The sequence below is a fragment of the Meriones unguiculatus genome, chromosome 9 (genome assembly GCF_030254825.1).
Source record: "Meriones unguiculatus strain TT.TT164.6M chromosome 9, Bangor_MerUng_6.1, whole genome shotgun sequence".
Taxonomy (NCBI): Eukaryota; Metazoa; Chordata; class Mammalia; order Rodentia; family Muridae; genus Meriones; species Meriones unguiculatus.
The window spans coordinates 74,545,728-74,689,906 of NC_083357.1; the positions used below are offsets into that span (position 1 = coordinate 74,545,728).

Consider the following 144,179-nt stretch of genomic DNA (forward strand, 5'->3'; position numbering starts at 1 on the left):
TTACAGCACTATAAAATCAGCCCGGCAATAACAGGCTGATAAGCCCAAATTTCAAAATGACACTAAGTGATTAAGTCAGGCCAGGACCAGAAACTGCAGGGCCAAAGTGACTATTTTTACTTCGAGCGAATGAAAAGAGGAAGAGGCATATGCCACTTTTCACTAACACTGTAACTCTTCCATAATCCATATTGACTGTGTGGGGTTGTGGATTTTCAGATGTGCAATGGGCAGCTTGCGGGCAATGGTCACCCAGGGATAGAGGTGCTGGCATTTGTTCCCTTCCACTGTTCTGCTAGATTTCTCTGGGAGACTGGAACTCACAAAAAGCTTTTACTTTGAAAGCTGTGACAGTCCCTTCATTTTACAGATTTTATGTGGTAAAAGCTTCCTTATTCTCTGCTCAATAGCTTTCAAAACTTCCTTCCAACTCATTCTCATTTAGACCATTTATGTGAAGGAGGGATGATTTATGGGTCTAGAGTTTGTATTAGTATTCTTTTATTCATTGTCATTCAACAAACACATTCCAAGCTTCCACTAAAAATGCCAAGAATACACAGATGAGCTGCCCATTTCAGAGAGGATGCTTAATCTTGGGTCTTGATGCTCTGTGTGCTGTGCAGGGGTCCCTGGGTCCAACTCCAAACCCTGGTTTTGCTTGTTGACTCTGTCTTTGAATGGCTGAAGACTTTGGGGGAATGGTCCTTCGAGGAGCTTCCATGCCTGAGGCTCGCATGGTTGAGTGTTTAAGAGCGGCAGCACAAGACAGGGCCTCCTGTTGAGTGATGTAACCTGGGGAGAGAGAGGAAAGGGATTTCAGTGTCAGCATTTATGTTTGAAAGCTCTATTTAGTGTTTTGCCTGAATGTGTGTATGTGTATCACACGTGTGCCCACTGTTCCCAGAAACCAGAGGAGGGTGACGGAACTCCTAGAGCTGCCGTTCTAGGTGGTTCTGAGCCAAGTGGGTGCTGGGAACTGAACTCAGGTCCTTTGCAAAAACAGCAAGTTGCTCTTAGCCATCAAGCCATCTCTTCATTGCAACAGTTTTACAGGAAAAGGATATTCACAGAAGTGTACAAAGTTCTACGGCGGCGAGCAGCATGCCCTGGTTATACTACCACCGAGGACAGGAAGCGTTTAGTTCTTGGTTCATGGTACTTTCCTTCAATGGACATGTTAGTTAATCCTCTCTCTCAACTTAAATGACCTTAGTGATGACCTAAAGATTGTTGAGGCACACTTTTTGGACACGTGTGTGAAGGTACTTCTAGAGAAGACTAGCTGGGGAAGACCTTTCCTGAGTGTGGGTTGGCGCTATCTCATGGGCTGCAGGAGCTAGAAGAAATGAAAAGAGAAACAGGAGAAAGCCAACTGAGTGCCCACACTCCCGCTTTCCTTTCTGCCTCCCAGATGTGAAAAGCTGTCCTTTACCACCCCTTTCCCTGACATGATGGAGTGACACCTCTAACTACCATGAGCCAAAATAAATCTTTCCTAACCAGAGTTGTTTCTGTCAGATATTCTGTCACATGAATGAGAAAGAGCTAACTAACAAAAGTTACTGTAGTCATCAACTAGCATGTCAAGATGTTTGGAAAGAAATGTGAGCTTTGAGTAGCCCTCCTATGTAACTTGTCTTTGATATCAAAACTTTCTCTAATCCAGAGGAAGAGACATCTGATTCAAAAGATGTGTGTTTTCTTCCAGTGTTCTCAAAGTACAGTCTTTATAGTACCTTCTAGATTTTCTGAATCTATGGATGTTTTAAAAAAATACCCATTATAATTCAGAGCTCTACTCTCTTCAAAGACCTTCTAAATCGGATCCCAGAGAGACAGGCCTGGGAATATGCATTTTAGTAAGGTGGCCATTAGCTTTTGTGAACACCAGTAAATGCCTCTGCATTTTAGTTTGTTGGCTTCTTTGGCATCGGGCTCTGAAAACAACCGCCAGATGGTGCTTCCACCACGTTCCAGGCAATCTTCGGTAATCCCCAAATCCTATGTCTTTGTTGACTAGTTGTACAGCCCTGGTCAAATTATTTAACTTGCCTAGGTTTCAGTTTTCTGCCTGATTTGGGCGGATTGTGCAGTAGAGGGGCCGAGCAGCTAGAGAGGCTCCTGTAAGCTAGAGGACTTAACAGCAAGGAAGCCTTCCAGCAGGCTGATGCTCATGATGCGTTTATATCTTTTGAAACCATGGTTTCATCTGTGCTTTATAAAATCTGAGTAGATTTGGTAGAAAAGGGGAAAAAGCAACTCATGAGTAGGTAGAAGCCACGGTCTTTGGAGAAGCCTCCTCTTGCATGAAGTTCTCACTGACAATGACTGGCTGAGTAGTCTTCACCAAAGTACATAATTTTTCTAGGATTTTGGTTCCATAACTGTAAAGTGAAAGAAAGTGGGATATTGTACATAATACCCTAGGCAGGAGGTATGGACTATGCCAAATGCTCAAACAGTGTAGTTCTTATTGTTGGGAGTAAACTATCTTTGATCTTACACAAACAGTAAGGAGAGGAGCCATTGTTTGAGCTTATGTTGGCTTTCCAAGTCCAGTGCTATTGATCTACCAGATCAAGTTCATATAAATCTCAGAGAGTTGTTAACATTTTATAAGAATCAATACTCTAATTTCTTTAAACCCTCTTAATTCACCTATAAAACTTCACTGTCTATTATCAGGGATAATCATTTTTAAGCTTGGCTTGCCAACCATGTTGATAAACTAGGTTGGCAGAGACCATTCTTCTGGAATTATTTATCTGGAGATGTGACTTCTGGGTGCAATGAGAAGCCCTGTACTGATGTGCCTGGTTCAAGTAAGGTAGATAAACTCACCCAGCTGCTGTTGGTACCCAAGGCTGTGAATATAGCGGGTCTGTAGGGCCTTCCACTGGGGCCTGGAGTCATAAATCCTCATGATGCTGTACAAGTAGCACCGCTGCCCTTGATTTAGGTCCTGTCAGAACAAAAACGTGACTTTGATAAATCCCTTCGTAATTAAAAGTGTGACACATTCAATACCAGTGTCCACAGGAGTAAGCCACTTCTCTTAAGGTGACACGTATTTTTAAAGCACCTGGGACATGAATAATCAAGAAATTTATCTTCACCATTTGTGTAAACCATCTTCTCCTTGTTTGGATGATGTTGAAAACAGGGAAGGAAAAGGTATAAGGTTATGTAGCTCATACTTTTATGCTGGGGGAGATGTAAAGGCTGCTGACTTACGACGATTTTATTGGTCCTTAGTTGAGAAAAACAAATTGTGGGAATCTACATAGGGCCTGAATTTATGGAGGCTTCCAGGCAGCTGGAATGTCCAGCGGAAAGTTCCAGTAAGGAATAGAGATAGACAGATCAAGTGGGCAACATGCTAAGAATCAGCGTTGGCAGTGAAAGAGTACAGACCTACACAGTGAGACCCTGTTTCAAAGAGAAGGGTGTGGAGGCAGAGATAGAAAGATCAGAAGTTCGAAGTCATCCTCACCTACATAGTAAGCCGAAGGCCAGCCTGGGCTATGTGACATCCTGTCTCAAAAATAAATGGGGATACTTTGATAATGGCACTAGCATTCTAGAAAAATCAGGTTAAAATAAGTTTGTCTTGAATATGAAATACCAAGACAACAGAAACTTCAGGTGGAAACCATGGAGGAAAACTGCACTTATGCTATTAGGTAAAACGGTAGGTTAAGGTGACTTTTACTTGTTAGGCATTCTGTGAGGGACTAAAATCAGAAATCTGTGAGACAAATTGTTTTTTTTGTCTGGAGCCCTTAAATTTGATATTAAAAGTATACTCAGAGTATGAGTAACAAGGCCAAGAGCCTCACAATGCAAGACATCAACTCACTCTCACTTTCTGTATTACATATGCTCGGGGATAATATATTTGAAGGAGAAAAAAGATTTCATTCCTGAGTAACTAATTAAGCCAGTCACACACTTACAGACAAGATAATAGAAGATTTTCTAGCCCATTTCAAGAGAAGAGCTCCCCAATAGAAAGAGAATTTCCCATAATTGGAAAAAAAAAGTCTTGAAAGTTATAGTTTCTATTTTATGAAGAAAAACTATGCCCACCTCCTCACCTGTGTAAAACTTTAAACATCCTAAATGAGAAGTAAATAGCAGGTTACATTTCTCATATTCTTACATTGTCCCCTACCTTTCTTGAAAGAGATGAAAGAAAAATGATATTTTTACAGAGTGTTTATGTGAGTGGCTATAATTAGCTCGGTGGGAAAGAAGCTGACAGATCACGCAGGAAGCCACGATGTTGATGCTGCCAGCTAGCGAGTTCCCATGGTGGTGGATGGGCAACAGGAGAAGACTTTCTCACACTCTGACCATTGGGAGCGCTCAGGGTTAGGCTGTGCCACTGCTGCCTTATTCCCTCCTTCAGCACTTACGTCAGCCAAACGACACCCCCCCTCCCACACAGACAGGAGAAAAAGGTCCTCAACCCTCCAAAGAAAGAAGGCAAGCCTTCCCTCCTTGAACAAGATGTCGCACCTTCAGTAATGAACTGCCCATGGCAGATGCAGGGACTCGAATGTGGGGAATCTGTGAAAAACTTTGAGGCTTGTACTGCTTCTTCAACTTTCTCCTCATTTTGTACCTCCAAGGGATAACAAATACAGAATCAGTTTTCATTTTGTTTAACCAGCTTTGGGGATGGGCCTAAGAGAGTAAGAAAATAAGTAAATATTTTTCTTTCTAAAGAAGAATATTTTCTCCTATTTCCAAGTAAGTAGATCTCTGCTTTTCTATAAGTTCCCCATCTTTTCCTAACCCTCCCTTCTTACAGCAGAAGGCATCATCCTTCTGCCCTTGTCTTTCTACTTCACTGTGTCCACAGTGGGTAGCTTGTAGAGACAATCCAGGTTACAGCAGTTACTTCTTCATAGTTTTAAATAGTGCTGTTATCTTGCCTGATTCTAAAAGAAATGTTTACGTCTTTGGGAATTTGAAAAATTCAAATTGGAGAAAAAAAAATAAGATTAAACAGGGCTGGAAAGATGGCTCAGAGTTAAGAGCAGTGGAAGCTATTCCAGATGTCCTGAGTTCAATTCCCAGCACCCACATACTGACTCACAACCACCTATAAGGGGATCTGATGCCCTCTTCTGCCATGCAGGCACACATGCAAATAGAGTGCTCCTATACAGAATAAACAAAGAAACAAACAAACAACTGTTTCTTAAAAACAGATTATCATCTTTAAATTTTGTTGGCATTTGATTAGTTGTCATTTATTTAGTTAGAAAGTGTTGTATTTGGTTTTAGGAAATAGTGATCACATACAGATGTTATGAACCTTCCTAGGTTGTTAAATATTTTCTAAAATACAACTACTAATAGCCACAAGGGATATCCATTTCTTGCACGTTTATATTTGTGATTTTATAGCACTCTGATAAAAAATAAACTGTTAGGCTCACTCTTGTTTCTCTCCCCTGTCTGACAAAGGTAAGAACAGAGGACTTCCCTAGAGTGGCGACATCTCATTTCTCAGTGCATTAGGGTTTAGAATCTCAGGTTTATCCAACAAGGAAAACCTAACAATCTGAGAGGAATGGGTGTATCGGTTAGGGTTTCAGAGGCAACTCTGAGCATTTTCCTCTCTGCTCATGCCTCTGCTCTTTCCAGCAGTACAAACTACAAATAACAGGAAGAAAGAAAAAGACAAATCAAGTGTAGCAACAAACTCTCTAGATATAACAAACTATTATCAATACCTATATCACAGGCTAACTAGAGAAGAGAATTTGGAATAGTGGCCACATGGATTTAGAATCATTAGACCTGAGTTTCTTCCCTTGCTAGCCTCCCTCCTCTCATCCACATGATGATAGTCATTATGCTTGCTTCATCATTTCTTTAATTCATTGAGGGCCCGAGTATAAAGCTCTGAGTTTGTGCCTGCTTCTTCTCTTTCTACAACCCCCCTAGCAAATGTTCATGCATGCACACACACAAGTGCCTAACATATACATTCTTAAAAAGATTTCAGTAGCTGGGCATGGTGGCACATGCCTTTAATTCTAGCATCTAGGAGGCAGAGGCAGGCAGATCTCTGTGAGTTTGAGAGCAGCCTGGTCTCCATAGAGAGTTCCATGACTATAGAGAGAGACCCTGTCTCAAAAAAAAAAAAAAAAGAAAATCTCAATACATTTGAGGATTTAGATATGAGATCTAACACTGGGGATCTTCTACAGCTGAAATTTATTATAGACACATCTCTCGGCATCTCTTTGTGTTCTATTTCCATGATATAAGCTTATAAATGAAGCAATGAATATTTTATTTAATACTGCTTTTTTTTTTAGTGGGTACCCAGGGATTCGTAATAATTAAGGCATACTCTTTGCTTGTTCTCTCTGACTGAAACTTACACTCTTTCCTTCACTCAAGTAATTTCAACATCCCTCCTCCCATTTTTCAGGTCTTTGGAGCAAAGAATAAATATTCTTCAAAGCTAGAAGGATTCCTTCTGTTTTCAAATAGTGCGAGGAAATGACTGATGATGTTTCTTGTGGTATGTGAGCACACAGTTCACGTATGCCCTTTCTTGGGCTATTGCTGAAGAAATCCATCTTCCCCATTCAAGTGGTCTACACAGGATAAAGTTTGATTAAAAATACTTGGAGAATGCACAGAGAAAACAACCTCTAAGTTAACTGAAATCTAAAACCAAAAGACAGATTTACTTAAGAGACACTTACCTTGTATTGTGGTTCCTTGTTTTAAAAGCTAACATCCATACCCAAAGTAGTTTTCTTGCAGTGTTCTCTGGTCACACAGCAGTAGCAAAGGCTCAGCATGTTGATAAACTAATATCCTAGCAACACCGGGAGATGTAACAAAGATCCGGGGAAACTTGGCTGCATGGGTTTCTGTTTCTGGGTGACATTCAAGAACACAGCTGAGAAGCTTTTGTGGTTGCTGTTGCCATCGTTGTTCTAAGTTTCATGTCTAATGAAAGGTCAACTCCTAAGCCTGTCCTATCTGCATTATACGGAGACATCGCAGAAAAGTTCATGCAGATAGATACTGAAGATTAAAGGCAAAGAAGTTTATTAGTGAACAGGCCACTCTGTGTATTCTCCAAATTTGAAGTCAGAAACATCCATTCCCCTAACTCAGAATGGTGAAGTAATGGCTCCTTCATGCATAAAGCAGGAATTTAACTGTGATAATATATAGAATTACATCATGGTTCAATGCAATGTCCCTCTTCACATTTCTTGGGGGAAGTAAAGCATTCTCTATACTTTAGTTGTAAGAAGCTACATATGTGGCAGAAGACATTGCCCACACCAACCTGCCTTCCTGTGATGAAATTATTTCTTTAATACTACTTTTTCTGGGGGCTATGTGAGGGGTGTGACAAGATGGAAGATTAAAAACAGTCTATGTGATGGCAGGATTGTGAAAAGTAAGATGAAAAATAAACCTTCCACAAAGAGGGAAAACATAGAAGGGCATGAGAAAGCACAAGGAATTTAGAGGCAGCAGCTGCAAAGCCTAGAGAGAATACAAATGCCAAGCAGCAAAAAAAAAAAAAAAAAAAAAAAAAAGAGGAGCCGGCTCACCATGCTCTCCAGTGGGAGGAAGGGAGCCAAAGACTTCCACGATGTAAGCCAGGCAACCAAGGAGCTGGGGAAATGGCTCACTGGGTAAAGATGGTTGCTGCCAAGTCTGACATCCTGTATCACTCAAGTCCCACACCAGAGAGAACCAACCCTCAGAAGTTTTCTTCTGACCTCCACATGCACACTGTACGGTGTGAGCCTACACACACATACACACACCACATTTATGTATGTGTCTCTTCACAGATGTATGAAGGGAGTCAGCCCTGCACACAGAGCAAGCTTACATTTTCCACAAGTTCTCAAACCTTCTGGGGATTTTGCATGACAGACTTGTGTGTGTCACAACTCAGCACTGGAGAAGTCCACTGTGGCAGTCTCCTCACTCAGGGCCTGTAACCGAATCATCATGACATATTGCTTAAGGCTGAGATAGTAAGGAGGCCTGAAAACATTGGGGGTGATGGCATGAAACAATGATGGATCCATGAGAGCTTTATATGGACATGATTAGAAAGCTCAGGGCACAGGAGGCTCAGATTAGGAAGACTGGTGGCCCTATTTTATTTTATTTTATTTTCCAGCTAGGAATAGGTAACTCAGTGGAGACTGATAGTCCCAAGCCAGAAGTCAGCAAGTCTCTGGAACGGAATAGTTTCCTCTTTGTTGTGCAGTTCTCAGGTCCGGTGGGACGTCATTGCATACTCCTTTGTCCTGTTGCATGTTTAATATTGAGCAAGACTGGAAAGCACTGGGGTGGGTCTTTTAGCAACAGACCTCAGTGCTCCAGCTGCCTCTCGTGCACCTCCACATCTTCAGAACATGTCCCTTGACTTAGACATTAGCAATCCAAAGATTGAGAACTCTCCTGAGGGGGAACCTGCCTGGCCTGCAGGCAGCATCGCTAATGGTGCCCAGAAGCAACTCCAGGTACACAAAGAAATGATTCGACCTTTGAGCAGCTGATCCTTGACCTTGCTAGGTGCAGCACCAGTTCAATAGAATAAAGCTTTTCATTAGTTTTGCTGTTTGCTTTCCTATTGGTGGTTTAACCATTGGATTTAAGTATACTTCTATATCTGACTTTGTCTGGTATCACTGCTTTTATGACAACTTATTGTCTTCATGTTGAATGGTACTGGATATTGGATAAGACTGCTCACTAAGAAGACTCACAAAGCCAGAAAAGATATCCATCCCAAAATATGCATAAACCATAACACAGAAAAGACAAAAAGCATGTAAAACCAAGGCAAATTTACTCTTCTAAAAGATCATAATTAGAAAAGGCACAGACACTGGGATGGGTGACACACTGGATAACAGATTCAGAACTTATATGAGCTATCAGTGACTGCAAAGTGAATGCAAACCATCAGATTAGTTATATGAGAAAAATCAATTCAAGGCTCATAGATGGGAACTGGCACCAGGAATGAGAAACTTGACACTGACTAAGAAACTCAGTAATGGTTAGCCAAAAGGCCAGTAGAAAACTTGGAAACGCATTTCATCCAAGTCAGAATAGCTAAGATTAAGAAAACAAATGACGAAGATGCTATTGGGAATATAAGGAAAGAGAGCCTCATGCATTGTTGTTGAGATCCACCAGTGGTACAACCTCTGTGAAAATCAGTGTGGTGGCATCTAAGCATCTAGCTAGAGATCCACTGTATAACCCAGCCACACCACTCCTGGCCATATAGCAAAGAATCCTACTTGCTACTACAGAGCTCGGTGCTCATTCATGTTCACCACTGCTCTACTCACAATAGCAAAGGTGTGGAAACAGCCTAGGTGTCCACCAACTGATGACTGGGCTAGTAAAAATGTGGAACCCATATCAGTTACGTCTCTGCTGCTGAGATGGAATATTCTTGACAAAAACAACTTAAGGAAGAAAGGGTTCCAGAAGGATAGAATCCATTGAGGTGGGGAGGCATAGCCACAGTAGCAAATGCCTCGATAGTCACATGTCTCACCCAAGAGTCAAAGAAAGACGAGGAAGAAGATCAAGACTATAAAGCTTCAAAGATGCCCTCCAGTGACACACTTTCTCCACCAATGCACCACTTCCTAAAAGTTCCATCATCTTCCCAAACTGCACCATCAACTGGGGAGCAAGTGTTCAAATAATGAGACTATGGGAGGACATTTCTCATGCAAATCATCGCAATGCCTATACATGAAGTTTTATTCAGTTATAAAGAAAATAAAATTAAGAAAGGTGTGTGTAAATTTAAGAAAAGTTGTAGGATAGAACTGGAAAACGTTGTGCTGAGTGAGGTAATCCAAACCCAGAAAGAAAAGCCCTATATCTTCTAATTTATATGTGGATCCTAGCATTGAATCCTTAGATGAGCATTTTTATTTTGAGTACCTTTAGAAGCCAGGAAACCAGACAAGAGACCAATTGGTGGGGAGTTAGTGTGGAGAGGGGTGTGTGTGGATACAGAATACAGTGATATGAAGGGGAAAAGGAGAATAGTGATGGGGAGTAAGTTTAAATGGGGAGAGGAATGAGCAAATAAGGGAGAGGAAGGTGTTGGAGAAAAATAGCTAACATTAAAAATTATTGAAAAAGCCATATGGAAACTACTATTATGTAGGCCATGTATGTTTGTACACACACACACATACACACACACACACACACACACAAATTGAAGCTACTTTACACAGAGGGTAACATGTAAAACATCCAGTGCTAGGTATGAGATACCCCTCTCAAGTTACTGGCTGGAGTGTCCTAAGTCTCCTGAAACAGTACAAGGAATTGACATTGCTGCTGGTTTCTCACAAGAGCTTTATGGTAAGACCCTTCAGCTATAGACATCACACAGTTTGGTCACAGGACATGGAGAAATCAAGTTTGTACTGACCATGAGCAACAACCTTGCCAAGCTGTGAACCTGGTTGTGGTTTTTCCTCCCTGCTCCAGTCTCACAGAACAATGATGCATGAGGCTCATAATAACTTTATAAATACTTAGGCCATTTATCTAGGCTCTTTTCTGACTAGCTCATAACTTAAAATAACCCATTACATTAATCTACATTTTGCCATGTGGCTGGTTACCTCTGCTCAGGTACCATGCATCTGTCCTCCTCACAACTTGTTGACTGAATCTCCTACACCTGGCTTGCTGAGTGTCCCATCTCCTACGTCCTGTCTCAGGTATAAGCCATTAGCTTCTTATTGATAGGTGATGCTTCCATACAGACACAAGAAATTCCTTCTACAGAACCCTGTGAGTTACAATAATGACTGACATGCAAGATATGGGTGTTATGGGAGTAGCCAATTACTTTCTAATTGGATTTAAGGCCAATCAGGAGGAGGAAATTCCACAAGGGGGAATTCATGTCTGATACAATAAATCTGGTCAAGGACACATGGCTAGGAAATTCATAGTCCCCAGAGGTGAGACTATTACTATTATTTTGTTAAATGAACACGGAATCAAACTAAATTCTAAATTCCCATTTTTATACCATAGACCAGGTTGTTCTCAGAATTCATTCATCAGAGAAGCTTCTTTGTGCAGTGGGTGGTAGTTAATGCAGAAACTCACAACTTACCAAAGTGTAGAGGGTAAGTGTCTGTGGCATGCTCAGACATAAATGGTACAGCTCTATTACACTTTGTCCCATAAGGCTCAGGGATGTCATGGAACAGGAGGCAGAAAGACTGCAAGAGCCAGAGGCCAGTGAGGACAGTGTCTTCTGGACATGACAGATCAGATCACTCCTGAACTCACAATAGCAAATACATGCATAAGATAAATACCTGCATAAGATAAAACTAGGTGATAAAGGGGGGGAAGGAGGTCATGAGCCCTCATCCCTAGCTGAGGGAGTACTGACAGTGGATGGTGTCTGAAGTTGGGGGACAGTTCATTTGTGTTAATGTATGGCCACTGATAACTCAACTAGGCTCCAATAGATGCCCTCACATGCAGGAGTGGACAGCACAAAGACTTGGAGGCCATTAAAAACAGAGCATGAAGTAGGGAGGAGGCTGGGAGTTAGAGAATACATCTCAAAGTAGATGTATTAGAGAAAGAAGGGTAAAGACAATCAAAATACATTGTATGTGTATATGAAATTCTCAGAGTTAATTTAAATATGTATTTTTAAAAGAAATGTTTGAAATGAAAACTTCAGTGACTCAAATATAAAACTCACAGTGGAAATAATCATCAAGTTGAAGGAAGAATGCCAGAAACAGAAAAAAAAAAGTCAAAGTAGCTCTATATTTATATAATTTTTTGTCTTTTTAAACTTTTGGAGATACTTAGTGTTATTTTAATTACTACAACTTTCAGTAACTCTGGTACACAATCTGGAGACCAAACCTAAGAATCCACAGGGTAGATAAAATATCTGAGGTGAAAACTAAAGGCACAGGAAGGAAATATATTTAGTAAAATTATAACAAAAATATCTCCAATCTAGAAATGAAAATGGACATTAAAATAAAAAAGTCATTGGTAACCCCAAATGTTCATGTCTAGAGAAGAACCTCTGTTGTACAATACAGTCAAGATGTGAAAACTACAAAGTAAATAAATGGTATTAAAACCTGGGAGGGGGAAAAATGCCAACTCACTTCCAAAAGCAGAAACCCAAGAATGAACAAGATCCCCACCAGAAATTCCAAGCTAGTGTGGCTCATAGCAAAGAATGGAATGCCAGATTTCAAGTACAAAAAGGAAATTACTGCCATTCAAGATTCAAATACTCAGTAAAATTAAGGCAGAAACAAAAAGATTCCGCTATAAGACTGTAGCTCCCCATCCATGTAGGGTTGAGGCCCCATGAGATTTTACCCTGCCACACTGGCATGCTGACTGCTGTGGTCAGAGTTAAAGTTTTGTTTAAGATTTCAGAAATGCAGCTTCAGTGTCATATCTAGAAGACACATTCTTGCAGCACACTTCCTGGTCCTCTGGCTCTCACTATCTTTCTGGGTCCCTCTTCTTTGATGCTAGCTGGGCCTTGGGAGTAGAGGTTGTATTTATCACCTGGTGCTGGGCACCCCAAGGCCAGTTGTTTTCTGCATTTTGACCAGTTGTGGATGTCTATAATGGTCTCCATCTATTACAAAAGGAGCTAAGAAGCTTTTTTAATCAATTATGAGAACTACACATATTATGTTTACAAGGATAAATATTTAGGATACTTACCAAGTATCAGATTTTTTAAATCTCTTTTTCATACATCAGATTTTACCGACTTCCATTCCCTGCCATGTCTCCCTGCAGTGCTATTTACAGAGCCACGTTGCAGAACCAACAGGCATATAGAGAACAGATGGATGGATTTTTAAAATGTCCATATGTCCAATGAATTGTTTTCAGCCATAAAGAAGACCAAAACATCTTGCAGGAAAACAGGTGAAACTAGAGAATATATTCAGCAAAATAAGACAGATTCAGGCCAGGCGTGGTGTTGCACGCCTTTAATCCCAGCACTCTGGGAGGCAGAGGCAGGTGGATCACCATGAGTTTGAGGCTAGCCTGGTCAACAAAGTGAATCCAGGACAGCCAAGGGTACACAGAGAAACCCTGTCTGAAAACAAGCAAGCAAGCAAACAAACAAACAAACAAAAAAAAACCAGATTCAGAAATGTAAACATTTTCTTTTCATACATAGAATATATATATGTGCATGTAGGTATGGTAAATAATGAATTTAGAAGAGGTGGGGAAGAAGAGAGGACAATGGAAAAGAATAAAGAAAAGCAAACATTCATGCTCTTTCTCACATGTAAAGCCTGTCTCTCTCTCTCTCTCTCTCTCTCTCTCTCTCTCTCTCTCTCTGTGTGTGTGTGTGTGTGTGTGTGTGATATAAAAATACAAAGGGGACCATTTCAGAAAGAGACAACACTGGTGAGAGAGGGGAGGGTGACAAGAAAGGGTGAGGGAAGCAAATGAATGAATTTCAATAATACTCATGTATGGCATGTCATAAATTTATTTTATACACCTCCTAAAATTAATTAAAAATTGTTACATGTGAAGGGAAGGATTGAAAAGTACAATTATCTGCAAAGAGAAAGAGCCTGAGAGAAGATGAAAGCAGAGATGCCAAAAGAAAACATGGCTTGAAAATTCTTTGGCTGAAGGGAAGAAAAGGCTCAGGGAGATAAGAGTGTTGAATCACACGCCTTAAAGAAGAAAGTGCTCAACAGACATAAAGGTTTGCAATTCTTGTCAATAATTTGAATACCTTCCTTCTGGAAATAAGCATGGTGCAGACAAGATCAGTAAATGCCAGTGGAGAATGCGAAGGCTCACACCGGATCTGAGGGCTTGGGCTTACCTCTTCTCTCCAGGGAGATAAAGAGCTGTGTGTGCAGAGCTGAGATTGCCCACTGGGTCTAGCTTGGATGTTTTCACAGAATGGGATGCTTGCCAGGACACAGTGCGTTAGCTGATGTTGCAGACACCAAGCCCGCTCAGGACATTGTGCTGTAGTGCCTGCCAGTCACGGAGATACTAACAGATGCAGTAAGTTACAGGAGCTGCGATAAAACAAGGCAAGATCGGGTTTTCCTGGCTGCTACCCAGCCATTACTGAGCTAGACACTAAACTACTTTGAATATAAGAGAGCATGGCTTTGTCCGGACTCTGTGGTCTTACAGTCACCCCATAACCTTGTTTCAATGTTCCTGCCCTAATTGCTGACATAACTGTTGTCATTGTTGGTGCTGCTCCTGATACAGTTAAAGCAGAAGTCAATAACAACCAGCTGTTTTCCCCAAACCTCGATGTCATGTCTCCCCTGGATGCCAGCTTGCAAGGAATTCTGGGACAAACATTTGCAGTTTTCCTACTGCTGTGGACAAAGTGGGGTAATGCCGAACCTGGAAGGCAGTGGAGGCTGTGTAACACACATCAGCAATAACATAAGAAGGCACTCTGGGGTGGGATCCAAGGGGTCAGACAGGAAGTTTAAGAACTTCAAACTGTGTCCAGCGTCTGCCTATGTCACTAAAGGCTGAAACTTTGGGAGAGAAAATGGGAGATAACTGACTGTGCAGATGGTTTCCAAGCAGGGGCTTTAAACTTATTAGACAGTGTCTTAAGATTTGAGAGTGTTGTGATGCCTTATAGCCTCAATTTAGGACAAAACAAGTAAACACAAAAAAAAACAAGAAAAACAAACAAACAGAAAGCAGAAAACAAAACAAAATAACAACCAGAGTGAGTTTCTAAGGGCCAGAACAAAACATTTCAAATGGAATGACACTAATTACAAGCAGAACTTTTATGGAGAATACAATATTGACTACCATGTGAAAGGGTATACTACACCCAAACTCCTGAGCGTAAATAAAAAGATTTATTGAGCTGTTACAGAGGTTAACCAGGAAAAGAAGGGCTGATCGCACAAGTTCTGCAATGCAAGACATGGCATCAGTCAGCAAATGACTGCTGCACCCAAAAGGTCGAAGTTTGCTGTCATGTAAATTTGAGGTGGTCAGCAGAAGCTGTTCATAAGGAAGCTACATTGGCCATAGATGATAGGTGGCTTACCGGAAGCAGGGACAGCTCTACGCTAACAGAGCAGTTTATAAAGAGGAACAGTGTTGCCTCTGGATTGGCTGGAGGGGTCGGGAGGGCTGTGTGCAGTGTCTCATGATAGGACTTGGCTTAAGGTGTGCTGCTTACTTTTTGGAAACTTGACACAAACCAGTTACCTGGGAAGCGGAAACTTCAGCTGAGGAATTCTCTTCATCAGATGAGCCTATGAGGTGTTGATGGGGCATTTTCTTGATTAAAGACTGATGTGCGAGGACCCGGCCCACTGCAGGCAGTCCGACTCCTGGGCAGGTTGTCCAAGAAAGCAAGCTGGACGCGCCACCACGTGGAGCAAGACAACAAGCAGCACCCTCCATGGCCTCCGCTTCAGTCCCCGCCTTGGCTTCCCTTCATGGAGGACTGTAACCCGTCTATCAAGGAAACCCTGTCTTCGCCAACTTTGCTTCTGGTTAGTTGTTTTATCGCAACAATAAAAAGCAAACTACGACATAGGGCTTTAACATCCATTTAAGAATGTCAAATGATCTTTTCTTTCTCCTCTTGCTGTTTTTTGGTTGGTTGGCTTGGATTGGTTTTACTTTGGAGACAGGGTCTCTTTTGTGGGAACTGCTTTTTCTGCAATACCTCTTGCCTTCAGAAACTGAATTTTTGCTGTACCTGATAACCATATTAATAACATACTTTGGACCGTCTAAAATTTTGTACTCAACCTGTTTACCCACAGTGTACTTAGTTTGTTTAAATTTAACCTGACTTTAAGAACACAATGTAACCAATCTTACTGTGCTTCAGACTACCCCCTTCACTTTTTTAATTTTAATTTTTATTAATTACAATTTATTTGCTTTGTATCCCCACTGTAGCTCTTTCCCTCCTCTCCTCCCAATCCCACCATCCCTCCCTTCCCCTTCTCCACCTATGTCCCTCCCCCAGTCCACTGATAGGGGAGGTCTTCCTCTCCTTCCTTCTGATCCTAGTCTATCAGGTATCATCAGGAGTGGCTACATTGTCTTCCTCTGTGTCCTGGTGAGGCTGCTCCCCCCTCAGGAGGAAGTGATCAAAGAGTAGGTCAATCAGTTCATGTCAGAGACAGTCCCTGTTCCCATTACTATGGAACCCACTTGGATACTGAACTGCCATGGGCTACATCTGTGCAGGGGTTCTAGGTTACCTCCATGAATGGTCCTTGGTTGGAGTATCAGTCTCAGAAAAGACCCCTGTGCCCAGATTTTTTGGTTCTGTTGCTCTCCTTGTGGAGCTCCTGTCCTCTCCAGGTCTTATTATTTCCCCCTTCTTTCATAAGATTCCCTGCACTCTGCCCAAAGTTTGCCCATAAGTCTCAGCATATACTTTGATTCCCTGCAGGATAGAGCCTTTCATAGGCCCTCTGTGGCAGGCACCTGTCTTGTTCCGTTTTCTCCTTCTTCTGATGTCCATCCTCTTTGCCTTTCTGAATGGGGATTGAGCATTTTAGCCAGAGTCCTCCTTCGTGATTAGTTTCTTTAGGTGTACAGATTTTAGTAGGGTTATCCTATATTATATGTCTAATATCTACTTATGAGGGAGTATATAGCATGTGTCTTTCTGCTTCTGGGATACCTCACTCAGGATGATCTTTTCCAGTTCCCACCACTTACCTGCAAAGTTCATGATTTCCTTGTTTTTCATTGCTGAGTAATACTCCATTGTGTAGATGTACCACAATTTCTGCATCTATTCTTCAGTTGAGGGTCATCTGGGCTGTTTCCAGCTTCTGGCTATTACAAGTAAAGTTGCTACAAACATGGTTGAGCAAATGTCTTTGTTGTATACTTGGGCATCTTTTGGATATATGCTTAGGAGTGGTATAGCTGGATCTTGAGGAAGTGCCATTCTTACCCCATTCACTTTTATAAGCTGAACTGAACATACAGGTTTGATTTTAAAGTGTGTTTCTCATCCATGTCCCTGATCCAGACAAGTGTGAGTGCTTATGCTTGTGAAAGTTAAGTCTTATACTTTATCCACTGAAATCAGCAACATTGGAAGCAACAATTTAAATATCCACAATAAATATTGGAAACCATATGATAGTTTAAGTTAATAAAATCTGTTTGCAGTTTGGAGTGCTGTTCTGGATCAGTATGGATCAACAAAGCATCTTTTTTCCTCTGGTAAAACTCTACTTAAAATGTCCGTAGAAAGAGGTTTCTTTTTTTTTCCCCCACACTATGTTTTATGGGTTGCTCAATATGCATCATGTCCTTTGTTAGACACAGACAAGACAATAGTCAAGGCCAGATGGAACACACAGATGACAGTGGCTATATCATGATTGGGCTCACTCTTGGTTGAAATGATCCCAGGGAAGTTTCTTTTTCTGGATGCTACACTTCCTTCATCTCTAGAACGGCACAGTTCATGACGATCTTGCCTCTGCCTCTTAAATTCTGGGATTCTAAGTGACTGTATAGCCTGTCCTCCTGCTTGTTACTGGTTATCCCCATTCACCTCTCCTTCCTTCCATCCTTTGTAAGGAAGCTGAGGTCATTGCAGACTTTTTGTTTGGGCAGATGTCTTCCTTCCCATGCTTAAAGCATTCATAAAGCAATAGCACACAGCCAAGCCCCTACAGCATTGCTCAGAACGTGGGCAATGGAGTATTTTTGTGGACTAGGAAGACAATGAGGCCTCATGGGAAATACTGATTGAGGAAGAAGAATTGGGACCCAAATTGAAGTTAAACTTTAATTTACAGAGCCACCAACTAGAACAAAAGAGTGTAATGGCATGCCATAAACATAATTGCTACCTGGACCAACCATGAGAATGCTTCCTATAAAGAAATTACCTGCTTACATCTGTCTTCCCTTTTTTCTCTTCCAATATGCCTTCAGCTACAGAAGTCTCATCGAAGATGGTGACCAGAAAACAGACATCCCCTCCCTTGGCCATGCATGCACTCAGTGCCACAGCACATCATAACAAAAGAAGAGCAGCACTCATGTGCTGCTCTCTGGCCCTGGATGTCGGCTCTGAGGCTGCCTTCTCTTCTAGATGCATTGTCGCTGAGAGTGCATAATTCCTCTACTGTATTCTCCCTCTGTCTTCTTCACAGAGCTCCTAGCTTTCTAAAACCCTGGACCAAAGCTCTTATTTATGCAGATGCCACAGGGCTTCCCAGTAAGGAAATTTAAAGAGGCATTATTAACCTTTGGGTTTTTTGTTTGTTGTTGTTTCTGCAATGATCATTTTTAGTGAGAGAAACAGTGCTTATCAAACAAAACCAGATATGCTCAGATACACACTAAATAGTTCGGTGCAATAGATTCCAAAGTTCAGGAACTACTTCTAAACTCAAAGAAAGAGACAATGTATCAGACAAAGCCAGAATATCTTTAGGCCTCAGCCAACCCTCAGCTACCTTCTAAAACAGTAAGAAAGGAGTGAGTCGTGACACTCACTTGTAACCCCAAGACTTGGAAAGCCTAGGTAGAAGGATCTAGATTTGGAGACCAGCCTGAGCTACATGGTAAGACCCTGTGCCCCCAAATTATTAATTAATTGATTGCATCAAATGAAAATAGAAAGTGTCTGTTTGCATATGCAGGTTTATATACACAGGTCTGCGTGTGTGTGTATGTGACTGTGTGTGTGTGTGTGCGTGCCGTGCGTGCGTGCGTGTGTGTGTGTGTGTGTGTGTGTGTGTGTATGTGACTGTATGTGTGTGTGTGTGTGTATGAACCTCAGATGTTGTTCCCTTCAAGGTATCCCTGTTGGTGTTTTGTTTTGTTTTTAAATAGTTTCTCACTGGCCCAGAACTTGCCAAGTAGATTAGGCTGTCTGGCCACCAAGCCCCAGGAATCTTGTCCCCACCTCCTCAGCACTGGGATCACAAAAGTGTGTCCCAATACTCAGCTTTTCTGTTTTTAATTTTTATTTTTATTAATTACAGTTTATTCGCTGTGTATCCCCACTGTAGCTTTCTCCCTCTTCCCCTCCCAATCCCACCCTCTGTCCCCCTTCTCCACCCCTGCCCTTCCCCCAGTCCACTGATAGGGAAGGTCCTTCTCTCCTTCCTTCTGATCCTAGTCTATCAGGTCTCATCAGGAGTGGCTGCATTGTCTTTCTCCGTGGCCTACTCAGCTTTTCTTTAACATGGATTCTGAAATAGAACTCAAACCCTCACACTTTCATGGCAAGCGCTTTGCTGACTAAGTCATTTCCCCAGCCCATATGATCATTTTTTTTTCTTGTTTCATTTTTCACGTGTGGGTTGTATGTGCATGTGGGTGTGTATGTATGTTTTGCATGAATGTGATCATGTATGTACGTGAGGGGTGTGCATCTGAAGGCCCAAGGCTGATGTCAAGAATCACCTTCCACTGCTCTTCTACATTATGCATTGAGGCTGGATGTCCCAGTCAAACCCAGACCTCACAGCAATGATTTCTCTTGCTGGCTAACTAGATTCTGGGATCCTCTACCTACTCTCCAAGGCTGGAATCATGGGCTGGCCACCACACCCACCTGGTGCTTCAGTGGGTTTCAATGAGTCTAAACTCTGTTCTTCAGGCTTACATGTCAAGCATTTTTACCAGTGAAAGAAGTTTCCATCATGGACTAAAAATGCTCCTCTGCAAACAAACTCAGTGGCACAGGTCTTCAATTGCAGTGCCAGGACTAAAATGCACAGCTGTCTGAAGTCTTTTATTTCTCCCCTTGGTCTCTGAAGCTAAAAAGAAATTCCAGTAACACAAATTCTGCTACAATAGAAAATTATCCCTCCTGTCCAGCCACTGTTCACTAACAAGATTCACTCATCTTGAATCTCTGTGTCCTTGGGATATGATCTGTGCAGACCTGAAATGGAGCTTGCTTGAATAAGAGAAAGTGTCAGTTCCATAATAACTCTCAGCTATAATTTTGGAGAAAGATGTTAGTCTTTCTGTTCCAAGCCACTGACCTTCTAATGAGGCTCTTGGGAAGTGACCCTACAAAGAAGTACTAGCTGGCTGGACCTACCTGCCCCCAACACACCCAGGCATATCCAAATCCACAGGGTTTCACAGAGTGGAGTCTGGAGCCATGAAAAAAACTCTCCAAGCATATCCTAAATTTCAAAGAAGCAAGCTGGATGAAAATATTGTCTAGTATATGACAATGGATTATCAACACAACTTGGAAAAAACTTTCAAAGAAAATGCTCAGTCTGTAATGTTACTTGTATGTATATTTTCAGGCCTATGTATTGTATAACCAACTGCTGTCCTCTTCCCTGGGGAAGACAACTTCTGTTCTCAGTATTTCTTCATTGCCTGTGGTTCCTTGCCTAGGGTTTAAGGCTCCTGATAGCTCTCCCTTCAGTGCCAGCATTTCTTTTGGTTTCATCCTTGTTCAGGTCATAGTTAGGCTGCATGTTGATGAGACTTCATGGGTCTAGCTTCTTTGACATGCCTGGGAGACACAATCTCACAGCAAACTTCCTGCTTCTCCAGCTCTTAAGATGTTTAGTCCTCTCTTCTGTAATTATCCCTGAACCTTGTTTAAATTTTACACCAAAGGTTCCTGAAGAATAAACAGAACAATGTCAACAGGTTTTGCTGGCATGGCCTGGTCTTTTCCAGTTTTCCCAAGGACCCAAATGAAGACTCCACAGACACGTTTATTATACATTTTGTACGACAGCTAGCTAGATGGGTTGGGAAATATAGTAGGTGACAACATAAGACAAAAGGAGACCTTGGCTGGTTATAACAATGACTGTATCAAATGGAGTAGAATTTAATGAATAAACAGGGAGCTATAAAAAGGCAGCATGGGAGTTAGCGGTTTACACACACACACACACACACACACACACACACACACACGGGAAGGAAATGCAGAATGACCTAGTGGGGCTGCTACAGGGATTTTAGTGAAAGTAGATTGCACCAGCAGAAGTGCGTTTTGTAAAAGACAGGAGAGACCAGGATTACCGTGGTATGCTTTATCTTGTAGTGTTGTGCTCACTCACAGGATGTAAGTGGGGCTAAAATGGAAGAGTCGGTCATAGAACAAGCAGGCATATGTGGGAGAACCAGCAATTTGGTAAAAGACCAACAGCCCAAGAGGTTCTTTACATGGGCAAAAATGCAGAAAAATGTTATTTAAAAGGGTTAGTACATTTAAGAGGCACTGGACTTATTCTACCTATTCCTTAATATTATTAGCAAGCAGAAGCTACAGAGCTAAAACTTCCTGATGGAATGAACAAACTCAGGAAGGACCATTTCACATTTTAAGAAGTCTTAAGGAAAACAGAGTCAATGATATCATTATTATACAGAATATTTAAGCCCTGTTTTGGAGCACTGGCCCTATAAATCTATTATTCTCTGAGCCACATTTTAACCGTTATGCCCTTAACTGCTCCAAAGACCTCTTCAGACATTGTTCATCTATCTCTCGATGTGCTTCAGTATCCTAAATGTTGGTACTCACTGTGAATCTGGTCATTTCATTTATGACTGTGCTTCACTATGCATCATCCTGGGTACGTCGTGTGCATGAGCTCATTGAAGCCTCCTGACAATACTAAGAGGTATACGATATTAATGTCTTCCTTTGCCTGTAACAAATAAAGGAATTAAAACATGCTCCTATGCCTTGTGGAAGTAATGCTTTATGCCCTCCTCAAATACGTGTGTTGAAATCCCGACTCTCAACAAAACAGTAGATTTAGATAAAAGTCGTGAGGGTGAGGCCATGTTGGGATCAATGTCCTTACAAGAAACCAAAGAAGGACCAATATCTACCCACAACAAATGAGGACTTATGAAAAAGGAAACTGCCCACAAGCAATGAAAAGAGCTTACCTGGGTCTTGACTCGCGGTACCTTGAACTTGTACTTTCTGGCTTCTTAGAACCATGAGAAATAAATGGTGTTGAGGCCACCTAGCCCGTGCTCTTCTGCTGTATACCCTGGTCTAAGACAAGGCCCTGTTCCACAGATTTAAGTGGTAGAGGCGAGACCTGAACGCTGGCAGTCTTATTCAGCATCTGTGACCTTTCCTAGTGGTAGTGGTTTCGTTCTAAAATGAGCATTCTAGAATGGTGCTTGTCTTGCTTCCTACCTATAGGGATCCCACCTTTACATTTTCTCGGCCCGGATGTGACAATAGAGGAATAGATACTCTTGAAAGTGGAGAAGCATCCCAGAAGGGAAGGAAGCTTTGCATCCATCGACACGGTCACAGACCTCCAGAAGAATATTCTGCTTAGGGTTTTTTGGTTTTGTTTTTTCTCTTTTCTTTTGAGACTCTCAGGATACGTTATTTGAGTCAGTAAAGTGAAATCACAATGATCACAGACCAAAAGTGGCTCTGGGAATGGGCTAATAAGTAAGCTTATGTGTTTTATTTCCACCACCACAACCAAGCTGACTTATAGGGAAGAAAAGTATATTTTGGCTCACAGCCTCAGAGGTTTGTTTGGCCCTACTGCTTTAGACCTGTTATTAGACAGTATGTTACACTGGGAACACGTCACAGAGGAAGTTTGTTCATTTCATGCCAGCTACGAATCAAGTAAGGAGACAGGAAGTGGTCACAGTCCCAACAACTCCTTTTAAGAGCATACGTGGAATGTCTCTGGTCCAAGCCACCAGGTCATAGCTCCTAAAGCAGTGGTCCTCAATCTGTGGGTTGTTATCCCTTTGGGGGATAATATTAGATTTCCTGCACATTGGGTATTTATTTACATTATAATTTATAGCAGTAGCAAAATTACAGTTATGAAGTAGCAACAAAATAATTGTATGGTTGGGGGTCACCACAGCATGAGGAACTGTATTAAGGGGTCGCAGCACTAGGAAGGTTGGAAACGCTGTTCCCAATAGTGGCAGGTGTTGCTAAACAAAGCCTGTAGCCCTTAGAAAGACAGTCAAGATGCAAAATGTAGTGGCTGGTGTCATGAAAACAGAAACACCTCAAGCTTAAGTGGGTTTCAATCAGTGTGTCTCAGTTATCAGTTAGCTGCAGGTGAGAAGCAATGCCAACAACTCATGGCTTAAACATACAGCTCGTTTATTCCTGTCACTTTGAAACAAATGAAGGAAGGTGATTGGTGGGGTTGGCTCCCTGACTTGGGGCTGCTGTCTGTGATTCCTTATGGTATTAAGAGGGGACCATTAAAACAGGATGTGGCACTGAGCAGAGAGTTATCTCCGGGTGCACTTTTCTTATCCCAGGGCGGGATTCCCCCAGCGTACTATATTCCAGAGGCTTCCTAACTAATTTTCTGCTATCTCATTGGCATGTCAGCCATTGTTGCCACCGCCGAACAAATAAACATAAGATGGTTTTGGAAACGTGACGATGGCGCTGCAGGGTTCGGCAGGGATGGCTACACTTTAGCCATTTAATCTATACACTTAAACATAGATCAGCCAGGACATCTCATTCCCTGGGAGACCGGGGTTAGCACAGGGCTTTGTATGACAGAGGTCAGAGATTCTCTGAGGAACAAGCCTGTGCATGTGCTTGGCACAATCTTCTGGTGCCATGCCAACTTCCAAGTCAGTGCAGCCGACAAGGACACTCTTCTCGCAGAGGCCATAAGGAGGTATGTATATTTGATGACGGGTAACCAAACACTCCACTAAAGGCCTGGATTTTGACCAGAGGACACGCTGACCTTTGTGGAAGCTGAAAGGTGTTTACCCAGCCTTAAGCAAACACAGAAGGCTGCTAACAGGCAAGAAGGCACTAAACGTCCTTCAGGCCAGAGCACCAACCAACAGCTGCTACAGGTGGCGAACTGATCTGTCCACACCTCAAAAATATAATCGCACTAAAATGTAGTGTGTTTTTTAGGAGATAATTGTCTTTTTTTTTTTTTTTTAATTTCTGTTTTGCACCTCAAGGAAGAAGAAAGAAAATGAGAAAAGAACTATCATTTATTATGTGTCTAGTATATGCCAGAAACTGTGCTGGGAGCCGAAGATAAACTATTTTATTTATTCATAACCTTTTGAGATAAATATTATTATTATAGTTCTATGAAAGAAAAAGATGAAGACTTTGGGAAATAAGTTGACAATTTATATATATCACGTACAGTGGAACTAGGATTTATGCCCAAGTTTGTATGGCACCAAGGCACTTATTCTTTATGCTATACCGTGTTGGCTTTATCACATTTTATTCAATTTGTTTAACAGTTATTTCTAGAATATTTTGTATAGAGTCTCATAGATGACTCTTAATTCCTCTCAAACAGGAACGTTCTTCATATGGGTAAGCTCAATCATTTTGTCTCTGTAAAACTACTGCCTCAACTGGTTAGAAATAATAGATCACTCAAATATTTGTGTGTCGTGTGGGTAACCCTGAGAGATTTCTGTTTCTCTGAAACTCCTCAGATACTCCACCATACAGTTACCCCATGACCAAAACAACCTGGACATGTAGCTCACTGGTGAGTCATGAAAAACAATGCAAGCTGAAACGTATGTTTTACCTCGAAAGTGGTGTCCAGATGTCTCACACGTATATGCATTATCTATATGTGTTACCATGTAAGTGACATTTTATTCAAAATATGTGACTAGAAAGTTAGTTTCTAATCTTTTGGTGCAAGGCCAAGGCCCCTTATTTGAATATAAACAATTAATTTCTGTAGGGGGTACCTGAATGATTGCATTTCTTACAAGGAGAATTTGGTAGTCATTAAGAAGGCCACTGTAGGGTCGTCTAGGATATCCCGGAGAGACTAAGTGTCTTAACATGGGGGCACTCCTGCTGAATGAATCATCACACCCGAGATGTCAATAAGACTCCCATTGAGAAAATGGATCACTAGCTGATGGTATTTCATGTTAACAAATATGAAATGCAGCCTCAACGCACTGCTTGAAAATTAATTACCGCTTCACTGCTTTCAAACAGAGACAAAATATGGAGGGAGCCTGCGAGACGAATGGGGGGCAAGGTTCTCCTTGTTTTAACTCTTTCCCCTCTTTTGCAATCATCCTAGGCACATGGAACTGAGCAGGACAGTTTTGAGTGACTCATAATTATTAATTACTCCTAGTCATTCAGCTTGGTTTGTGTAGAAATAACTCTTGATGAAAGCGCCTGATGAAAGTATCCAATAACAAACACAATGACATAGAAAGTTGAGGAGCGCATTCACCTTTCGAAGCACACAGTAAAACTAGAACTGTGATGGTTGGGGGAATTTGTGAATTGGTTCACAGGTTGGTTCAGAGAATGTTCACTAAAACACGCCTCCTGGAATCTACTGGTGAACAAAGAAAGCTTCTAATAGCCAAATCACAGATACAGTGGACTGAAACCCATTCTGTGGTTCAATTTCCCATCTGGCCTTGTCTTAGAGAGTTTTCTGTCGCTAATAACACAATATATCAGAATAGTTTAAATTTTTTATTTTTAACTACGTATATGCTCAATTAACTGCATGTACATGAGTTCAGGTGCCCACTGAGGCCAGAAGAGCATTTCAGATCTCCCCTGGAGCTGGATTTACAGAGTGTTGTAAGCCAACTGATAAGGGTGCTCCAAACTGAACTTGGACTCTCTGCAAGAGCAGAACCTACTCTTAACTACTGAGCCATCTCTCCAGCCCAGGCAGGCACGTTTCAAAGACTGGAAATTTAGTTAACAGTCTGGTGGTTTGGGGCTGAAGGGTCACATCTAGTGATAGCCTTCTTGCTGGCAAATCCCAAGAAGGTACATTGTGTGGCAAAAGCTAGGGAATGCACATGTAGGTTCTCTCTCTCTCTCTCTCTCTCTCTCTCTCTCTCTCTCTCTCACACACACACACACACACACACACACACACAATCTGCCAGGATTTAATTATGGAGACTTAATGAAGTTTACATTTTCTCTAATATTTCACAAGAGGAATTAAATTTCAACACATAACCCTTATAGGACACACTCAAACTAAATCTGAACTATAGTAAGAAGTTGTTTCTTTCCTGCTGTCTGTAAGGCTCCTTTTCTATTTGTTTTGGTCCATAGGAGACTGATTCAGTGTACAACATGAAACCCAAAGAGTGGCTTAATGAGCCATAGCTTTATGTTTCCCTCAAATACTGAGGCCAGGGTTTCCATCCTAGCTTATCTTTGTGTTATGGTTACATTAGGATGTGGCAGTTATTTCCTAACAGATCAGCCCGTCCAGCTTTATGGTAGCCTCTTTTGTAGCTGTTCCTGTATCTCTGTCCAGCGTCTGGAAGCTTAACTAATGTTGCTACTTCATCCTCCCATTCCTTCTAACTCTGGAGATCAGTCCTTGTGGCCACCCATGCCAGCCCCTCCAACTCAGGTAATAATGCTCATGGCTGACAGTCTGCACATAGTGGTCAGGTGGGCTCTCTAGTATTTTGTAGTATTTTGGCATCAACGTAAAGAAAGCAAAGCCCATAGTGTTAAGATCTCAGATACTTGAATCAGAAATCCCAGATTGGTTCGGGGGGTTAATATTATTTTACCAAAGTGGCTTTGAGCAGATTTCCTGGCCACTCAATATTTAGCAATCTGGTTTGTAAAATGATTTCGGTCATTGCTATGTATACTAAGTTGCTCTTAGCCTGGCAAAAGATAGTGTAAGGATACAGTATGCTTTCCCTCCATGGTAAGCATGTGTGACACAAAGCACAAGTCTAAGATGCTTTTCCAGTGCCTGGAACTGCACTCAGAGTATGCTGAGCCAGCGCTCTACCCTAAGATCTACTCCCGGTTCTCTGTATAATCCTGTTTAGCCTTCATACCAAGTCTGTGAGTCAAATATCATTAGTCCTATTTGATAGGTGGAAAAAATCTGAGGCCCAAGAGGTTTAACAGTGCAGGTATTAAGTGGCAGGTATTAAACACAGCCAGACAGGCCACAGAGTCTGACCTGGTGTCTGCTGTTGCTAGACTCCCTTTGTTGTTGTTGTTGTAACCTGGATAGAGGAAAAGGCAAGGTCTAGGGCTATCGATCTCCATCAGCGCTTTTTCCTGCTTTCTGGTATGGCCACCAACTTATTCTCATCTTTCCCCCTTTCCTATGAAGAAGAGAAATTTGTATTCACTCCCTCCACAAGCCCCTATGTTTCTCAACTGTCCAGCTCCCCACTTCATCCCTGCGTCCCTAAGAACTAATTGTATCAGTCTTACTCTCCAATTTAGATTTAGCGGCTGTCAAGACATAAACTGATGGATTTCTCAATTAAGGCTAATAAGAGCCAAACCCCTGTCATTTCTGTACTCCTCCTTCTCATGCTTGTGTAGACAGTCTCTGACTGTCACACTGTTTTACCCTGTGCATATCAAATGACCATGGAAGTCACAGAAGTCTGGTCATTTTCCAGGAGCTGGATACTATCCTTTTACTGCTACCTTCAAGTGTCTTGGTTTCCATGGGACGCACATTTAGAAAAGCTATGTTGATGCATATTAAATTTGCTATCAACTAACCATCACAATAAAGTCACCTAAAAATAATTCCCCCCCCCATCTGGTAATGGTAAAAATCAATATTTGGTCGCTTTCAGTCCTGCTAAAATTTATCCTACTAATTTTGTAATTGCATCTGTTAAGGTGCAGTTTTACAAATTGTAAATCCTGTTGTCTTGGTTACTCTTCTATTGCTGTGAAGAGACGCCATGACCAAGTCAACTTATAAAAGGAAGCACTTAACTGTGGACTTGCCTATAGTTTCGAAGGGTGAGTCCATGACCATCATGGTAGAAAGACTGGCAGGCATGGCACTAGAACATGAGAGTTTCAGGCAGAGAGGGGGAGAGAGACAGACAGACAGAGACAGGGCCTGGCATGGGCTTTTTGAAACCTCAAAGCCCACTCCCAGTGACATACCTTCTCCAACTAGATCAGATCTCCTAATCCTTCATAATCAGCCCTCGAACTGAGAACCAAACATTCAAATATATGAGCCTATGGAGGGCTATTCTTATTCAAACTGCCACACCTGTCAAGGAAATCTTGATTATGAATTATGCCATCCTCTGTGTAGTTACTTCCCAGTGTTTGTATAATCAGAGAAATCATACACTGTGGTTTGAATGTGAAATGTTCCCCATGGGCTCATGTATTTGAATATTTGGTCACCAGCAGTGGGTGCTGTTTGTGGAACCTTTAAGAGGTGGACCCTTGTCAAGGAAGCTGGCACAGAGATCAGGTTTTGAGGTTTTTGTAGCCCGTGTCCATTTCCTGTTCACTCTCTGCTTCTTGACTGAGGATGAACTAGGACCATCAGTCTCCAGCGCCTGTTGCCATGGTTGCCCCCTTCACGATGGATCACATCACCTTGAACTCAAGCCTCACTGAACTTGCTTCTTGTCAGGCATTTTGTCAGGACAATGAGAGAAGTATACATCTTACATGTATGATATTGATTCTTAGCAAAAATACAGCTTTCGTGGCAGTTTCTGAGATTTTAGGAGAGTACCAGTAGGAGCTTGTCCTGTCTGGGTTGGGTTTTGTACACTTCATTTCCTTTAGTTGAGTCATTACTCAGAGGAATGCCAAGAATTACACATGATTCTAAACAAAACTCACATTATGTTGCTGTGAATAAAGTGTGAACTGTGCCAGGTGGTAGGGGCAAATGACTTTAATCCCAGCACTTGGGAGGGAGAAGCAGGTGGATCTCTGTGAGTTCAAAGTCAGCCTAGTCTACAGAGTAAGTTCCAGGACAGCCAAGGTTATACAGAGAAACCCTGTCTCAAACAAAACAAAACAGAGTCTAAACTGCAGTCTTTAGGATGGAACCTGCTAGGGGGATATTTCACTTACTGAACATCTTTGTTTCTCTGTCCCCCAAATACTCAACCTAGCTGATACAAGTGCACATAACAACTTAGCAACACACAATGTTTGTGCCAGAGATTTACACTATATTGTAAACAAATCACAAAATTCTAATAAATTATATACATACATACATACATACACAGTATTGGTACTAGCACTGGAAATTAGAATCCTTTCTTGGAATCTCTCCCTCATTTGTTGTTATTCAAGACGTTGATTAAAAGTTCCTTTAGTCTGAGACGCCAGTCACCTGGGCCTGGAGCTGTGGGCACTTCAAAGTGTGTGCTCTGAATTGCAATTCCTTCTTCGTGTGACTGCCACTGCCCTGCACTTTCAAGCTTGCATTTTGTTTTTCTTATTGAAGAAGGCAGTGGCAAAACAGGAGTTGAATAATTTCCTCTGTCACCTGGTAAATTGTAGTCAGCTTCCCCCATCCCTCTGTGTGCTGTGTGCCTCTCCGTTTCTTAGTCTTTGTGCCCCACCTGCATTTTACATGTCCCTTCCTGTTGCTCTAACATTATTTGCAAGTTTTAGTTTATTCTGGAATTTTGGCTGTTCGAGATCATTTGGTAGGTCTAGGCCATCCATTCCACAAATTTATGGAGCACACATTCTAATAGAGGAAGAAAGACAATAAACACTGTGGACAGGTGAATTATGCCATATATTAGAAGGTAAGCACAGTGGGGGAAATAACAGCCACATGGAGATTTATAGTTCTGAGTTAGGAGGTTAGAGTTCTGGTCTTTTTGTTTCCGTTTGTTGGGTTTTGGTTGCTGATATTGTTAATTTTTGTTATTGTCTTGGTGAGGCAAGGCCTCGCTATGTAGCTTCCTGGAAATGCTTGCTTTGTAGACCAGACTAGTCTTAAACTCACAGAGACTGGTCTGCCTCTGCTCCCTGAGTACTGGGATTAGAAATGAGAGTTTGGATTCTTAAAAGTCCCTCAAAGGCCTTCCAGCGTACCAGGATGATGGTGCCTTCAGGACGTGAGGCCTAATGACAGGAAGTTAGCTAATTAGGCAGGAAGCCCTCGACAGATTAGTAGGATCCCAGGTGCCCTTGTTTTTAGTTATCCAGCTGTGAGTGATTTTCTCTGCTTTATGCTTTCCACCATGTTCTCTAAACACACCTGAGGCCCTGGAAAAATGGCACCAATGGACCAAGGCAGAAGCCTCTGAAACAGAGAGCCAAAGAAACTCTTCCCTCCTTTAAGTTGACTTTTGCAGGTACCTCGTTGCTGTGATGGAAGGTTGGCTCACAGGAAGGGCAGGCTGAGCTGTAATTTAAGTGGGGTAACCTCAGTGATCCCACATCCTACACAAATGAGCAGAGAGACTTGAGCAAGCGAGCATCTAACTAACCTTCTGGAAATGATGCTAATCACAAGTCTTTTTTCTGTTCTTCACGCACAGGCTCTGATGTCTGGGATCAATCACAGGTTTGTAAAAATGGATGTAATATTCCTGTCTGTCCCCCAGTTTCTTTCAGTTAGAGACTAAGATCCATAGGGTAAATTCGAATCCAGTTCTTAATTTCAGCCTTGGTCCTGTGCTTCCTTGGCACATAGCAGACAGTTAGAAATTATTTATTAAATGGATGGATAAGTGAACAGAGGCTACAAACTTAATAAGGTGAAAAAAAAAGTTAATAAAAGATTTTAAATCCCCTGAGGACATAGTCCTTTGATGGAGATCCATTAAAGAGCTACTCAGATAAACAGTAAATAGAAGAAATAGCCAAGGGTGGGCTCATTTTTTGGGGCCAGATCCCATCTGCCAGTGCTTTTAGGAACACCTCTAGCTAGGTGGGAATCGACATTTGCCTCCAGCAGTTGTTTCTGGGCTTGGGAACTGCACACCCACACACTGATTCCCTGAGAAAAGGAAGGAGGGCACTCACCCATGAGGCATTTTTTTCATTTAGCTTTTAATCTTCTGAGTGAGCTTGTCTGAAGGCTACCGCAAAACAAACAACAGCGTGCTGTTTTTCCCAGGGTCCCACAGCTTGGGCGGGCAGAATGGGAGAAGTCCTAGCCAAAACAGTCCCTGAACTCAGGCTGATGTGGGTAAGGAGAGAAAATAAAGATTTACAGAACAGGAGGCTCTGACAGTCTGTATAGGAGAAGAATCTGGAACACACTTTCTTTCCTGGCTTGAAAGATGCCAAGTGGGAAAGTAATGCCTTCTGTAGTCTGCAGTGATCAAAAGACATACAGAGGATGGCTGATAATATAATTTATTCTCCAACGTGGGACAGCTATGCAGCTCAGGAGAAAGAGCTATGAATCTAGGTTCAAGAAGGTTAGAAATCTTGATAGAGTTCTGCTTTCCATACCCAAAGTATGATCAGATTTCTCCTATATGGCCCTTCTGCTTCTGAACTGCAATAGTTCTCTTGTCTAGAATATCCAAAGTCCCGAGCTTAACAGCATAGACCTGAAATCTTGTCCTGGTCTCCACAGATTCAAGTGAATCATCACATCTGGCTTCCTCGTCAATAAATGAAGGAATGTTGACCATAGGGGCTACAGAGTATCCTATCAAGGTCTGTAAGCCCAGGAGCTGTCCATCCTCTGAGGATTTCAGAGCTAATGAGGAGAGTCACTCATGGACATTGCCTGATAGGACATGGTTCTTATCAACATCTCTTATGAAAGGCCCCTGTGATGAAGAGCAGGGAGGACTTCCAGGAAGTTGGAAGATAGAAACAACTAATTAAAGAAGGGAGAGCATGTGAAGGCAATAGAGAGAGAGAGAGAGAGGGTATGGAATATTACAAATGTGTAAAAAAAGGCAATTTAAGCCAAAGCATAACACAAATTCTTAGCACACTTTCCAGTTGGAGCTAACTTACAGTCTTTGCTTTGAGTCTTTTTCTTCCCAACCTTGAGTAGCCAGGGTTCATAGGCAACATTCTTGTTCTTTTATAAACTCATTTGACTGGACTTTTAGTACTTATTTGTGCAGCCCAACACTAGTCTAGCTGTTGTGGGAAAGTTGCTTTCAGATGTGGTTAATGTTTACAGTTAGTTGACTTAATACAAATTGCACTTCTTAAAGCAGGTAGGCCAACTCAGTTGAAAATCTTAATAGGCAAGGCCCAGCTTTCTGGGAGCAAAAAGATTTTGCCTCAAGACTACAGTTTAGAAACTCTGTCTGAGTTCCAGCCTGCTGGCTACGCTGTGCACTTGAGGTTTAAGACTTGAATATCAATTCTTGCCTGGATTTCCTGCCTCCTTCCTCCTGCCAGCCCTACAAAATTCACACTTACCACCCTTCACAATTATGTGACACATATTTTGAAAATCTTCTTTCAATGTATATAATATATTCTATATGTATACATAGAATATATATACATTATTATACATATAATATATATACTATATAGACTCATATAAAATAAGTATATTATAAATATATTGTATTTTCTACATTATATATTTTACACATTTATAAATTTTCACTAATTTTATATAATATAAAATACATTCTATATTTATATAATATATACACATAATACATATATACATGTATTTATTCTATTATACACATATGTGTATATCATATGTATATTATGTACATAGTATATATAATATATATGTGTGTGATCTGCATATATTATGTATATATAAAATATGGATCTTTGTGAGTTCAAAGCTAGATTTGTCTACATTGAGTTCCAGAACACCCAGAGCTACATAGTAAAAGATGGAAATAGAGACAGAGATAGAGATAGAGACAGAGATACAGATACAGATGATAGAGATGATAGAGACAGAGATAGAGATGACAGAGATAGGTAGGTGGATAGATAGATAGATAAGATAAGCTATATGTTCTGGCTGCCCTGGAACTCACTGTAGACCAGGCTAGCTTTGAACTCACAGAGATCCACCTGCCTCTGCCCAGGAGATATCGGTATCTTACATCTAATCTCTATATCCTAATAGTATTTAAGTTCTATTTCTCTGGAAAACTGTGTCTAAACAAGTTACATCAAAGACGTATTTTAACTTTTGTTTAACCAGGAGATAATTAGTAGACAGGTTTGGGGTGGTAAGAAGATACAATTCATGTCCAGTTCATCACTCCACTCTCAAACCTAAGATTGCGGCATAGGGGCTTTAGTGAATGTTTGCGATATTTGTTAGTGTTTAGGGTGTACTGTCAGTTGAACATTGACTATGGCAAATAAAAAAATAAAGTCCTATCAATTAGCTCAGAGAAAGCCTCTTTTCCATGGGCACAGTCATATGCTGAAGAGGAAAAAAGAAATGCTTGAGTTTCGTCTCAATATCAATATAAGTAACAGTTCAAAATCACAGACCTCATTACCAGAATGGCTAGATTCTAATCCCAGCTCTACCATCTGGTACCTGTGTGACCTCGATTCAGATTTCCCTTCTCAAAGTCCATCCATTTCAAGACCTGGCATAGTAACGTATGCAGCAAGTGTCCCATGGAGAAGCTAAGTGAGCTCACAGAAATGAAACAGTCAAAATGGTGTATTCAGTAGACAGGCACAATGAGCTGCTGGCTGTCATTGCTAGTGAACCATCTGACTCCTAGAGAACCCTCGCTGTCTGGTAACTGCTCCATAGTAAATCAATAACAAACAAACAAACAAAAACTAAAAGGCATGGTCCGGGTTTGTAAGCCGGGTAAACAGGAAACTAAGAGCTGGAAGATGATAGATTCCAGACTAGGCTAACCTACACATTGAGACCCTGTTTCAAAAACAAACAAGCAATGTAAGAGGAGAGTGTAACTTGAAAAAAAAATTGTGAAATCCAGTCGAAAATGCACAGAACCTTCTCTTCATGGTATGTCACAACACAGAGGAGCACTAGTCATTGAAAGGCCCACATGGTGTGTGAGGCTTCCTGCCGGAGGTGACATGTGAGCTAAATCTTCATAAATGAGTAAGAACTCGAAAGTTGAAGAAGCGTGGAACACATTTCTAACAGAGAGGGAACATCTTCAAAAAGCCTGAGTGGAACAGAAGGAGACGATGTATTCCGTGTTGAGTCTGTGAGGTGTCTAAGAAGAAATACTGTATGGGAAAACTATAGGCTCTGGAGGTCAGCCACAGCTGGGCTGGAGGAATATATATGCAAGCTGCACCTTCAGCCATAACTGCCACAAAGGCAGTTGTGAGCTGTGCACGGAGTGCCTAGTGTGAGGGAATGAGAGAGTCTCCATGGCCATGGTGTTCAAGGAGAGGTGGGTGCCCTAACTGAAGCAGAACTCACCAGAAGGGTAGTGAGGCTTCTGAAAGAAAAGCCCTGCAGAAAGCCAGGAAGAAGAGAGTCTCAGGAATGAAGAACCATAAGCCCACTCTCTGTGCATGTGGCTTTTCACCTTGTTGCTATGGGAACATAAAATGTGTGGCCTTTTGCATCTAGCTTCTTTCACTTAACATAGTGTTTCCCAGATTCATCCATGTCATTGCAAAGCACGGCACCTGACTTCTCGTCGTCACCAAGTAGGTTGCTTCATACAGATTGAGTTACCTACTCATCAGCTGATGGTCACCAATATTGCTTGCCTTTGGGGCTGTTAGGAACGATACTGCTGTGGGTATTCATGGACAAGTTTTTGTGTGAACACATGTTTTTAATTGAACTTGTAACTGAAGATTAGCTAAATCAGGCAATAAAATACTATGAGGTCTTTCAAGGGAACAATGTAGGGTTGTGCCTGTTGTTATGGGAAGAGTGTTTGATGAAAGTTCAAGAGGCATCACACGGTATGTTGAAAAGTCTTTGTAATTACAAACAAATGGATGTTGGGTGAGGGCAAAATGAAAGGATGTTTAGTAGGTAGATGATGGTTTCGTTTTATTACCTTCCCCCCCCCAAGTGCAATGTTTAATATGCAGTCTGCTGCACAGCACTGTAAGGGGACCCAGCAATGTGCCCGAGCTAAAATGAAAAGAAGGTAATAGTAAGGCAGCCAGCCGATTGCTTAGCTTCAAGGCATTCTTATTTCACCGCTTTGGTGAGCTTGTCATGAATAGGCAATTGAGGTAATTGCCAGTAACTCGGCAGATTCGGTCAAATTAGAAAACATACACAATTATAACTTGTGTGTGGGCACAATTAAGAGCTGAAACAGAAAAGCATTTGTTAACACTCCACAAATGCTTCTGGTATGTTACCTTCTCAGAAACCACCCCGAAAAGATCAGCCATTTTAGTTTTACCCCCTGTCCTCACTTCCCTCGGGGAGTAGCCTCTTTTTCCTTTTGTTTGGGGAAAACTTTTCCGGACAGGTGCCCGCCTTTCTGATCGGGTTCTGTAGCGGCTGCTAAGGAGCTTCCTCACTGGTGTCTGCACTGTGGGGTCTCCTGCCATGGCTGTCTGGCTTGCCTGTGTGCAGTCTTCCTGGGACTACATGTGCAGACTATATAGCATTGCAGCCCTTAAAAGATATGAAGCTTCTGCTGTGGGCTCCTGGGAGCCCTAAGCCACCGTGGGAAAAGTGTGGGCACCTTCTTGGAAAGACACATGGAAAGGCAGCCAGGGAAAGTGAGGCACAGTTAATGCAGGGCTACATCTTGACCGAGTGGCTACACACAGGCAACCACTAAGGAGACCAGTGGCTAAGCTTCTATGGACCCATCTCAGCTACCAAACCCTCAGAAAAGGAGTCAGTTCCTGAAGCTATAGCTTCCAAATTCCGGCACGCATCAGCGTGGAACGATGCTAGACCAAAACAAGGGACCGGTTCCTCTGTGTGAGGAAAAGTGAGATTTTTTTTTTCCCAAAGTTGAGTCAAGGGCTTGAAGAGAATTTGCCTTTTATCAGCACACAGGTTTCAATCACCAAAGCGTCCCCTTTCCACAATGCTCCCATATCTACAAATTTCCTCTCCATGGTGGCCTACAATCCCTGCTTCTCCAGCTCTGACCTTCTTCCGGAGCTCTGACCTTCTTCCGGAGCCTTGACCTTCTTCTGGAACCCATCCTCCCCAGGACTCCTGCTCATTTCCTTTCTCTCCATGCCCTCCCCATCCCAGGTCCTGTTTCTCTTGACCCTGGTTGTCCTCATGAGGACAGTGGTCTGGCAGCATCAGCATCACCAGGGAATTCATTAGAAAAGCAAATTTCAGGCACTTCTTTAGACCAGCTGACACTGCAGCTGGGGGCAGAGCTGGTGATCTGGTTTAACGGTCCCTCCAGGTGTTTTCTAATCCTCCAAAGTCTGGAAAATCACTGAGCTAGAACAAGAGCAATCCAAGGTTTTCTGTCCTGAAACACAGAGACCCATAGAAACTCTCCAACTCTGGGAACATGCAATCGCCTACAGAACACGTATCAAAATTAATAATTAAATTTCATATCATTTTTATATGTTAGCAAAAATAATATTCTTTTGGTTTTGTCCCCCTAACCATTAAAAAATATGAAACCTATTTTTAGCTTACTTTGGTCATGGGGCTCAATATACCAACCGCCACCCAGGACGTCTATGATTTGCCCTTCTTGAGGACACGCTGTGCTGGCAAACTGACCTTCAATTCAGCACTCTTTTCTATCTGAGCTCCCTGCTTCCCGCAATGCCACAAATGATCTCCTGGACTCCCCAGTCCACTGATTGTCGCCAAAGACCTGTAGAAGAAATATCGTCTAAGTAAAGGGTACCTGTGTAAAGCCCGTAGCCAGGACCACCTTCCTCAACGAGACGGCACTAACTCATTTTCAGGTCAGGCTGTTGGCATGGAGCTCCTAAAACTGATCCTCTGAGCCACGCCGTACCGGACCCCGAGCACTGGCCTCTATAAACCTATAGCTTGAACTGGGTGGCTCTTCAGGAATCATCCCAGGCAGGGATGATCTTGGACCGGGTCACATCCCCAAAGCACCACCCATCAGAGCTTCTCTTCCCGGAACTGGACAAGGTGCCATTCCAAGTTACACCTTCTGGGTGGTCCAAGAAACAACAAATATGTTTCTTGGCCCAGTTGGTAAGCGCGTGGGACAAAGGATGCAGCGCGGGAGAGGAGGCATTAGAGGCTTCCGATTTTAAAGGCAAACCTTCTCAGGCTTGATCTCCCTCGTTCCCTGCGCTCCCTCTCCCAGTGAACAAGCAGACACCTTGAGGGCTGTGGCAGTTCATTTTCTCAGGCTGCGCAGCCACAAACCTTGCAGCCACTAAACGGCCTCTTTCCTCTCTGCCACAGCTGCTCTGAGAACTGCAGCCTTTCTAGGCTCCCGAGGTAAATGGCAGAGAGTTGGATGTTGTTGCTAAGGTTTTTTTTTTTTTTTTTTTCCCATACTATGAAAAGAAGCAAACATTTGGGCTCTTGTACTGGCACAGGCCCTAACAAATCTGTTGTCGTAGGGCGAGGAGAAAACACTCAAGAGCTGGGGGAATGAGGAGCCTCCCTCACCTACCCACCCCTGCGTGAGCTCTAGAATCCAAAGAGCTCCCTCCATAGACACACACACACACACACACACACACACACACACACACACACACCTTGACTACCATGAAAAGACACCACCTGTCTCTTTGTTTAAGCTTCCCCAGGAAGCTGGTTCTCTGCAAGAGCCCTTTTTTGCAGCAGCCCCAGGGACAGGACCAGCCTGAGCACAGGACCAGCAAACTCTGTGTATGTGTGTGTGTGTGTGTGGGCGGGGGGTGGGGGTGGGGAATCAGGGACAGGCTCATGAGAGTGATTAGAGCAATTGTCACCCTGAGCAATTACCGTGCAGTGCTCACTTGACACCAAAGATAATGAAACGGATACAGGGAAATCGGGGAACTTGTTCAAGGTCTCTCAGTCAAGTGGCCAAAGATGACTGCGGCTCTGGATGGATTTGGCTCGAGCACCAAACAGGACAGTCTTTTATTCATTGACACTGGCCCTTTGAACACAACATGCCTCTTACATAATCGAATGCTCCTCAGTATATGGCAGACACCATTATTACCCAAATTGACATAAGAGGCAATTTCGGCACCGGAAGGAAGAGACACTTGGCTAGCCAGCCGGCAGCTCAGCCGCCGAAACCTCAGGCTCCAGAATCAGCTAGAGATGCTATGAGCCCTGTAGTCCCCACTGCTTACCCGCTGCAGCCTCTGTGACAAGCTGTGCAGGGCCTCAGGTCCTCTAACTAGTGGGCAGATAGCAGGCGCTTAAAAAACAAACAAACAAACAACAACAAAATAACAGAGCTCTAATGGAGGGTAACGCTGGCTTTCAAATCATTTTCCAAATTAAAAACAACACAAATCCATTACAGAAAATGAGAAAATGCAGATACGGACGAAGGCAATGGAGTCAGGGGCTTGACCTGGTGGCATTTCAGTTATATTCGTCTGGTCTCTTGTACACACGTGTGCACAATTCATAATGCTGAGATTACACTGTAAGTATAATCTGTTGCGTGAGCTCATTGTCACAAAATGATGTGAACCCTGCGTCGTTAAACATTCTTCCACAATGCCTGTGTGTGCACACTTCTGTGCAGGGAGCAGATGTCTGTCTGCCTGTCTCTACTCTCCCAAACCCCTCGCCCTTCCCAGCACTGGGACCACCGGTGTGACTGCCTCACTCAGCTTTTTGCTTGGGTGCCAAGGACCCTAATGCTTATGTGCTAAGCACTTTAGCAACTGAACCATCTCTCCAGATCCACAATGCTATTTCCAATGTGTATCTTTAACTGTGTTTATGTATTATAATTTTAAAACTTAACTCTCTAGTGATGGACATCTAGGTTGCTTCCTAGTTTTGTTTTTAAAGAGTTTTTGTTTTGTTTTGTTTGTTTTATTTTGTTTTTGTTCAACAGGATCTCCCTATGCACCTCAGCAAACTTGCTATCTATCTAGTTTAAACACAGGCTGCTTTAGAACTTGGGATCCTCCTGCCTCAGCCTCCCAAGTGGCTGGATTTGCAGAGGTGTGCTGTATGCCAGCTCTAAGAATAACTTTGTTGAAATAGTTTCCAGCAAGTATAACAATATAGTTCTAATATCAGCTAAAGTTTAAGCATTACGTTAGAGATTTGCATTCATGTCCATTTTTCCTCAGAACGGACTGTGCAACCCTCTACAAGTTATCCACCCTTTCTGAGTTCAATGTTCTTTTTCACTGTTGATTGAGCCTATAAATAGTAATGCAAACTCATGAGATCATCTCAAAAACTAAACTGAAGTTTGAGCACAGGCTCCCAGGGTATAACTGTCAAGTCAAATGACATGAATGTCTTCAAGATACGAGATAAAAATTGTTCTATTGCCCTCTATAAAGTTTGAGCAATTTATATCCTTGCTAGTAGTATATTACAGCACCCAATTTTGTAGAAACATGACAGCATTGGGTATTAATATTAAAAAAAAAAAACAAGATTTGCCGGCTTGATTGACAAAAAAATAATTTCACCGTTGTTTTGATTTGCATTTCTGATAGAGTGGCTGTTGAATAAATGTTCACCTCTGTGGGTGATGTGTTGCTGACAACTGAGGAAAGAAAAGATTGATGAGTGTACAAAAATAGCCAGAATAAAGGATGGCAAGGTTATAAAATATGCATCTAATGGGGAGAGATGGGACTTGGAAAAAATGACACTCAGTAAGTCTAGAAAGCACTCCCCAGGAGGCCTGCTCTCATCAGTGTCAGCAGCATTTTATGTGGGGTTGACTGGGAATTCCAGGCAGCCAAATGCACTGCCAGGAGGCAAAGAATAAGTCGGGTCGGTGGGTAAGTAAGACACGGGAGCCTGCTGCACACAGACTGGCTTGCCTCACACATCCTGCTCTTTGCATGGTAGGCATCAGTTTCCACAGGCCTGAACTCAGCCACTCTGCCTTCCGCTGTCACCGTGGTGGGAGGGGGAAGCTCAGGGTAGGTGAGCCTCAGCCTGAGGACTTCACGCCCCTGGCAGCTGCGAAAGAGAAAAAGGAGCGAATGAACTACTGCCAGTTACAGACCATCTTGGTCCTGGGAGTCATCCTTGGCTCTTCTTCAGCTTTATTCCAAGCCAGAGAAACATAAGTCAGCCAAATACAGGTGCAGGGTTGAAGTCAGATGCTTTTGGATCAGAATATCACCACTTCCTTCACACACAAACTGTGACGAAAGGTTTTTTGTTTTTGTTTTTTTTTTTCTCGTGTTTTACTAAGTTCATATGTGACTGACTTCCAGTCTGAGGTCTTCCACGATGTGCTTGCTTGAGACTCCCACCAACAATGAGGACATCATGCTTGGCCCTGTGAGTGAATTTATTATAGTCTTCTCTAGGGATGTTCTTTAGTGATGGGGAAATAAATAATCGTCCACTTGCAAGTGTTTCCAAAACTCCTTGCCTTAGAAAATCTGCCAACACAACTTTTTAAAAATTGTGACACTGTTACTAGTGTTACCACTCAAACCAGTGGTTTGAATAGGAAGGGCCCCCATTGACTCATTATATTTAAATGCTTTGTCACCAAGGAGTAGTGGCACTACTAGAAGGTGTGGCCTTGTTGAAGTAGATGTGGCCTTGCCAGGGGAAATGTGTCACTGGGGGTGGGCTTTGAGGTTTCGGATGCTCAAGCCAGACTCAGTCTCTCTCTCTTCCTGGTACCTTCTGATCCATATGTAAACTCTTCGATCCTTCTCCAGTACCATGTCTGCCTTCATACTGTCATTCTTCTTTCCATGATGAGAAAGACTAAACCTTTGGTCCTGTAAGCCAGCCCCAATTAAATGTTTCCCTTTATATAAGAGTTGCCCTGGTCCTAGAAACCCAAGCTAAGACAAATACATAAGGGGACAGACAATTTTCTTATATATTCCTAGCACAATTTTGATAGATTGTAGGTAATTGATAAATTACTTATTAAAAGAATGGATGAAGAAAAAAAATAATAGCACCAGTTACCTTCTCAAGAAACATTAAGCTAATTCAACATAAATAAAAGACATATGCCAGTATCTAATTCTTGCAATTTTTCTATGTTGTGGTACTTTGGGTAACAGGATCAAGACAGCCATTTATCTTTTGGGTTCTATAAATAGGAAGAAAAAAAAACCCCGATTTTTACCCTTTTGTGCCAGTGTCCTAGTTTAGTGTGGCAATTTAGTCTGTACCTGGAGTAAAGTGTTGAATGTCACTGGGTTTAAACTTGGACCTGGCTGACTCTGAGCTACATGCTTACTCTCTGTGCCTTGCTGTCATGCTCCTGCGAATATTTTTAGTTCATTCTCATTCTTACTAAAACCCTCCTCTGAGTTACCATAGCTCTTCTAAGGCTACAACATCATGCTTTCATCATGAGATCTCATCATGCTCGATGCTCACTTATTGGGGATTTATATAACCCTTCCCCCATTTTTTCAACTGACCTTGTATAGCAGGACAATAATGGCTGATACCTCTGCCTTTCTCGAATGGAATCTCAAGTGGACTACAGAGTATCAGTTCTGCATCAGACTAATCTTGTAGTTATTTAGGTGTATCCTGTGGCTTGGAATGATAGGGAAAAGCAGCAAGATCCATCAAGAGGTTCCCCTGTGATCTGCAGGGAAGAGGGGGTGAGGAATGCCCCAGGAGAACACTGAGTGAGTCAACCAAGCCTTCCTAACTGTTTGCTATTTTAATTGCACTCACTCATGTCCTCAGCAACCAACTGATCACAAAGGGAAGCATTGCTTTGTGGAAAAGCAGCAGCAGATCCCTCTGAAAGAAAACTATTCAGGTCTAAGCAAAGGACAGCATTATTTTGCAAAATAGAAGTCCCATGCTAACATGATGGTGAAGGTTAAAAGAACAAACCACAGCCAAGAGCCACCACCCCAGCAGCTTGTTTTCTGAACTGCAAGTTGCTGTGACTTTTTCTTACTCAACTGTTAGCCCCGAGCCTAATTGTGTATTCACCTGTATTCACGTCATTAAACACATATTGTCCTCCTAACTGCTTGTTCTTACACAAACTGGGGTTTAACAGATTTAGCATTTTTTAAATGGTATGTTTCACAGCTTAACTACCTTTTCCTTGTATTCAACCCAAACTTCTACCTCTTTTCTGCTCTTGGCGAATTCCTCTCCTAGGACCTAGGGGTTGCCATAACCACGGAACTGACTTTCTCATCCAGTCATTTCAAATGAGACTCCTCTGAGTCCATTTTCAAAGAAGTAGGCCAGAGTTGTAAAGAACAGACTTCCTGAGTGGTGATTTTCCAGTTCGTCATTAATCACTTCCTTGTGAACAACTGGGAAAATGAATTTCATGTGACTGTAGGCAGATATCAGGCAAAATCCTCTGCTGGGTCCTGTGAGGATGTAAGTAATTTCACGGAATGAAGGAAAAAAGAAGTTTTCCATTTTTCTAACCTGAGGTTTCTCTTTCCATTTTAAAGTCTCAATGGTTTTCAATTTTATCATTTCAATCAATCATGGGAAATGATTCCGAGTTTATTTGTATAGCTGGTAGAGAGCAAGAGTGTTCCAGTGAGCAAGGCCAGTGTTGCCAGTCCAATGGGGTCACAGTCTTCAGTGAGAAATAATTCCTACCCTGCAAGTTAGATTTATTAAACCAGGGGTCTATGGCAGAGGGAAAAGTAATGAGCCATGTGGACCCCTGAGTTCTAAATTGCCTCCACTTACATGTGACCCAGCTCCACATGACGAATTTATTATAGACTACAGCCTATAACAAAGAGCTATTCATACCACAAAAGCAAAGTCTTCAGAGGGTGACCCTGGACTTGACATGCAATTACTACCCAAGATGCTTGGATGTTCTGGCAGAGATTTTGACTGGTCTACAGTCATTCCTCGGTAGACTAGTCAATTGTCCTGAATCTTTTAGTAGCAATGAACTCAGAAACAAGACAGAATTATACAGCTCTTGCTTTGGCAGGTGAGGTTTCAAGCTGAGCTGAGATGGACATAGGGAAACATGGATTCTATAGGAACTCGTATCTATGAACTAATGGAGACCAAGCTTAACCTTACAGATCTCCATCAGAAGCTAACAACCAACAGAAAGAGTCCCCAAGGAAGCCAGCACAGCAAGTGAACACAAACAACAACCTGGATTATTGCTGTGGAGATACTCTGGATTGCAACATGGTCTTTCCATCTTCAGACAGAAAACAGAGCTGCTCAGTTCAGGGGTGGGATGCCCTAGACAAAGGATTGTACTTGCTGTACTTGAGAGTTCACTTCAGGACAGTTTATCATCATCATCATCATCATCATCATCATCATCATCATCATCATCATCTTCCTCTTCTTCATTATCAGCAACATCATAATGATTATTAAATAATTTGTGAGTAAGCATATAAAATAATGGATTTCATCATGGCATGTTCATACATATCAATACTTTCTTCTTTTTTTAAACTTTTAACTTTTTGTTCTCTTTATATCCCAATCATAGTCTCCATCCTCCTCTCTTCCTGGTCCCACCCTCCCTTCCTCTTTCCTCCTTCCACCTCCCTTCCCCCTCAGGAAAGGGGTAAGCCCACTAACCCACCCCAACCCTTCCGGCTGCCTTAGGACTGAGCACATCCTCTTCCAAGGTATCCTGGCAAGGCAGCCCCACCATGAAAAAGTGATTGACATACAACAGAGTCCATGTCAGAAACAGCTCCTTACTAGGGAACCCACAAGAAGAACAAGTTGCTCATAGGATATATATATTTAGGGGGCTTAGATTCAATCCATGCACAGTTCTTGGTTGGTGATTCAGTCTCCACAGGCCCTTGGGCCCAGGTTAGTTGGCTCTGTTGGTCTTCTTATGAAGCTCCTGTCTACTGTGGGTCCTTCTATCCCTCCCCAAGGCTCCCTGTACTCTACCCAATCTTTGACTGTGAGTCCCAGAATTTGTTTTGATCCTTTGCTGGGTGGAACCTTTCAATAGGCAACTTTGCTAGGCTCCCATCTGCAAGCATAGCAGTGTCATTATTAGTGTCAGGGGTTGTATTTCTCCCATGGAGAGAGTTTCAGGTTTGGCCAGGGATTGGTTGGACATTCCCTCCATCTCTGTTCTATCTTTATCTCTGCACATCTTGTTGGCAGGGTAAATTTTTGATTCAAAGTTTTTTGCGGATGGGTTGGTGTTTCACCTTCTTCTACTAAAAGTTGTGTCCAGTTAGAGGGTGGCCTTCTCAGTCTCCATGACAATCATTTCCCTCTCCCACACCCCTCCCCCATCTTTCCCCCTTCTACCTATTGTTCAACCTTTTTATTTTCATGCCCAGTTGTCACCCACTTCTGCCCTTGTACCATGTATATTCCGTTACTAACCTAAGCTGTCATGATTTCTATACCAATAAGCACAGATGTGCAGGTATCTCTGTGGGGATATCATCAGGAGCACTACAGCTTGGCACACATGGCAGTTTCAGCCCTAGGTTTTTTGAGTAACATCTATGTTGGTAATTATAGTGGCTGCACAAATTTGCATTCCAATCAGCAGTCTTTCTTTTGCCCAGTACTCACCATCACTTGTCTGTGTGTTCTTGGTGTCAGTTTGATTGGGATAAGAGGAAATCTGAAGTTCTTTCAGTTTGCATTTCTTGAGTGGGTAATGATGTTAGACACTTTTTCAAATAACTGTTGGATATTTGTGTTTCTTCTTTAGAGAGCTGTGTATCATTTATTGTGTAGATTAGTTGTTTTGTGCGCTTTAATTTTTTGTAGTTCTTTATATACCCTAGATATTAACCCATGGTGTGTAGCTGCTAAATTATTTCCACCACTCTGTAGACATTCTCCTCACTCTGCTGATAGTTTCCCTTGCTGTGTAAGAAGCTTTTAATTTCATGTAACTCCATTGTTCAAATCTTGGGTTGTTTTCTGTGTTATCAGAGTCATTTCCAGAAACTCCTTGCCCTTGCATTTTGTTTAAGTGTTTCCTCTACATTTTCCTCTGGCGGTTTCAGCATCCCAGGTTTACATTGAAGTCTTTGATCCATTTTAATTGAATTTTATATATGGTGAGAGATGTGGATCTAGTTTCATTCCTCTATAGGTAGATATCTAATTTCTGTAGTTGTTAAAGATGCTATCTTCGGAAATGTTTGTCAAAAAGGAGGTGAGTGCATTTTTGTGGGTTTATTTCTGGGTTCTCTATTGTACTCCATTGGGTAACATGTCTGATTGTGTAGCAGTGCCAACAGTTTTTGTTACCAGCTTTTTAGTGTGATTTGGGAGCAGCTGTTGATGATCTTTTTAGTACTGTTCTTTCTACTTATGATCACTTTGCTTTTAGGATCTTTTGTATTTTCATACAAATTTTAGGGTTCCGTTTTTTTAGTTCTGTGAATCACTGACATTTTGGCAGGGTTTTATCAAATCCATAGATCACTTCTAGTAAGACAACTGACTTCACTATTTTCAATCAATCCATGAATGTGGGGGATCTTTCTACCTTCTAGTGTCTTCTTCAATTTATTTCTTTGGAAGTTTTTGCTTGGGTAATATTTAAAATATCCAGGATCAACATTGCTTAAATATGACCCAAGCAAAAACCCAGGGATAGAGGTAGCAATAGAAAAGAATCTATTTCAGTACTTGTTGGCTTTGTTTGGCTTTGAGACAGGATCTCATGTATGCTAGCCACACCATAAACTTTCTGTGTAACCAGGGTATAACTTTAAATTTATTCTAATACTGGGATTATAGGCATGTTCCAACCTATAGTTGTATGTTCATATATATACATGTTCCAGCTGTAGCTAGCTTACTTTATACAACTTCTCATCTTAAAAATGTTGCCTTATTTTCAGTTGTTTCCAGCTTAGGATTTTCATAGTTTATTCACCATGGGCCAGAACCTGTGTAAGACATTGGTGATATAAAGATGAACAATGCACAAGATTCTCACAGGCTCAAGAGCAGTTGAATGATAGTGACATGCAGATAGATAGATAGATAGATAGATAGATAGATAGATAGATAGATATAGAGATATAGGTATTCTACATCTTTCTGAGTGTTTCCTGAGAAATATCATCCTTGCAGTGCTATGATTTTTTTGAAAGTAACTGGCTTACAGATGGAAGAAATGTTATGGTTACTCTAAAGACTCAAATTTAATAAAGACATGCTCTGGTAAATGTGTCTTGTCAAGCATTTGACCAGAGTTGGGAGGAAATACTCAAAGGAGGACAACTGCTCTCAGCTGAGAGTCCTCATGGAAGTCACCACAAAGATGGCCCCTGGCATCAACCATGAGGTCTATCTGGCCAACATTTTTTCCAAAACAAAACCTAAAGAAAATTCCCTACAGGCCTCTGAACCCACTGCTTTGTCTTAATTTCTAGTAAATAAGCATTAAATTAGTATTAAATAAAGTTTGCTTTATAAATACTGCCCTCGAAAATGCACAGCTACTGGCCAGGTCCATACCCAGGATTCCCAGGGAATGGCTATGGGCTATGTTGGTGGGGTGTCTATAAAGACCAAACCCACAGGGCTATGTACTTCTGGCCGTGGTCTAATTTGGGAAAAGCATACATTCTGCCGTGCTTCCTGCCTTCATGCCTCTGGCCTATGTGTAAGCCAGCACATTTAGTTCATTTGGGTCACCCAAACTTGTTGAGGGAAGTGGAAATATGTGACTTATTATATGAACAGCCTGTGGCATCTCAGGATATCTCTGTCCTTAGGCAAATAGAGCTAGCAGATTAACTTTAGCCTTACATCCTATAGCTGAGAACCAAACACTCAAATATATGAGCCTATGGGGGCCATTTTCATTCAAATCACCACATGGTTAGATGAAAAGTAAAAAGAAATTAGTAAGAATATAAATATTCTTTTAAACCAAGCAGTAGAGGACTTTCTTTAAATGCTTACTTGCTCTAAGTAATATCTACATAGGGAAGAAACAGCAAGTGAGAAGGTGCTCATTTGCTCTGTGTGACAATGATGTAGGCAGCCATCTTGGATGAAAGAGCGCAGAGAGCTGGAGAGAAGGGAGCAGCTGTCCCTGACTTTAATATCGTAAAATGAATATTTCCATAATTAGGTCACTCGGTGAAAGTGATTTAGCAAATTAGATCTGCAAGAGAAGACACTCAGGAATGTGATAAAACCAAGAAAAATGATAGCAAAAAGCACAAAAGGACTTTTGTGATAAGTCCTCTTCAAAATGCCATACTCACCCAAACATATGGCAAAAGACAAAATCTTTGCCAACAATTTTGGCTCGAAGTGAGAATGGGAGTTAGGGAAAAATACATATAGAAATATGGTTTCCACAGTTGTAGTCATTGGTTAAAATATTGACTTAAAGTCTAGCAGGTCCTCCTGCTTGCTTTACAGTGGTTGGAAAAGCCTGAAAATCCATAGCTATGTTGTCACACAAGTTTCTAGAAGGTTACTGGTGACCATGTACCTTACAGTCTGGGGAATTGTGATTAAAGGGCTGTGTGAGCCTCCCCTGTCTGAGAGAGCTGTGCGCCCCATTGCTATCAGCCCTGGCCTGCATGACTGCCCTGTGAACTGTGTGATAATCACCCGCCTCTTCTCCAAGAGGCACAGACAGAAAAGCTGCTGCTTACTATGGGATTTGTTGTACATTGTGTGGCTTGTATAATTCTGAGACAGAAAATGCTGGAAACCCCATTTTCTGGCAATGTCACATTGCCTCCCACCCCCACCCCCACCCCCACCCCTGGCCAGAGGTGATTCTTCTCTCATAGAAGACAACCTCCTTGGTTCATATTGCAGAGGTCACACCTCGACATTGGCCCCTCAAAATTTCACCATGGGTAGCTGGTGGTCCCTGCTTTTCCAATTTCCCCTAGCTGTAGGTGCACACACATTCCAGCATCACTGCTGCCCCTCAGTCTTCAGCATCTGTCTCCAAAGACCATATTGACCCAAGTTCTACCCTTGGAGACTCCTGGGGTCCTGGGGTAGCCTTGGTAGAGCTCTGACCACATTTACTTTGGAAATCCTTGACCTTTCCTTCTGGTCTGTGAAGAAATAGAGATTTACCAGGCTGAGAAAATTAACTTCATTCAAATTTTTCTCTGCATTCTGGCATTTATTCCTTCCATGGTCTGAAAATATGGGGCCAACAGAAGCTTCAAAGTCTATCAGTAGCTACTGGAGCAAGCTGGGTGGTCAGAACCCAGAACATCTCTACTCCCGTTGCAGCCAGGGTACACTTGACCTATTCTCTTTTCAATAATGTGCCTCCATGATAGTTTCCCCCAAAGCAAAGGCTTCCATAGCTGCAGCACACTTGAAAACCTCTAGGCTAAATTATCTATGAAGTTCTAAGACTCAGGATGCTAATTCCACAATCCAAACCACACCGTTTTACACAGCAGCAACCAAACATCGTCTCTCTGGCATGGCGAGAAATCAGCCCACATGCTTTGCCTGACATGTGGGAAGATGCTGTTGGGGCTAAGACATCACTTAACCTGCAGGGCATTCTTTGACCGGCTAACATCTTCATTGATGTCTACTTAGCAACTGCACCAAGAGCTACAGGAACCAAATGTTACCTCCTTACGACATGGGACTATTTAAATCTAAACTAATTAAACATAAGTACAATTTAAATTCCAGTTTTATAGCTGTGTTTCCACAAGTTGTACTGTGTGATGTCTACATCAAGTTGTGACCAGGAAGAAACAAACCGCGTATGTTCAGCCTGTGAGGTAAATGAATGGCACAGTTGTTGAACCTTTCCACCATGGCAGAAAGTTCTGCTGGGTGAAAATGTCCACTCAACACTGTTCTTATAAAACATAGGCTATCCTAACAGACCTGATCCTTTTTAGAGCACCAGGAAAGATGGGAACACATGGATCTCATTTAAAAAGGGATCTCAATAAAAAAGATCTCAATAAAAAGAAAAATCTGCCAGTCACCAGACTGTACCTCAGGTTCTACACTCCACCAGACTCCATCTGTGCCCACATTCCCTGACATCCCTACTGCCTTAAAGAGAGAGAACCCAGGACCAGGCAGCTCTGAAGCTTGAAAGGAGGCATTAAGTTTTATACACATTCAGTCAGCTTCACACATTTAAATAGAGACATTTAAACTCACATCAGGCACAAGCAGATGTGGTGGGAAATACTGTCAATTAGTGAGCACCTAATTAATCTTTCTTTGCCACATACGCTCTGGCAGGATCCAGAAAGTGCTGTTTTGCTCCGAGCTCTGGGAGTGTTTGCTATGGAAACAATGCATGATTATAATGTTGATTTCTTGACTCTGTGCTGAAGCTGGCGGGGAAGGGCAGCTCTTGTCAGGGGCCACCCCGCAGATTGACCGGAAATGGATTAAAAGCTGGAAAGATACTTAATTAGTATCTTAGGGTATTTTTGATTCTCTATTTTTCATAACATAAGATATTTTTGTCCTCATAGCATCTTCTGATCCACATATTCCTTACTGTCTATTGTTATCCGTTTGTTGTATTCTGTAACATATGATTCAGATTCATAAGGGGACTATTACCCTCCAGAACTTGGTACCTGGTTACATTTAGTCCAAGAGCACAGAATTTGCCAAGTTCTCAGATCGTTTCTTCCGTCCTGTTACTATCACACTTTAGCTGCCTCTGAGATGTCTATTTACAGCGAGATGCCCTGGAAATGGCCAAACAAAAATTAGCATCTCTATGTGTCAGTCCAGCCAGTAGTCTCAGTAGCCACCTAAACAGCCCTAAGTTCGGAGCATGAACCCTGTGCAGGCATGATGTAGGCATGGGACAGTTACATCAAAGAGAACACTATTTCACCCCAGAAACAGACTCCCAAAACGCAGCCATAGGATGGCAGATTAAGCATTTGTGTTAGAAACGTTTCAAGTAATGGGAACAGTTCAATGGCTTTGGCTCCCATCACCCCTTTGGAGTTGTTCTCTTTCATTTTATGCTCTGGAACTTCTGAATCTGTGCTTCTCTTAGCTTTTTAGCTTGTCTGGATGATTTCCATGGATTCATCAAAATTCACTTGGAGTCTCTTTTACCTGAATCCTTTCTGACCACACTATTTTCCCAAGCAGTGGGGAGAAGTGAATGCTCTCATCCCACTGTTAGGTGCTCCCGTTCACTTTGGTAACTCATACATTAGGTGGTGGTTTATGCTGACTATTGATGTGTTTCTTGCCTCCTCTTTAGAATATGAACTTAACCTTTCTGAGGTGTAGTTTTTTTCATCTACATAGTGGAACAACATGGGAGGTAACGTGGCTTCCCTGTCACCAAGCTGTGCCTCAGCTCCCACAGTCTGGCAGACTCTATCTATACACACACCCTGATTTCATTGCTAGTATGAATAAATGGATGGATGGAGATTGAATGTACGCCACTATCTATGGAATAATGTGAGCACCACTGGGCCACGGAAAATTGACAGATATTTACCAGGTACATAGTGCTATTCTGTTTAGTCATAACCTTTTCAAAGTTTAGTATAAATCTAAAGCTGAGATTAAGTTCGTTGAAAGTCCAGTGTTCAAATCATTAGGCTACATTTTAATTTCGTCCTTTTATTCATTTGTTCATTAAGCATTTTCATAAGTATACATATTCAAAGAAAGATGCAAGACTTTCTTTGAAACAGTTTAAGATAATAATACAGGGAACACTTAAGCTATGGATAAGTAATTAGAAAGTACAAAATTAATAACAGATATAAAGTAAATACATATGCAAATATATTTGTGTGTGTATATGATCTATGATGTTCAAAGGTTATAATTATGCTCTGATTTTAACTGTGAAAGTTCATGAAATAAATGGAACTTGAATGGGCCTGGAGAGTGTTCTATTAGGAGAGAGTAGAAATCTAATACTAGATACAATGACATTTGCTTTCCTGGAGCTTACATTCTTCTAGGCAAGACAGGCAATAAAAACAGAAACAAGTAAATACATAATGTCAGGAAATGGTGGATACAATTCAGAAAAATAAAGTAGGAAAAGAAAAAAGAGCATGAGAAGTAACAGAACTGCCGTTTGGGTTACAAGGCCAAGGATGTCTCTTTTCTAAACTGTTGTGTCGTTTGAACAGAGACCCGGATACAGTGAAGAAAGAGCCAGAAGAATATGTTGAGAAAGTGATGTCATGTAGAGATAATATCAAGTGCTAAGTCTGAGGAAAGAAGGAAGGCCGTCCAGGCATTACGAACTCAGAGAAGAGTAGTAGAATATGCTCTCAGAGAGGGTAAGCAGAGGCTAGCTCCAACAAAGCCAGATGCACCATGATAATGACTTTGAGTTTCTTTATAGCTATGCTACAGGCCATTCAGGACTTTGGAAAACGAGGGACATGATTTTGTTTTAAAGGTTCCTTTGACTAGTGCATGAAGAACTAATCTTATCAAATCTGGGCAAGTAAGCTGAGATAATAAGTACTCAGCATTGATGATGATGATGATGATGATGATGACGATGACAACAGCCAGGCAATGATAAAAAGCCAGAAGCTATTTTAAATGTTTCTCATATAACGGTGTATTTAATGCTACCAGAACTCTGTGAGTAACTTACTGTGCTAATCCCCGTCTTGCAGGTGAGGGAGGTGAAGCTCGTAGAGTCAAAGAGTAAGTGGTAAGGATGGGATGTGGGCTCATAGTCTGGTCATGTCCCTAATGAACTCTCAGTTACTGGGACACTGGGTGAATAAGAGTCAGACTGTGGCTATGTGTTGAAGGCAAAGTCATTAGGATATACTTATGGGTCAGACTTAGTGTCAGAAAATGAATAGCTGGGGAGAGGGAATAAAAAACCAAAATGCATACTCACACACATATCCTATGATTTGAACATTTGTGTCTCTTCACAATTCATGTTGAAATTTAATCCACAATGTAACTGGTTTAAGAGGAGAAACTTAGACAGTTGTAAGCTCATGAGGAAATTAGTGCTTTTATAAAATGTCCTTTGTCATGGCATCAAGAATGTGCCATCTTGTTGTGGAGTGGGGCAAGAAATGTCCATATTAGGCACCAAATCATGATTTTAGAATTCCCAGTCTTGGAATGGTAATACACAAGCTTTTCTGTTCATACTTTCCACAGTCTTGGTTATTTTGTTTCAGCATCTGGAGTAAATAGAAAAACAAAACAAAACTGCATCCTTCGCAATGACAATCCCAGTATGTAATAGTATGGAAAAAAAAAAAAACAAAAAACAAAAAAAGTCTCTCCTTCATTCTTTAATTGTTTTTTATGCAACCATTACATAGTCAATATGAATATTTTAAGCCAAAGCACAAGTATTAAATATTACCAATTTATCACCAATAAAGCTACAGTGTTATTTCAATAACAAATAAATGTTAAGAAATGAGTTCCCCACTGTGCCTGTTAAACAAAGATAGCAGGACATTTGGGAGACCATAAAACACTCTCCATTGCTTTTTGATGTTTCCTTAGTGAAACATACGCGGTCCCTAGAGTATAGTAGTAAAACAGCCTGAAGATTGAAAGACAAAGGGAGAAAAATCTTTCTTATGGATGACATTTTTCTGGTAATTTTTGCTTGCTAGTAATCCAATCACTTAGCAGTATTCTGAATGCCCATCATGTATGAGAACTGTGATAGCAAGTGGAGGGGAGCCACCTCTAAAGGTAAAGCCATGCTCCTTGCCCTCCACTAACTTCCTATCATGGGAGAAAGAGAAATCTAGTACACAAAAATACTGTTTTTCATATCTGTAAGATGATTCAATTTATTCCTGTGACCCATGGTCATCTTCAGGGATGTTTTCTAACTGCAACCAGCAAACAGCACATGCCTTTATGTGACTTTATGATTCTGAGAAGGCTGCAGTAAAGGTGTTGGTGTTTGATCACAGGAAAATCATGGATGATAGCAAGGTTCTGTTATAGCAGTAAAAGCTGATGTGGACAGACAGTAGGATTGGTGAACTGTCCTATGTAATTCTCTCTCTCTCTTCCTCGCTCTTTATATATCTCTACATCTCTCTCTTTCCTCACTCCCTCTTTTCTTCCCACACTCCATCATTTCCTCCCTCCCTTACCCTTTTCTCTTTCAACATGGCAGATTTTATTTATTAGTTTTAGCATTTTATTTTCATATATTGATTGTCAACACAATGGATTTTGCTGTAACATTTTCATGCATGCCCCTCTTGCCATGAAAATGCTTTTCCATCTTTGCACGATAGGGGATGCATCTTTTCCTCTCCATTAGGCATGATGGCTACTGCCTTCTTCCGTCCTTCAGCTCAGAACATTAGTAGGTTAACCATGGCAGGTGTTGTCAAAGCTGGAGAGTACCAGCAAGTATAAATAAACATGGAGGTGAGGCTGGTGGCATTTTATGCTTGTTTTAGAGTTCTGGGGAAAAGGTCTACATGGATCTTTTTTCCACTTAGTACAATAAGGGGGAAATTATGCCTGTAGAATAGATAACTCTGGATTAACTGTGATTACCTCTTCCCCCAAGTGTAGAGTCCTGAAACTCACCTACCAATTAAAAATTGGCAAGTAAGCATTTTGTAAGGTTAGTTGAAGATTAAATAAGATGAACGTAAAGGTCATCCATAAGACATCTATTACCCTGGAGCTGCCCATTGTTATTGGAGTCTGACTCTCAACTCTGACTCCAGGAACACTCAGGACTTGGGAGATTCTCCTCTACAGGCCATCACTGCATGTCTCTAAAGGACCGGCTGTTTCACAATAGTCTTCAGTTCCCTCAAACTTTTTTTCCACCTTGCCAGTCACCAGGCTCTGAACTGCTTTTATCTCCTCTAGGATAATGGTATAGAACTTCTGTTTTCCCCATGAGGATCTCCTCATGTCTACATCTGTACATGGCACTAGACCTCACTATAAATCCTTAAGGCTGATCCCAGCATTTTAAATTTACACTGATAATAATGATACATAACCCATATTTATGGATCGCCAACTATCTGTCAGGGGCTATATGCTGATCAGTCTACATAAATCAATATAGTGGAGTGCTCTATGACATAAGGACGTTTCTTTCAAATATTTTATTCATAATTACTTATGCTTTTGTCGTAAACAGTAAAACAGAAAAGTTCAATAACTTCCTGCAAGTCATTAAATCAAAATGATTTAAATCAAAACATATATCCAAAGTTACTGTATTTGTCTAGGCATGTGCTAGACATTGTGCAAAAGAAATTGACAGAAGATCACTCTTGTCAGTAAGAATTTACTACTCGGAGAAGGCAAATCAATATCCTGTATCACTGAGGATAGGTCCATAATTATATTCTGCAGCAGCAGGAGTCAATCTTGCAGAGATGTCAAAAAGATAAGAAAAAGAGGAACTACATAAAACCTCCATTAGCAGGAATCCAGCTAATTGTAACAGTCAAAACCCCCCTCTTCCTTATCTTCCCCTGCCTTCATTTTCTGTTTCCTATTTTTAGGACACAGCAACAAATGACAGCATTTCTCATCTGGGAGGTAAATGATGTGGCTGATGTTTGTAATTCCGTGGGTGTGCGGGTAGGTGGTTGTCTCAGAGGGAGAATGAGTGACAAGGAGCTGTCAGCAGACACAAGAAAAGAATACAAATGATTTTCCTTGAAGGGAGGCAAGCAAGAGCTTTTCTGCAAGAAGACTGGGGTACAGGGGATGGGGTCTTGCAGAAAGATTGTGGTTAGGGGTACAGCTTTTCTTCACCCAATACATGTTTTAACCTAGAACACAAACTGCTGATGCTAAGCTGTAACTATATGTACCCTGAGTCCTCAAGGATTGGAGTGGGGAGTGGTAAGTGTACAGGAAGAATTCTCTCACTCCTGTTTGTTTTTTTTTTTTTTGTTTTGTTTTGTTTTGTTTTTTGTTTGTTTGTTTTTTATAGTTTTGGGAGTGGAATGTAGGCTTTTTCTGGTCGTCTATCTACTGCTCCCAGTGCCGTCCAGAGCAAATTATATTTTAGTTGCATCAAGGCAGAAATGCATTTTGCCCCAGGGATGTTTACCTCCACCTTTCATCTCCACAGGAGCTAGTGCGAGTCAGTCTTGCACATTGCCGGGTAAGAGATGTAGGCCGGACTGAAGTGCTCAGTGCAGGAGTCTGTGAGATCTGGGCGTCCCAAGGAGACCCAGATTCCATTCTGCTTGAAGTCTGGTTCGCACCACGAAGCAACACCCAGACTTGAAAGCTATGCTTGTACAGGTTAGCGCTGTACAGCTCTAGGGAATGAGCTGTTTCATGATGGTCCTGAATTCGCCGCAGACTCCCATTCTGTCTTCCCAGGGCCCACTTACAATCACAGATCCTTTTAATAATCAAAAATCCCCAACTTCTCAGTAATCAAGCAAGAGGAAGACCTACCCTCTTTCCTACTGTCACATTCTAGGACTTCAAAACAGGATGTGAAAGACAATTATCTGTGTCTTAAATTTGATTTCACGGATCCATTTATGTGGGGTTTTGTACTATAGAGGTTACATGGCCGATCATAATCCTCGCACAACGAATCAGAGTTTGGCTACCTACTCACTCTCACCCTTCCATGTCAAAAATGATCTTATGAGCTTTCCTTTTAAGTAAGAGTTCTAAACACTCAGCCTAGGAATGAAAACCCTATTAGTTGAAAGTGAGCAGTGGTTTGGGAGGTTAATTTGTAATTCACAGCTCCCCTGGTAACACGGACAAATAGAGGTAAAGATCAGGTGGGATAAGCAGACTATTAACATATTTTAAGGTGAATGAAGACTGGACAAATTAAGCCAGGCTCACAGACACGAGTGATAATCCATGCCCGTAATGTGAGTTTTCTCACTCCAGAGGTGAAAGCAGGAACAGTGGGAATTTAAATACCAGCCTGAGCTGCTTAGTAAAGCCATGTCTTTAAAAGGGGTGGGGTAGGGGGAAGGACCCAGGATGCCATTCTCAGTCTAGGATTGCTACGACTTTGATTCCAAATTAGAAGTGGTAATTGTCTCATCTCCGTTTCTTGAGTGTACAGCAGAAACAGAGGTTAAATCTATATGCAATTCATGAAAGATTATCACCCAATTGGAATTACATTATTTGATATGAGCAGCAAAATTTCCACACTGGAGCTACTGTTCTCTCTGATTGCTCAAGTTCAGATAATACCAGCCATTTTGTGTCAGTCTCTCTCAGCACACTCCCCCCCACCCCCCACTGAGAGGCCTCTGCCGAACAGACTCCTCATCCAGGCAAGAGAAAGGTTCAAGGACCGAACGAACACCTTGAGTGGGAGGAAACGACAATTAAACCAATTAGCCATTTTATAACCTCCATCTAGTGTGAAGACAGGTTTTGTTCTAGCTTCTTTATGCTCGGGATGCTCAGAGTGGTTTTCACATGCGGTAATCATTATTCTATAATTACATTAAATGCTATCTTCTGTGATCCCTCTTGAACCCTCTGATGCAGTAAAGCAATCCACCTTGGCTATGATGAACTTTCCAAATTAGACACAATATACTGATTTAATGTGGATACAGCTAAAGCCCAGTGGGGATAGCTGATTATTTGTGGCGGTAAATGTTAACAAATGAGCCAGGAAGTATGCAGTCATTCTGCTTTCAGTCTTTCACACACACACACACACACACACACACACACACTTCACAATACGTACACACACCTTTCATTAAATTACTGCTCAAGGAAAATTTGTAAAATGATTTTTAAAAAAATCACTAGTCCTGTACGAATTGAACTCTTTTTCTACAGGGAAACCATTAAGTTGTTGTTAGTGAATTTGAGAAATTTGAAGATCAGACAATGAAAGATGTTGAAATTTGTTAGCAATTGCAGACTATCGTACCAGATAATAAATATAATCTTTGGAGTGATCTTTCCACAGGTACGAAATACTGTACATAGCAGATAAAATTCATGTTCTAGACTCTTGGACTTCTGTAACTTCCCTCTGCCTCTACAGATCACTAGACTAGCCTGGTGAGTGGACACCCAGTGAGGATGCAGCCTCTACAGAACTCGGTAGTCCTCTGAAGATCCACTGGCACTGGCCACCATAGCTAGGACTGAGATATTTTGGCAAGGGCGCACCTTCCTGTCTCTTTTGCCAGTGTCTAAGCATTTGACCTTTTTTTTTTTTTTCTGTTAGAGAAAACCATCTACTCACATTGGTGTTTTCAAAGAAGAAAAAGACAAGCTGGAGAGAAATCAAGGAATTCAAGCCTACGTTAGCAAGAGATAAATAAAGCAAAGACTAGAAGTGGGGAATGTTTAGCCTCTTTGGAACTGAAAGTTGAAAGGGACTCCAGGAATCACCTAAAAAGTCTGAGGCTGCCTTCTTGGTAGTGGAAAGATGGTAAATGTAGCTCAGGTGTCTCATACTCTATGAAGTCAGTCTCCACTCTTGGTGCAAAGATCCCCCCCTCTACCCACAAACACATACACCATTCACATAACAGGCTAAGAATGAGATGTTTGTTCTTGTATCCGGAAGTAATCAAACTTAAACGTATAGGAGAAAATATGTATCATGAATGCATGCTTTAATTTTTCTCTACTGGAGATATGGGAACATTGAAAATGAGCTTTATTTCTTTTATTTTTTTGGTTTGTTTGTGTGTGCATGTATGTTTGACAGTGCACAATTGTGCAAATGTATGGGGAGGACAGAGTGGCTTCAGGCATCTTCCTCAATGGCTCTTTGTATATCTGAGCAGGATCTTTCACTTGAACCTAGCACTCAGTCAGCTGGTCTGTCTAGTCAGCTTGCCCCTGTGTCTGCCTCCTGTGTCTTGAGATAATCAATGAGGGCCGCCGCACCCACTAGAAATTCACATGAGTGCCAGGATCCAAACTCAGGTCTTCAGGTTTGCTTAGCGCCTTACCAACTAAACCAGCCTCCCTCCCCCAAAATAAGCTTTAAAACAGACATTTTATATTTCAAATAAGTTTGTGGGGGGTTGAATAGGAATGGCTCCCATGGTCTCATAGATTTCAATGCTTGGTCACCAGAGAGTGGAACTATTTGAAAAGATTAAGAGGCGTGGCCTTGTGGGAGGAAGTGCGTCACTGGGGGTGGGCTTTGAGGTTCTAAAAGCCCATGCCAAGCCCGTAGTTTTTTTCTGCTGTCTGTGGATCCAGCTGTAGAACTCTCAGCTCCTTCTCTAGCGCCATGCCTGCCTGCGTGCATCATTCATCCTGCCATGGTAATAAAGGAATAAAACTCTGAAACAGTAAGCCAGCCCCAATTAAGTGCTTTTCTTTCTAAGAGTTGCGTTGGTCATGGTGTCTCTTCGCAGCAACAGAACACTGACTAAGACAGAGGGTTATGAAGTAGTATGGGGGACAACTCTATAGGTGGAAATGGGATACAAATGTGAAACTCTTCTGGTGGGAGGTTAAACCCCTTATGCCCCAAGTAGAGATAAAAGATGCTAACCTCATTGCTCTGAACTCTGGATCCCCCTGTGGAAGCTTCTGTTAAGTTGGCAATCTTGCCTTTCTGTGCATCTTAAGGGCCTCAAACTCCCAAGACATTAAAGGATTGTGAAGAAGAAAGGTAAAATAAAATATGCTGTTTAATTCATCTTTTACCTCTCAAAGATAATCTTCTAAAGCTGTCCTTTCCTGTGGCTTTTTATGCATAACCCACTCAGATCTGTGTTGACTACATTATCAATTCCTGAACATCAAAATTAATTAAATACAGGAAAGCATGGATCTGGATCATTATCTATATGCTATTTAATTGGTGGATTGAAGATACTCATTAGATAAAATTATATTGATGCCTAGACAACTTTCCTAATTTATAGCTTATAAAAGTCAAATTCTGATTACTGTAATTATTTCTTTCAATATGTAAAAATATGTGAATGTAAGTCTGTAAATGAGCAAAAATCAGAAAATGATTCTCATTCATCACCTTCTCTCTGTCTTCAAGACAAATTAAATTGCTATTATTTCATTTTCTTAATAATATGTTTGACTTAATAAATATTTGACTCTTTTCTGTTAATGCTTTAGAGACTATGATAATGAACAAAGCTTAACAATCTCCCCAAATTCAATTTGGAAACTTCACACACACACACACGCACACAAATGCTGATGTAAATGTGAAATTCTAAAAGATCTAGGTGAGCCATTTTGTTTCTTGGGCATTTTGACTCTTTCTTTCTCAACACAACGCTACCATCTTCTATTATTAGAAACAAAGAACAAAGAAAGCCTTCTTGTCACAGAGTTCACCATGCTAATCCTTTGTTCAGAAAGAAGACTTCCATTTGCAGGGCATCTTGCACTGTCTTCCCTTTGCGATTCAAGCAGCCTGCCTGGGAATGAGGCCAGAATCAACAGCTTTCTACAAGAGGTGGAGATGGAGCCATTCAGATACTACCTAAGGCCTCATTTCTAGGAAATAGAAGGGTTGGGAGCTCAGCCTCTGTCTTCTCATTTCAAATTTTGTATTCTCTTTTCTGAACAATTCCACTTAGTAAAAATTGTCATTAACACTGATTAAATTATGAATAAGTGATTTTAAACTTATTTATTTATATTTTATGTACATTGGTGTTTTGCCTGTATGTATGTCTATGTGAGGATGTCAGATCTTGGAGTTACCGTTTTGAGCTGTCATGTGGGTGCTGGTATTTGAACCCAAGTCCTCTGGAAGAGCACTCAGTGCTCTTAACTGCTGAGACATCTCTCCAGTCCCATAAATTAGTACTATAAGTTATTAACAGAAATTGCTTCCCTCGGTTTTTATGATCACTTCTGCGGACCAGTTCATCCTAGCTTTGTGCTCACCTTGAAAAACAATATAGAGTAGATGTCACACTCCCAAAATGTAATGAGGCACATGAGCAATGGAATTCTTCCTAATAGAGAAGATACTTTGTCCCAGTAGGAATAGATGAACCATTTATTGCCACTGAAGTATGAAATTTGTTTCTAATGTAGTTAATAAATGCAAATAATTTCCTTCAACTGCTAAGAGAAGTTCAACTAAGCAAGACAATGGAGCACTGTTTTTTTTAAACTGAGTGTGACTCAAAGACTATGGTGCATGAAGGGAAATGCAAACTGTGACACTTTGTTGTTTAAATAACAGAACCACAGGAGTCAGGGCATGGAATGGAACCAGAGAAGAAGCCGAAGGCTTATCTGGCATACTATTAAATCAATATGACCATTTCCTTACCGCCATCAACTGAGGCAGTCAGAAACACAGATCGTAAGACAGCAGCCTGGTCGTCATGTACAAACTGTTCTTGACTGATTCGTAGGGACAAAGAGCAATGTAAAGTTTATCACCTGGGACAGAAAGATCTTGGGACACAAAATGAGGTTGTTGAGGAACCTTTTCTCATTGCTTTAACTTCCAAAATGACACTAGTGTTTATCCAAAAGTTCCCTAGACCACAATCTAATTACATTCTGGATAGTTCAGCCCCATGCCCAGAGGAAAGCAGGCTTTCTGGCTTTCGGTACTTGTAAAACCTTCCAAAGGTCCTTTGTCCTTATAAGAGACATAAAAACACTTTGCCTGGCATATGACCCTTGAAGAAAACTCAAGCTTTGAATTCCAAGGGAGAGTACAAAGTTCTTCCAAAAGGGAGAACTCTGAATTCTGTCTAAAAGAGCACAGGGCTGGAACATATGAAGAACCGGGACACCATTTACTGCATGCAGCATGCAACACCTTCTCTGATGGTTTAATAATAGCTTGAGAGCAGGAACAGAACATTTACATTTTAGCTCCTGCATCAGCTTTTCCTTCAGCTGCTCCTTCTTGCTACTTTGACGCCTACCGTCGCTACCCCTTCCCCTTTTCTCTCGCATTTTGCTGACTTTCAAAACTTCCTGTTTGCTCATGGCCACAGCTTCTGTGCCAGACTGCCTCCATACCAGTCTCCATGCCTGTATCCCTTTGAGCTCTGCTTGCTTTCTAGGCCTTTGATTCAAAGTTCCCTGGGAGGTGGAGGGATCTTACAGAAAACCTTACAGAAACCCAGCAGTTACGCACATGCAGGCCCTTGCATGGAGCTCTTGTGCTAGGTACCCGGAAAGTTCATCCAGACCACAGATGGTGAAGATCCATGCCTGGTCTGGTCTGCTAAAGCCAGGTGGCAGGTACGTACAGGATAAACAGGAAGGCCTTTATAAAATCACACAGCAGAGGCTGGCATGAGACTGCTACTTGAAAACCTCAGAAGAGACCAGTGAGACCCAAGGGTTAGGCTACCTTCTGAGAAGTCCTTTTTCTATCCCAAGTTCTATGACAAACATTTAGAAAAATAGTGTTTTCGTATGGCCAAGCCGCCAGTGTGATAATTCTCAATCTTGCACATATCTGACGTTTTACCTAAATATAATCTAATCCGTGAGGGAGAAAAGAAACAGCGGGCGGTGACTCCCTATAATAAAAGAGCACATAGTCTATGCAAAGGGAAACCAGGGTGATTATGTTTTTGATTTACTAAAATATCCATTACAGCAATTACTCAGATTGCCACTAACCCACCATGGTGGTTCAGCTCTCCTACAAAGCAGGACCACGATGCTTGTAAAAAGAACTGTAGAGCCCAAGACTTGAATTCATCACCAACAGAGATCCATTCATTTGTGCTTCTACTCTCTTCCACAAGGTTATGAGTTTCCATATTTTATTAATAAAAATTGGCATCTAACGATATACAATATTGGGTTTATACTTCAATCCCTGTAATATAAACTCTAATGCATATACTACATTGGATTGTATAGTGTTTCATTACTTCAAATGTTTCCCCACATGCATCTTTTAATTTAAAAAAAAAAAAAAGAAGTGTACATTTCTTAAAAAATGTCACATCACACAGGATCTTTACTCTTTCTGTTTTTTTTTTTTTTTTTTTTTTTGATCACAGATTGCCTATGACACTATTTTCCTAACTGGCCTTTAATGTGGACTTTGAAACAAAATATTGACCTGCCTCATGAAAGTTCGTAGTCACAGTTTCTTTATTGAATTAAAAATAAATAAAAAATTGTTCCTAACAAGAGCTATTGTTTCCTCACAGGAAGTAAAACGTCATGTCCACCACATGGGTTTTCTCATAAAAAACAAAAGTGAAGAAAATTCTGCATTCCCAGTGACAACACCCAGAGTGGATATTTCCCAGTCCTCAGAGTTAATATACTGACTTAGCACAGGGAGATCTTATCTCTATGTCTCTGCAGACCCTTCAGTCAATACGTCAAGAAGCAATTACATTGAGCCTAGCATGATGGCCCAGGCCTGAAACTTGGGAAAGGGATCCCCAGGAATCCAAGTTCTTGATCCAGACTGACCTGTAATAGTGAGCTCAAGTCCAAACCTTGTCTACAAATGAGACTGTATCTCTGAAAACCAATGATAGTAATTAATAACATTATTATTATTATTTCAATTTTATTATTCAATTGTTGTTGTTATTGCGCACTTCCTCACTGCATAACTTTTTAGAAGGTGCTGAAATACTTAGGAGATGCAAGTCAAACAAAGTAGTATTTAAATCACGGGTTTAGAGAAAGATGTTTCAATATTGTGTGCTCTTGAGCACTGTCGCTTTGCCGGGATGATAGACAATGCTCCTTGAAATCGGCTGACTGGAGTTAGCTGGAGGGTTCCCCCAAAGGTATGTCCACATCCTCTTCCCTCAAACTTAAAATGTTCGGAACGTTGCATTTCCTTGCATTTTGCGGCATCTTTGTCGATGTAATTAAGGATTTTAACATGAGACCTCTTTTGGTCATGCAGGTAGGTGAATGACAAACACTACGTCATTTTCTCTACCTCTTTTGTCTCCTCCTACGCCTCCCCCACTTTCTTTGAGACAAAGCCTTGCTGCAAATGTAGCCTAGCACGTTAGGTTCTGATCTCATGGTCTTCCCTAGTCAGCCTTTGAGTGCTACGATTATAGTTTCATGCCATCATGCTTAGCCCCTGTGAGGAAGAACACAGGAACAACCATGGAGAGCGATATGAAGATTGTGTCAGCTATGGAAGGGGCTGAGGTTCTAGCCAAAGAATTCCAAGACTAGAAGTTGAAAGACACGAGACTCTCTGGAGAATGTGTGTGACTCTTGCTACCTTGATGGTGGATTTGTACCAGAACTGAGAGAATGCAAATGTGGTGCTGTTTGTCCTATTTCCTACTCTAGCTCTGTGAGGAGAAATCATTGCCAAGGTAACTTATGAGAGGAAGCATTTTAATTGGAGGCTTGCTTATGGCTTCAGAAGGTTAGACCTTGAGCATCGTGGCAGGAGGCAGACAAGCATGGCACTAGAGCAGTAGCTGAGAACTTTACATTCTAACCCACAGGTAGCAGGCAGAGAAAAGGAGAGAGAGGAAAAGGGTGGAGAGAGAGAAAGAAAGAGAGACTGGGCCTGCCTTGACCTTTTGAACCTTCAAAGCTCATGCTCAGTGGCATACCTTCATCAATAAAACCATACGGATTCCAGTAAGGCCACACCTCCTAATTCTTCCCAAATAGTCCCACTCTCCTTGGTGGCTAAGCATTCAAATTTATTGCTTGTGGGGCCATTCTCATCCACACAGCCACACAATTTAAGTCACTTAGCGTGTAGCCATTTGTTACAGCAGGCGTGGGAAGCTAATGCACTAACCTTTTGTATCTACGATGGCTGTGTTGAGTCGTTAGGGACTCTAGGACGTAGTAGCCAGAGGGCAAAGTTTCCAACGCTGCATTGCACAGGATTAGAGTAATGGAAAGCATCACATGTTCCTCCTATCACAAGAGCAAAACATAAAATCTGCAGAATGAGGAAGAAGCCTCAACCAGGTTAGAAGCATAAATGGCAGACTCAGAGGAGCGAGCAATACAAGTAACAGTATTAGAGACAAACAAATAACAATAAGGTTTGAACTCAGATGCTTCAGGCTAGACAAATACTCTACCTGCAAGCTACACAACTAGCGATAAAGGGGGCAGTTTAAAAGAAAGGTTTCTGCAAGCATACTACCATGAAGCATAAATTCGGGGCTTCTCAGTACAGCAGATGCTCAAATCCATTCATTCCATAATTCAAGAAACCTTTTGTGTATGGCTAGTTTGTTCCTGGCACAGTGCCGGGTGCCGTAAACACGACATTGATGATAACACTGCGGGCCCTAGGAGTATAGAGTCTAGTGGCATAGACACGGAGGTGCATTGTAATAGAATTTCAGCACAATGTAGTAAGAAGTTAGGTTGTTCTAGAAGCGTATGGCAGAACAACTCACGCTGGTTTAGGGAAAGAAGTTTTCTGAGAAGAGATATTGGAGTGGAGTTTTTAAGGAAAATCGGATTCATGACTTAAACGTAGATGACAGCAGGTACAAGCAGTCAGTCCCATCATGGGATGTGCTGACCCTCTCCAAAAGGGGCTCTGTGAAGAACTGACAGATGGTTTGTATCACCATGCTCACAACTCAGGAAGACCTAAATCTTCCTGAGATGTTGTGGAAGCTTTCCCCAAGTGGCTGTAAGGCTTCCTGTACAGAACAGAAGAAGCTGGAAACATTATAAAGAGACTTCTACAATAAATGATTTCCAGACCCAGTTTACTCCAATCCATCCAAAGTGACAGTAGGCCTACGTTTATTCCAAACATTCTGGGCAGGATTTTCTACACCAAGAGTATGAGGGAAGTTACATGCAGCAAAGGACTCCTAACCATGCTGCAAAACTTCGAAGCCAACCATAAATCAAAGGGCACCTTGGGCAAACTATCCAAAGGCCCATGACAATGGCTTTAAAGCTCTGCCTGTTGCTCTGACCCACATCAGAGCTGCCTCTGGAGGGAAAGTTAAACCCAGCCACGTAAAATGCTATTTAGAAGGTCCATCCCAGCAGGAGCTGTCTCTAAAGTAGATCACAAGGCAGAGGCTGAACTAGAAATAAACCGTAATCAATATATGAGGCAGGTAACGTTGACAGCAGGGAAGAAAAACCTAAACCTTCACGGAATTGGGTATCTTTAAAAACCCGGAGAGCCGCATCCCCTTAGAATGAGCCTAACTCATTTTTTGCAGGGCTTTATTTAATCTGATTAGACTGTAATTTGGATTTGCTAAATTTGCCCTATCAGAGTAAGGTGCGTGACTCAAAGGAGTCACAAAGACCTTCTAATGCCTGTTCCTATGACATGAGACCCAAACTCACTCACTCAAAAAAAAAAAAATAATAATAATAATAAGCAGAAACAAGAAGTAATTGTCTCTCTTTGCTGCTCATTCTTGGTTAGTCTGTTTACATATGTATCTTTAGTCATCTGAACATTGACTCCATTTTTGTGTCTTAGCCAGAAGCTTAGAAATACTTCTAACACAATTGTCTTACAAGATACAACACTAAACATCCATTTTTCTGGTGCTTTAATTTGTCTTATCAGCCTCTCTGTGTTTTGGTTGGAATGTGAGAGGGACAGGATGTTAACTCTATGTGTTGTAGGTTACTGAAAATAGGAATGTCAATTTTACTGTTACTATTCATGGTTTCCATGACAACTAGATGTTCCTCACAAGAAGTTAGGCATCTAGGAGTGGTGCCACACATCTATACTCTTAGCCACTAAAAGGTTGAGTCAGGCTGATCAGAAGTTCAAGGCCAGCCTGGGCCACACAGTGACTCCCTAGGTAGTCTAGATTAATATGTCAAAACCCTATCTCAAAGAGAAGACAAAGTTAGAGCAAAATGATTATGAAAGGTCTTCAGGCTGTAGTGTCACTGCTCCCCGGATGGTACTAAGATCTGTCTCATGTTAGCAACAAAAGGATTTCACTCTCTAGTTTGGACTATGCTGTGCATCTCCATCCTCCCCATCCCCTAAAATACCCTCCATCTGTAAGTATTTCAAGGAGAATTAGGATATTAAATCTCTGCTGAATGAATACAGTGAAACGTCTCTGGGACAATAACTGGGTTAGACATCTTTGCTTAACGCCTGTGTTAATGAACATCCACACGTTCTTTCCTTTGCTGTAGGTAAGTTTTTATGGTACAAACTGAAGACCCGAAGGCGCCCCCCTTCTGCCATTTTAACTTTTCAATCATGTGCTCCTTCCCGGAAGTAGAACCAAAAATACATCTACTGTGTTTCCTTCTTGGGTTGTGTCTGTAATCTGGACATGCTCAAGAACATATTCTTTAAATGGGCATGCTCGCAAATGTGATCCCTACACAAAATGGATATGTACAGGCTCCTCAGATAAAATCCCTGTGTTTTCTTTGTCTAGGAAGGGTGTGGCTTTGGTATTCATTCCAAATGGGTTAGGGGGTGGGGAGGGAAGGATAATAAACCTTTCTTGATTGTTTACAGAAAGGGCAGCTCTCTAAGCTGGTACGTGTTCATGACTGTAAGTGCTATATAGACTTGAGGCCAGAGAGCATTTGATATGACTTTTGGCTTTCTTTGTATAGAGTATAATAAACCATATTTTAGAGTCTGCTCTTCTCACATGACTATCTTATTCCAAGATTACTGAAATCCTTGGAAAAGATGTAGCTCTGATTAATTTTACTGAGTTGGTTTCTTTGAGTATATTGACTACCTATCAAGTGCCATTTGGCCTGCAATCAATCATTAACAGTCTGCATGCTATTAGCAGAATTACTTAGCTGAATAAGACAGCCCATTTTTATAATAAGGCTTGCTAGAAACATGAAGGTGAACATGCAGCTTATGACTCAAAGGTATGCACAAATCCCGTGTGTGTTCACAGGAGGGAAAGGCCGTTTGCAGTAGGAAAGGACCAAAGGAAACAGCTTGAAGGAGGTGCCCCTGAAGACAGCCTTGGAGAGTGGCTTGGGGTTTTTCCAGACACCGAAATAAGCTTTTATTATGGACCCATGCTTCATGTTCATGAACCTTTCTGGAGAATTGATTCTACACACTTCTCAACTTTAGCCATTTTCATATAATTACATTTTAATCTAATGATATTGGCTGGGAAGTGAGACATGAAGTAAGAGCTTCTAGGCAGAAAGAAACACTTTATGATCTAAACAGCACTGGCTATTGCTCCCACTTACCTCAGCTGTGTCTCCTTTTTTTTCTTTCTTTCTTTTCTTTTCTTTTTCTGTTTTTTAAGATTTTGGTTTGTTTGTTTTTTTAGCTAGCTTACCAGGTTGCTGATGTCCTCATGTTATTTTCTCAATAGCTGTATTTGTGACATCTTTGATTTCTTTTTTTATTACTTAACAAGAAATTCACCTTCATTCTAATTTTCCTAGAGACTGAGTCCCTCTTCCTCATCTTCACCCACACATTCTTGTAGAATATTTTCTGCTTATTTAAAATTTTAATTTCTATTTTTCTGCATTTGGTTTTGTTATTTCTCAAATGTACCTTCTTGCTCTGAGCACTTACTTCACTTATTATCTGCTTTTCCTTTTTTATAGGGACAATGTACACACACACACAAAAACACACACTAACATTAACATTCACACATACACACACACTCACACATACATATACAAGCACATAAACAAAACACTCAAAAAATATTCACACACAAACACACACGTGCTTTTAAATATTATCTTTTGATTTGTCAAAAAATGTTATAGTGTAACTGTTCTGATCTTATTATCTAATAATTTGCTTGTTTGTTTTTCTTTAAAAGCATGCACTGAGAAGAGTGAAGGCTCTGAGATCTTATACTATAATTTATCTTTTCCAGAACGCTACATGCTGGCAAAAGCCGTGAGGCATCTGGGCCTGGCTCAGAGGACTCCCTACTGCTTATGACAACTGTTATTTCCAGAGTATGTGCTTTTTGCCAGTTTCCTGAACGTCAATCCTCTTAGGATGCTAAGGAGCCAGGCAATGTTTTCTAAGGTTCAATGCTTTCCTCTGAGTAAAAGGAGGGCTCTCTTGCCTGCCTTCCCCCCTTCCTCCTCACTGGGATACTGGGAAGGCAGTGAGCCCCTTTGACCACATGCAAACATACCCAGATTGGAGCCTGGGTTCCTGACAGCTGAGCAGAGAGAAAATTCTACTTGGCTAGCTATGACTTTAAAAATCACTGTTGGGTATGCAATATGGCTCAGATGGTAAAAAAAAAAATAAAAATAAAAAAAAATTTGCTCTGATCCTGAGTTTGACTGCCTCCCCCTAAAACAGCAGGATATGGTAGCATAGCATCTATAATTCCAGTACACCTACAGACTTCAGAATAACAAAAATGGAAGTGGATACAGGAGACTTGCCTGCTAGCTGGAGTACTCAGAATGAGGAAAAGAAGAGATCTGACCTCACGACCTCAGCAAGGTGGAAGCTGAAAACCTACTCCTGAAAGTTGTCTTCTTTCCCCCACACATGCACTGTGACACGTGTTCACTCTTCCCCTGCCTCCCCACACAAATAAAAACACGTCACTGTATTAACAATTAGCATTATTTAATAACACAGAAGGTTTCACACAGAGAAGGCGAAAGAACACAAGAAATGTGTAGTGAACATGAGTGGGTGTCTAGAAAGAAGATTCTCAAGAACGTTCATAAAGTTCTCTAGCTATTTCAGTTTCCTTCAAAGGATAGCACTGCTGTTTGCAGCATCTCTGTCTCTGTCTCTCTCCCTCTTGGTGTGTGTGTGTAAAATAGAAGGCACTAATATGACATTTGGGCTCCTTTATATTCTTACCTTGGCAAGCTATTTTATCTTTGTAAATATTCACACTTAATTAGCTACCCCAGAAGAAACTGTGCAGTCCCAATTACTGCCAAACAGTGTAGGTGACAGAGGCTTGACATTAAAAGGTTTTCTCCAGAAGGTAAACTTTTTCCTCAAAATTAAATATTTTTACAAATGACACATACACGTTACTAAATACCAGTATGCATTTATAAGTAAAAATCAAAGGCTGTTAGAAGGAAATGCAAATGCACACACATGCCAGTTCTAAGGACCATACACACACATACATATCTCAAGACACTGATATAAGAGAGAGAGAGAGAGAGAGAGAACCGAGAAAATGGAGATGGGCTACAAAAAAACATAATAAATGTTTTTATTCACCATACAACACTCAACTGATATATCCTAGAAAGATAACAAAAACTTATAAGATATAATCTCTGTCAAAATACGTATACCCCAGTATAACTACTAAAGCATGCCCTGAAATAAATATCACATAGATAGAAAACGACAAGCGTCAATCAGGGCTGTGAGTGAGAGCCCCAGGAGGCCCCTGGGGAGCTGTCAGACTCACTGATGTTCACAGCCCCTGTTCCCGTTGTCCTTTTTACCCAGATTTAGAGTTCTTGGTACCTGTTCAGCTTCCTGGGTCTTGTCTTAACACTGCACTGGGAAAGCCTTCACTTTATTTCAGAAGCAATCATTGGAACAGTATAAGCCATCATTTACGGTGGCCTTTGGAACGAATAAGCCACAAAGACATCTCTTGAGCTACCATAACCATTAGGAACTATACACAAACAGAACCCCAAATCAATAGTTAAAGTCACGGTGAAATAATGCCGTTGTTTCTCCTTTCTAGGAGAGACAGCATGAAACACTCCATTGTCTTTAATCTATTTTCTCCCATCATACACCATTGTTTATGATGCTAGCAATTATTGCAGTACGGCCACGCACTCAATGAGTCATCAGTGGCCATCTTCCAGAGGCATTCAGTTGTCACATACACGGAGAATAATGGCTCACTGAGACGTTGCTTAATATCTGTAATCAGTTTTCGTCTGATGCAATTCTCCAAATGCATTCTTCTTCCTCAATAAATGATAAATTACAATGCTATTGCCTAGCCAAGAGAGAGTCATTTTTCCCCAGCCCAAGATTTATTTCCCAACCAAGCTGTTTTTGAATACACGAATGTCACTTTTACTTGTTTCCAATACTCTAAACAAGTTATCTGCCAATCAGCCAGACATGTGAGGGCCAACCGAAGAGTGTGTAGCTGCTTAAGAGGAAATGCTCTTCAAAATGGATATTCGAGCAGTAGGAGAGGACAGGTGGGGCGAGAGAGAAGCCACACCAGCATATGGAAGCAGAAAAAAAATGGCATAATAGCAAAATGGCAGGAACTTGGGCCACACAATAAGAAGTTACAGTTCTTCAAATGAGTCTTTTCAAAAAGGGGTTCTGCTAGGTAAAGAGATGGCGTAAGCAATTATTACCAAGTGGCTAATTTAATCTACATTTTTAAATTCTTTGTATTTTTACTGGTGTCTACCTACTGAAGCAGTAGCGTCTGGAGTTTTATCCCCAAGGGCACCCTCACTGCACTGCACTGGCCAACGATTTTTCTCAGCAGGTTGCATAAAAGAACAGAGTTCAGAACGATTCATTATTCCAACTTCTCACAACAAAGTTGCTCGGGACTGGGGGCGTGTCTGTTTACCTGAGGAGGACGGACAGACTGTGGGCTCTTGTTCTGTGTTTCTCAGATCCTATTCCCACCAGGCTGCTCTAACTGGGCACAGAAAACTTGATATAGTCAAAATACACACATCAGTTCCTCCTGCTCTTAACCTGCTCTTAAAACCTGGTTTTAAGTAGGTTAGGTCATCAGAATCTTTTCCTTTCTCTCCATTTGATCACTAACTGGTTTTGCATCCCAAAGCTTCCAACTTCTCCATACTCTGCTGTTTTAATTTGCACTAAGAGCAGTGGTTCTCAGCCGGTGGGTCGTGACCCCCTTGGGTCAAGAGATCCTTTTACAGGGGGTCTCCCCTGAGACCAGTGGAAGTATCAGATATTCGTATAACAATTCATAACAGTAGCAAAATTACAGTTATGAGGTAACAACAAAAACATAATGGTTGAGCATCACCATAACATGAGACACTGTATTAAAGGGTCACAGCGTTAGGGACATTGAAAACCACTGCTCTACATGCTTTTTACCATGTCATGCAACACTTTTGCCACCCAGATCCTAGGCAGTCATTTCAGCTCTGTAGCCGTGCATTGTAAGACTCTGTTCCGCTGAAACTCGCGAGAACTCACCATTTTGCAAATGTCTTTCCAAGTAGCTGCATTTATCTTAGTCTTTCCCTGCTATGGGGAAGGTTCTTCTGACATGTTTATTTATGATACCTTTTTGTCACATGTTTGTTTGTTTGTTTCACTCCTCTCTGAGTTAGGGCTCCACTCTGTGGTCCAGGTTGTCAGGTTAGCCTCAAACTCAGTTACCTCTTTCCTCAGCTTCCCTAATGCTGAGATTATAGGCATGAGCCACCATGCCAGCTCTACAGAGACTAAAAACACGAGCTTTAGAACCAGAGCTGGCTGGTTGCTTTCCCTTATTAACTGGCCTTATGGTATTTCACAAATTGCTCTAGTCTGTGACTCTGTGCTAGCTATAAAATGAATAAAGTGTTTACAGTGGCCAAATAATGGAATGTATATTAATGGTCTACATCACAGTGCCTGGTAAAGGTTTAGTAAATAGCAGCTGAAGGATTTGAGTGGGGGGAGGGGGGAGTGTTACATCGATTTTACAGCTGCTCAAATGTGACTTAAGACCTGCTTCCTAATTTTCACAGGTAAGATGAACCTCTCTCTTTACTCTATTCCTTACAAAAGTTCCTTTATCTTTTCCCAAGAATTTTCTGGGGGATTTTTAGATGCCTATGTGTTTAGTTATGAGATGCTTGAAGTCTAGGATCCCTCAAGTTTCTTCACTTTGATGAACTTGAACACTCAGTCACATCTGAGGCATTTTGCATTTTAAGAAGTATCTGTTTTGAAAAAGGTTAAGTCATAATTTTAATTCATTGGAAACTGACAGATGAGTTGAAGACATTATGCTTAACACAAAGGAAAAAAGTGACAAACACACAATCATGTGGAATCCTGTGATTTGAACCGTAATTTAATTGACAAGGCGATCAACGTAGATTGGCGAAGCTGAGAACAATTCTTAAACTGACAGGAGCCGGATTGTCATAATTTCAATGAAAACATAACTTTGCTTGGCCCCAGTCTGGTTTGTCGTGTTGCGTGAAAGGTTTTAGACTCTAGAGGGCTTCTCTGCCCTAACTAGTTCCAAATAATAGAGACAGAGACCTTTTAGATTAATATAAACTTTAAGGCATCATAAGTGGGCATAAGCTATTTTGCTTTTTTTTTTTTTCTAGCTACACGCACCAAGTCACTTGCCATAACTGTCCTTGCCTGGGCTGCTTCTGTTCCATCAAGCCAGCCCTCATGGCCACATCCTTATGTTCCAGAGTGCCCCATGATGACTTCCTTCTCTCCAGCTTTCTCTCTTTCCTCGTGGTTCCTATCTGACCCCAAGGCTGGGAACCTAAGTTCTGCCTACTTTTCTTCTGCCAAGCTCTAGGCTGTCAGCTACTGTTATTAACCAACCAACTTTAAACTGGGGAGCAGGGTTTACACAACATCACTTGGTATACATGAGAATGTGCTCTTCTGGATAGCGACAAGGTCTCAGGGGTCAGCATTTAGTGTTAGAATACATAACACTAGGCCGACCTCCAAAATTGTCCTTGTTGAGTTTAATAGCTAGACGTTGATTTTTTAGAAAATCAATGATTATTGCTCACTCCGAAAATTATATGTCCATTTTTGTTTGTTTCTTTGCATTTTTTCTTTTTCTATAACCTAGGTTGTTCCGGGGTTCTCTATTCTAGTTTGACCTCAAACTCTTATGTAACCTCTTTCCTTTGACTCTATGCTGATTGGGTTTTGTCAACTTGACACCTAGGAGGAAAGAATTGAGGATTTCCCTCTTCTTTTGTTGAATCTTCTTCATCAGATTGCTTGGAGACATGTCTGTGGGTCATTTCCTTAATTTAATGATGTGGAAGGGGAGGGCCCAGCACACTGGTAGTGGTGCCATCTTGGGCAGGTGGTCCTGACTGGTATAAGAAAACAAGTTAGCCAGTAAACAGCGTTCCCGCATGGTCTCTGCATTAATTCCTGCTTCTGGGTTCCTGCCTCAAGTTCCTAGGCGGTTCCTGCCTTAGCTTCCCACATGAGAACTATAACTAATAAGCTAAAATAAGCCTTTTCCTCCTCAAGTTGCTTTTGGTCAATGTTTTATCACAGAGACAGAAAGAAAACTCAGAGAGCTTATCTAGCACTGAGGTTGTAGCCAGGAGCCACCATGCCTGGCTAGGTAATGATTAGGAGCTATGTCTGGTACATATTGAGTTTTAAGGTCTATCTCTATCTCCTTAGGGGAAAAGATTAAGTCAGGATTTTAATGCATTAGACACTGACAGGTGAGTCAGGACAATAAGTCTATAACAAGGGAAATAATGATGAAAACAAACTAAGAGCATACAGTTATTTATTACTAACAACTAAGCAAAATATTCAGCTTGAAAATGCAACTAAATTAGATTAAGTCTAAGACTACAACTAAGCTAAAGTTATAGCATCTGTGTTTAAAGCTGCTGCTTTATAATAATACATATAAAAAATTTTCAGCACAAAACCTGACCCAAACGAAGCATTTATATTTTCATCTTTTCCTTCCCCTCTTCCTCTTACTCTGTCTAAATACGTAAACCCTGCCATCTGTCAACTTAATGTCACTGCTTCGGCATATATATAGATTAAAAGAAAAGTTTATCATTTGTGAAGACATTCACTCCTTTATATTGAATCTGCGGACCATGTTCCTGGTTTCTAGCTCACATACACTGACAGTACTGCAGAATTCACAATTATGGCTACTTTTGGACAACATATAATGGCCAACAGACCTTGGGTTGTGTAGTAGATGCACTATCCTCCCCTCTCTACTCACCCTCCAACACGTTAGGAGTTTCCATATAACTTAGTAGAGTCCCGCTTTGTCATATAAGACCATAAGGGCAGAAGGGTCAGAATACTGCTCTTAGAGGACTCCGAGTGTCATTAAAAAATATATAAGAACAGGCAAGTTTCTCCTTTTATCAAAATTCATCATACCATGAATTTTGATGGTAGTGGTGCTAACAAAGGCAAGTTTAGTGGAAAAAGCATGGGAACCCCAAAACAGATGTTTGCGCATCAAGAGGTGGTGCTGCATTCTCTTCTAAGATGTGTGGGTAGTTGACCTTTGTAGAGAAGTCTCTTGTTTTTCTGAATGGAGAATGCAAGTTTGTGGCCAGAGCTTAACAGCTTAATAGCTCTCAAACGCTAGGATGCAGAATCCCTTACGGAGCATGGCAAAACCCATCTTCTGGCCTCACTTCCCAGAGTTCCCGACTCAGTAGGTCTGGGATGAAGTTTAGTAACTGCTCTGTTATGGGTTCTCATGTGATATTGCCCTGGGACCATAGTTTAAGAAAACACCACTCTAACCAGAGTGAAAACAACTGTCTCAGTCAGCCATCACTCTACTTCTCCTCTGTGAATTACCCAGCCCAGCAATCCCATGCAGAAGGTGGAGGAATGAAAACCTATGCATACAGAAAATAACAAACGCACCTTCTTCCAGTAGCTTTATTCATAATCTTGAAAAAAAAAAAGCCCGAAAAAGGAACCCACTGCCCACAAACTGATGGATAAACAATTTTTGGTATGATATAAAAGGAAATACTCCTTGTGGTGAAGATGGATAAATTACTAACACGTGCAACCACATGAGTGACATTTAACAGCAACTGATAAGTAGGAGAGGCCAAACTTAAATGGTTCCCTAAAATAAGATTTCGTCAATGGGACAATCCAAAGAGATAGAATTACTGGTCGTTTTCCAGAGTCTGGACGTGAGAAGAAGCATTTGATCTGAAAAAAAGACTACAGTGATGGAAATTTCAGTGTCTTTGAGGCAGTAGAAATGGCTTTTGTTGAAATTCATCCAGCTATTCAAAATAAAGGGTAATTTGTATACTATTTAAATTATACCTCTTCAAACTTGCTTAATATGACTTGTTCTTCCAATTAGTCAATGTCTAATGCTTCTCATTAATAATGTCTTCAGCACCCTTCCAGCCAAATGAGTGAAACACGGTTGTGTGCTACGTGATGGCCTTTCGATCAAGGACCTACAACCTACATCAGTGGTTCTCAATGTACCGGTTACCACCCCTTTGGGGGTCGTACATCAGATATGCTCCATATCAGATATGTACATTACAATTCATAATAGTAGCAACGTTACATTTATGAAGTGCCAAGGAAATAATTTTATGGTCAGCGGTCACCACAACATGAGGAGCTGTATTAAAGAGTCTCAGCATTAGGAAGGTTGAGATCCCCTGACTTAGATGGTGCTGACCCCATGAGGCTCTGTCAATTCCCTACTGATGCAGCAGTCTTTCCTCGGTAAGCCACTGTACCATGATGATATAATGACAACTCACCATAGTCACCTAACAATGTACATCTTAGCACTTGGCCCATTGTTAAAAGAACATGGCCACATGGAGCACCATTATATCTAAATGTGCTGGGGTTCTGCTTTTCTCAAAATCAAGCAGTTCAGGGGCCAGAGAGACAGCCCAGTGGTTTAAGAGCGCTTGTTGCTCTTGCAGAGGACCGGAGTTCGATTCCCAGCATCCACATGATGACTCAAAAAAGTCTCCAGTCCCAGGAGACCCATCGCTCTCCTTTGATCTCCAAGAGCATCAAGTACACACATGTTACACATACATACATGCAGGCAAAACACTAATACACATAAAAAAAATTTAAACTAAAAACTGCAAAATTGTACAGTTTGTGCTGCAGAATCACTGAAGGCTGACAGGATGTTTTCTCTTTTCTTGCCACCTCTAGTTCAATCTGTTTCCCTTTGCCATTTCAGGCTAGTCGTAGTGAAAATCCAGAGCCTCCCTCTCAGACTGCTCACCAGAGATTAAGTAAATTCAAGGGTTAGCATAAAAACATTCTCAATGGTTTGAGTCTATTTAACATTCTGCAGAATAGTATTTTTGCTCATACATCTTATCAATTAAGGGGTAGTTTTAGATAAGTGAGCATCATTAGAGGAAGAAGTATTAAGTGGAGGATATTTAAGCACTTATATTGGCCAGGGCAAGAATAATTTGATTAGATAATTTGGACAGATTCCCTCTCTTTGTAATTCTATGAGAAACAAAAGGGGCGAACATCAGTTCCCTGGGGGACTGAATGGAACAGATGATCCTGTGGTCAAACAAGCAAAGAGAAGCACGCTGCTGAAGATGGGCCTTTCTGTCTTCCTGGAGGATGCTTGGCAGAACTCCATTAAGATAATGGTGTCTCCTGAAAGAACTGTGTGCTTCATGGTGCAGGTACTTGATTAAATGGTAATTCACCCTCTGCTTATCTAATTGATCTTGTTTTCCCCTCCTCTGTCCTGCCCTTGAGATATCCTGAAGTAAATGATATGTAACCAATAGCAATTTCTCTGCTTTAGTCATCAAGCAGTGTCAAACTCCATCCACTGCTACCTCGGGTCGTCTCTGAACCCAAAAGATGATGAAATTAATCTGGGGAGGGAGAACTTAATTTTCTTGTGGGGGCAGCACCTAACTTCTCTGATGATGGAAAGCCATTTTTTAATATAATTTTTTTATTTATTACAGTTTATTCATTTTGTATTCCAACTGTAGCCCTACCCTCGTTCCCTCCCAATCCCACTCTCCCTCCCTCCCTCATCTCCTTCCATGCCCCTTCCCCAGGCCTCTGACAATGAAGGACTTCCTCCCCTTCTATCTGATCCTAGCCTATCAGGTCTCATCAGGATTGTCTTTCATAGTCTTCCTCTATGGCCTGGTCAGGCTACTCCCCTGTCAGGGTGAGGTGATCAAAGAGCCAGCCACTGAGTTCCTGTCAGAGACAGCCCCTGCTCCCCTTACTAGGGAGCCCATTTGGAGACTGAGCTACTGTGGGCTACCTCTGCACAGAGGGTCCAGGTTATCTCCATGAATGGTTCTTCGTTGGAGTATCATTCTCAGAAAAGACCCCCAGGCCCAATTTGGTTCTGTTGTTCTCCCTGTAGAGCTCCAGACCCTTCCAGGTCTTTCTATCTCCCCCCTTTTTCATAAGATTCCCTGCACTCTTCCCAAAGTATAGCTATGGGTCTCGGCATCCACTCTAATAAGATAGTTTTTAATAAGTCTTTAGTAAGACTCTACCTCCTGGGTAGAGTCTGTCAGAGGCCCTCTGTGGTAGGCTCCTCTCTTGTTCTTTATTTTCACCTTCTTCTGACGTCTATCCCATTTGCCTTTCTGAATGAAGATTGAACATCTTACACTCAAGTGACAACACATGCTGGAGAGGATGTGGAGAAAGGGGAACCATCTTCCATTGCTGGTGGGAACGTAAACTTGTACAGTTACTTTGGAAATCAATTTGGCGCTTTCTCAGACAATTGGGAATAGTGTTACCTCAAGATCCAGCTATACCACTCCTAGGCATATATCCAAAAGATGCTCAAGTATACAACAAGGACATTTGCTCAACCATGTTTGTAACAGCTTTATTCATAATAGCCAGAATCTGGAAACAACCCAGATGTCTCTCAACAAAGAAATGGATACAGAAATTGTGGTACATTTACAGAATGGAACACTACTCAGCAATATTAAAAACAAGGAAATCGTGAAATTTTTAGGCAAATGGTGAAAACTAGAAGAGATCACCCTGAGTGAGTTATCCCAGAAGCAGAAAGACACACATGGCACATACTCACTTATAAGTGGATATTAGACATAATATAGGATAATCATACCAAAATCTGTACACCTAAAGAAGCTAAGCAAGAAGGAAAGCCATTTTAATGTGTTTTCAGAGAAAGGGGCATTTGCTAGGATGGGCAAAACTTGTCCGCTAACCCACTAATCTGTGTTCACTACAGAGCTCAGTAAGATACCCCCATCGTAGGAGGAAGATGGCAGCTGACAGGCAGCTCCAAAGAAAGCAAATTAATGTCTGTGTTTGCTCCTCCTAAAACGTGGGGTACCCAGTGCTTTGCTATCATGTATATGCATTTACACTACTGGCATAGTCATTCATTCATTCTAGACAAATCTCCTGAGCACCCCTCACGGTGCTCTTCTAGACCTTAGAAACCTAACAGTGAACAAAGAGAAATTATCAGTCCCTCAGGCAGTCTAGATTTACGAGAAACAAAGAAGAAAAATACAGAAGCTAGAGGGTAAATCATAAAAAAAAGGAAGGTTTAAAGTTTCCAAGCACAGTCATAATTTTGGATGTAAGAAGATGAACGGAAGACCACCTCGTGAAGACACTGACATAGATAAGGGCGATGCAGCCACAAACTGAGGAATCCGCACATGCGTACAACCAATGGTGGGGATGAGGCAATAAAGATGCTTTCCTTGATCCAATCAAAGGGAGCACATGGTCTCTTTATCAGCTTCTGCCTCCAAGATCCTGCCATGCTTGAATTCCTGTCCTGACTTCCTTTGATGACGAATAGTGATGTGGAAGTTCACAGAAGATGAGGCAGAAAATCAGATTAGCCTGTATGTTCCCATCCCTGACCACAGAGGGATCAACCAGTTAGAATTCAGCGCTAGAAAGAGGTGATGGAACCTGCGCACGTTGCCACCTCCTGGCCTGCATCTCCCAGAACTCTCACTCTGGCGCAGTGGAAGAGAGCAGCCTGCTTCTCTCACCTCAGGACAAACAGAAGGTACGTGCAGGTGGTCACTGAAGCCACTTGGCTTGTTACAAACAGAACTGCTTGGCTGTCTGCGCTGTTAGAGCGGAGAGATTCCACAGGAGAGATGGCTCTACCTGGATCAGCCTTGGGTTTGTCAGGGTAAAGAATGCATGAATATGAGATAATCTTTGTTGTTGTTCAAAACAAATTGAAGACACCATTTTTCTCCCTAAAGAACAACAGAAGGAAACACTAAAAGAACCCAGGAAGGAATGACAAGACGTTAGAACATGAAAGGTAAGCTGGGAGTATTTAGGAAAAAAAAAGTGAAAATGGTTTTAAGAATAAAATACATTTAAAAACACATAACCAAAAAAAGCATTTCACTGAAAAAAAAAAAAAGCAAGGTTTAAAATTCAGAGAAGGCATTAAACGTAAGATTATAGATAATGAAAATAAAAGCTTTACTATGTTATAGTTCATATGTCCCAAAATAATGACAGATAAGAACAGTACACAAAATTCACTGTACCACTGAAAAAAACTTTTAAAAATAGAACCCTGAGTCTTTGAAAAATTAGTGAACTTAAGTGATAAACAAAGACCTTACAAAAATCTCTATGGAAAATAAAAATTGCAACACTGTTTTTAAAAAACCAGACTACATTTAAGGTATGTTTAAAACCCCCAAATTTATATAAAATGTTGTTAGCAAATCTTAAAGGCCCAAGAATTTCATATCCAGAAAAGACGTCTTCTGAATTAAACTTAGAAGTGATAGACAATGTAAGCCATGGGAGAAACTACATACCATATGAGACTTGGTAAAAATAGTAATAATAAAATAAAAAATAAAACTTCCCGAAACAAAAAATAAACATTTGAGTACAGCATCTTTGTCAACCAGAAATAAAATTGTTAAAGAGCCCAATGGTCGGCATAGACCCTTACTTTCTGAGAGAATTATATAAATTATATAAAGAGAGAATTATATAAAGATGGCAGAGAAATTTCAGGTTAAATAAAAATGAGAAGCCGAGAGAAGAGGACACATAAGAGGATTAATTTCTTGTGTTTATGATGAGGATTTAATTGAGATTGAAACCAGCTAAAAACACACTCATGCCCTGACTTTAATCTCATTCTGTTTTCATTATCTTTCTCAGACTTAGATAATATTTTAGAAACTAAAAAAATACTCATGATGAAGAAATACATTATAATCTTATTTTAGACAATTATGCCTCATTATCTTGCTGTCTGTATAAGTGAAAAGAGAAACAGGCCAGTCAGTGCTTCCCAGAGCTAGATCGTAATTATTTCTGTATCATACAATCGAAAAAAAAAATAGAGATTTCTTCTATTTCTATTTTTCTATATTGCATGAGAAGTAATAATGAGGATATGGTCCTTTTGTTAAAACACTTTATACAAATCTGGCTATGATCTTTAATGCAAAAAGACTTAGGACCAGACGTGTTTCAAAATCAGAATTTTTCAATTTTTAGACGGACATAGTGGTATGGTACATACGGCCTTGAGTCCAGCACCCTGTAATCAAACTTATTAATATCACCACAGGTGAAGTCAGAATATCTATGCAAAGGGTGAAGTTATTTCTATAATTAGTTTTTTAAGTGTTCATTCAGGTCAGGGACAGCAAATCATAAGTGACAGTGATTTTTTTCTGCTAACCAACTAAAAAATTCCATTTTCACAGCTCTTCGGATTGCAGTTTTGTGAGTAAAGGCACATGGACCGTTCTGTGTGAATGTTGCTGCCGTGAGCAGTTGGTAACTTAACCCTGTGTAAAGGCGTCGCTGTTTTAAGGGGGAGATCGCGCACAGCCCTCACATGCTGTGTGGGGGGCAGAGCATCTCTGAGAACCCACTCACCCACCACAACCCGCTCTCCAAGCCTTTCCTCTCACACGCCTTTATTTCTCGCTCTTTTGGGTTTATCAACACAGAAAGGCACCACGATGGAGTAGAAAAAAAGACTAAAGTGAGAATTATTTGGGCTCTGACATCTATTCCGTGTGTGACTTTGGACAAGCCAGATCCCCAAATAAAACTGTTTTTTGCGTGACAGAGTATTTGTAGCGCCTTTTAAATCTAATCACAATTATGCATAAATCACATCTTATATCTAACTGTTAAGGCAGTTAGGAAGTCTTGAATGGAAAGGAAGGGAGGGGTGTGTTAAATAAGAGCAAAGGGGGAAAGGGGTGGCCATTAGGATGCCAGGCTTAGTATCTAGTGGGCTAGGAGGCTCAAACCTACCTTAGAATGAACATGCAAGCTCTGTGAGTGTACGAATCAAAAGAACCCCCCCCCCACTGCCATCTTTCTCAAATTGTCAGGCCCTTATATTTTCTCAGTTGCTTTGAGGTCAGAATATCTGGAGTAGCCTTCCAATTTCCTTCCCTTCCCTTCATGAGGTAAGTGACTTCCCCGTCAGCTAGCCAGGATTGAGCTTAAGAGCCTACAGAGTTCAGCTGGACTCTAACCCAAACCCTACAGATCCACACGTGTGCAAGAGCCCAGTGAAGAAAAGCAAATAGAATCGAAGTCTTTGCTCCTCCATTGCTATGAATCATTCAAATATGTTTTAGAAATAATGGAAGTATGCCTTACCCTGCTAAAATCCGTCCCATAATGCGCATGTAAGCATATTCATCAGACATGGACTTGGGTAAAAGAGAGCTCCATTCCGAGCAGCTTTTGGCTATGAAAGCAATGAAGCTGTGCTAAAAGATCACTTAGAGTCATAAAAAGCAATTGGATTGCTCAAGTTCTATCAGCACAAGTTCTGGAAAGATTGTATGAAAGGAATTTCCAGCTTAACAAGCTTTGTGCCCATTAATAAGCTGCAGCAGGAAGCCAGGCGCTCCGGCTGCTGACTGACAGGGCAAAACCTTTTTACACTGCGTGTCCATTTGGTGGTGACTGATCCTGAAGGGAAATTCTGCTCTCGTGTCTGGCCAGCTCGCCTTCCACTGGGGCTGCCTATTGTAGGGGAGGCAGGATTCATTCATTGTTGTGCCATAGCCCTCTGCATCAAAAGGAAAGGAAAGAGGAGGAAGTCCGTGGCTTCTTTCCTCTGACTGGTGTCCAAATTGCTGCAATGGGTTCTGTCCCAAAAGTTCTGCAGTGCTGGGTTAGAACCAAGAAAATCTGTGCTTCTGGCCATGGGCTCAAACCAGTGAAAGCTTCCATTTCTTGGCCACATAACTTGAATGGCTTCTGTGACAGGAGAGGCTCTGAGCGTTAGAAGTCCTGGGGACTGGACTCATGGACTCGATCATCCTCTAGCCTAGGGCTTAGTATACAGATGCATAAAATAGGAATACAATTCAACCATTTTTTTTTCTGATGATAAATCATAAGGAAATATATCTTAAAATAATCCTTTGGCATACTATAGTTTTATTAAAGTATGAAAGTAAATTTTGTATTCATGATGAGATGGTTGTGCTTGTTTTTTATATAAAGAATTAATTCTTGACTGAATAACTAACGCCGCAGGGTATGTGGTGTCTTCAGTGTTTTCCCGTGGAGTGATAGTTTGATTTTATAATCATCAGTGCTGAGAATGATAACAGCTTTCTCTTATAGGACTCTCAAATAGCAATTCAAATAGCAATTTTTAAAAATCAAGCTTTCTAACACAATGTAATTCAAAAATATACTAGTTTGATACTTATATGTGGAGTATGAGAGGAAAAAGTATTACCAGTTTGTTTTTCTAAAATCGGAGCATTACGATTCTAGGGCGACAGACAATTTTGTACATATAGTAAAGTCTGAAGCACAGGGAGGTTTCAAATTTGGACCGAGGTGTTGCATGCACCGTTCATTGCTGTTGCTTGCTATGGCGACACACACAATGCAAGTACTCATTGCTACTGTTCATAACCAAAACAGTAGGGAAGCCACATGACACAACAGGCAGGAGGTGGGCCGCTCCCAGAAACTCCTCAGGTTCATCGCAGGTTTGATTTCCAGTTATCTTTGGGTTTTGTGTATTCAGAAACCTTTGGTTGTTGCCAAGTTTTTCACGACCTCCCACAAGCAGATACACAAATGCGGAGTCGTGACCCACAGTTTAAGAAGCAGAGTCCTAAGCCATCCATTTAGTTGGCCTGTTTGCATCTTTACAGAACTGTAGTTGGGATCAAATCAAGCCCATGTACCCCAAAGCAAGTGTGTATACATACACACATACACACACACAGAGGGAGGGGAAGGAGGGAAGACAGAGAGACAGACAGACAAGGGGATTATGGGGTTTGGGGAGGGCAAACAAAATTCATATTTCTTAGACACACAACATCACACCAGCGTGTGCCTCAGGCTGCAGAGTAGCTGTGCACAAGCTGGCAATACAAAGATTTGCATTTTACTTAGCTACTTGAAGAATCTGTTTCTTCTACGAAATTAGATTCTGGTCTCTGAACACCTTCTCAAAAGCACTGTGACGTCCAGATGAATCTGGATATCAGAACCTTCAAACCCTACAACAGAGTTGCCAGTGCCCCAGAACAGAAGCCCCTGAAGACAGTCCTGGGTATTTGACAGAGATAAAATAAATAAGTACAATTTCCAGCTCAAATTAAATTGGAGAAGTTTTAAGTTAAGCCAAATGTCCTTACTAAAGAATTTTTCCAGAGCTTTTAAGCCCCTAATGGGCAGCAGGGTCCCCAAGGGAGCTGATATGTGTGGCAGTACTATCCAGTGTACCTCACCTTAGAATCACTTCTCAGTAGGAATCTCCGGGGATATTTTCTGGGACATATTTAATTTTAAGATTCAAGTCACATTGCTGTGAGTATAAACGAGCTGAGCAGTCTGGCCAGGCCCTTAATGGAATTAACCAGAAGGCATAGCAGCGCCCGTGTTTCTGCTCAGAAGGGAGCCTATTTCTCAGTTTGGAGCCTCAATCAGAAAAGTATTTCTCATGCTGGAAAGGAGGCAAGAACTTTATCACTTCATCACCGTTTAGACAGGATATGTAGGCAGAAGGCGGATCACAGAGCTGCTGGGGCACGCAGCGGGGCCCCACATTCCTGGGCTGATTAATAAGTGACTACAGCTGCTTCCAGACTGGCAGTAGCGTTAGGCCTTCATCAGTTGGAAAAGTATTTAGCATTTACATGCCGCACATCAGAACATCACGGCTTAGCAACACAGAATCCTGGACTCGCCGTGGGTTCCTCATACGATCATGTGGATGACTGAACGCTATGGCTCACCAGCATCTTGAGAGGGCATCCTATTGTTATTGCTAAGCCAGGGTGGGACAATCAAATTTCAAAGTCCAACTTGCACTGCATAAGCGGATCTTTCACCCTCTTGTAAAGTAAAAAAAAAAAAAAAAAAAAAAAAAAAAAAAAAAAAAAAATGGCAGGTCCGAATTGTCATAAGCTACAGACCATGTATAAGGAGAGCAGTTTGTATAGCATGTGGAAAGATGCAAACCTCTTTATAGGTAACATTGAGAACCATTATTTACAAATTCTACTGAAGAGAAGTTCTATGGCTACATCGACCGTGTAAAAAATCGTTCCCACACATACAGAATTACCACAATACAGTTGATTCAAGAGACCAGCCAAATAAAAAATCAGAAAAATTTCTAAACACAGACTCCAGCTCGCAGAATGGGAAATTGAAAACTGACAACAGAATACAATCGTTTGCATGTTATTAATTGTATGGTAGAACATATGAAATATACGTTTCACAGCTTAACTTCTCTAATGATGTTTCAAGTAGCTCATATAAAGACACAGTTCTTCTAAACATCCTTAGAGACAAAGAGATACGCATAGATCTCTGAAGCCCGGGCACCTTATAGGCTGTATTTCCCTATGGAAAATTTTATACCATGATTACTTACGCAAGCCCAGGGACATATCCAGGCTTGCTAGTCTGAGAACAATTTTTAGTTTTGTTTTGTAAAGCACTACTGAGCTAATTGAAGATTACTTGAACATAATGTATACTCTCTGGGTAATATCCCACTTTGAGAAGTTGATCATTCCAATTTAAATTACAAGATCACATGATGCTCTATAAATGGCCTAGGTGTTAATTAGAGAAAAATAGTGGCAGTCAGTAGTAAGTAGCCACAATATGACACAGCCAAGTGGTCAGGCTAGGTCCGAACCAATTTGCGTTCCCACACTTACTATCTTATCTTGAGACATACAAACACTTATTCCTCAAACCTTTGAACAAAATTAATGGAAACGTTATGCAACGGTTGGCCAAACCTACAACCTTCACTACCGAGGATTCCAGTGCTCAGAGAGCTATGACTCATACTTAGGGAGGAGAATTTAGATGGCAGGAGTGCCCAAGTAGTCACTTTATTTCTTCACAAGCACCTACGTAGACGACTAGCAAGCAGTGGGGTCACTAAGAACTCAGTGACAAGGCTGTAGGCATCTAGACGGAGGGTACAGATCTGACGCTTCAGCTTTTCTGAAGGAGTAAATGAGCAAGGGGTGGTGTCCAGCCTGTGTGGCTCACTCCACCAGAGAAAGAAGACTGAGAACTTTCAACCACAAAAGCAACTGGAGAGAGTCACAGCTGATTGATAGCAGTGGTGTTTTGGAGAGAGCTGGACTTAGAGAGAGAAGCTGAGGGAATGAAATGTTGATTGTGAATTGTAAAGATGGAGCTTGTCAGGTTTGGAAATGTGTGCCCATCTATTTCAGTTTATTCATAATCTGCCCACATGTGTGACCTCAGTGAGACATCACTGCCACAGCCCATAGATTAGAGTCTTCCTAGTGGCATGTTTCACAGGGCAAACACGAAGTGGGGTGAAGTTTATGAAGATTACAGAGGCTGGGTATACGAAAGGAAAGGTGGCATGTGAGCTGATAATCAAGGCTTCTCGGGAAGAGTCTAACAGCCTCTATGCTTCTTGGGGATATTAGTGAACCTGTTCTATAGCAAAACACTATAAGAACAGGCATTATCACGTGCTTAGAAATGAGAAATGCTAGTGAGCGCAGTTAGGTGACCAAAAGAGAGACCAATGTGGAAGGCGTGATATTGTTGGGTTAACAAACATTCGAAGCCGGAAGCCTGTGTAAATGTGTCCTTCTAGGATTCATTAATCTAAGACGTATTTCTGGCTAAGTGTGTGACTGGGCTAAGTATTTTTTTTAATAGTTTAGTATGTATTATCTATAAGGAGTTGATAAGGAAGCTGAAATATTTTACACAAATATTTGCTTAAGACACTGTCTCTAGGGGATGGAGAGATGGCTCATTGGTTAACAGCCCTGATTGTTCTTCCAGAGGACCACGGTTCAAGTCCCAACATCCACAGGTGGCTCACAACTGTCTGTCACACAAGTTCCAAGGGATCTCACACCATTTTTTCTGGCCTCCTCAGGCACCAGGCATGCAAATGATGCACAGACATACACACAAAAACACCTATACATATCAAATAAAAAATCAAGAAATAATAAAATAAGTTGGCATCTAATCACTGTATTTTGTTTTTGTTTTTTTTAAGTCCTGAGTGGGGTCATCTTCCAACACTGACCTCAGACAGGGATTCTTTTTTTTTTTTTTTTTACTTTGCTTTTTTATTAACAAGTAAATAGTCTTGACTTAAGAAGAACACGTCGTTTTTGTAAAGCTTGTTTAATTGAACTCTGCTTAATATACAGGCTTCAAATCTCACCTGTTGTACATAATTGGATATGAAATACAAAAGGGAACTTTTAGACTGAAATTTTTGTCATCCTGCTTGCCATAAAGCACACTTATAACTTTCTCTATCACTTCTTGCAGTATTGAAACATCTCAGTTCCAAGAGAGAGTAATAGTAGCAATCAGAAAGGCAAACCTTATACAGTAGAAGCCTTCTTAACGTTTTCTGTCTTCTGTCCCTCTACACATGACTCATAGAATGGAGATAATAGTGGAGCAATGTACTTTTAGGTAAATCTCTTTTGTTTATATTTTTCCTGTGTCATATAGCTATTTCCAACACAATATGGCAAATGGGGAACATTTCTTAGATTAGCATTAAAAATATGTTTCGAAAGCATTGAAATATCTAATTCATTGTCTGAGTTCTGGAATGTTAATGGCTGGAAATGCCACAGTTTTCCACCATCTGCCTCCCTTGTCTCCCTCTCTCTCTACTCTGTCTCACATATGATGTGAATATCAGTTTTAATAAAAGGCAGATGATCCACATACTAGCTGGTGTTGTTCCTTGGTTTTTGATGGCACAGAAAAACTAAATCTAGCTAAAGTAAATGTCCGGAGTCATTTCTATAAACTGGTAGTCTTTGGATAAGTAGGAATTATTTTTCACCAATACAGACATGTTAGATTGCTCAAAATCCATCAACTTCATTAGCACCAGGTAAACTGAAAACTGCAACTCCAGGGCTCACAAATATAACACTTCTTTCTCACTGTTCTTAATGGAATAGTTCTTTGATCTCATGACAATGATATGGTTTCATTTATTCAGAAACTTTAATAATATTTCTAAGGCCTTTAAATATTGTCCATGTGACTGTAGCATATCTGTTGTAGGTATTTATTTCATTATCCAATTACTATAGAGAAATTTTGAAGTTGTTTCTTCATGGCCAGGAAGATGACTCATAGACAAATCAACATCACTAGCACACACACAAATGCTAGGTGTCTCAGACAGGGATTCTTATTTGCCAGCAAATTCTAGGAGAAGGTGAAGATGTATTAGGTGCGTAATGCTTCATTATTGTTGTGTTTGCATGAAAGGTAAGGCCTAAGGGGCAAGGTGACGGATGAGCAGCTGCCTCTGTGCCATGGCTTGGGTGGGAGGAGTCATGATAACAAAGGGTAAATTTTCTCTCAGAAAGGAAGAGAGGAAGGGTGTTGGAAATCACTGAAAGCGCTAATAGAACAGCTGAAGAGCCTGGTGAAACAGAAGAGACGGCCACAAGGGAGAAAGTGGGAGAGAAGGCATGCCTCCCCTTTTTTCCTCCAGTATAACAGTGACGCAGACTGGCTGTGTGAAAGACAGCCCAACCAACATGGGAGAAGAAACCTGCCATCATTTGTCATGTCCTTGAGGATTATAGCCAAGTGGCTGCTCGACATGTGGATTGTTATTTGAAGCTGAGCTACTGTGAGGGTCTGAAAACCAAGGAGCAGTATAAATCAAGGAGCCGGGGGGACCCACACTCTTCAGAAGGAGGGGTGCTGAGTTCGCACACACGGAGAAGTTTAGGTGTCAGGAGATACAGGCTTGATAGACAAGGACCTGTAGCAGCACCTTCTTTGGCAAAGAATAGGCCAGAACCCGAGGACAGAATAAGACGGATAATCCTGCGGGAGGTTCAGCCTCACAAGTCACCAGAGTGTCCCCTGTGTCGCTCACTGCCGCTGGGTCTGAGAATGCTGGGGTTCAGGGCCAGCAGAGCCCTTTGCTGTAGTGCCTTCTCCCTATTGCAGAGTGTTTGCTGTGGGTGGGATCTGAAAGCACTGAGGTGGGTTCTCCTCCAGTATCCGGTGAGTTCAAGAAACAGACTCAGCAGATTGCATTTGTGTATTCATTCCTGTGTGTGTGTGTGTGTGTGTAACAATAATGATTAAGGAATTTGAAAGGAAGTGGCATGGGGGAGGCATGGGAAGGAAATGATGTAATTATATCATTATGCAGTCTAGCATGGAAAAGGAGACTCTTCCCGGGCCTTACCATGGACAGAGAACTACAAGCATCTGAGAAACGCTGACAGAGAAGACAAATAGTCTTCCCTGGGGATTATCCTCCTAAGTGTTTATCCAGCACCAAGTGGTCATATACCAGTCTAAGATGTATATATACTCAAGTAACACTGAACAGATTGAGCTGTTTGTACTTAAATATCAGGTAGGTAGGTGGTGTGTGTGTGTGTGTGTGTGTGTGTGTGTGTACATTTGTGTGTTAGTGTGTGTGTGTAATAATAATGAAAAAATGATTTCAAATGGAAGACAGGGGGAGTTCATTGGTGGGATTGGAGGGGGGAAAAGGGAAAGGGAATTATATAATTATATTTTAATTAAAATAAGAGTAAGAAATTTAATAAATATTTAAAAAGAAACATTCTTTGGCTGAGACATTAACAGCCCCAGGGTATACATATGACAAGCTGTCTAGCTCACAAGTTACAAAACTAAGTGTTGACAACAGACGTTCTAGAGACACCAGCAGACACAGAGTGGGCTTCTTAAGGCAGATGTAATACAATTTTGTGGATTTTGAAGATTCCTTGTTCAAAGTATACAGTTTACAAGATCCAAAGAAGAAAGTCATAACATTAAGGGAGAAAAAGGCAAATGTAGCCCTTTTCTACAATTGTCCCTTGACTGTCAGGCTCAGCATAGGTGTGAAATGAAAAGACTCCACTTTAGCTGAGACCCCTCACATGCTCGAGTCAGTGTTGGACACGGGGAGAGAAGCCAGTCAGCGTTAGCTCTCTAAAGCATTGTTCGCTCCCTGTGTTTTCCCTTCTATCCCCTTTTACTTCATTATTGGTATCATTTTAACTTTATTTTATTATTTTCAGTCGTTACATTTTCCACCTTGCTTCCTTCCCTTGCATAGTCTAACTCTGTATTCTTTCTTTGCTGTGAAAGCACATACTCTTCTTGCCTTTTCCCCCATCCCATTTGCTAACCTTGCTTCTCCTTCTTCCTTTACCTCTTTTACTTAACTTTGTCTACCACCATTTTCTTTCTCCCTTTTTTCTTTTATACTGTTGTTATTTTTACTTTTACCTAGGTTGATTTTTTCAACTCATGGCTATCATAGCACTGTTTTTGCTATTCTTGTTTCAGCTGTATGAGTTGGGGACTAGTTGGCCTTAATCGGTTTTTAACTGTTTCCATATCTGGCTTGGCTTCGGGCTGTTACTGTTACGATGGTTTCTCTTTCTCTCTTCACACTGGGTATTGCGCATCTCACTAAGAAGAGTTCCAAGTGCACCAGAAGAGATAGTCATATCAACTGGTGTGTAAACACCAGCAGAGACACACAGAAAACATGAAGAGGCCAAAGAACAGAAGTCTTACAAAACAATTATAATGATTGAACAACCAAAGACCCTGAATGGTTAAGGTACTGGACAAAGAATTCAAAAGTCTCATTAGAAAATGGACCAGTATTTATATCTTTCACATTAATAGGTGAAAAGTTTGGTGTTTTACATCCATAAAGCTTTCTCTTTCCTATATTGTCTCCTTCTGCTCTCTTTAGTATCTTCAGTATCTGCTACCTACCCCATTCTCAAGGCCTGAACAAAGTAATAGGTCCCTGTCTTCATTATGTGTCTCATCTAACAGGAGAAAAGAGCGTGCTGGTAAATAATCCGTTCTATCACAGTTACAATGAGAGAGAGAGAGTCTAGAAACAACCTTCACAGACAAGATGGTTAGGAAAGGTCTTCCTGAGCAGATGGCCAAACAGAGAGTTTGACCCCAGCGTGTGGCCTGACCTCCGTCCCTGCACATTTTCCTACACAGGGCACCCAAGGCTGTTTAAAACATTTGGATTTTACTCTGTGATGAGCTTGTGAGTAATCATCCATAAACAAGACCGACAGCTTGCTTATTCAGATTGCTCTCTCTGCAGCCAGGAGAGTAGAAAGCCAGAAATGAATTGTGGGTGGGGTGGCTTATTCCTCAGCACTTGGAAAGCTGAGGCAGGAGCATCAGGGGTTCAAAGCCAGCTTGGGGTACACAGTGAGACCCTGTCTCAAGCATAAAATAATTCTGGGAAGTTTTGTTCCTCGATAGAAGTATTTTATTTTCATACATGCTATTTTATTTATCGATTTTTTCCCATTTCTTGGAAATTGAATATTTCAGATAACAGATTTTTCAAATTTTGGAATATTAGTATATGCATAATGAGATCTCTTAGAGACAGGAACTCAGGCTCAAAGACACAATTCAATAATGGTCTATATGCATCTTATGCACATGGCCCTAAAGTAATTTTCTGCATCATTTTGCATCATGTTAAATTTTATTTTTATTTGTGTGTGTGTGTGTGTGTGTGTGTGTGTACATGGTCAGGGGAGTATTCTGCAGAGGCCAGAAGAAGGCATTTGTTCTTTCAGAGCTAAGGTTACAAGCCACTGTGAGCCATCTAGTGTGAGTGCGAGGAACCGTCGGTGCTCTGCGCTCTTGCTTGCGGAACCACCTCCCAAACCCCTATGAAGCATCTTTCAGAATCGTGACCATGAAACCTGGTTTTATGATGTGGAGCCTCCCACTCGTGGTGTCCGGCCAACCATCTGCGAGGAAACAGCACGTTTGAAAATGACACTGTGTTGCAGGGGCTTTTCGTGTCTGTGGAGCTGAAGTTCTATGAGTTCCAGGCATTTGGGCCTTCAGCCTCACAGTTTAAAAATGATCAGCCTGGATCTGCGTGTTGTTTTGTTATCACTGTTGTTATTCTTTTCATAAGTGGCTGAGATTAGCTCATATATCTGAAATAAATGTGGCTTGCACTTTAAAGATATGCCTCCTGTTTAGAAATCCTCAAGCACATTTTTATTTCTACCGCATAGTCGTACTATGCAAAGGTAATGGATTATTATTATCTCTGTTCTGATAAGGTCACAGTACACTTTTTTTTTGATCGGTGGATTAGCTCCATTTATTTCTCTATTGCTAAGCATAGTCAATTTGTTTCAGACTTACTCTAGTCTAGCCAGCGAATCTGTGTATCCTTCTGTTCCTCACTTGCCTTTGAAGCATTACCTAAACTAAAGCAGCATGAAACCAAAGAAAGAAGCCGCGCTCCACAGTGGGTCTGGTTTCTCTTGCTCATTTCCAAGAAATCGTCGCGTCTTTTGCTTAAAGGGCACACCACATCGTCTCCTAACCATCTGGACAGCTGAAGTGACGCATTACATTCCCAGAGAGCACTGCCGGGCCACATTTGTACTATCCTTCTCCTTCTGCCTGTCCTCTCCTGAGTCCCCTCCTCATCCTCCTCTTCATCACTTTCATTCATTCCTGCAGCTTAGTGCTCCTAGGAGCAAACTGAAAGTCCCTCTCATATCAGCACCACACGCTCAGATCTGATTTATTGAAACCGTCTCGCTAGTCATCTGATTCCAAATATTACTTACTTCATAGTCCCCAAGTCCAGATACTCATTCACAAAGCCAAAATAAGTAAGATCCCAACTCCCCTGTCTTTGTTTTGCAACCTTCCTGGTCTTCATGGCCTCCATATTTATACTTTGTGTCTGCAGAGAATCTGAAAGTCATTCTTGACTTTGTTTCTTCATTTTTTTTCACATTCACTCCGCCAAGAAGATATTGAAGACTCTACCATCAATGCGTGTGAGTATTTATGTGTGTGTATGTGTATGTCTGTGTTATGTGTATGTGTGAATGTGTGTGCATATGTATGTGCATGTTCGTGTGAATATGCATGTGTGCATGTGTGTACTAGAAGATACGCAAGCACTTGTATGTTTGTGTGTGCATGTGTGTGTACACACAACTTCCATTGCTACCTCGTAAGGACCATCACTCCTTGAATAATAGCAGCTATTCCCTTTTACCCTGACTTTTGTCATCATTATCCACCCTCCACTGACTTAAAACCTAAGTCAGTGTTATTCTTCTTCTCAAACTCCTGAAACATCTTTATTTTTTACTTGATTAAAAGCCAAGCACTCTAGAGTGAATGGCCCTTTCCCCTCACCCGCTTGATTCCAGCACCATCTCCTGCTGCTTCTTTTTACACCTCACTGGTCAGGTCTTCATGGATGCACTAGACATAGACCTGCCTCGGGGCCTTTGCATCTGCTCTTCTCTCTACCTGGGACATTTCCCTCCTGGATGGGACACAGATAATCCCTTCACCTTCAAGTCCAAACTTCAACACTATTTTTCCAGGGAAGCCTAGATCTTTAGAGACTGGCTTCATTGTGCTGTACTAATAAGCAGTGCCCAAAACTCAATGTCTTAGCACAGAGCGCCTTGGCCCACTTTGCTGAGGAGTTTCTGCTTGTTTTGCTCACTTGGGGACCCTTTATCATATCCTAACACCATCATTACTTGAACGAATGATGAGCTGCCTTGTCTTACAAGGCTTAGCCACCTGTTTAGGTGACTACACAGGTCCACTCTAGAAACCCCCTTACTAAGTCTGCTCATGTTTTACTTTTTTGTAATGTGACACATGACTATGCTCAGGTTCAAGAGATTTAGGGAAAATAATTCTACTGGGTACCTAAAAAGGAGGAAAATTAGAACAGGTGAGAACATGCTGTATGTGTATGCCAGATTTGTCACCATTGTGCTATATAACAAGCAGAAATACCCCAGTGGCATGCAGGATTGGCAGTAGTTGCTTGTTATGCTTCTGAAACCTAGTTCATCCTCCATACCCAGAGGATCTACATCTTCAGAGTTGATCAACCATGAGCTAAACACTATTCGAAAGAGTTAGGGCCACACTGCTCAAGGGGGGTGTCAGAGAAACACACACCAGTGAATGCATTTATAAAAGGATCCGTGAGGCCAGGGCTTGAAACTGGCTGAAAATAATGTACCAAAGCTTCAAGTTCTGAGCAGAAGGTCATAATGTTTCTATTGGGCCTTATAACTACTGAGTATCCCATACTCTTTTTAAATTATGATTCTAAATACACAAATGAATAATAGGGCTAGAAGCATAGCTCAGCTAGTAAATCGCTTGCTGCTGTTTCAATACCCAGAACTCAAGTAAAGAATAACCAAGTTAGCAAGGAACACTTGTAATCCCAGCACTGACAGAATGGAGACAAATTCCTGAGGCTCTGGCCAGCTAGACGGCCTAGGATACCTGAAAAGTTCCAGTCTAGAAAGTAACCCTGTCTCAAAAAATATAACAATGTGCTCAGCACAGAAGGAACAATAGCCTTGGTGGTCCTCTGGCTTTTACATGTGAAGCTGCACACACGTGTACATTTTTGAACAAAGTAAGTGAATATGTAAACAAATAAAATATCATTGAAAACATTATAACATCAGCTTTTTCATTCGATCATCACGGGCTACAGGTATTAGAATATCTCATGCTAACAGTAACAGAAGAGCCAGGCATACCGGTGGGTGCACACCTTTAATGCCAGCACTCGGGAGGCAGAAGCTCTCTATGACTTTGATGCCAACCTGGTCTACACAGTGAGTTCTAGGACAGCCAGAGCTACTTAGTGAGAACCTGTCTTGAAACAAACCAACAAACAAGGTCCACGGAGCAAGGGTGTCACCTCAGCTCAGCCCTTACCAAATCTCTAACCTAAAGTGACCTGATGCCAACGTTTTGTCTATGCCCTATTCCTTTGTTCCCGCCTTACAGAACCCCCTTTTCTACCATTGTGCAACAGGAGCTTTCACTCTGTTCAAAAGGGCTGCTTAGATTCATGAATTTCAAATAAAAACCAATTAGATCTATAACTAAATGTTTTGTAATTTCATCTTTTGACACTGGCTGAAAGTTCCTTACACAATAAACGGTTTATTATTTCACATAATAAGTAGGCTCTGTTAGTTATTTCGAATCTAAAGACTGCTTAGCCTTTGGGCATAATTTTCTGTAATTCTCATGGCTTTCTCCTTACAGTTGTAACCCAACTATTGGAGTTCCAGAAACCATGCTTTATGTAACAGCACGCAAGGACAGAGAGGAACGGGGATTGCCTGTGTCACGTTTACAGAGTGAGGACATTTTTTTTTCCTGGAAGTTCTCTTAGGAAGATTTCTCCTTGGTCCTCACTAGCCAGGACTGCAGTCTGCCATTGTCCTTTGGGGATTCCTGTCTCTTATCGTTCTGATGTTTGTACGCAATCCTTCTTTAAGAACACTGAAGTTTGATTGATCTCTTCTGCTTAGCAAGGTTTCCTAGACTTCTGACTGTCTGGCGCCAGTGGAAGTAGAACATAAAGCATTGGCTTTGGAAACAAGAAGCCTAGCTCCATTAAAAAAAAAAAAAAAAAGTTCTGTCACCTCACCCCTCCCTCTTCCCTTTATGCCCACCTTTGAACTGGGTGAAGAAAACCCCAGGCACCCCATCCTTTGGTACCATTGGGTGAGTCAAGCAATATACACAAATCCTCACTGGAGCCCCCATCTCCTAGTTGCAATGAAACTCAAGCCTGTTAGCTTCCCTCATCTACCATCCCTACCCAGTGAAATCTGATTTCCCCAGCATTTCAGTTCTGTGAAAAGTACAACTTTCTACTTCCTCCTTAGGCATGTGTAACATCACCAGTCTTGAGGTTTAAGCCACGCTTTGGGTGGGGTCTCCCTGTCCCTACAGATGAATGACAGCACCTTGTCTAATGTTGTTATTTACCTATAAATAACGCTGCAACCTGCAACAAGAAGGAACAACTCTGAGAAGGCCTGTCTTTTCCCTGTGCTCTGCATTTACCCTGGATGAGCATCAGTCTGTAGTCAAGCCTTTCCTTTTTCTTTTGACAAACTTAACAGTCTCCAGGAAGACTTTTAATTTTTCCTATTATTTCTTAACATTTGAGTCTCTTCAGCAGATAATGCGAATCTGAGATAGGAGGGCCACAGTCTGGCAGCCTGCCATTCTTAATAAGCAGGCTCCATTGACTGCCCCACCCAGAAAGTCGGCACCTTTGTATCTTCTTTAATACTGTCTCAGCAAATTCCAGAGTTTAGCACCTGCTACAAGCAAATGCTATAGTAAACAGAAGGTCTGCTGCTGAATTTCTAAAAATACTGAGGAGAGGACTAAGCCAAAGTCAAAAGGTCCCCTGAGTAGGCTAAATCTGTGACTTAAAAGAATCAGCTCTCTGTATTAGTCAGAAACAGAACTGATTGTGTGTGTGTGTGTAGTATGCAGTGTATTTACATGTATGTATGTATATGTATGTATGTATGTATGTATGTAAGTATGTATGTATATAGACATGGGATTTAATGGGCTTACAGGATACATTCTGCTAGTCCAACAATGGCTCTCTCACACTGGAGAGTTGGAAAAGCTGGTAGCTGTTCAGTCCATGAGACAGGATGTATTAGCAGTCTCAACCTGGACCTGGAGTCCTGGAGGATTCCTGCAGAGCTGTTGGTCTTCAGACTATGCTGAGTTCCCACTTCCCCCGCCCCCCCCAAAAAAAAGAAAAAAAAACATTGTTTCTAATATTAGTGAAGGAATTCTGTAGTGATAGGATAAATGAACTTGCAAGCGAGAGTGAGGACAAGCAGGCAAAGAACAAGGTTTTCTTTTTCTGTGTCCTTTAATCTGTACTGCCACCAGAAAGTGCAACACACATATATGTTGGGTCTTCATGCTTCCAGTCATCTGATTTAAAAAAAAAAAAATTCCTCACAGGCATACCCAGCAGCTTTATTTTTGCTGGTTCCAAGTGTAGTCAAGTTGACAGCCAACATTAGCCACCACATGCTCTGATCTGACTTTCAAAAACTGTGTAGTAGGTGCAATCTACATTGTGTAAGAAATGCCAACTGCTGCAATCAGTCAGTCTGACTGTAGCTACTGAGTTTCTGAGAGGCCAAATGCCGACCTAACATTATAGAGACACAAGAAAGACCCTATTCTAACCTTTTACTGCACTGTGTAAGAAATTCTTCCATGTTAGAATGATGGGCTGTGTTTGGATTAATTAAGAAGGAAATACCACGCTTACACTTTTCCAAAGAGAATCTACAAACCACCAAGGTAATGTTACATTTCTTTTCTTATACTGTGTATGTCCGCAGTCATGCTATTCTTTTTAAGCCGGTATTATTTGGCTTTACACTAGGTCCCTGGGCTACCTAGCCTCAGGCTCTTGGTCACCCAAACGTCAGGTAGTGGGCTTTAACTCAAACCAGATGTTGGTTGGTTATCTCAACAAGCTTTGTGCCATCATTGCCCCATCATATCTTGTAGGTATGATACCACTGCAGATGAAAGGGTTTGTGGCTGGCTTGGTGTTTACATTTCTCTTTTGGTAGTATGCAGAGTGCCTTCCTGTACCAAAGATGCTGGAACATCTGGGTAGAGGCTGTATGTAGGCACCAGCTTTACACCTCCATGTTCAGTGAGTGGTGTAAGTGTTGTCTTCAACAGTGGGATCTTGCTTTCAGTTTGTGGAGAGCAAAACTGAGTCTTGACAACAGCCTGGGTGTAGGCTTAGATTTTTTTTTTTTAAAAACCTACTTTATGTAAACGCCTTTACTTGCCTTCCAACTGCTCTCCCCTCCCCACCCCCACATTAGTTAGGAGAAAGAGCAGGTTAGTAGGGACAAGAGATGCAGAGCTCTCTCTAGTTTGTTAGGGGCGTTGGGTTTTTCAGGGCAATACAGTCTCAGTTGTCGTATTCCAGAAGACCAGCTAAATAGCAAACCAGTAGTCCAGCAAATACAACAGCAACCTCAGCAGCAACCTCGAAGCATTTTCTGGATCATTTCTCTCTAGGATCATCTTCAAATCGATGTAAAGCGAAGAAGCCAAAACAATGCAAAGTGATGCGAAGCGATCTCTCTTTGTTTTGGGACTATTTTATACCCTCCCAAAGTCTATACAAAATGTTTTTTTAGCTGACAAAAAGCATGCCCCCACATGAGGCACTTCCCAGCTCCTTTTCACCTGTGTGGGGGGGCTGTTTTCAGCAGAGGATATACCAAAAACATTTCCATATCCCACACTTGGGATCAAAACAATGTTTACATCCACTACACCTGGGTTGTTTGGGCATTCCCATGGGGGTCCTTTGGTACAACTCTATTAGATGTACCCCAATCCTGGTACTGGAAGCTTTGTTTGGTGACAAGAGATGACTGGTGGGGACTCTGTCTCACTCATTATTTGGTGATTTCATTTAGATGGCCTTCATACGTGTATGTATCTTAGGAAGTTTCTACTGTGTTAGATTTCCATACTACCCCTCAAATGACCCTTAATTTTAGCTGTCTCTCCCTGTATTCCCTCCCACAACCACTCTCTTACTCTCCCTGCTTGGTCCTCCCATCCACTCCCCATCCATCCATCCATAGTATCTGGTCTATTCCCCTTTCCTAATGAGGTCTTTCTGTTCCCTCTAGTCCTTTACTCTATACCTATTCTTTGTGATTCTATGGATTATAGCTTAGTTACCATTTACTTAACAGCTAATATCCACATATAAGTGAGTATGTATTTGTTTTTCAGGGTCTGAATTACTTTACTTAGCTTTTTTTTTTCTAGTTTCATCTATTTTTTCATGTCATTTTTATGTAAATTACCACATTTTTGTAATTTATGTAAATTACCACATTTTTCTTTATCCATTCTTCTGTTGAGGAGCATCTAGGTTGTTTCCAATTTTTGGCTTTTATGAATAGAGTAGAATGTCCTTGAGCAAATGTCCTTGTGGTTAGATGAAGTGTCCTTTGGGTATATGTCCAAGAGTGGTATAGTTGGATCTTGAGGTAGATTGATTTCCATTTTCCAGAGGAACCACCACACCGATTTCCATAGTGGCTGTAATTTGCAGTCCCACTAGCAAAGAAAAAGTGTTTCCTTGGTCCACATTCTCACCCCCATGACTGTCACTTATGCTATTGATATTAGCCAATGTGACAGGGAGAAGATGGAATCTCAAAGTAGTTTTGATTTGCATTTCCCTGACAGCTAAGGATGTTGAACATTTAAGTGTTTTTCAGCCATTTGAGTTTCCTCTTGAGAATTCTCTTTTTAATCTGCACCTCATTTTTAATTGGGTTATTTGTGGTTTTGATACCCATTTTACTACTGTTAATTTATAAATCTTGACGTTCTTCTCTGCCTTTTCTTCTTGTTAAAAATAGATATATATGTTTTCCCCTGGCTATTGAAAACACCTGTATTTTGTATGCTGTTGCCTTTTTTTCTTGGAGACCATCAGCCCAGTGCCACAACGAACTCTTTGGACTTCCTCCTTTCTGTAGCTGCTGTGTAGAGTTTGTGCTGGCATTTCTTTTAGTTAACTTCTAATTACCCTCCCCCCTCCTTTTGTCTACAATTCTGAATACACTGCCCCTCATTTCTCAGTTTCCTTCCTGGCTTTCCTGAACTGTTTCCTTAAGAAATCTTTTCATAAGGGAGAAATATTGGCAGATTCCTTGGCTATATGAGAACACTCTCAGTTTTATATCTGTTAGCTACTATGTCATAAAGCTTGGTTGTGTCTTCCAGAAATTCAGTATTTCTGATTTTCTCACTTTTTCTTTGCTGTTATTACTAATACTATTTGTATTTAGTGCCACCGTGGTTTGAGGAAGAGGTAAGGGAAAGAGGGAAAAGGTATACACAGTCTTCATTCTTCCCTTAGTACTTCCTAACTCTCTAGAAAACTATGTATTTCAGGCCAGCCTCTCAGTTTTGTTCCTTTATTCCGTTCTTAGAATTTGATATCATTTTTAATACATATAAATGAGCCACCAGATGATATTGTGGGATATCTCTAAACTTATTCATAAATTCTTGGGTTTGGGTAGATTGTCCTATGGCAATAGTCTTGCTTGTAAAATATTCAATTAAAAATGGAAAGTTGTTCCAGTTTTTTAAAAAAGAAAACCTAGGCTATCATTCTTTTAATTCTAGGAAAGTGAATCACCCAAATTCCATGTATGTCTAAAAGTTTAAAATTTTTATTTCCCAATTTTTCTTGGGAAAAATGTTTCTGGTTTGCTGACCCACTGTATATCATATATATTATATAGTATATGTATATCCATTTGATAAACATCATATTAAATATATACTTTCACATTCATCTCTCAAGAACATTCTTTGAAATGTTGGTGATATTTCTGTATTTTCCTCAGATTTGCTAGACACATTTAATTACACAAGTGTATGCTGCCTCCATTTTAGTAAAAGTAATAACTTTTTAATACAACAGAAGTTAAATCTCTTTCTACCCTGTGAGAAGGGATGATTTTTCTATCTTATACCACGTTTCTGCAGTTCAAATTTCCAAACACACTCTGCTTTCTCAAGGGAACATCGCTGAAACTTTGGCCTCCGGTATTAAATTTCCTCCAGACAGCATAAGTCCATTCCATAGAGGTAGCATTAATCTCATCTTCTGAGACAAGATGTTCCCATTATTTACCAAGATAACCAGTCCCAGGATTTTGCTGACAAGATCCTTTTTCAAATGCTCAGCCCAGAGAAGTTGGCAAGAGCTCACTTAAGGGAAGGGGACAGCAAGGGTAGAGATCTCCCTTCCTGATGCTCAGAGCATGAATAATTCCTATAACACCACTGACGGACATTGAAGTCACTCCATGGTGCATGCTGTATCAGTAAGAGATGAGGATTGTTTTCCTACAAACATGCCTGTATACCTCATAAAATATAAAACAAAAACAAAACAAACAACAACAAAAAACCTTCTTCTAATCCTATGCTTTGACTTCAAGTTTGAAGTATTACTTTCCAGGCTCTACTTACTGTTAAACCTCTCCTAATCCTATGCTTTGACTTCCAGTTTGAAGTATTAGTTTTCAGGCTCTACTTACTGTTATAGACACCTGGTTATTTGCACATAATGAAGAACCCAGACAGTGGACACACTGTAAAAACATGCATGAGCTATCTGCAATGACTTGAAGTTTAAGTACTCACTGATGCTCACAAGAGAAAAGTGAATAGCTTTATGTTGAAAACCTGAGTTTTAATCAAAATCATTAACACAAGCAAGTAGACTCTTGTCTCGGTCCTTCATGTTTTTAAAAAAATTTCGAAAGTTGTTTTTTGTATTTAAAAAGAATTCAAGGTGTTGTTGTTGGTTTTTTAGAAGATTTAATCAATAAATGCCTAGATATTTGGTTTTGAACTATCCTAAGGAGATATGTGTGTTAGTAAGAGTATAATGAAACACCTAAAGCATGGGGTTTTATATAAAGAAGTGGATTATTTGAATCGCGGTTAGGGGGGCAGTTCATGGACATGTTGTTGGTATTGGTAGACAGCGGTGGACAAGCAAATGACACCTCAAACTAGAAGAGGGCCGAAGGGGCCAAGTTTGTTCCTTTCAAAACATTTCTCTCACACGATGGCATGAACTCTACCTCATTCCCTGGTGACACAAAGAGCTACCTCTAATTTCCACCTCCCAAAGGTTTCAGGACATCCTGACAGCATCACTATGGCCTATGATCACTAGGGACCTTTAAGGACATTCCGCAACACTCTGTAAGATCATCTCTGTGTACTCCAGTTTTTTACTCTGCAAAGGCAGGGTGGGCCTTAGTAACCACCTCAAAGAATGAAGTAATGCTAGAATATCTGTTGCGCTGCAAAATTCCCACTCGCCATTAGCCACGGACAGCAAATCTGATAAAGCTCTTCCACTTTGGCTAAAATGACAATTGCAGAAAGTAAAGCAATTGATCCTTGGAATTAAAGCAGCTCATTTTTCTGGATTCCTGCCTTCCTCTGCTCCATGGACTCCCAGTAATGGCCCAGTAGTGAGACTTGTGTCCATTACCCGACATTCTTTGACTGAGAACTCACTGGTCCTTCCAAGCAATGGCCAACTGTGGACCCAAGATGGAAATGTTTCCACCCTCTTCCCTGACACACTTTCTGCCCTGTAACTACCATGAGTTGTAAGCAGAGGGTAAACGGATTGAGCAGAGATGGCCTCTGCGGTCCCCTTACCAAAAATAAAAATAAAAAATAAAAAATAATGCCTGCACTGTCAACATTCAGCCTCTGCCTTGTCTCTTGCGTCTTCACTGATCTTACAAGTTGGATAAATGGTGAGCTAAGAGCAACCTACATGGGTGAGGCCATCAGGCATGTCTGCACTCTGGTTCCATAGTGAGAATCTTGAATAAATACTGTGTAATTAAAATATGAACAAAAATTCATATGAACTGGTTGACCCTCTCAAAGACTGTAAACTGATCCCTTGGTAATAATCAAAGAATGATAGCTGCTGTGTTGTGACTATGTGGGGAACTAAACTTGTGATTTTCAAGGACGATATTGATGTAGACATGATGAAAAAGTATATTTCCCTAAAAGGAATACTGTATCTGGCCTCTTTTGGCAATGTTGATGGAATGTGACAGTTTTATAAAAGGTTGTGATTTGGTTCAAACATAGCAATTTGAGATTATTCTCTTCCCTCTTCCAGGGTAACAACACAAGCAAGGTGCCCATTGATCTGTCATACATCCGACTGAAAATGTCTGAGTTAATGAAGTGTTCGGGCTCAGAGAGATTTGGAAGTTGAGCAGCGGCACGTTAAGGAGCCTCTCTTTTTGGAACCTGACAACATGAGGAGTTATTTCATTGTCAGATAAAGTTGCTGCCATTACTCTCTTTATTTTCTGTAGGAGTCACTGGGTGCTATGTTTTTGTTTCAAAATAGCTTATAGAACAGCAGATTTGTGTATGTGGTTTTCATACATATTTCCTTTGGGTTGATTCTTCCTCTCCACATGCCCTCATCTCTCTACCCTCCTTTTCTCCACCGGATCCTTTCATTCCTGGCATCCTCTCTTTCCACTTGGTTCTGCTGTCTTCCCGAATCTTCTTCCTCCCTTAAAGCCTCTTTGTTTCTACTCTCATTGGCCTCTTTCCAGTTTCATGGTCTTTGCTCATTTTCACTCCCACCTGGCTATACATTTTTAACAGTTAGAAGCAAGGATCTGCACTTGAGAGAGAAGTCAGAGTAACAAGTAGTGTTTCTAAGATCTAATACAAACAAACAAACAAACAAAAACCCACAAGAAAAACGACTCAACAGGCAAGCAGTTAACAATAATGCCAGCACATTTTGGGGTGAGGGGGATTATAATATTCCAACAGAAGAAATTATCTTCTGGAACAAGGTTTGGAGATTTACAGCCACGGGCCAAATCTGGCCTTGCTCCTTCACTCGCGAATTATCTCCTTACCTGCTGGAATGGCAGAGCTAGTTACCACGGAGACCGTGAGTCCCATAGCCTAAACAGTGAGTGAGCTAACCTTCTCCAGGCAAAGTTGACGAAGCTCTGAGCTAAACCAGAGGTGTTTAGGTGTTCCTGCTGCTGATCCCTTCCGAGTACAAGCGGCACACCAGCCCTTCCACAAAACAGAAATAATTAAATCGCTATGGTTTTCCCAGGTGGTAAATCTGTCCCCATCCTTTTCATTAGATCAGGAACCATTTTTGCAGCTATAATTACTATTGCATGTTGGGTCAGACCAGGTAGGTTCACATAGAACTTAGAAGATGTTGGAGCTGCAGGATGTCCCTGCCATCACGGTCCAGTCCTTCTGCTGGAACAGGAGCTATGAAGATGGAAGGTTTCTCCCTCCTGTACCACAGACATGACAGTGTTTCTTAAACTCTGCTGCTGTGGGATGGCTTTCTGATCTCCTCCCTTGCTGGTGAGAGCGGAGATAATCAGGGTCCCAGATAACACTGGGAGTGAGTCACGCCAGAGTCTCTGCCCTCAGCCTGCTTCTTTACTGTTAGCGATTGGTGAGCACTTGAATGACTTAGTTTGTTTATTCAAATACCTCAAGTTGTTTTAATTTCTCTTCACACATGAGTCTGCTTTGAGCTTCTCTTTGCTCTTTCTGCCTCCCTGTTTCCTTCAACTCCTCGTTCATACCACTGAATCACTACCTTTAAAAGAAGCAGCCATCTGAGAAGAAAATAGTCTTATAACGTTTCTAAAGGGGAGGGCCATTATTGATAATTAAAGTCTTAAAAATGGAAAAATTTCCCAAACCTCCCTGTATCTTCCAGCACACATACACACATACACACACACAGTTCACATGGACAGTTGATATGTTTTAAGAGATTGAAAGGAAACCTATAGCCAGGTTGTGGTGGTGCACACTTTTAGTCCTAGCACTCAGGAGGCAGAGGAGAAGGGTCTCTGTAAGTTTGAGGCCACTCTGCTCAGCAGAGCAAGACCCAGGACAGCTAAGGCTACACAAAGAAATCTTGTCTTAAAAAACAAAACGAAACAACAGAAAGTAAATTTATAAATTACTTGTAGTATGTAGGAATGTTTTATAATAGTGGGTCTTTTTATTAAACAATGTTTTCCTCTGTGTATGTTCTCTTGCTTTTGTTTTTGTTTTTTATGCTTTATTCCAGAACATATTAACTTCTAGGAGAAAAAGAAGAAAGAAATTTTAAAGAAAAAACCACCCAGATTTCATGCATTGTTATAGTTGTGTAGATCGATATCAGTATAATACCATATGTGTGGTAAAAAAACATTATCTGTATGTGCTTGGATGTGGGAGAAAACAGAGTGCTTACTGTCTCTAAGTCTTATATTTGGGGTTCATAAAGACTGGAGCACCCCTTTGGATAATCCTGTGAAAACTAATTCAGACCAACCATCCTCACCTGCCAGAAACTTTTGAATTGCATTTCTAATTAATCATTGTATGAAGTAAATTTATTAGTTAGTGAGGTTTCTGTTTCATTTATGGCAAAAATCTAATGGGAAAAAAATTGCTTCTCACATAGCATCCAGTTTACCTATAATCTTACCCTCTCATACAGTGGTGCTCTTCCTTCCGAGTTCTGCCACCCTTTAATACAGTTCCTCATGTTGGGGTGAACTCTAACCATATTTAATACAGTTCCTCATGTTGGGGTGAACTCATAACCACCTTTATTGCTATTTCATAACTTTAATTTTGCTACTGTTACGAATTGTAATATAAAGATCTGGGGTATTTGCTGGTCTTAGGTCACCCCTGTAAAAGGGTTGTTTGATCCCCTAAAGGGGTCAATGACCCACGGATCAAAAACCACTGCTCTAGAGCTAAACCCATGAATAAATGTTACTGTGTTAGCTACATTTCTATCCTTGTGAGGAGTCACCCTGACTAAAGCAACTTATGAAAGAAAGGCTTTTACTTGAGGGCTCCTTTAGAGTTTCAGGTGGTTAGTGCATTGCTGTCATGATGCTGTCATGGCCTCAGGAAGCCAGGCAGGCAAGCAGGCATGGTGATGGAACAGTAGCTGAGAGCTTACGTCTTATCACCATGTTGGAAAGCCCAGAAAGAATCTTTAAACTTTAAAGCCCTCCTCCAGTGCGACACCTCCTCCTCATGTAAGAACATACCTCCTAATCCTTCCTACACAGTCCAATAACTAGCCACCAAGCTTTCAAATATATGAGTCTATGAGAACCATTCACAGTCAAATCACCACTGTTACCTTTGGAATATCCAGTCTTTCAAATACCTGAAAATAACTTTCATCTCGCCATGCACACCTCAGCGGGCCCCTTTAGTTTCCTGAGCATCCTTTTACAACTTGTGGCTACCGCTTTCTCTGCCCTGCCACCCTTCTGCAAACATATCTCTGTGTCTTACAGCCCTGTTAATGAGCAACACTCAGCAGGACCTTACTCTCTCTCCTACTCATGACGTTCCATTTAAAGGAATGTTTTCATACACATTGACCTGTTTGATCTATAGTGTACTCTTTTTCACCCAGGTGTCTTGTTTTTCTTACCTGAACTTTAAGGCCAAGGAGTTCTGAGGCTGCACATTCTACAGATGTGAGCATCTTCTCTCTCTCTCTCTCTCTCTCTCTCTCTCTCTCTCTCTCTCTCTTTCTTTCTGAAAATAATTTCAGGTCTTTGAGATTAATAGTACCAAGAGCAGCCACATAATTCTTTACCCATTCTTACATCCTTCTCTGCCTGCTTTATCACTTTAGTCCCTGACCCTCTCTCTGCCAGTGACAGCACTTCAAGCTGGCTCTGGCATCCTTTTCCAAGGTACATTGTGATCTGAATACTCCTTCAGTCTGGGGGTTGTGCATGGCAGTCCATGTTTACCTATACTGCACTAGCCCTGGAAGCAGTGACAATCCAATGATCCCTAGTTCCTTACATCCATAAAACATCAGTTGATATTTTAAAAGCCTAGGAGTTTCTTAGATTACGAATTACTCATACTTGAGTAGCTATTTGGAAACAGAGTCATGACAAAGGCATTTCCAACTTCCAAATATCTGTTCTTTCTATTTCCTAACTCTTTGTCCTTTAGGTCTGTGCAAATTTCATTGCATTGACTTTGGCCCACCATTTTCTGAATCCCATGCACTCTTTATTACAGGCGTTCTCCCTGGATATTGAATCCCCTCTGAAATACTTTAAATGTAAGTTTCAAAACTGAAATCAGATCTGTTTACAACTTCAAAAGAGATTTCTTGGGCTGAGTTATAAATCTTTGAATAATGAGGTTTTTAATGAAACCAGGCCCAACACATCGTTAACTGTGGAGAGAAAATGGTGTTCTTATAATCACTATTTTTTGGAGCTTAATGGAAAAATACAGAATATTGAAAATGTTTTCTTATTATTACTTAATTTGTCAAAACCACATCACTTATGCCACATTTTAAATGAGGTGGAATAGTTTTTAAAGATGCAACAGAGATCATTAGAAAAGCACTGGGAGGCCAAATATGGAGGAGAATCACGGGAAGGAAAATGGCATTGCTAAGCTCAGTGTGCATTCAGGAGCCTGCAGCACATATCAGCTTAGTTTCTTGCCAGCAGTCCACAGGGGGACATAACGTGCACGTTAAAATGGGCTGGAGATAGGTATGTTGACAGCTTTGCCTCTGTAACATCCATCCATCCTGAGGCGCCATCTGCTACATCTTCAGTCTTTTTGTGAGTATCAGCAACGGGGGTAATTAAGCAAACAAGCAAGCAGCTAAAAATCGAAGTTCTCAGAGAGGAGAAAGAGTTTGCAAAGGCATGACAGTGGGGTGTCATTGTAGGAGCGGAGACTGAACACCTGCAGGCTCTTGCAGGGAAAGGCAAAGTATACAGCGACCAATGTGGGCGAAGCATGTTGGAAGGAGTTAAGCCCACAGCATCATGGTAGTTGTAGTAGCAAGGAGCCGCTGAGGACAAAGGGAAAAGCTTCTTTAAGGGGAAACAAGGTTGCACTCTGGGAAGACAAAAGGCCAGCTTACTACTTTGTTGGGACACAGTCTGTGAGTCTTCAGCTCACAAATCTCCTAAGACTGGTGCTCCTTTTAGCACAGTTGGCTGAGCTGTCAATGGGGACCCCAGCAGGATCCTTCATGTCTGGAGTGGCAGCAAGAGCTGAGCATTGGCCTCGGGACATGAAAGGCCCTGGCACAGTCTCATTGAAAGGGAGGCTGAACTACCAGGCTTCACAGAACCAAGTTAGCTGCAGAGGAACACCAGCCATGAGTTCTCTCTGTGCACATTAGCCTCCATGTTCCCTGTGCCGGAACCATCTCTAAATATGCTCAGAGGGCTAGGAAGTGGAAAGAAGGAAACCCATATTCTAAGTGACATTTTTGATGGTGAGGTGTTGGGAGCCGTAAAGGCATTGGGCTCCTTAGCTGGGGCACTTGATTGTTTTTTTAGTGGCAATGTCAATCAATGTTTTGCTTATAGCCCAGCCTCTTGAATATTTTTAGTTCTTTCTTTAACCCCTTCATAAACACCCCCCCAAACCCCAGGGCCCATGTCATTCAATAGACCTAAGGAATTTGCCACTCCAATAACCCTGTCGTTCCACATTGATCTGCTCTCCCTTCTCGAGAGGATGAGCTGGGTTTCCGTGAATACTGTCACGACCACTCAGGCCTCAGAACGCACCTCCACTACATGGCCTTCAGTCTTGCTTTTCAGCCAGTCTTCTGTTGGCAGCTAGCTTCCTTGTCCTGCTGTCCCCGCTGTTCTTCTCTGCTCGTGCCCTTCCTTTTAGGGAGCGGCATTGCTCTGGGCAGACTCCTGAGAGAAACAACTAGAGTTTGACCTGGCTCATGGTTTCAGAGATTCTGTCCATGGTTGCCTGGTCGGTCCCACATGCTTGGTCCCACGTGGTGGTAGGACCGCATAACCAGGGGTGGGAGGTCATTCATGTTATGGCTAACCTAGTCAGCCATAACCTACCTCCCACTGTTTCCACAACCTCCTAGAACAGCATCCCCAACAGGCGACCAAGTATTCATGAGCCAGGAAGTGGGGTGGGCATTTCAGGTCAAATACTAATTAAAGCCACAATGTCAGCCTTTGTAAGTTTGGGTTCCATTGTGCTTAGACTTTGCCTATTTTCCATCTGCCAGGACCCTGTGCCTACATGCTGAGCTGTTGGCCCTTTGTGCCCCTGTTGCCTGTGGTCTGCCTTGGGTTTTCTGCAGTGTCTTTCAGAAGCTTATTCTGAGCCCTGCCCTCACCTTTGGAGTTCCACCCCAGCCGAAAGCCCTTCCTTGCCTGAACCATGATCATGATGGAGGCTCTTATCTAGAAACCAGCAGAAGTTGGCAGCTGAGTGTAAGGACAATTTCAAGTCAAGTTCAAGTTATACAAAAAGACTCAAAAGGGCAGGTGTCCCAGCTAAGGCTGGTGGCACAAAACTGTCCCAAATTCATGGGCTCTTAAAATAGTTTCAATTAGTTTCAGCTCCCTGAGCAGACTTGGAGGCACAATAATAAGCTCAACAATGTTTTCACACTGATTTAGCTAATAGATGTCAAGCTATTTGCTCTCAGCATCTTATTGATTAAGGCAGAAAAGGTGAACGGTGAAGAATCTGCCTTAAAATGCAATTCCATCAAGGAGGAATGTTCCTTGGGTGAGGTGTTTGGTTTAAAGAAAAGAAAGACTAGCTATAAACACTCGCATCCAAACTTTTAACTATCTCAGTCCACTTCCAGAGTTCTAGGAACGTCCTGCAAGGTGATTCTTTCTGCCTAGGTTACTTCATGACCCAAATTAGAAGCTACAATGTGTCTCTTTCTAGAACATGGTCAAGAACTCCAAGAAAGAACGAGAAGAGAGTGCTGAGCCACTGCACATCTGGGCCATCACAGAGGAAGTACTGGGAACAAAGATGGCGTACATTAGGCTGTTCTCCAAGAGAGAAGTGTCAATCATCACAGGCTGGAGCCTGTGAGATACAGACACTGAGACATGATTCAAAGCAAGAGAAATTCCTTATAGAAAACATTCGTGAGAGAAAATGAGGAAGGGTGGGTGCAGAACAGCCTGGAAAATTGGTGACAGCTCACTGCTGTTTCAACCCAAGGGAGGAACTAAGGAAGGGAGGCTGGGTTAGAGGAAAAATCCTCAACTACAGTGCAGGAAGGCTGTGAAGCTAAAGCTTTGTGCCAGGTGGCTTCTGCCTTCCACTGTGTGTCTGTCTTAGTACTTCTGGGGTAGCCGTTAGAGTGCCCACCTGACACAAATACATCAAGGAACTCACAGCAACCACGGCCACCTCGTCTCTTGTCTGCTATCAAAAGTGACCAGCCCATATTCTTAGATGCTGTCTATATGTTTATATTCTGCCATCTGCCAGTCACAATTTCAGGAGGTTTACTGATAACAACAGAAAAAAAAATCAAAACACCAATCCAACCAAACAAACAAAAAACTAATAAGAAGGAAAGGGTAAGTTAGTAAGAAACGACCTTTTATTCAGCAGTCACCAAGCACCTGCTTCTTCCCATCACCATCTCTGCTTCTCACAACCTTGAAAAGTTATTCTGCCAGTGAGGACATGTTTAAGGGCTCAATGATTTTTCTAAAGCTATCCAGCCATCGTGTTGAATATACAGGTTTTGAACAAAACATACGCTGACAAATTTTAGTTGTACATATTTATGAGGTACAGAGTAGTTGCTGCAGTTAGGATAAAGGTTCCCTAGAAGTTCATGGATTAAAGGCTTGGTCATGAGGCTATGGTACTATTGGGAGCTGATGGAATCTTTAGTGGGTGGGGCTTACTGGGGATGACGTTACTGGGAGAAGTGTATTAGTCAGGTCCCTGTAACTGTAACAAAATACCTGAAAAAACAAGAAAACAAAAGAACGTTTATTTTTGACTTGTGGTTTCAGAGATGTCAGTTCATAGCTGCTTTCTTTTTTTCAGGCCTATGGCAATATAGAAACATAACCAAAAGGCACAAAAGAAGAAAGCTAGCCACATCTTGGAAATGAGAAAACAAGGCTAGGATAAGGGACTAGAATCCTTTCAAAGCATTCCGGTGGCTTACTTCTTCCAACAAGGCCTTGTCTCCTAAAGCCTCACTATCTCCCAGTAAAGCCTCCAGCTAGGGACCAGGCCTTCAAAACATAGGCCTTTGGGAGGCCTACTACATATGAACAGTAGCACCCAATGTTCTTTAGTTCTTCCCTTGTCTCTTGTTACCCAGCTGTCATAAGGTGAACAGGCCTCCTCTGGAGTATGTCTCCACAGGCCCAAAACAACAGGGCCAAATAGCCACAGATAAAAACACACACAAGAAGCTGGACACAATGACATATGATGAAACACAGAAGCTGACTGCTTTAGGTTTTTGATCTCAAGGTTTTTGTCACAGTGATAGATAACAGTGGTGTTATAATTTTTAATACACTAGGAAATGCCAAGATTATATCTGGAGACTCCATGACTAAGTTGTTCCTACTTTATCACACTGAGGAGAGGACAAGAAGAAGGTAGTTGGATCAGAAAACGGGCCCTTGTGATAAACTTAAGTCTGAATGTCCTGGCAATGAAGGAGAAGAAGGAGATGCTGAGTCCCAATGGCTTTCACTGGCTTTGAAAAAAAATTCACATGGAGATTGGAAAGATGGCTCAGTTGGTAAAGCCCTTCCCTCACAAGCTTGAGGACCTAAGAGCAGATCCTGAGAACACAAGTAAGAAGCTAGATGCAATGGCTTGTGATGAAGGCAATTTTGAGATGAGGAAATGACTTAGGTGATAGTATCCTGTTCTGACTCCATGACATGTTTGCTTACACAGTCCTCAGTCCTTCACCCTCCAATGGTCATGTACGCCTTGGCCATGCATTTGATGTTTCCATGGCCTTGTCTATGGTCCAGTGTATCAACCAAAATAATTACCAAGTTATGTATAAAATAACTACTATACTCTTCCAGAAATGAACATTTCAAGGTTATTTTGAGCCTCATCTAACTTTGATATATCTTAGTTTCTGCCCTTATAAATAAAGTATCCCTGAACTTGGGCACCAAGAGACTTTTTTGGAGGCTCAAGCCTGCTATTGGTCTGGCCATCAAAAGAAGAAAAGAAGAACAGCTTAAAACTTTTAATTGGCTTAACCAGCATGGTTGTCAATAACTATCTCATGTGCATCATTACAAATGCGGACAGGGACAAACAGCTTCTTGTAAGTGTAGTAGCCAGCTCCCTAGCCTATTTGAAGAAGTTCCAGATCAATGGAACTAGAGATAGAACCAGTTATTTCATCCAACAATGTTTCTGGTAGTGAGCTTATGTTTGTGTGTATCTGGGGTGATGGACCTTGTTTTATCAGCTCGACTTGTGGAGACTTGCTAAGGTAAGTCATATGGATGCTATGTGCTGACATGACTGACAGTCCTTGAACAGGTGAGCTTAGCTGAGCTTCTCAGGTTTGCAATACTTCATAGAGGTGGTCACACACCATTGCCGGGAGAGTTAAGTTGCTCGTGAAAGTCCACTGAAGAGGTCACTAAGAGTACGCAGCCACACCCTCTCTGGACTCTACTTTCTTTCTTGTAATAAACTATAGCCAGGAGTCTCTTAGCTTTTCTGGGTATTGAAAACTCACAAGTGAATTATAAATACTGAGGGTGCTCTTGTGAACTCTCAGAATGACATGTTTAGATGTTTTTTTTTCTTTCATCGTTTCGCAGTCAGCTGATATCTTTTCCTTTACAATCCTCCCAAATCCATTAATGAGTTAAACAATAAGCTCCCCAAACTTGCGCGCTTCCCCCTCCCCACATCCGGTTCACCCACAGCTGTCACGTGACTGAAGTTGCCTGTGTTTATAATTCTTTCTATTCTTGGATCTCACGTCACATGACAAATAGAATCTAATCTTCTAAATGGTTCAAGGCTGTAGAATGGGAGTCTTCCCACTGCACAAATGAGAAAATTGAGCTCCAAGTGTGACAGATCTTTTGGGCCTCCCAGACTTGCCCGTGGGCTACACCGCAGAGTCAAAGATCTGGCCTTGCTAGTTATTGCTTCAGGCCCCTAACTCCTCAGCCCTCGTTAAGTCCTCCTGATTAAATCATGTCTGGATTGAGAAAAATGACTTTGAAAACAAGCAGGCTGCAAAGCTTTCGTTTCTCCCTGCTCTCTGGAGAGAGAGCACACTTCCAGTCAGGTGATATCCTCACCGATTTCATTAGCATTGAGCCCTAAGGATAAAAATACCCCACCTCTGTCACTGATGACTTACCCTCTGCCCCGAACTCACAGAGTCATCTTTCCTTTGGTAATTTTGTCAGTGACATGTTTGTCATCAGCAAAGCAAAGCCGATTCAGGGTGACCTGGGCTCTGCTCCATCCCAGCATCAGTAAAATTCCCAGCTCTGCTTTGATTTCGGAATTTAGATCGCAGGTAATGATGATACATGAGCTTACAGAGCAGTTTTGATTCTCAGTGATAAGACGGGTTCTGGCAGCTAAGGAAGGGAAGCATCATTTTGACTTACAGTTGACAGGCTTCTTCTGATACGGACACCATCCACGGAACACCCGCATGAAAACGCCAAGATGCCTATTCTTCCCTGACAACTGGCCTGCACTGACCAAGGAGTGGCAGCTGTAAAACAGCCAAAGGCAGGAGAAGGGAGAGATGAGTTGTAGGACGAGGGGAAAAATAGGTGGGCAGACTTCAGGTCAACTGAATTCTGTTCACGCTTTTTTATGTCCAGGCGTCAGCGGTATAGGGAGGACACAATCCAGTTCAAGCAAATGATTACACATTTGCAATGAGGTAATCTGAAAAGACAACCAAAGCTTCTGCAGGCCAGTCAGGATCTGACAGGGGGTGACAGCCTCCCGTTGGGGTGGCAGGGAAGGCAAGCACTAATGGTAATTAAAATTGTCTGGCAGTCAGGAAGGCAGGCCGGGCTGCTGGAGTTGTGTGGTACCTTCCTCCCTGCCCTGGTCCGGTTGGGCAGAGCAGCGTTTCCTGCTTGTTAGAACTATCGTATAGAAAACTCTGTGTGTATATGTGACAAAAACATATATGGACACAAAATTTACTATTTTACCTGTACAACTCAGTAACAACTTTATTACATGATTGTGTGCCACCTTCACTGTTGAGCTCTGGAACTGTTTCATCATCTCCAGCAGGAGCTCTGGTCCCATCATATACCAGCTCTGAACTCTGCCTGCCTCTCAGTCTGGTACCCAGTTCTCCTTTTCTCTGCGTCTTGCTTATTCTAGACACATAATGCTCATCTTTTTATATCTGTCTCATTTTGCTTAGCATAATCATTCTGAGGTTCATTCATTCATTAAATTTTGTCACTGTAACAAAATTCCTGAGGAAAGCCTGGCATGGTAGGTCATGCCTTTAATACCAGCACTTGGGGAGGCAGAGGCAGGGGGATCTCTCTGTGAGTTTAAGGCCAGCCTAGTCTACAAATCGAATCCAAGACAGTCATGGCTATTATACAGAGAAACCCTGTCTTGGAAAAAAAAATACCTGAGGAAATTAACTTGATATTTCACCTCCTGGATTCAGAGGCTTGGAAACAGAGTTGAGAGCAGAGTAAACCAACTCCAAAGGGTCTAAAGACAAGCTTCACACATCTGACAGGCGTTCCAGGGACACGCTTCCTTCAGCCAGGCCCCATCTCTAATAACCCATTTGGCTCTGAGCTCAAAAATGAGCTAATCCACTAACAGCAACCTCATGATCCATCCAAATCACCCCCAAATAGAGCCACCAGCCTTTTAAGAGCCATTTCATATCCAGACTTCACAATTTCACAGTGCCACATATTAAAACCATATTCCTGTTTGAAGCTGAATGATATCCTGTGTATTTACACTCCATATTGTATTCATCTATTCACTGTGGTAGAGCTTTATGTAGATTCTAGGTTCTGGTTATTGTAAACAATGCTGTTGTGAACACGGGTCCAGAAACTCCTGCTTTCTGTTACTTTGGCTATAGTCTCAAAAATGGAGTTGTTCCATCCTGTGGAAGTTTTGTATTTAGTTACTTTAGTAAATTGTCTATAAATAATATTTTTAAAGATTTACTTATTTATACATATGAGCACTCTATTTGCATGTGAGCCTGCATGACAGAAGAGGGCATCAGATCCCATTATAGATGGTTGTGAACCACCACGTGGTTGCTGGGAATTGAACTCAGGACCTCTGGAAGAGCAGCCAGTGCTCCTAACCGCTGAGCCATCTCTCCTGCCTATAAGTAATATTTTTAAATATAAAATGTCATAGGTGTTTTAGAGATAGGACAGGAGTTAGCTGGGTAGGATGGCATAGACCTGTGGTCATAATTTATAAGAAGTGGAAGCAGTATGGTCAGGAGTTCAAGGCCATCCTCTGGGTCATAGTGAGTTCAAAGCCAGTTTGGGTTACATAAAATCAAACTATACATTCTATCTGTATATGTATATACGTACATATATGTATATATGTATGTATGTGTGTAGATAGATACATAGATTGATTGATTGATAGATAGATATTGAATACAGTCATCTTGCTAAAGGTTGGCCGTGGTCAATTGGGGTTAAGGCAACCTGCCAGGCTGAGGGACACAAAGCCAAGCAGATAGATTCTCATTGTGACTTACTGAGTGTCCAGTGGGAGTCAGCATCGAGGTGTTTCTTTTAAATACAATCTAATTTAAACCTCACATGGGCAGTATTATTACCTATTTACCGATGAGTGAATGTTTGCCAGAGAGGGCACGAACCGTGGCGCTTAGGTGAGGACATTGCATCAGCACTGAGGGAGCCAGGCAATGAGCAGGCAAGCTCTCCAGAGTTCATTCAGATCATTCAGCTCCCGACCCTACAGTTTACTAAGCCTTGGGAAATGGGGAAATGTGCCATGTGCTCTCTTTTTCCATAAATCTGTCTCTGATCTTTATCTTTCCTCTTTTCTCTCAAGAACGGCTTTAGCATAACTGTCAAGGCAGGTCTACTGGCATCAAATTGTTTCCATTTCCGTTTGTCTCAGAAAGTCTTTATTTCTTCACCTCATGCGATAGATAATTTCATGTAGTACAGAACTCCAGGGTGCATTTTCTTTTCTCTCTCTCTCAACATTATAAATATTTCACTCTTCTCCTCTCTTGCTTGCATGACCTCTGAGATGTCAGATGTAATTTTTTGCTTTCCTGTTGGTGAAGAGGTTTCCCTCTAACCCTTTGTTTGTTGTTGTTGTTGTTGTTTTGGTTTGGTTTGGTTTTTTAGGTCTTATTTTATCTTGAATTTTCTGTATTGTGAATATGAATGTTATTTATCTGTGACTGTTTTTGCTCCTTAATCTGATGTTTTATATTATTGTATCAGAATTTTTTTGTTGTTGTTTCTTTCATCTCTGTTCTGCTCTTGTAATCCCATGATGTGTAGTCATTTGTAGCTGTCTCATGGTTCTTTGATATTCTGTTCTTCAGTTTTTAATTTTAGAGGCTTCTAATAATATATCTCCAAACCAAGACATTTCTTACCCAGCTGTGTCTAGTCTACTATAATCTTACTGAAGACATTCATCATTTCTGTTACAATTTGTCATTGTCTTTAGTCTTGCTGATTTGACAAGACGGTAAGAACAATTCATCTATGAACTTAAGAACTGTCCTCAACAAAATTTTAAAGTGTACCTGTTACTATTGACTGTAGTTAAATGCTGTCCAGCAGATCTCTAGACCATCTTCATACTACACATACTTCATACTACACAATAAGCTTTATGCTTATTGATTGATTGATCAATCAATTGATAATTTTCCATTTCTCTCCTCTTACTGCCCCTGACAACCATTATTCCTCCCTTGAGTTTTCCTAGGTGACACAAGTTCAGGGAATCATGCAGAGGTTTTCACTTTGTTTTTATCTTTTATACTGCTTGTCTCTTTATTCCATGAACCTTCGTTTCTTAAACACTGTCCATGCATGAAAGCCCTTATATATCAATTATAGTTATTTTAAATTTTTATTATGTTAACCCCATCATTCTTGCCATATATGATTCTGAGTATTATCTCTCTTTTCAAACTGAGTTTGAAAAGTGCACCTAAGTTTAAGTGAGCCTTGCCGTCTGTTTCTTGGTAGCCAGACACACTATCACCCAACAAGTACTTAGTAAACAACCTGTTATGAACAGGGTTGGTAGTGCTCTATGGTGAGGGCGAGCAAAGAATTCTGTGGTCAAGAAATGATGGTTTCATCTTTTCTGAGCCCATGCCCGTAAGTTATGAAATTCCCATGTGTCCTTCAACAGCCCAAGCTCTTAAAATGTAACAGGTTGGTTAGATGCACTGAAATTGGGCCTTTGGTCTCTCTCTCTCTCTAGGGCAGCTAAGATTCTGATAAAACTCCAACACAGTAGGCTTTGCTTCAATAATCTCTGCTGGGAGCAAGGCTCTTCCAAACAATGTTCTCACGTACATCCAGACAGTCCCCTTTCTTTTCTTCTTCCTGCTTGGAGTACGAAGGGATGCTTTTCTGATGGTCACTGTAAAAACTAGACTGAGCTTCTAGAGGTCCACCATGACAGGCTTCCACAGAATACTTAACTCAGTTACAGGTACAGTTCAGAATTCCCCATCCCAGCACAGCCTCCTGGGTTTACTCTCTAATGAGTTGTACATGTCAAAATAGCACTCGATTTGGGAAGTAACTTGCTTTATGTCCTCACAGGTTGTTGCGGTTTGGATTTGAGTGTGCCCCAAAGACCCTTATGTTAAAGGCTCTCCAGTTTGTGGCACAAGCGAGAGAAGGTAGGACATAATGGAAAGAAACTAGGTCATTGGAGACATCCTCTTGACAGAGATGCTGACATCCCAGTCGTCCCTGTACCTCTCGTTCCTTCTACAGTAGCAGTATGAAGAGCAGGCTTCTTCTACCACATGCTCTAGCCACTGTATTATCTGCCACCCCAAGCCAAGATGAATAGGACCAAGGGCCATGGACTAAAACGTCTGACAAACCCAAACTAAACATGTCCTCTTGTTAGGCTAATTTTCTGTGTACCTTGTCATAGTGGCGGACAGGTGCTTAACATTAAGCTAAGAATTGTTCCTCAGTTTGTTTCACTTTGTGTTGGCTGCGATGGGACAGTGGCCACTTCCAGAATGACTTCTATCGTGTGTTGTGTAGTTGTCACCCTAGTTCGAACCATTCCTTGTGAAAGCAAGAAAAAAGCACTAGAAACTCCCAAAAAATCTGTAAGACTCACAAAACTACCCCGAATTACTGGACGGTGAACACTCACACTTTTAATTCCAGGATGCAGAGGCAGGTGGGTCACAGAGCAAGTTCCAGGACAGCCAGAGCCACACAGAGAAACCATGTTTCAAACAAAACAAAACAGCAAACAAACAAAAACGTCTCCCCAGCATTGTGGAAGCTGTAAACCATTGAAGAACAGGGGTGACATCTCTATGGTGCTGCCTGCAGGTTGGACAGAGAGTTTTAGTGATGCAGCTGTCATGAGCCATCATCCTTGCTGGGCTGCACTTTTTAGTGATATGGCTCTCAGAGCCACATGTCCACCTATAAGTAACCCCGTCATTCTGTCTCATCAGAATAAAATGTTCTGACAAAAACAACTTAAGAAAGAAGGCACTTTGTTTTTGCTTATGGTTCAAGGCACAGTCCATCACAGCAGGGGAGTCAATTGAGTGGGGGGCCTGAAGCAGCTGCTCACATCATAGCCACAATCTCAGGAAACAGAGAGGGGTGACTGTATGCCAGTGCTCAGCACGCTCTCCACTTTTTTCAATCCAGGATCCCCTGCCCAGGCAGCAGCCCTGCCTACAGGCAAGACGGGTCTCCCGATATCAGTCAATGCAATCAAGATGATTTCCCGTAGGTATAGCCCAAACCGGATTGTCTTCCAGGTGATTCTGTTCTGTCAAACTGGCAGTTACTATTAACCATCACCAATACCCTGCTGTGGTTAACCACAATAAACACATTGGTTCACCAACCCATACATGAGTAGGATGTGTCTTTTGTTGTGCTACCAGTACTGGTTCTTGGGTAAATGGACATCTGTGCTCATCTTCCCAGGAAAATCACATAACCTGAGACAGGAGGTCAACTGTCAACCTGAGAAGGTAGGCAGTTGAGATCAGAAGACACCTCCTCCCGTTATCTTTTGGCACCCCACATGGAAGGAGAGCCCTGATCTGTCATTGCTCAGGGACTGAAAAAGATTTCAGAAATTCCATTCTAACAGTGTGGTAAGACTTTGGTGGAGCTAACCTTCACTTTCAACACAAGCTGAAGAAAGCAATACTTGGAGCATAAGCAGGTCGAACATGATGTGAAAAGTCAATAAAGGCTTCGGGTCTGGCAAAGACTTGCTTCTGAATCTCGGGTCTGTTCCGGATATCACAAGCCAGCCTTCCAGCCTCAGTCTCCTCGTCTATTTGCAAGGACTAGAAACCGCTTCACAGACATGGGACTTGATTCTGTGTGCTGTTTGCACATGGAGGCTGCACAAAACCACCATCGTTAATAAGTTTGATAAACTTGGGAAGAGATCATTGACAGGATGAGGCCTCTGAGGTGACAGGATGAAATCAACTTCCCCCCCCCACCCCCAAACAAGTAGCTAAACTTTCCTGGAGCTGCGCAGAGGACAGTCTTCTTTCTTGTTAGGGTGCTGATGAATGCAAACACAGGTGAAACTTGCCTGTGTTGTCAGGGCTCGACAGAAAGCCATAAGGCTTTTTTTCTAATCATAGATGCTTAGGTCACACTAAGCATCATTTTTGCCTCTTGCCCAGCATCACATAACTGCAAGGGTTGGGATCCAGAAGAGTTCCATGTGTCGTGGGTGGAGGAAACATGCCAACAGCGAACATGCATGTCTACAGCCAAGAGTTCGTTTATACACTGAGGCATTCATGAATATCCACATTTTAATTGTTACTATTTAAGTACTATTTATTGAATTTCACAGCCTAGAATTCAGGAAGTCTGAGGCAGTGGATCTCAACAGAACAGGTACCCACTCGACACATGGGCTGCTCTCCTCTTACAGCCATCTACAGATGGAGCTCAGAGTGTGCCTTCACCCAGGGCTGGGTGTCTCCACAAAAAACATCCTAGGGGATTTTACTGATATTTCTACATATAAGAAATCTCCCTGTGTCAAATTCTATCTTCGTTTCTTTCTTTTATTATTTTTGATATTATAATATAATTACATTTCTCCATTTCTTTTCCTCTCTCCAAACCGTCCTATGTACCCGTCCTTTCTTTCAAGTTCACAGCTTCTTTTTAAAAAATTGTCTTTCCATGCACATATAAAATAAATGTAAACACAACCTGCTCAGTCTGTATAATGTTGCTTGTATGTATGTTTTCAGGGCTGACCATTTGGCGTTGGATAGTCAGCCGGTGTGCTCTTCCCTGGAGAAGACCATTTCTCCTACTCTCAGCACTCCTTAGTTGCTTGTAGTTGTTTGTGTTGGGCTGAGGTCTTGTGGGTTCCCTCCACACACCCATCACAAGATTGTCTCTTCTAGTGATGTCAGAAGCTACACCCAGAAAGTCTTGCCAACTTAACTGCCTACACGTGAGCTGAACAAGGATGGTGTTGTCTTTGTTTCTTTATACTTGCTTTTCCAGAAAATATAAAATATGATCAGCTCACCTTAATATGTGTTACTAACTATACTGAAGCCACTGAGAGAACGTCACAGAGTTATAGCTATGAATGGAAGTAAAAGGAAGCAAGATGCAAAGAAAATAGACACAGAGACAGTCACACTTTCTGACATTTTCCCTCATGGAGCATTAAAGGCTCTAAATTTGTGTAAGAGATATCCTTATTGGGTTTTGTTTTTGTTTTTGTTTCTAGAAATTATTTGCTACATGGTCCTTAGCAACTAGCTTCTTTGTTGCTCTCTTACACTGCTGGACAAATGACACATTTCAAATCCTTCCTCCAGGGATGAACACATCTTAACACTGTTTTCCACCAGTATCAGAGAGGAGAGTAGTTCCACAAGTGTTTTTGCATTAAAGGAAAAAAAAATGTTTTCTCATCTATAAAGCTCTGATCTAGTGGAAATTGCAAGTTGGTGTAAGAGGTGACTTTAAAAATCACTCCCTGCGCATTGTGTGTGTACATTAAGGTACGTTCCATGTCATTTCCTCCCAGTGATTCTCGCCATCAGAGAAAGGTCTCTATCAGGAATTTCATGGATCGTCGTACTGAACAGTGAGTTCTTCCCCTAAACTCAGGACAAACTGACTGAATGTAGGCAGCTGTCCTCAGCGTCTGGACATTTGGCTTCCCACTGTTCCAGAACTCATTGAATTGAGAGTTGCCATTCACTTGTATCCATCGATCAACAGTGACCGTAAGTGACGTAAGATGAGGAATATGATAGATTTGTTGAAGATATGTTGGACAGTCAGAACTGTATTTGAGAACTGCAGTGCCAGAATACTCCTGAAACCCACACACACTATGTCCCACACCTGTACCCTTACACTGTCTCAGGATCATATGCCTCTCTCAAACCTAATTGTTATTTGCCTAAACCAAGTTATTTTGGAGTTCTCGTCTTTGCCTGACAAGCAAATTCAAAGGACAGTATTCTGCAGTGACCTGCAGCTGCCAGCTCTGTGTTCCTGTGCATTCCCATTTAAAAGATCATCAAGTCATACTTAGGTTTGAAAATCTAGCTTTTCAAGACTGAAAAGTTAAATGTGTCTCAATTACGCATCTTTTGCAGAACATCTGTAATGATTTTTAGAGTGGATTTCATAATCTCTTTTAAAATAGATGAAATAAGTATTTGGTGAGTGAGTGAAAGTTTTGCTGACAGCACAGTTATTGCTGTTAACGGCTTGGGCATATATTCATTTGCCGGGGAACAAGATGAAGAATTTGAAAAGGCCGATAATAAAGTGGCAGTTTGATTTGTGTGGAGGATGATATCTCCGCTCCATCTCAATTTACTTCATTAATGGACCCACATAGTAGAAAGTTGGCAATTAAGCATGATAGAAATACAAACAGTGCCATCTTTTGGACAATGCTCAAACAACACATCTATACAAACAGACAATACCTGTTGAGCATTGGTCTCAGTCCCCACAAGCTTCATCACAGATGCAATGAGATCTTGTTTTATCATTAGTTAAATTGCAGGGCATAAAAGCTTTTATTGGCTATGGGAATGCGAGCCATCATGCCTAAAAATAGTGTCTGATCTCTCCCTTTCAACTTAGCTGTCACAGCACATTCAAATTGGCCTTATTTTTTAAAGTGTGTGTGTGTGTGTGTGTGTGTGTGTGTGTGTGTGTGTATTATATGTGTGTGCGAGTGTGCAGGTGGGTGTCCTTGTTTCTTACATGCAGAGTCTCTAAGAAGGCATCTGGTTTTCTGATCTATTACTGTCTGTCTAATTCCTTTGAGTCAGTTTTCCACTGAAGCTGTAGCTCTGCCTGCAGCTAGAAAGTCCTCAAAAATTTCACATCAAAGAAATTGGAAAAAAAAAAAAGACAGTTATTTGTCATGATGAAATATTGGGCTGATCTCAGAATAAAGACATGACACCAAATTCATTCACTCATTCATGCAACAAATACTCATTCACGCCCAAATTATTTGGGCACCTGTTGTATGTCAGCTGCAGTATCAGGGATGAGACACTGACAGTGCAAAACGTACTTACAGTGGAGCTAACAGCCTGAATGTCTTTTGAGGAGTAAGAAAGTGGTCTACAGTTAATCTGTACCTAAAGACAATGGGTGTGGCTCAGATGAACATGAAATGAGACTGTTAATTCCAGCGTTTTGAGCCTTGTGGTGGTTTGAAGAGTTAGGACCTCCACAGACTCATGTGTTTGAACGCTTGGCCCATACAGAGTGGCACATTAGGAGATGTGGCCTTGTTGGAGTAGGTGTGGCTCTGTTGGAGGAAGTGTGCAACTGTGGGGGCAGACTTTGAAGTTTCCTATGCTCAAGTTACACCCAGTGTGGCACACAGTCTCCTTAAGCTGCCTTTGGATCAAGATGAGACCTCTCAGCTCCTCCAGCACCGTGTCTGCCTGTGTGCCAAATGGACTAAACCCCTGAAACTGTAAGCCAGCCTCAAATTAAATATTTTCCTTTGTAAGAGCTGCTGTGGTCATGGTGTCTCTTCACAGTGATAGAAACCCTAAGACAAGCCTGATGAGGAATACAAGTGGATGAAATATGTAAAATGTACAGTTCCCTTTAAAACTATCATTTTATGGTGCTGGGGAATAGGTTAGCATAGGATGACTGTCGCCCATAGGGTTTCCCACCTTGGCTGGAACGCAGTTTTTGAAGGAGGCTTTGCAGATACCATTACTGAGAATCGTAGCATGAAAAGAATTAACTAAACAGGAAAGGTAGGTGGATGTTAGGAAAGAAAACTCACACAATATAAAACTTCTGAGTTGGGCAAGGTCGATGAAGGCAGGTCCTCAGAGCGGGAGTCTATACAAGGGAGTAGATGAAAACAGAGGTTCCTAGATCTTGGAACGAGGCTCACTGGGCAAAGTGCTTGCTGTGTAAGTGAAAAGACCTGAGTTTTGGTCTCCAGCACTCACCCACACTGCCATGTGCAACCACAGTGCCGAGGGAATGGAAACAGGCAGCTACCAGCAGCTTTACTAGGTAGCCAGTCTAACCAAATGGTGTTACAGACCCGGTGAGACACCCTGTCTCAAACTAATAAATGAGATGGAGAGCAATAGAGGGAGGCACTCAACAACACACATGTACCCACACATACATGTGTGTGTGAGGGTACACACACACACACACACACACACACACAGGAAGTCTGTAAAACTGAACAGAAGTCAAGTCACCACATCTCTACACCCAGAGATGAAGAAGCTGCTGATCCTGAGGGTCGCCAGTAGATGAGAAGTCAGCGATGGGCAATGACACAGTGGATTCCATTTATTTTTTCACCAAAGATACTTTATTTAGTGTTCTTTTTCCAAATTTTTATGTTTTATATTAATTACAGTTTATTTACTTTGTATCTCAGCTGTAGCCTACTCTCTTATTCCCTCCCAATCTCCATCCACCCTTCCTCAGCTCTTCCCTGCCCCTCTCTAAGTCCACTGATGAGGGAGGCCCACAACCCAGATGTCCCTCAATGGAGGAATGGATACAGAAATTGTGGTACAGTTACACAATGAAGTACTACTCAGCAATTAAAAACAAGGAAATCATGAAATTTGCAGTGGGTGGGATCTAGAAAAGATCATCCTGAGTGAGGTAACCCAGAAGCAGAAAGACACATACAGTATATACTCACTTATAAGTGGATACTAGACCTATAAGATAGGATAAACATATAAAATCTGTACACCTGAAGAAGATAAACAAGAAGGAGGACCCTGGGTAAGATGAATAATCCTCACTTAGAAAGACAAAGGGGATCAACATTGGATGTAGGAGAAAACAAGAAACAGGACAGGAGCCTACCGAAGAGGGCCTCTGAAAGACTCTGCTTAGCAGTGTATCAAAGCAGACACTGAGACTCATAATCAAACCTTGGGCAGAGTGCAGGGAATCATATGAAATAAAGGGGAGTTAGTAAGACCTGGAGAGGACAGAAGCGCCACAAGGACCAAATATAGCTGGGTACGGGGGTTTTGTCTGAGACTGATAATCCAACCAAGGACTATGTTTGGATATAACCTAGAACCCCTGCTCAGACATAGCCCATGGCAGCTCAGTATCCAAGTGGGTACCCTAGTAAGGGGAACGAGGACTGTTTCTGACATGAACTCAGTGGCTGGCTCTTTGACACCCCACCCCCAATAGAGGAGCAGCCTTGCTAGGCCACAGAGGAAGACAATGCAGCCAGCCCTGATGAGACCTGATAAACTAGGGTCAGATGATAGCTTCCATTTTTGACAAAGCACCCCAACAATGGTGCAAACTATTGGCCGCAAGCAGCTAAGGAGGTTAAGCAGAAGGGTTGCCACAGCAATATAGGGGGGAATGAGGGTCTTAGGGAAAAGGATTGGCATTTGCAAGGCCCTTAGAAGAAATATTGTGGGTAATTGGACTTAAAGGGAAAAAGAAGAAAGGAAAATTGGAAAATGGCAAGTGTCATAAGAAGAGAGAGGAATAGATAGAGAACTTAAGGTCTTTGGACAATGGTAGGCGTTAAGCCAACTCAAAGCCTACTGTATCTTTATCAAGTATGTGAGAAACCCTCTTCCCTCCAGGCATTTGAAAATCCCCACATCTCCTGTGGCCTCCAGTGGCTGCACTTTCCCTAGTTAGTCCCTCCTCAAACCTCAAGTCCTCACTCTGGTATTATGGCCACCCTGAGCTCCATCAACCAAGGCAAGCTGCCAACTGCCCTTCTAGACCTAGCTCATTCCTCCCCAACTGCACAAAGATTCATCTTTACTTGTCTCTCTCCCAAATTCAACATGAACCCTGGGTAGTTCCTGCCCCAAGCACAGCCTCCAGAAATACCCATATTCCTGTATAAATGAATGTCCTACAAGCTCATAGTTATATTGGTGTCACCATCCAAAGAAGAATCTGAAATTAGAGATGTGGATTTGAGCATCAAGTGACAGAATCAGTTTCCACTCAACTGATGATCTCACTGCCTTATAAGAAAAATGTTTTGTTTTGTTTTGTTTTTTAATGCTATCCTGAAAAGCATCAGCTCAAGGCACCTTAAATATGTTTTCTTTAAATATTATCTTATTTCCTTCCATCCCTCTCTCCCTCCTTCTCTTCTTTCTTCCTTCCCTTCCTCCCTCTCTTCCTTCTTATTGGTTTCTTTCCAGCTAAAGAAAAAGACTTTTCACAAGAGAGCTAACATAGAGTATACATTGAAATGTCATGTAAACCAAAGGTGTCCCCCTCAGTCCCAGGGAATGACTTCTTGTCCAGGACAACGCTGGAACCAATCTTCTTTCCTTTCCTCCACTTCTAAGCCCTCTCCTATCCCTGATGTCCTTGGTATCTCTGAAGTCTCAGATCACCATGTGCCTTTTGAGCCCCACTCCCTTCAGTAGCCTCCTCAGTGGAGGGTGGCTGAACCTGAGCCTTTGACCTCCCTTTCCTATCACATCTCCTCGCCAAGCTGAAGTGACGCCTCTTCTCTGCCTGGGGTTAATGGAGACATAGCTCCTGTGGCACACCTTGTGTTCAGTGCCTGATAAATACAACCTGATATGCTAATGAATGATAATTAGGGTGGGTTACGGAGTGGCCATCTGTCACATCACTTTATATCATTGTAGCTGGAAGGAATTACACTTCATACTCCTGTGAAAGTTACTTAAATGCAACATAGAATAAGGGGATTTTTTTTGTCTTCCATTCACAACTCAGTAATCATTGTTATTTGCATTTTTGGTGTGTTTTTCTCTACCTGTCTAGATTGTTCAACATCACATTCTTACAAACTCTAAAACACAACGCAAGACTAATTAATAAGGATTAAGCAAATGTGCAAAGAAACTCTGTATTCTGACACAGATAATGAGAGATCAGTCTGAAGTGCCTGAATTGCTGGGTATTATTTTAAATTGGAAAAAAGGTGTGATTCAGGGTTAAATGGGTTATGCCATTCAAAACTCTCTGAAAAAAATATATAATTATTATAAATTACTCATTATTTTCTGAAAGTATTGAGACTATCATACAGGGTTTTGTTTTGTTTTTTGTTTTTTTTGGGTTTTTTTTTTTTTCTTGAAAGGATGCTTTGAGCATTTCCGTAGCTATCTTCTAGTAGCTGGAGAGTGATTTCAATGTAGACTGAAATGATTTTTCTTTTTGCTAAAATGAGTCTCTTCCTGTTTCAGATAATGTAATGTGAAGCAGCTCATTCTGTAAGTGACTTGTAATTGCTTTGACACCCTCCTTGACTTTCACATTGAAAGGATAACAGGCAGAAACTTTCTGAAGCAACTTCAGAACATATCTTTTTGCTGACCTTCCTCTCTCAACACCCCCATAAGGACCCAGAAAACTTGTAGTTCGCTTACATCAAGTCTTGTCGGGAGATCTGATGGCTAATTTTGATTGCCAATTTGACAAGCTCTAGAACTGCCTGGGAGACAACTCCTCTGCCGTGAGGAATACCTAGGTTAGGTTTTTGAGATAGGAAGACCCACGTTCTGTGGATGGCATCATTTCTACAGGCTTGGGTCGTCGGTTTCATAAGGAGGTAATGAGCTGAGCATCGAGATTCACTGTTGTCTGCTTCCTGATGTCAACTACATCCAACCAGCTGTCTCAAGCTCCTGCCACCATGACTTTCGGCCATGACAGGCTGTACCCTCAAACTGTGAGCCACATAGATAAACCCCTCCCTCTTTGACTTTCTTCTGTCAGGCATGTTACCACAGCAGCAGCAACAAAAATAACAGACACTAGAGCCTTTCTAGCAAATATCTAAAGAGAAGTCAACGTGGGGACAGTGTCTGGCTCACATCTGGGAAAGTTCAGGTTGCCCTTGACACAGTGTGGTACCACCACGACCCATACTACAGAGCCGTTGGAGTCTAGGGATATAGAAGTGATGCCTAGAGACCAGACTTGGCGCAGGAAGAATATAAATTACTATGAGGTCAATGTTTCTCAAGAGTTATCATGGTTGTGCAAAGACATCTTAGCGTGTTTGTGAGTGGCTGCATACATTCTTTAGCACCATGTTTTCATTTCAGAAATCTAAGCTCTTTTTGTTTAATTTTCAATTTTTTAACTGAAAATACTTTTTCATGCGATATATTCTGATCATAGTTTCCCCTCCTTCATCTTCTCCCAGATTCTCCCCACCACCACCCCTCAACTCCATGTCTTCTTTCTCTCTCTCTTTAGAAAATAATCAGGCAAATTAAAAAATAAACAAACAAACCAGAATAATGTTTGGTTTAGTGGAACATGCCTTTAATCCCATGACTAGCCTCCCTCACATGAAGGCAGAAGCCAGCCTGGTCTGTAGAGCAAGTTCAAGTACTATACAGAGAAACTGTGTCTCAAAGACAAAAACAAAACTCAGAATAAAATAAAAAATACAGAGAAAAAGCACAACACACACACACACACACACATACACACACATACCATAAAAACACAAAATTAGAAACCATAATATACAAGCAAAAGACCAATAAGGTGAAAAATGCCCAAACAAAACCATTTGAAACAAACAAACAAACAAATATCCAAAAGCATCATTCGGTTGGTTTTGAGTTGGCCATCTAACTGGTGAGCATGGAGGCTGCCCATAAGTTCAGTTTATATACCCAATGAGACTCCATTGGAGAAAACTAATTTTTCTTTTGCAAGAGGTTGTCAGTTGGCGATAGCTTCTCTGTTAGGGATGGGAGTTGTGTTCACTTCCCATCTCAGCACTGAGACTCCATCTGGCTTGGACCTATCCAGGCCCTGTGCACACTGCCACAGTCTCTATGAGTTCACATGCACACTGGTCCTGTTGTATTTAGAAAGCCTTGTTTCCTTGTCCTCCATCTCCTCTGACTCTGAAAATCTTTCTGCCTCCTCTTGCACAGAGTCACCTGAGCCTTGGGGGAAGGGGGAGGAATAATGAAGATACCACATTTAGTATTCCAAGGTTTCTCACTCTCTGTACATTGTCTGCATTTCCCCTAGGGGTATCCAGGCCAGTTGCACACTGGGCTGGACTGGAAGGAGTGAAACTTAGCCAAGGACAGATGGGTGCAAGCAGGATCTTGGTCAGCATGGTGAGTGTGCTGGCAAAGAACACATGCTGGGGAACAGCTTCAGAGAGCTGGTTTGTTTATTGGGGTGTAGTATTCATGCCCTGGGGAGGTGGCCAGGGTCTCTGGGGCAAGGTTGGTAAGGCCATGTACAAATTGACCAGGGCAAGGATGATAAAAGATACTTCATCTGCATACTCAGGGGCTGGAGAGTGGGTGGGTAGGGGGACCATTTAAGGTCAAACAAAGAGTAAAGCCTGATAACTGTCAAGGTGATAATTTTTCACTAGGGTTGATGGTGGGGCAGCTGACTCTATGGCACCAGGTTGGGAGGTGAAAGAGAGCCAACACCGGCTGTTCTCATCTGAGGTATTGGGGTCGATGTTCTTCTTGATGCTTCCTCCATAATCCTGGGCCGTTTTGGTCCCACATCGCTGTGGGCCTCTGTATTCGGTCTCAACTAGTTCGGGAGGAAACTTCTCTGACGGATCAGTGATGAAACTGATCTCTGGGTATAGCAGAATATTATTAGGAGTCATTTTGTTGCTATGTTCCTTTACCAGAACACAGTATTTGCTTTTCCTTAGGTCTATTCCCCATGGCTTGTGTAGTCTCAGGTTCTTGGTCATTCAAGTAGGGTCAGGCATAGGTTTCATCTCACAGAGTGGGCCTTAAGTCCAGTCAGATAGTGGTTGGTTTCTTCCACAGTGTCTGTGCCACTATCACACCAGTGTGTCAGATAGGCAGGTCACTACTGTAGATAGTGTATCATATAGGCAGGTCATGATTGTAGATGAAAGGGTTTGTAGCTTGATTGACATTTACCTTTCCCCTCTGGTAGCAAGCAGGGTACCTTCTGGTACCATAGTCAGTAAAACAGAATTCAAAGTTCTTTTTTTAATGAATAAACTAAACCCTAGATAGTGATCTCTCCAAGGCCCTTGTTATGGCTAATCTTGGTTGTCAACCTGACTACATCTGGAATCAATTAATATATAAGCAGCTGGGCACACCTCTAAGGGATTTCTTGATTGGGTTGTCTGAGGTAGATCCACCCTAATCATGGGGGACACTTTCTGCTCCCATCCCACATAAAAATACCTGGAAGAAGGAAGCTTTTGACTTGTGCTTGCTTGCCCTAGTTCTCACTGGAAAGGCCATCTATCCTGTGCTAAGACATTTGTTAAATGGTATTAGAACCTATTTCTTCCAGATTCCACATGGACGGAAGACCAGCACCTCTTTAAGAACTCTCCAGGACTCTAGACATCCAGTCTTGTGGGCTGAACAACTACTAGATTGTTGACCTCCTGTCAGGAGAGAGCTATTGTTGGCCTCCGTAGAAGGATAACCCACTCTGATTCCTTTTATTCTATCAGTTCTGTCTCTTTAAAGAACTCTAACTAACACAGCCCCACATAGTCAGGCTTAGCAACTAGAATATTGAGCAGAATTGAAACTAGACTCTCCAGGTGAGGTGGCAGTCAGTAAATGCAGACTGAACCTAGGTCTCCATGTGCTGCCTGCAGCTTCAAGCAGGTACTTCTTCATGTGTTTTGTATGTGTGGTCATTCTTTACAAAACCTAGTTCCTAGACAGTCAGTTCAAGAGAACGTAGAGAGTCAGTGTATATCAGAGTATTATTAACTTGCCACTACCTCAGAGTATATCTTAGCAATGGACATGACGGGCTGCTTTTGGATTCTCTCTCCTTGGTAGAGAAAAAGCACCAGCTGCTGACTGACATGTCATGAAATGGAAGGAGGGGAATGATGGCTGCAGGTCCCAGGTAGGCGTCTTTTCACGCTCTTTTATTTCTGCTATTGTGTGGCTCCATCGTATCCCATGTGTGCACACATGTTGCCCACGTCAGTCAACAGGAGTCGGGCAAAGTCTGTGAGCTGACCACTACAAACACCCGTATCATGCCATAAAAGTTTTCCAAAAGAAAGACAAGTACCATTCTAACATCCACAGGAAGACACATGCTGTGTTTTGCAAGCCTGCTGCCATCTGAATCCATTTGACAGAAATCTCCCAAGGCTCAAAATCTATACATTGATTCATTTGCTCATTTATTTTCCATATTTTTGCACTTTGCTTCTCTGCATCAAAATCCTTTGATTTGAAACACAAATTCCTGGAGCCTGCGGGGCATCCTTCTATTCTCTGATAAGCAGCAGGGTGCTCATCAAAGGAGTTAGCAATCTGATTTTTCCAAAGAATTCCCTTTTATGCTCAGACGACAGGCCTTCTATGAATAGCTACCTATCATCCATTGCTCATGTTTTCTAGGCCTTAAATATTAAATATGAAGGAATTTAAAGTTTTTCTCATCTGGTAAGCACAGATGGCTCTGTTGTTGTCCTTCTTTCTAGTCTAACGCAAAACATTTTAGTCTCATTACTAAAACCTGTACTGCCTTTGATGGAGAGAGATTTCAGAGATGTTGGTCAAAGTACGCACGCTTTTAACTAGACCGAAGCAATAAATTCATGATATGTTATATATTACAAGAACTATAATACAGAACAATGTAATGCGTACTTGAAATTTGCTTGGAGAGTAGACTTGAAGTGCTCTTATCACAAATAATTGTGAAGTATGCAACAGCCTGCATCTGGATTGTCTGTCTCCCAGAGGCTCTCCTGTTAAGGTCCTGACCCACTGTGGTGTAACTAGAAAGTTTCAGAACAGTGGTTTTCAACCTGTGTATCACACACCCCCCTTGGGGGACAAACAACCCTTTCACAGGACTCCCCTAAGACAGTCAGAAAGCACAAATATTTACATTATAATTCATAACAGTAGCAAAATTACAGTTAAGAAGTAGCTTTTGGTTGGAGGTCACTACAGCATGAAGGTCATTAGGAAGGCTTAAAACAAAAATGACCTTCTCCTCTTTATAAACTGTCTTAGCTATATGTTATAACAGAAAGCTGACAACCACAGAATGTAAGCTAATGTACATATTCATTAGTTAGATCTTATAATGTAAATGCTTACGAATACACATAAATACACATAAATGCCACAAATACACATAAATTTTATTTGTTGGCTCAAAATATAGACAATTTTCAGAAGTGAAAATAAAACTCCCACCTGCCTTTCCCGGTTCCATGATTTTTTGTTTCTTCTCTTAACCTGTGCTCTATTATCTCCTTCAGGAAGCGATACGTTCCCATCCCACTCCTCCCTGTCCTTGATGATACTCCTGAGAAGGAAGGCAAGGTTGCGTATTCATCTCCATCTGCAGGATTGTTTTAGCTCAGGCTCTTCTCACCCAGAACAATTCAGATGGGCCCTGGGGATGCCTGCACTTTCACCGCCTCTCATTGAGGTGTTCACTGGACAGTGACCACATTCATTTATATTTTTACAAGGCCAACCCAGGTCTGAAACAGCCACAAAAATGGTACTAACACCAAGAGCTGTTTTTTGTCGTTGTTGGTATTGGTGGTGGTGGGGGGGGTAGTTATGGTGATGGTGGTGGTTTTTGTTTTTTTTTTTTGGGGGGGGGTGTTTGTTTGTTTTGGTTTTGGTTTTTATATTATGCTGGCTTCTAGTTTATGCCTTTTTTCTTTCAGCTCAACAGACAACCATGTAAATGGGAAGGTGCTGTCCTGCCACATGATTTATTACTGTTTTTGAAGGATCCCTACATTTTATTTGACTATTTTCTTCCAGTGGCATATATGTTGTGCCCGGTGTTCTGCCTCTTGAAAGAGGAAGTCTTTGCTGTACTAACTAAGACATATTATTTACTGCTCTATAGGTAGCAGAGGATTGATCTACCCAGGGACATACTGCTTGCCCTACAGCTGTTGGAATCAGAATCATTTGCTTAGAGAATCCATCAGAATTAAAGAGAAATTTCAAAATTAATTGTTAGGCTTTTCATCTGCAACCTGGCTGCGCAAACTCTTTGAAGTACAAAGGGCTTCTTTTGCTTAACGGAGCCTTTGAACCTCCCTTCGGTGACAACAGCTATGAAAGCAACCGCCTCGGGAGTCATTCCAGGGACAACAGTGGGCGTTTGACCTCACGATATGGAGGTGGACTTGCCAGTTCATCTGACTTATGCTAGCAACAAGCTGGCTCATCAGGGTGGGTTAGAATTCTGAAGAAGCAAACCACCTAGAAATGCAAAATGGCTCTCATTGCCCTGCTGACTACTGAAGGGAGCCTGGTCCTGTGTTCAGTCCTATGCAAAGAGGCAGAAAGTTTGCCTGGCATTCCCTGGAGCTTAGATGTTCCTCCCTGGAAGGGCAGAGTCACTCCATCTTCTGGTCCTTGAGTGTCAGAGGAATGAGGAACGTGTCTCTTCTCTTTTGTCTCAATCTTTGGCTCCATTCTGGGATAGCTGGCATTTTCTTAGAACTACTGAAATGTTTGATTATCTTTTTCTTTAATTGAAAATATTTTTTTCATATCATATATTCTGATTATGGTTGCCCCTCCCCCAACTTCTCCCAGATTCTCCCCAACCACCCAAATCCACATCCTTTCTTATTCCCTCTCATTAGAAAACAAATAGACATCTAAAAATAAATAAGAAACAAACCAGACTAGGACAAAACAAACAAATGGACAGACAAACAAAGAGCCAAAGAAAACACATAGAAATACATATAGATGTACACACACTCACACACACACACACACACACACACACACACACACACACACACATTGGACCTCACAGAAATCCTCTAAAAACACAAAATTGGAAAGCATAGTATATAGAAATGCTTAATGGCCTTAAAGCAAACAAAGAGAAACAAACACTCTCAAGTAAACTGTCAGGACACCAGTCTCCACAGTGTATCTGCCCTGTGACAACATATTGGCTGCCTTCCCAGGACCAGGCTCAGGGCTACACAATGCTCTACAAGAAACCAAAAAAAGGTCACCCCAAAATATGTCTCACAATGACACAAATATTTTCCTCTTGAAATAATTAAGCAGTACAATGTAGCAAAAGTCTCTTTTAAACCTACTGTGTTCTTTCTATCCAAAGCAGCATATAAACTCGCCTCCATTTCTCAGATCAAAGTTGGGCGCAGAAGGACCAAGGAGGACGCCTTTCCACGTTCGCGTACCCCACCCAGACATCTACTCTGCCACAGGTTCCCACCTCCAGAAGCCTAAACCTGCCTGCCACCTCTCCACATTCTATTGTTTCAGGATGTTATATGAACCAGAGTATGCGCTTTGAGCTGCAGAGGTTTCCCTCTCATAACTCATACTGCGGCACTTAATGAGCTCACCTGTGTTGTTCTTATTAATCTGTCTTTTGTTGTAGGGGTTCTGTAGCATCTACAAACTTACCAGGGAGAAATTTGATTTATTCCCCAATACTTCAGTGCTTCACTTCCATTTTAATCTCCTGTTTCCAACTCTGAGGTCTCTCTACTCCTACTCTTCATGTCAGTATGGCTTCTCCTCTTCCTCATTGTCATCCTTGCTCCATCTTTTCCTGTTCCTCTTCCTATATCTCCTTCTGTATCACCCTTGTTTTCCTCTTCCCCCTAAATCTCCACATCCAACTCCATCCAACTCCATTTAGTTCCGATGACCCAATCATGCAAACCTGACATAGCTAACAAGCCAGGAAGGCAGTGATGCCCTGGGAGTTGGCTTTGGTGGGTTACGTCATTTATCTGTCTCCTACACAGTTTAACCCTGTTCTATGCTCCTTGCTGCTCCAGTAAATTCAAAGCTCTTCGAGACTAGCAGCTGTTCCTCCTTTTTAGCTCTGATGCTCCCACACTGCTCGATGCTCAGCACACAGTGGGCATCCAGGAGTTGTCACCGACAGATGGGAGTCACGAAAGCTTTCACAGCCTCGTGAACCAATAGACCGCAGAGCCGTGTCATCTCACTGATGGAACTCTTAATTTCCAAAATCTTGGCAGAAAACCAAAAACCCACCCAAGAAGCCGTGATGATCTTCTAGTGACACAGTGTTTGTTTACAAGTCTTTTTAGGAGAAAGTCAATCTGTAGTCTTGAAAGCCTGTTAGACAGATTGTGTATTGCCTCTCCCATGGTGTCTTGAGGGTAGAGTCCAGAGGAAAGGAGCAACCATGTGATCGTTAGTGACAGTCACCAACAATTGATAGAAAACCTCTCCTCCCCACCCTGCTACTCCTGGAAGCCAGTGATGACCTTCCATTTTTAAAGAGCTATTAAAGTATCCATTGCCTGGTGCTTATGTTGGTCTTTAGTATTTATAGTAATGAATATACCTTGGTTGTCAATAATGATAACCAAATGACAGCAAAGAAGTGAGAGCTTCATCTGCATATCTCCTGAGGTAGTTCAAAAGTACCCTTTCCTCTTGATCTTTACCTAAAATGAGACGATGACTAGAAGCAATGGTCAACAATGGGTTTCCCTTCTACATTCTGATGCCAGGTTTCCTCTTCTGTCAGCCATGGGTGTTAACTAGATTAAAATGTGAGAAGGCTCAGCCATCAAGTGGTAATGATATTGAGGCATTCAATATCATTTTTGCAGATCTAACATATTTCCATGGAAACAATAGTTGGAGAATCAGCAAATGGAAAGTTAGAATTCTGTTTTTTGTTTTTTTTTTTTCTTCTTCTTAGGTTCTGGTTGCTGGCAGACACCCAGGTTTTCAAACAAGCTGAATAATCTCAGAATATTTCATCTGAAACCATACTGTTTACCCAAAATAACAATACCAGATTTTTTAGTCACTATTCTATTATTGTGAAGCGATATCATGGCCTAAGCAACTCTTCTAAAAGAAAGCATTTAATTGGAGTTTGCCTACAGCTTCAGAAGCTTAGTCCTTTACCACCATGGCAGGGAGCATGGAGACAGGCAAGCATGGTGCTAGAGAAGTAACTGAGAGATACATCCTGATTCATAAGCACACAGAGAGCCTGAAACTTCAAAGCCCACCCCCAGTGACATACTTCCTCCAAAAGGGCCACACCTACTCTAGCAAGGCCATGCTTTCTAATCCTTCTCAAATAGTTCCACTCCCTGGTGACTAAGAATTTAAATAATATGAGCTTATGGGGACCATTCTTTGACATAAAAGTGTCCATTGCAGCCATCCATCACATACCGAGATCACAGTCGTCTTCTGAGCTTGCTGGTCACTGGTAGAGTCTACTTGCTTTTCTGCATGTTTCCCCTTTCCCCCATCATCGGCCAGAAGTAATGTGTCAGGGCTTTTTCAGGCTCAAAATCTTTTTTACTTCTGCACTGAGCTAAGATGATCTCTGTTTTCAAGGGCACATGTGACAACGGTGGGTTCAATCAGATAATACAGGTTAATTTCCATCACAAGGCCAATAGATTAGTAACAAGGATTTCTGCCGAGACATTTTTACCAGATATTGTAGTGTATATCAGAGTTAGACACCAGAGGGTGGAGGTCATGAGAGCCACAATTCTGCAGAGCTCATTAGCAAAGTAGAAAGTCGTTCTTCTCTGTCTTCTACAAATAGGGACCTAAGAACCATACAAAATAACTCACCCAGATGTGCAAGGACAAAACCGTAGCCATGTTCCATCTTCTGGCACACCTGGGGTCACAGGCCAGACATGTTACCCTCCGAATACTTAGCTTTGACTGCCAACTGGCACAACCTAGAGAGAATATAGATCTTGTCAGCCCATGGTCACACCCGCATCTGACTGGCTTAATCTTTAATTGATGCTCAACTCACTGCAGGCAGGACTGTCACTAGGCAGGTAGTCCTAGACTATATTGAAAAAGGTAACTGCATGTAAGCTGACAAGATGGCTAGCAAGCAGCATCCCTCCATGGTTTCTGCTGTACTTCTTGGCTGTGAGTAACTTCCTTGGTTGGAGGTAATGCTGTGTGGGATACCAAACAAGCCTGCCTTCAAGATTCTGGTCAAGTTTCTACCACGACTTCCTTCAATGATGGACTGTAAACCTAGCAACTGAAATAAACCCTCCCCTCTCCTAAGCTGCTTATGGTCGTGGTATCTGTCCCAGTGACAGAATGAAGCACCTAGTATTCCAAGGTATGTACCCTTCAAACATGTCACCCTCAATATCAAGTACCCATTTATTTTATTTTATTAATTACACTTTATTCACTTTGTAACCCCCATAAGCCCCTCCCTCTTCCCCTTCCAGTCCCACCCTCCCTCTCTCTTCTTCACGAATCCCCCTCCCCAAGTCCACTGATAGGGGAGGTCCCCCTCTCCTTCCTTCTGATCTTAGTCTATCAGATCTCATCAGGAGTAGCTGCATTGTCACTTTCTGTGGCATGGTAAGGCTGCTCTCCCCTCAGGGGGAGGTGATCAAAGAGCAGGCCAATCAGATCATGTCAGAGACAGTCCCTCTTCCCATTACTATGGAACCCACTTGGACACTAAACTGCCATGGGCTACATCTGTGCAGGGGTTCTAGGTTATCTCCATGCATGGTACTTGGTTGGAGTATGAGTCTCTGGGAAGACCCCTGTGTTCAAATTTTCTGGTTCTGTTGCTCTCCTTGTGGAGTTCCTGTCCCCTCCATATCTTACTATTTCCCACTTCTTTCATAAGATTCCATGCACTCTGCCCAACAGTTGGCCATAAATCTCAGCGTCTGCTTTGATAGACTGCAGGGCAGAGCCTTTCAGAGGCCCTCTGTGGCAGGTTCCTAGGTTGTTTCCTGTTTTCTTCTTCTTCTGTGTCCATCCTGTTTGCCTTTCTGGTTGGGGATTGAGCGTTTTAGTCAGGGTCCTATCTCTTCCTTACTTTCTTTAGATGTACAGATTTTAGTAGGTTTATCTTATGTTATATGTCTATATGAGTGAGTATATACCGTGTGTGTCTTTCTGCTTCTGGGACAGCTCACTCAGGATGATCCTTTCCAGGTCCCACCATTTACCTGCAAATTTCATGATTTTCTTATTTTTCATTGCTGAGTAATACTCCATTGTGTAGATGTACCACAATTTCTGCATCCATTCTTCAGTTGAGGGGCATCTGGGCTGTTTCCAGCTTCTGGCTATTACAAATAAAGCTGCTACAAACATGGTTGAGCAAATTTCCCTATTGTGTACTTGAGCCTCTTTTGTATATATGACTAGGAGTGGTATGGCTGGATCTTGAGGAAGCGCTATTCCTAGTTGTCTGAGAAAGCGCCAGATTGATTTCCAGAGTGGTTGTACAAGTTTACATTCCCACCAGCAGTAGAGGAGGGTTCTCCTTTCTCCACAACCTCTCCAGCATGTGTTGTCACTTGAGTTTTTCATCTTGGCCATTCTGATGGGTATAAGGTGAAATCTCAGGGTCATTTTGATTTGCATTTCCCTGATGGCTAATGACATTGAGCATTTAAGTGTTTCTCTGCCATTCGATATTCCTTTACAGAGAGTTCTCTGTTTAGCTCTGTTCCCCATTTTTTAAGTGGATTACTTAGTTTGTTGCTTTTCAGCTTCTTTAGTTCTTTATATACACTGGATATTAACCCTCTGTCAGATAGAGGGTTGGTGAAGATTCTTTCCCAATCTGTAGGCTGTCATTTTGTTTTGATGACAGTGTCCTTTGCTTTACAGAAGCTTTTCAGTTTCATGAGGCCTCATTTATTGATTGCTGCTCTTAGAGCCTGTGCTGTTGGTGTTCTGTTCAGGAAGTTGTCTCCTGTACCAATGAGTTCTAGGGTCTTCCCCACTTTTTCTTCTAACCAATTTAATGTGTCTGGTTTTATGTTGAGGTCTTTGATCCACTTGGACTTTAGTTTTGTGCAGGGTGATAAGTATAGACCTATTTTCATTTTTCTACATGTAGACATCCAGTTAGACCAGCACCATTTGTTGAAGATGCTATCTTTTGGCTACCTTTTGACTGGATTTCACACAAGGAAAGTAAAACTCAAAAATAAAAAGTACCATTGTTTTCTTACATTTGATTGTGTTACACACACACACACACAAACAAATCACAAATTAGAGTAAAGTTTCCTCTTTGGAGAAACTCACAACAAAAAGACATTTCAAAGGCACAAGTTCTCACTTGGAAGATAAGCTTCCCAAACCGTTCTCCAGGGAAATACTAGAGAAACACATGAACCCTAGAATATGTTTCCAAAGCCATGGGGGCAATGACATCCCACTAGTTCTCCCATCTTTAAAAAGCGGCATGTTAGAGATGTGTGGAAATGAAGAAATTTCCCAGTCAGGTGAAAAGGAAAAGACCTGGGCTTCACAAGAAATGCCAAACAAACAAACAAACAAACAAACAAAAACCCTGGACCTTATGTAAATCATCAATGGGCAACAGCGACACGAGCTGGCAGGCTGCAGGAAAGTAAGCACATTGAACTGTTCATAACAAGATATGCTGGTTAGCTTTTATCAATCCGACACACACCCGGACATATCTGGGAAGAGGAACTCTCAACTGTGAAATGACCTCCATCAAACTGGCCTGTGGGAATATCTGTGGTCATTTATTGTTTGCTAATTAATGTAGAAGGATCCAGTCTACTCCTGGCTGGGTCACCCCTTGGTAGGTGGGCTTGGGTTATAGAAGGAAGTCAGGTGAGCAAGCCAGGGCAACAAGCCAGTAAGCAGCTTTCCTCCATTATCTCCTCTTCAATTGCCTTCAGTTTCCTGCCCTGAATTCCTGCCTTGGCTTCCCTCCATGATAGAACTATAATCTGTAAACCAAATACACCTTTTCATCCACAGGTTGCTTCTGGTCATTGCTCTGGCCTGTGTACTGCTTTGGGGTTGACCTGCCTGGAGTGATGAGTGGAAAAAGAAAGGACAGAAACACAAACACCTGTATGAAAAAGCTGGGGTCATGTGCTCCATGGGCTCTGACGGAGATGCAGCCCAGAAACACAGTGTGTTTATTACACACACGTGAATCAAGGTCGGGGGATTATTGTATACAGCTGAAGGAGGAGGCAGGCTTTGCTAATCTCAGGAGGAGATGACTACTGGGGAGCAGTGTCAGACTGTACCCATCTGACAGAAGGAGCTGTGGCCCACACTTTCGGAAGACACTGATCACAGCTGCACATTGACCAGACTTTTTCAGTTCCCTGCATCTGAGCCAGAGGAGGCTCTGCCATCCCTATAGATCTCGGGCTCTGGGGTCCTTGACACACATGGCTGTGCTCACATCAACAACACCCGTCACTCAGGACTCCAGAGGCTCCTCACAGGTCATAGTGTTTAGCAGAGCAGAAAGCAAACTAAGGAAAAAGGGGTAAAAATACAAAAATAATCAGCTTCTGACTCCTGAGAATAATAGACGGAGAGAACACAATCAAAAATGTTACAGCTGAAGTTGTAATGAAATGGGAACTTTCCCAGAAATGGTCACCTGGCTTTGCACTGTCATTTTCTCTAGATAGATCAAGAGACGAATCCTAAATTGAAAATGTGACCTACTTCAAAGGAAACATCCCCTGGGGTCCCAGCACGGAATCCTCCACACCCACTTCAGGTGGTAATTCTCCACAATCAGGCTCTGCTGGTCCTTCGGGGAACACATCTGGGGTTATGTCTGCTTGACTGTAGCTTCCCGGGAAAGTGACTTTGACTTTGCTCAGTGTATGCCCGTATGGATGGAAGTATGAGCATGTGCAGTTTTCTAGACAGTACTTTATTCTGTTACAACAAATAAGCATCAGCTAAACTCCCAAGAGCATTTGCATTTTGTTTTCTCATGCGGTCACTCTTGCTCGCTTTACAAACATTACATTGACTCAGGAACTGCTACCACCTCCAAGAAAACCACCCCTGTCCTAGGGTAGTCTCTATGCTTCCCTGTGGAGAGATAGATAGATAGATAGATAGATAGATAGATAGATAGATAGATAGATAGATAGATATAGATGATATATAGATATAACAAGTCACTAAGACTGAATCATGTTAACGCTATATGACAGATATTCAATGTGCAGGATGGCTTAGGGTCACAAAAGCAGCCTCAGTGATAGCTCACAAGTCTGGATAGTCTGGATAGTGAATGTGCCATGATAGACCAGCTGCTAAAAAAAAAAAAAACAATGGCAGCATGTCAAAAAACAACACTAGAGCATCCATGACTTGCTAAGCATTCTGGATGCTTCTTCCATGGAGTCTCAGTGTCCCAGACTCCACCTGATCTTTCGTCATCCTTACATCCCAATATTCTTTCCATTCAGCTGGTACGTGAAGATGGAAAGGGAGGAGGACCTCCCCTATCTGTGGACTGGGGGAGGGGCATGGGAGGAGGGAGGGTGAAAGTAGGAGGGGATGAGGGAGAAGACTACAGCTGGGACACAAAGTGAATAAATTGTAATAACTTTTTTAAAAAATTTAACAAATTGAACCACAGTTTCTAAACTGTTCGCCAAACCCTGGGGTGCTGCAATGACCTCACAGAATGTCATAAGATATTCCACATTCTAAGGGAAGCCTAGCAATAGTGAACATTTTTCCAGACCCTGAAAAAATGGCTATCTCAAAGTGGATTTGCTGTTTCACCAATAAATTATGCTACATTAATTTTGATAATGCTATCTCATTTTGAATCTGAGTTTTCAGCTATTACTGTGATAAAACGTAAGTGTCACATGGAAATCAGTGTGGCCCAGGGAAGGGGGATAGCTCTACAAAGTGATTTCCTAGTTTAAGGATGTATGCATGCTTAAAGAGGCATATATACCCCATTAGTAAGCCATTATAGTTCTTTTAAAATGAAGTAAAATTATCATTTGGTTTTTAATTGGCATTTTTTTTTCAGAATTGAATATAATGGTGGAAGTAAATTATTTTCTAAGGTCCATGACCCCACTAGCCCAGGGAAACAGGTAGCTTTCCAGAACCAGGCATGATTTCCATCCTGTTGAGTAGGATTTAAACCCAACTCTAATGTTCTATTTTCTTCTTTTTTTATGTACTTTTTTGCTTTTTTAAATTAATATATAATTACTCCACTTTCTCTATTCCCCTTCTCCCCTTCAGCATTTCCTTGCTCTCTCTCAAATTCATGGCCTCTTTTCATTTAATTATATATACACTATATATATAATTATATATGATAAATATATCAATAAAATTATACACATATAATTATATATAAATATATACTCTTAAATGTGTAAATACAATCCTCTTAGTCGGAATAACATTACTTATATGTACATGATTTCAGGGCTGACCACTTGGTACTGAATAAATAATTTATGGGCTTTTCTCTGGGAAAGACTATTTCTTTTGCTCTTTGCATTCCTTAGTCGATTACAGATCTTTGTCTAGGTTGTTGGTTCGGTGAGATTTTCCCCTTTTATGTTAGCACATTGGTATTATGCTTCTTTCTCTACTTCCTATTTATTTATTTATTTATTTATTTATTTATTTTTGTCTTGTCTAGGCAGCCATGCTGATGAGACTTCATGAGTGTGGGCTTCTAGCAAGGAGACATACTCTCACAGCAAAACATGTGTTGTTTTTTTGTTGTTGTTATTGTTTGTTTTGTTTTGTTTTACACCAAGCTATTAAGGTAATAATACTTATATCCCTTAGACCTAATCAGTTATTTCACCGAGTGAGGATCACCAGGGAAATTTTGCTGCATCTTCGGAGCACTAGGAACTGAGAACAGATGATGTGCCAGGGGATGTTTCAAGCCAGTCCCCGAAGTGGCAGTCACTTAAATAGCTACATCTAACAGCAAGGGAGGCTGGGAAATGTAGTCTAGCTGTGACTGGAAAGAAAAGGAATGTAATTTGACCAAAGCCTGCCCTTTGCTACTGCAGACACGGAAAGCCAGGATACTAAACTGTCCTGGTTTGCACTGATGATGGATAGGGGCTACGGTCTGCACCTCAGCCCATCTTCACGGTGCACAGCTTAAAGAAACCACAAAATGCTTAAGCACGGGGTTTCGTTTTTCTTCTCATGACTTCATGAGCCTGACAGCATAAGCAGTGCTCCCCCTCTTTACCGATTCAGAAATAAATATCGTAAATGCTGGGCTATGTTGTCATCCCAGACAGCTTGTAACGGAAGTCAGACCCGAGTCCAAGTGTAACACAACCTCATGAGTTCTTTCTACTACATTAATGGCCAAGGCCAGAGTGACTCATGGGATAGAAATGTGGATTGTCTTTAATGATTGAGAGATGATCTGTCAGGTAGGGAATCTAGAGATGGAGTGAAAAAGGTGGCTGTATCCTAAATTGACAGTTCTCAGAACAAAAGTAACGATCTTCTGGGGTATAATATGAACCCAGGGGCACAGAAAGTTCCTGACTTTCCTGTTCTACAGCCTAGTAATTAACACAGGACTTCCACATCCATCTTTCAAATGCAGGAACATGCCAAGAGAAATAGTGGATTCTAGCTACCAGTTGACAACATCCAGTAGTCCAATTGCCTGGCAATGCAGCAGATTTGTTATGACTTTTTTTTTTTTTAACTCAGTCAGATTGTGGTGTCTGTAATGCCTCTTTAGGCATGCATACTTCCTTCACCCTGGGAGTCACGTTGGACTAGACTACCCTCATTTCCTCTTCCATGCTGATTTTAACATGATACTTTTCATCCCCTCTGGTCTTTCTGGCACAAGGAGGTCTTTCTAGCTTACTGGGTAAACGCTTGCTGAACCAGCAAAAGGACTTGAGTTTTAATCTTCGGCATCCACCTACGAAAAGTCAGGCATTGGGCATGCACCTAAAATCTTGGAGCTGTGAGGCAGAAACAAGGAGATCCAAGGGCTGACAGTACAGCCAGTCTAGCCAATCGGTGAACTCTAGGTTCCATTAGCGATCTCGCCTCAAAAAATAAGGTGGGGGGGCACACAGGAAGCCACCTAGTGTCAGCTGCTGGCCTCCGTGTGCACATACACAGGTGTGCACATCGCCACACACCTATGCTTACGTGAGCATACCTTTCTCTTCTCTAAGCTCGTAATTCTTAATGGAAGTGAGAGAGACTGAACAAAAGCAGGAGAGGGGCCTTCTGGGGTTTAGAATTCAGGAGTGATGACAAACCCTCATGTAATATGCATAGCTCTTTGTCCAGCAGAGGCAGCACCTCTGCCTCTTAGATCCTCTTCTGCTCCAGTAAACAGGTGGTGGCAAGCTGGGAGCACTGAACCCAAAAAAGTTACAATCGAGACTTGGCCTGCCCTGAATGGTGGGCATGTGGCGAAGGAAAACTGAGCTATTGAAGATAGCTGAAAAGGGAATTCTCTTGCATGGCCAATCTTTTACGTTATTGTATTTTCTGTTTACGTTTATTTTTCTTCTTCAGCTTCAAATGAAAGTCGTTAGAGGCAGAGATTGCATCACTGGGTGCCGGTCAGAGGCCAATTGACTTTCTGATATGTTCCTGTATTTCAGCAGTCAGCTAAAAATACGCCCATTTGGGGGCATGTGTAGGAGATGATTTGAGACCAGACTCGGGGAAGAAATCTGAGTTCCCCTGTGCTCATCAATGATTTATTGCTGCTTGAAGCAGAACTAGCTTTCTTGCAAAGCTATACTTACAGCCAGACCAATTGAGTCTGACAGAGCAGAAGCTAAAATTATTGATGAGAAGACTAAGGACCGCATTTGAGGAGTTTATTCTTTTGGTGTGATTTCTAGGTGGGCATGCGAGTGCCTTCCTTGGAGTGTTTCCACCCTGCAGCTCTTTGTGGTCTAAAACAGGAGCATCTAAGGCAGCTGTGGGGAGTGGAGTCACTGAAGACAAATCTTATACACATTTTCATTCTGTAGGGCACAGTCACAAAGATACAATATGCTTTCCTAGTAACATGTTCCACTCACAAAGATGTCCTGGAGATTCAGGAGACTTGTTAGGTCTAGAAGTAGGAAAGAAAAGTCTTAATTCATCTAATTGGGAAGTGATGGTAACAAACTACATGGCAGGGTTTCCAGTGGCTAAAAAGTGCTTCCTGTGCATTAACTTCATCTGGCTTAACCCTTTGGTCACCTACACCTGCACAGTAGTGTGCTAAGGATATGATTAAAAACATACTACAACTAATGATAGTCATAGCAGCAGCAGCAGCAGCAATAATACTATATTCTGCAGGACTTGAGCACCAATATTCTCACATGGCTAGAAGTTCAAGACTAGTATGTGAGATCTCTCTCTCTCTCTCTCCTGTCCTTGCATGGCTGTTTCCCTGTGTACACATTCTGAATGTATTTTTCTCTTGTAGTAAGAACACTGGTCCTTTCAGATTCTAGTCCTACCCTTAATATCGCATTTAATTTTAATGGTTATCTCCTTAAAAGTCCTATATCCCAGCTTACAGAATGTAGAAAACTTTTTTTGACAGCTATATATTAGAACCTTTGCAGTTACAGATCAGATATCCTGCATATTATATATTTACATTATGATGCATACGAGTAGCAATATTGCAGTTATGAAGTAGAAGTATGTTTGGGGAATCACCAGAACATAGGCTGTATTAAGGAGTCACAGCATTAGAAATGTCGAGAACCAATGTATTAGGGCATCAGGCCAAAAAAGAAAAAGAAAAACGAAATCATTCAGTCAATAAATGAACAGAATAGATAGTTCTTAAAAGAAGGAACACAATGTCTATATGAGTGAGTATATACCGTGTGTGTCTTTTTGCTTCTGGGATAGCTCACTCAGGATGATCCTTTCCAGATCCCACCATTTACCTGCGAATTTCATGATTTCCTTATTTTTCATTGCTGAGTAATATTCCATTGTGTAGATGTACCACAGTTTCTGCATCCATTCTTCAGTTGAGGGGCATCTGGGTTGTTTCCAGCTTCTGGCTATTACAAATAAAGCTGCTACAAACATGGTTGAGCAAATGTCCTTTTTGTGTACTTGAGCCTCTTTTGGATATATGCCCAGTAGTGGTATGGCTGGATCTTGAGGAAGCGCTATTCCTAGTTGTCTGAGAAAGTGCCAGATTGATTTCCAGAGTGGTTGTACAAGTTTACATTCCCACCAGCAGTGGAGAAGGGTTCCCCTTTCTCCACAACCTCTCCAGCATGTGTTG

General features: G+C 41.6%; 1 protein-coding gene and 1 long non-coding RNA gene across 2 annotated transcripts; both read right to left on the minus strand.

The window, feature by feature from the left end:
- Positions 1–459: 459 nt before the first annotated feature.
- Fam216b (family with sequence similarity 216 member B) lies at positions 460–6,865 on the minus strand. The gene is given in 5 exon segments (XM_060391478.1): positions 460–631; positions 634–795; positions 2,845–2,965; positions 4,525–4,692; positions 6,738–6,865. Coding segments are annotated over 4 exon segments (465 nt in total). The 5' UTR covers positions 4,666–4,692; positions 6,738–6,865; the 3' UTR covers positions 460–590.
- A 12,341-nt stretch (positions 6,866–19,206) lies between these two features.
- Positions 19,207–69,302, minus strand: LOC132656643 (uncharacterized). Its single transcript, XR_009594361.1, has 4 exons — positions 69,169–69,302; positions 51,694–51,991; positions 21,623–21,749; positions 19,207–20,704 (listed from the first exon to the last, which is right to left on the minus strand). It is a non-coding gene; the product is annotated as an uncharacterized LOC132656643 (long non-coding RNA).
- Between the last annotated feature and the right edge of the window lie 74,877 nt (positions 69,303–144,179).